Genomic DNA, 121,896 nt, shown 5'->3' with positions numbered 1-121,896 from the left:
CAATCCACTGCTCTATGAAGAACAACTCCCCCCTTCCCCTCCAAGCCACGGTCATCCCTCGCGGTGCTGGGGAGCACGGCCAACAACCGGCCCGGCACATGCAGCATTCGCCGATCTCATCCACTCCACTCCACCCCGGTGGACAACTTTTTTTAATTTTACCAGGTAAGGCCCACTGAGCTATAGAGCTATTTTTCAGCAGCGACCTGGCCACAAATGATAGCTCAACGAAATGGTTTATCACGTGGAAATCTATTGCAGCCAAATACTCTAAACGCGCGTTTCTAAACGTGGAGGGAAAACTCCGGAGGAGCCCGGAGAAAAATCCACGCGACCACGGGGAGAGCCACACACAACTTCAAATATACAGCAGGCGTCAGGGTCGAGATCGAGCCAACGACCTCTTGTATACCAGGCGAGGTAGTTAACATCTCGCCACCGTGGCGCCCAATATTACGATAATCGCTGCAGCCCTCTCGCCCCCTCCACCATTAAACTGAACCCGGCCCTGGGCATGAGCGGGAGAGGGGGTCCTTTTCGTTTCATTTGGCCGGCGATTGTCGGCGGGCGATCGTAGCCAGCACAGCTGAAGTGTAAATGACAATGGCGCTTAATTAACGAGACGCCTGGGTGTGTGTGTGTGTGTGCGGGGTTGGTGATGGAATAATCGCGTGGGTGTAATGTTCCCAGAATTTCGCACACCCGTTTCTCCTTTTCTGGCTGAGCGCATCTTGATAACATCCTTAATGGAGGGGGTGGGGGCGGGCCTTCCTTTTTTGAGGCTGAGAAGATCCGGGCGATAACCTTTTTTCGGCGACTCGTTTTGAAAGCCGAGTTGGCTTTTGATGGAGCCCTCACTCCAAAGGCCGTCGCCCCAAACGCGGGCTATGAATATTGCCAAGAGAATAGCGGCTGTGCCTTTTTCACACAAACGGCATATGACATCGGACTATTAATATTATTAATCATTTGTTCATGACAATCAAAATAATGATAGGAATCTGTAATTTACACATACACACACGCGCACACCAAGGGACTGCTTCCGCAGACACACAAAAAAAACTCACTACTTTCATCTATAATACTGCCTTATAACAGACATATATATGCGGCACGATATATTGTGGGCTGACATTTCAGCCAATAATCCTTCTTCAAAACAAATCATTTGGTGATGCTGCTGTTGTGTTGGCAGAGGCGCGCAAGCACAATTAACAACAGAAACTCAATACGTTCATCAATAACGCGACCTTATTTATGCGTGATGAATTAGGCCCATTTCCTGAAACGTCTGTTTATATCTTTTTGGTTTTCCTTTGAAGGCCCCAGTGGTGTTGATGAACGTGTTCGAGGTTTATCGTTCAGAACGGAGGAGAAGATGAGTCATTGCCGTAAAATACAGCCAATTAATTAAAAAAAACACAACTACTTTACTGTGCAAGTAAAAAATGTATGTGTTTTAATATGTTTTTATTTTATTTAGGGCCCCTTTATAATATATGCTTCATCCGGCACTGTTCGTAACCCTCGCCGTCCAGCTACGAGCAGGCCAATCGCTTTCACGAACCCCTCCACCCAGGCAGGGGTCGACAACCTGCAGCTACGGAGTTGCATGCGGTGGCTTTTCATGGACCACTTCGTGACCGTCGTTCATTACGGATCCGCCACCGTCTCGTATTCACCACAGTGCACGGCGGCTCTTGGAATATTGAGGCTTTTTTTGTTTACCGAATAAATAAATAAAATGTCCCTTCTTGTTATTTGGGTTGGCGACCTCTGCCCTACTACCCCAACGCCAACCCCCTCATGAACCTCTCCAGTCCGTTCTCCTATCACCACGACTACACCACTTTTAATAACAACAACAACAACAACCACCCCACTGTTTATCTCAACCACTCGCGTCTCATGTACATGCAAAAACAATTCGCTGTACAGCGCCTCGGAATAAGGCGCTGTATTATACATCTGTAGAAGATGAGATCGCATGCCTGAGCATCTCTGCCTCCGATAGCTGTTGGATGCCCGCGGACATTTGATTTGCTTCGCTTTGTGGTCTGCCGAGGAACTGCGTGACCTCTGGCGCTCGCATGCCCCGGCGCGCAGCTTCGCGAGAAGTTGGCAGAGGAGAGGCGGCGGTGGTGGTGGTGGAACGCATCGAATCTGGGCGTCTCGTGACCTCAAAGGCTTCGAGCTTGGCACGCCGGACGGGAGGCCTTGACGTGGCCAACTTCCTTTGCGAACCTTTGCGGCGTGCCCCGGAGTGCCCCGTAAGTGCCCTGCGGCTCGCTTTCCGAGGACACCACACGGGGCATCATCGGTCGCATTCCTGTTGCACCTCTCGCAAATTGTGGGGGGGGGGGGGGCGTTTCGTTTGCCAATGAAAGTTGAGCGTCTGCTAGGATCACGCCGTGGTCACGGCCGGATCACCACACAGGCGGCTGCAGCCAGAGAGGACTGTTTTGATTTGGACGGCGACTCTCTTTGGGTTTGTATTGTTCGTACACATCTCGATGTAGAAGTCGTTTTGATTGAGAAAATAACGATAACTGCCGGTGGGGCACGACGGGGAAAGACACCAGGGTGTGTAAGTACACCCAGGGCGATTGCTGAGTGTGGATCAGGATCAAATTATTAAATGCAGCGGGTGAACGACAGCTGGGCGGGAATGCCTTTGGGATAAATTATTTTGTATGGACGTATGCTGAACTTATTTCGTGCCGTACGAAGTTAATCGGAGGTGTGGGGGGAGGAGAAACTGAACACAACGTAGAAATTCTAAAGAAATTTATTTTCAATCTGAATCGAAAAGAAGATAGCTCCAGTGGAGTCCTAATATCGGAAGGGAGAGCGTTCCAGACGGCCGCAGAAGCGCATCTGAAAGTGCGCGCTGCGGTGACCGCCGTCTTTGATTGATGGCCGGCCAAAAGCCGCTGCGAGAATGAGCGGAGTTCGCGTGATGGGGGTTTATGCACCTTGACGAGATCAGCGAGGAATTGTGGTTCATTTGTAGGCAAGCACTTTGTGCGTTAAAAAAGATGTATAATGAAAAGCAACTTTCCAATGACGTAAAGGTTTCCACTGGTGCATCCTTCCCACCACGGTGATATGCGGATCAGAAACTTGCAAGACTGACAGAGTAAATGGGACAAGAGCTGACCGGTGCTGCAAGAATGCATGCGGTGGTGCGTGCTTAGGATGACACGGAAATAAAGGGGAATGAATATGTGACTCAGGGATCCAGAGCAAATCGGAGAGGTCATATTGACTGTTAAGAAGGGGCACTGCCAGGATAATCGATAATGGGGATGATGGCCGATGGAAGAGGCCGGTGAGGGAATGGAAGCTACAAGGGGGAATGTGCCCCGGGAGATGAAGCGCTGAAATCAGCCGTGCGCAGAAGCTAGAAAGTTTCTGCGATTGCGATGATCTGGGGATGCATTCATCCAGCAGTGAGTAGATGATGGCGGCTGATTAATGGTGACACCGTGCTAACATAACGTATTTACGTGGAAATCCTTTCGCACCGTACGTAACCAACCATGCTAAGCGGAGGTGGGGGGGGGGGGGGAAGGACAGAAAACTAAACACAAATAGCAAATTCAATTAAATGTAGTGAAATGTTACAAATAAGTATTATTAAAATCTATGACTGGACGAATCAACTTGTCCTACGCCCGCACTATAGCCATGGCAGTGGTGATAACATTCACGTCAATAGAATCATTTGTGCTATAGAGGGCACTTTTAACAAGGCAATGATAAACAGTTTTACAGATGGGCCCACATTGATTCCTACAGTGCACATTCAATATGTGAAACACCAGTGATTAATGGCATTACAAAATAAAATCCTTTACTCTTTAAAAAAAAAAAAGGAGTTAGTCCATTGACATGGTCATCATCAGCCATTGTATATCCACTGCTGGATAAAGATCTACCCAACAATCCAGCTAGCTCCATGTGCAACGTACAGGAGGCTGATGTTTCAGGCAATAATCCTGCTTCAGGCCAGATCGAGAGCAGAGAAATGGATTGACTCGTACCGGAGTTGAAAATCACATTCTGCACTGCGGGGCCCGCAGACTATCTGATGGATGTCTGTTACTCGACGTTTTCTAACATTAAACCGCGTGTGTGTGTGTACATTCAAAGCTGTTCATTTGTCAAGTTCCTTAAAAAGTCTCAATTCAATTCCCAGACCCCCACCAATCACAGCTGCCATCTCTTCAGTCTCATATAAATGTCAACCAAGTACTCTCATTAGCACGGCCAGCTACGTACGGTGCGAAAGAAGTTCGACACACAGTAGACGCGAAAGCTGTTAAAGGCGCCGCCCTGCAATTGCTTGGTCACGCCACTGCCGTCGGACGAGCCTCCAGTGACCTCGAGAGCATTGCTCGCCCGACGACGACGACGATACAACTCTGAAGCTTTGAGTAACCCACACTTTGAGTAACCCTCACTTTGAGTAAGCCACACTTTGAGTAACCCACACTTTGAGTAACCCACACTTTGAGTAACCCACACTTTGAGTAACCCACACTTTGAGTAACCCACACTTTGAGTAAGCCACACTTTGAGTAACCCACACTTTGAGTAACCCACACTTTGAGTAACCCTCATTTTGAGTAACCCTCATTTTGAGTAACCCACACTTTGAGTAACCCACACTTTGAGTAAGCCACACTTTGAGTAACCCACACTTTGAGTAACCCACACTTTGAGTAACCCTCACTTTGAGTAACCCTCATTTTGAGTAACCCTCATTTTGAGTAACCCACACTTTGAGTAACCCTCACTTTGAGTAAACCACACTTTGAGTAACCCTCACTTTGAGTAACCCACACTTTGAGTAACCCTCACTTTGAGTAACCCACACTTTGAGTAACCCACACTTTGAGTAACCCACACTTTGAGTAACCCTCATTTTGAGTAACCCACACTTTGAGTAACCCACACTTTGAGTAACCCACACTTTGAGTAACCCTCACTTTGAGTAACCCACACTTTGAGTAACCCTCACTTTGAGTAACCCACACTTTGAGTAACCCACACTTTGAGTAACCCACACTTTGAGTAACCCACACTTTGAGTAACCCACACTTTGAGTAACCCACACTTTGAGTAACCCTCATTTTGAGTAACCCTCACTTTGAGTAACCCTCACTTTGAGTAACCCACACTTTGAGTAACCCTCACTTTGAGTAACCCTCACTTTGAGTAACCCTCACTTTGAGTAACCCACACTTTGAGTAACCCTCACTTTGAGTAACCCTCACTTTGAGTAACCCTCACTTTGAGTAACCCTCACTTTGAGTAACCCTCACTTTGAGTAACCCACACTTTGAGTAACCCACACTTTGAGTAACCCTCACTTTGAGTAACCCTCATTTTGAGTAACCCACACTTTGAGTAACCCTCACTTTGAGTAACCCACACTTTGAGTAACCCACACTTTGAGTAACCCTCACTTTGAGTAACCCACACTTTGAGTAACCCACACTTTGAGTAACCCACACTTTGAGTAACCCACACTTTGAGTAACCCACACTTTGAGTAACCCACACTTTGAGTAACCCTCATTTTGAGTAACCCTCACTTTGAGTAACCCTCACTTTGAGTAACCCACACTTTGAGTAACCCTCACTTTGAGTAACCCTCACTTTGAGTAACCCTCACTTTGAGTAACCCTCACTTTGAGTAACCCACACTTTGAGTAACCCTCACTTTGAGTAACCCTCACTTTGAGTAACCCTCACTTTGAGTAACCCTCACTTTGAGTAACCCTCACTTTGAGTAACCCTCACTTTGAGTAACCCACACTTTGAGTAACCCACACTTTGAGTAACCCTCACTTTGAGTAACCCTCATTTTGAGTAACCCACACTTTGAGTAACCCTCACTTTGAGTAACCCACACTTTGAGTAACCCACACTTTGAGTAACCCTCACTTTGAGTAACCCTCACTTTGAGTAACCCTCACTTTGAGTAACCCTCACTTTGAGTAACCCTCACTTTGAGTAACCCACACTTTGAGTAACCCTCACTTTGAGTAACCCTCACTTTGAGTAACCCTCACTTTGAGTAACCCTCACTTTGAGTAACCCTCACTTTGAGTAACCCTCATTTTGAGTAACCCTCACTTTGAGTAACCCTCACTTTGAGTAACCCACACTTTGAGTAACCCTCATTTTGAGTAACCCTCACTTTGAGTAACCCTCACTTTGAGTAACCCTCACTTTGAGTAACCCTCACTTTGAGTAACCCTCACTTTGAGTAACCCTCACTTCGAGTAACCCTCACTTTGAGTAACCCACACTTTGAGTAACCCTCACTTTGAGTAACCCTCACTTTGAGTAACCCACACTTTGAGTAACCCTCATTTTGAGTAACCCTCACTTTGAGTAACCCTCACTTTGAGTAACCCTCACTTTGAGTAACCCTCACTTTGAGTAACCCTCACTTTGAGTAACCCTCATTTTGAGTAACCCTCACTTTGAGTAACCCTCACTTTGAGTAACCCACACTTTGAGTAACCCTCATTTTGAGTAACCCTCACTTTGAGTAACCCTCACTTTGAGTAACCCACACTTTGAGTAACCCTCACTTTGAGTAACCCTCACTTTGAGTAACCCTCACTTTGAGTAACCCACACTTTGAGTAACCCTCACTTTGAGTAACCCTCACTTTGAGTAACCCTCACTTTGAGTAACCCTCACTTTGAGTAACCCACACTTTGAGTAACCCTCACTTTGAGTAACCCTCATTTTGAGTAACCCTCACTTTGAGTAACCCTCACTTTGAGTAACCCACACTTTGAGTAACCCTCATTTTGAGTAACCCTCACTTTGAGTAACCCTCACTTTGAGTAACCCTCACTTTGAGTAACCCACACTTTGAGTAACCCTCACTTTGAGTAACCCTCACTTTGAGTAACCCTCACTTTGAGTAACCCTCACTTTGAGTAACCCTCACTTTGAGTAACCCTCACTTTGAGTAACCCTCATTTTGAGTAACCCTCATTTTGAGTAACCCCTCACTTTGAGTAACCCTCATTTTGAGTAACCCACACTTTGAGTAACCCTCATTTTGAGTAACCCTCATTTTGAGTAACCCTCACTTTGAGTAACCCACACTTTGAGTAACCCACACTTTGAGTAACCCTCATTTTGAGTAACCCACACTTTGAGTAACCCTCATTTTGAGTAACCCTCATTTTGAGTAACCCACACTTTGAGTAACCCTCATTTTGAGTAACCCTCACTTTGAGTAACCCACACTTTGAGTAACCCTCATTTTGAGTAACCCTCATTTTGAGTAACCCTCACTTTGAGTAACCCTCATTTTGAGTAACCCTCACTTTGAGTAACCCACACTTTGAGTAACCCTCATTTTGAGTAACCCACACTTTGAGTAACCCTCACTTTGAGTAACCCTCATTTTGAGTAACCCTCATTTTGAGTAACCCTCACTTTGAGTAACCCACACTTTGAGTAACCCACACTTTGAGTAACCCTCATTTTGAGTAACCCTCACTTTGAGTAACCCTCACTTTGAGTAACCCTCATTTTGAGTAACCCTCACTTTGAGTAACCCTCACTTTGAGTAACCCACACTTTGAGTAACCCACACTTTGAGTAACCCTCATTTTGAGTAACCCTCACTTTGAGTAACCCTCATTTTGAGTAACCCTCATTTTGAGTAACCCTCACTTTGAGTAACCCTCATTTTGAGTAACCCACACTTTGAGTAACCCTCACTTTGAGTAACCCTCATTTTGAGTAACCCTCATTTTGAGTAACCCTCACTTTGAGTAACCCACACTTTGAGTAACCCACACTTTGAGTAACCCTCACTTTGAGTAACCCTCACTTTGAGTAACCCTCACTTTGAGTAACCCACACTTTGAGTAACCCTCACTTTGAGTAACCCTCACTTTGAGTAACCCTCACTTTGAGTAACCCACACTTTGAGTAACCCTCACTTTGAGTAACCCTCACTTTGAGTAACCCTCACTTTGAGTAACCCTCACTTTGAGTAACCCTCATTTTGAGTAACCCTCACTTTGAGTAACCCTCACTTTGAGTAACCCACACTTTGAGTAACCCACACTTTGAGTAACCCTCATTTTGAGTAACCCTCACTTTGAGTAACCCTCATTTTGAGTAACCCTCATTTTGAGTAACCCTCACTTTGAGTAACCCTCATTTTGAGTAACCCACACTTTGAGTAACCCTCACTTTGAGTAACCCTCATTTTGAGTAACCCTCATTTTGAGTAACCCTCACTTTGAGTAACCCACACTTTGAGTAACCCACACTTTGAGTAACCCTCACTTTGAGTAACCCTCACTTTGAGTAACCCTCACTTTGAGTAACCCACACTTTGAGTAACCCTCACTTTGAGTAACCCTCACTTTGAGTAACCCTCACTTTGAGTAACCCACACTTTGAGTAACCCTCACTTTGAGTAACCCTCACTTTGAGTAACCCTCACTTTGAGTAACCCTCACTTTGAGTAACCCTCACTTTGAGTAACCCTCACTTTGAGTAACCCTCATTTTGAGTAACCCTCACTTTGAGTAACCCTCACTTTGAGTAACCCTCACTTTGAGTAACCCTCACTTTGAGTAACCCACACTTTGAGTAACCCTCACTTTGAGTAACCCTCATTTTGAGTAACCCTCACTTTGAGTAACCCTCACTTTGAGTAACCCTCACTTTGAGTAACCCACACTTTGAGTAACCCTCACTTTGAGTAAGCCACACTTTGAGTAACCCACACTTTGAGTAACCCACACTTTGAGTAACCCTCACTTTGAGTAACCCACACTTTGAGTAACCCACACTTTGAGTAACCCTCACTTTGAGTAACCCACACTTTGAGTAACCCACACTTTGAGTAACCCTCACTTTGAGTAAGCCTCACTTTGAGTAACCCACACTTTGAGTAAGCCACACTTTGAGTAACCCTCACTTTGAGTAAGCCACACTTTGAGTAAGCCACACTTTGAGTAACCCTCACTTTGAGTAACCCTCACTTTGAGTAACCCTCACTTTGAGTAAGCCACACTTTGAGTAACCCTCACTTTGAGTAACCCACACCTTACCCCACTACACGCGACCTGCCGATATCTTGCAATCTCAGCTCGCTAACCATTAAGGGGCCGTTCATAAATGACGTCACGCACCTGGCAGGGGGGGGGGGGTCAGACATTTGTGACGATGTGTGACGAGAGGGGGGGGGGGGGGTGAGAAATGTGACGTCACATCAAAATGCGCAACTTTAAATAAATATAGACAACACGTTCTACTTAATTAAATATATTTTTAATACATATTTTCTCCTACAACATCAGAGTGCAGCGGCACATTAAATACGCACTACAATGACAATAGTTTAAAGCGATTTGAAGCATATTTTATTTTGGGGGGGAGGGGCAGAGCTTTGTGACGTAATATTTGAGGGGGGGGGGGGATCTGACTTTGTGACACCGTGTGACGAGGGGGTGGGGGTCAAAAATCGTCCAAAATCGCGTGACGTCATTTATGGACGGCCCCTAAAGCGCAAGCCTCATGCCCGCCGACTCGACAGGCCACTCTCTTACGAGGATAACGGTGCCAATGGCAAATGTGGTGATTGTGTTTCTCATGCCAAGACGAAGCAGGCAGCTCACCACTCCGCAGCGAGCGAAGACAACCACGTTGGGAATACCTTGCCAAGCAAAGCAGCAAAGGCGCTGAGAAGCAACGCTGCTGAGAAGGACCTTGTCTCCCCCTGCTGACGAGCCAGTGGTATTTATTGATATAAAGGACTCAATGTTGCCGAGCCGAGACCAAGCCAGTCCTTGATATAAAAGCCCCAATCGGAGACCGGTCTAACAGTCTATTGTCGAGAGACCCATCAGAGACGGGTCTGACAGTCTATTGTCGAGAGACCCATCAGAGACCGGTCTGACAGTCTATTGTCTAGAGACCCCATCAGAGACTGGTCTGACAGTCTATTGTCTAGAGACTCATCAGAGACTGGTCTGTCAGTCTATTGTCTAGAGACCCCATAAGGGACCAGTCTGACAGTCTATTGTCTAGAGAGACAATCAGAGACCGGTCTGTCAGTCTATTGTCTAGAGACCCCATCAGAGACCGGTCTGACAGTCTATTGTCTAGAGACCTCATCAGAGACCAGTCTGACAGTCTATTGTCTAGAGACCCCATCAGAAACCAGTCTGACAGTCTATTGTCTAGAGACCCCATCAGAGACTGGTCTGTCAGTCTATTGTCTAGAGACCCCATCAGGGACCGGTCTGACAGTCTATTGTCTAGAGACTCATCAGAGACCGGTCTGACAGTCTATTGTCTAGAAACCCCATCAGAAACTGGTCTGACAGTCTATTGTCTAGAGACTCATCAGAGACTGGTCTGTCAGTCTATTGTCTAGAGACCCAATCAGGGACCAGTCTGACAGTCTATTGTCTAGAGAGACAATCAGAGACTGGTCTGCCAGTCTATTGTCTAGAGACCCCATCAGAGACCGGTCTGACAGTCTATTGTCTAGAGACCTCATCAGAGACCAGTCTGACAGTCTATTGTCTAGAGACCCCATCAGAGGCCGGTTTGACAGTCTATTGTCTAGAGACCTCATCAAAGACCAGTCTGACAGTCTATTGTCTAGAGACCTCATCAGAGACCAGTCTGACAGTCTATTGTCTAGAGACCCCATCAGAGACCGGTCTGACAGTCTATTGTCTAGAGACCTCATCAGAGACCGGTCTGACAGTCTATTGTCTAGAGACCTCATCAGAGACCAGTCTGACAGTCTATTGTCTAGAGACCCCATCAGAGACCGGTCTGACAGTCTATTGTCTAGAGACCTCATCAGAGACCAGTCTGACAGTCTATTGTCTAGAGACCTCATCAGAGACCGGTCTGACAGTCTATTGTCTAGAGACCTCATCAGAGACCGGTCTGACAGTCTATTGTCTAGAGACCTCATCAGAGACCGGTTTGACAGTCTATTGTCTAGAGACCTCATCAGAGACCGGTCTGACAGTCTATTGTCTAGAGACCTCATCAGAGACCAGTCTGACAGTCTATTGTCTAGAGACCTCATCAGAGACCGGTCTGACAGTCTATTGTCTAGAGACCTCATCAGAGACCAGTCTGACAGTCTATTGTCTAGAGACCCAATCAGAGATCAGTCTGTCAGTCTATTGTCTAAAGACCCCATCAGAGACCGGTTTGACAGTCTATTGTCTAGAGACCCCATCAGAGACCAGTCTGACAGTCTATTGTCTGGACCCCATCAGAGACCGGTCTTTCAGTCTATTGTCTCGAGACCCAAGCAGGGACCGGTCTGACAGTCTATTGTCTAGAGACCTCATCAGAGACCAGTCTGTCAGTCTATTGTCTGGACCCCATCAGAGACCGGTCTTTCAGTCTATTGTCTGGAGACATACTCTTTGGTTCTTTCGGGAAAGTCATGTAGGTATAAAATAAAATAAATCACGACGTTTCGGGCGCAACACAAGCGTCCGTCATCAGGTGGGAAAGCATAGTCCGCTGCTGAGGCAGACTGTTTTAAAAGGTTTGAAATGGGTGTAGCTCAAGGGTTATAAAGAAGTGGCCGGGGCTAGTGATGTTAATGCGAGAAATTAGCATGCAACTATAAGATAGAAGAGCGGCCTCCTAAAGGAGGGTAACAGAAGTGGCTATGTTAATGTGAGGGATTAGCATGATGTTAATGTGAGGGATTAGCATGATGTTAATGTGAGGGATTAGCATGATGTTAAAGTGAGAAATTAGAGGGCACGGAAGTGGCTATGTTAATGTGAGGGATTAGCATGATGTTAAAGTGAGAAATTAGAGGGCACGGAAGTGGCTATGTTAATGTGAGGGATTAGCATGATGTTAAAGTGAGAAATTAGAGGGCACGGAAGTGGCTATGTTAATGTGAGGGATTAGCATGATGTTAAAGTGAGAAATTAGAGGGCACGGAAGTGGCTATGTTAATGTGAGGGATTAGCATGATGTTAAAGTGAGAAATTAGAGGGCACGGAAGTGGCTATGTTAATGTGAGGGATTAGCATGATGTTAAAGTGAGAAATTAGAGGGCACGGAAGTGGCTATGTTAATGTGAGGGATTAGCATGATGTTAAAGTGAGAAATTAGAGGGCACGGAAGTGGCTATGTTAATGTGAGGGATTAGCATGATGTTAAAGTGAGAAATAAGCATGTAACTGTAGAAAAGAAGAAGAGGTGGGCCTCCTTGACGAGGGAATGCAACCCAACGGGTGTAATACGAAGGGCCTGTGAGTATGAGAGTGCAATACAAAAGATGTGAGCTTGAAAGTGCAATCCGAAGCCAAGAGAGTGCAATGCAACGGACATGTGAGCATGAGAGATCTAAGAGAGAAGCATAGAGAGACAGAGAGTCGAAATAACAGCTGACATATGCAGGTTGGATGGAAACATCACAGTCAGTTAAGACTTTATCTGCTTAATAACGTCCTTCCAATGATTGCTCAGTTTATACCCATCCTCTCGGTTGAAGTTGTGTCTGTGTTTATATATCTGGATGGCTTCATGAACAAATCTCTGAAGGTAGCCGGTAGGTTTGCAGAGTACCTCCGTCTTGGAAAAATCTATTTCGTGTGAGCCCACAGCGTTAAAACAATGATTGGCAAAGGCAGAAGTATTGGTCCTACCGTGTTTCAGCCTTGTGTTCGCGAACGCGGCCCGAGACATGTTGTTTCGTTTCCCCAATGAAACTGCTGCCGCAACCACAACTCAGTTTGTAGACACCAGGGAATTGCATGTCAGGAATCACATATTTTACAGATGGGATTAAATCACGGATTTTGTGTTCTGTATTGAAACGAACCTGGATCTTGTGTTTGTTTAAGATTTTGGAAATCTTTTTGGTAACGCCTGCTATGTACGGTAAAATGATGGTTTTGGTCGGATCCTCAGAAGGTTGTCTCCGCATGGCTGGGGAGACAGCTTTGCGGATTGTACGGTCCGAGTGTCCGTTCATCCTGAGGGCTTGGTGTACGTGCTCCGAACTCACTGGCTAGGTGCTGCTGGTCGGAGATGCAACAGGCCCTATGGTGTAGTGTTTTGATGAGGGAATTCTTCTGGGCTGGATGGTGGTGGGAGTCAGGCTTTAGATAGGCATCCATGTGGGTGGCTTTCCTGTTGACCGAATGTCCCAATGAGCCATCAGGTCTCTTCTCGATCAAAACATCCAGAAATGGAAGCTTGCCATCCTTTTCCACTTCCATGGTGAATTTGATAGACGGGTGTATGGAATTTATGTGGTTGGGAAATTGGTTCAGTGCTGGCAGGCCATGTGGCCAGATGACAAACGTGTCATCTACGTATCTCTTCCACAAGCAAGGACGTAGGGTGGATGTTTGGATGGCATCTGTCTCAATTTTTTCCATTAGTCGTGAGACGCTATTGAAAATATTCTATAAAAGTTTTGTCTTGATTGCATAATTTTTGATTGCTCCGTTAGCCTAAAATGTAACATTAAATTAGTTGTTATTACCACCGGATTAAATTTACATGTCAGAAGCCTTAAGCAGCGATATTAGTCAATGCATTGTTGCACCCCTATTACACAGACACGCAGTTGATAACCATAAGCACACCACACCAGGTAGTCACTTTCGGCGTGGCTGACAAAAGGTGAATTATTGCATCACAGCTTGGCATTGTCAAACCCTGGTTACGAGGATCGTGCTGCATGTTGACGCCGCTACAATGAGACGAGCGTACACAGAAATTCCCCACTAAGCCTTAGATACCCCTGGGGGACAGGTGTTGTTGGGAAGTTCCGACGAGGACAGAAATAGTTTGTGAATGGTTGGTGGGGTCAGTACCACATTCTGAGCCACCTTTGCCCCCCCCCCCACCAGCGCTGATGCACCCACACCGCTGCACCACGATCTCGTTGAGGGGTGACTCAAGCCAGAAAGATGCCCAACAGGGCAGGTTTAGACCAGCACGTGCCGGCGGACGTTATCCGTGACCAGCAATTCAGATCGCAATGCAACGTGATAACCACTGCGCCACGTAATACATATCGCGACGAGTTCTACAACAGTCGCCATTCCCTACCGAGTGAGGGTGGCGATGTCACAACCGCTCTCGTGCCAGGCTCGGTGCACTTCTGAGGCCGCGTGAAGTTGAAGGCTCGCTGATGGCAGGTCAACGGCACAGACGTACGGGCTTGGACCGACCGAGACGACGAAGTTGAACAGAAACAAAAATCAACACACACAAGGCGCCCGGACACACACCCACTCAGCTGTGATGTTGCAAGTTCCTTGTTATTTTTTTCCCCTCGTCAAAATTCCACCACAAATGCCATCACCCACATTGAATTCTTAACCCCATTGCTGATATGTATTATGGTAGCGGGGAGGGGAGTAGTTTTCAGTGTTTAACAAAACTTCCTATGAACCCGGTGAACAGAGTTTGATTTCGGGGGCCACGGTTAATATCAGTGGCGAGTGACATCTGAACCGGTCCTGCAGCACCATTGGTAAAGTATGGCGAAATAACGCCCTCCGTTACCGACACGACGCGGGGAGGCATTCATCCGGCAGTAGATTCACATAGCGCTGCTACGAGCGGAGAGGGCGGATTGTTGCTGGCTGCTTGGTGTTTTCGGCCTTGACAACAATGGGTTGAAAATAAGTTACTTTTAAATACACAATGTTGAATACACAAGGCATTTACATATGTATTTATTTATTTATGCGAAAGCATCGGCCGATTCAGTAACACAACACTGGGGTTTTGCCCACGAACAGCCGGTTGACAGCGCTCACTTTGCGTCAAATGCAATCCCATTTAGTTCGCAGTAACACAGTTTGATACACATAGGCACAACGTGCGTAATATACACGCACAGTAACATCTCAAATCACGTTTTATAGCAGGGTACATTGCCGACCGGGTGTTCTGAAACACGTGCGCTGTGTGGATAATGCACTTGTGTTACGAGCAACGACACAATTTAAGGAGGCACTTTAATGGCGGCTCTAATAAAGCAACGCACTCCACCGTGATGCTACATCTATAGCGTTAAAGGCAATTAGTAGTCGCAACCAATAATACTACTATGTCCACGCTCATTGCCATTGATTGGCTGCACTCAAATCATTGGTGGCCAAGCCAATGGTGGAAATTCCACATTCCTAAGGCAAAAAGCCATGATGTTAACCAGTAACACTCGCGTGACTATCACGAGGCATGCGACAGTATGCTTCCCTTGTGATATGACGAATTGTCGTCGCTTGTGGACAACGATTAGAGATCAGAACCGCTCATTTGCATTGTTGCGTCGTCACAACATGTACATCCGTCACAACATGAACATTTACAATTCCAACTATTAAAAGGCATTGTGGGTCAGACATCCCCAATGCAGGACCCTCTTGAAAAGGTATTTTTAAAAATTAATGCTGTTAAAACCTAAGGAACATTTCGGCAATGTTATGGCATAGCAAAGCATAAATAACATGCACACACAAATAACATGACTTCAAACAATAGAGTTAAACCAAGGCCAGCCACACCTAAGCCCACACATTGCTTTAAATGTCAGCTGTGTAGGATGAGGGGAGGGGTTGTGGGCGATCGAGCGGAGGGCAAAGGGGGATGGAGGGGAGGGCGAGGGGGGATGGAGGGGGAGGCGATGGGGGGAACAGCGAGGGGGGGGCGAGTGGGGGGGTCCGACTTTGAGAAACGACCGATGGCCTACACGACAATACGTTACACTGCATGACAAGTTACGTTATTTTAGTTTCTAATCCATATACAAATACGCAGGTTTTTTATTTTCTACAGAGGTTTTCAGTAAATGTAGAAGCCATCAAAGCAGAACAGGGCTCTCCCATATTGAGTACAAGAGTATACAGCCGAGTCGAAGTAAATCAAAGTCATCTATTCAACAACAATGATACAACACAAAGAAAACATAAACAATACTCTTAATACGACTCCAGTACAAACGTGTGAAAATACATTCACCATATTGAGTTGATCTGTTTAAAGTGGTCCTGCCGAGAAACGCTTCACACGAACACATTAGCATTGCGAATTACGATGTTGTTGCATTTGTGCGAACTTCTTAAAACGGGAACTTTCCCGACGTGCCCTTTGGAAAGTTGCCTTTACGCAACGCTGCCACATTCCGGATGGCTTGGGCAACTCGGTGGTAATGTCCTGAAATCACAAACTGAAAAATCCACACCGTCGATGCTCCGCTTTACAAAATCAAGCAACGCAATGAGTTTGTGCAGAGCAGTGGTTCTGACTTAACCTTTACGGCAGCCTTGCACCGCTTTGGGCCTCAATCGTAAAAAAAACATGTATAATGTTAATAAACACAAAGGTTTGGTGAAACAACGTAGTTGTAAAACACGTTCCTTCGGAGTGGGCAGGTAGGAACTTGGTTGGACAGCGCATTCGTGCACGACAGACAAATATGCACGACAGACAAATAATCCCTGGTGGGCAGTGTGGAACCTGTTGTTCCTACCTGCATTACGTGCCCGTGCTTAATCTGTTTACCATTATTTACCTTCTAAAAAAATAACCCGTAAAAAAAAGTTTTTCACTATAAATCCTTTATATGCGTGGCATCAGGGCGGCTAGAGTCCTCTCGTCCTCTGGCTTGAGATGGCTGCCACCTATGGGTCAGATTGTGTGCCAGCATTAACCAATTGGTAAATAAATATTTAAAAAAAATTCCCTAAACAGTGTAAAATTTTGGAAAAAAAATGTTCACGAAAATTCATTGTCACGCACAACGAGTCTGTGTGCAAAATGTCAGCTCGATTGGATCACGGAAAGTGGGTTAAAAAACGATCGAAAGATTTGCACGGTCCTAAGCAAGCAAGCGAACTGAATATAAAGGATTTTAAAAAATGTGGCTATGTATCGCACCCCAGGTTAAGAACCACTGGTGTAGAGCATTGCTGATAGTATAGGATGCGCAATTTTCTGTAGAGGTGGCACTCGATAAATAGATTTCAGAAGTAGCTAAATAATTTCCTTCCAAAGGCCCCCCCCCCCTTTCTAACACTCCGTAATGTGCGAGCTCAGAATGGACAAGTCACCAATAGCACAATTCGAATGTGTGGGGGGGGGGGGGAATGCATAAAAAAAGTATATTCATCTAAATGTTTTTCACTTCTGGAAAAAACTGTTGAGAAATTCTGCCAATGAGCTCCAGGGCAAACCGTTGTTAGTTTAATGAACAATGCTGCAATGATCCCCGTTGCCTGGTTTGCATAATTAGCTCTCCTGGCAAGCGAATTGAAATCACTAATTTGCGTAATTAGCTACAGCTTCCTATAGTAAAGTAGTTTCCAATTAAGTGTATAATTATTCCCCGAGCAGCCAAGTCTAAATCTGGCCAGGTGGCTCTGTCGCTGGAGTGGCTCAACTCAATAAAAAAATGTTGCAGCTTTCCATCCCAGTCGAGGGTTGGGCATAAGGATTTACACTCGAAGGGTGCTCGCTTAAAGGCCTTCGCATTTCAGAGCATTCCCTGTTGCAGTCGAGCCAAGGGGACCCCCCCCCCCATTGGCAGCTGCCTCTGTGTAGCACAAGGTGAATGTGCCACTTGCCTAAAAAAAAGGTTAAAATTGTTGTCCGAATTAAGTAATTTGCGAGTATCCTTATCAACAACATCAAAGTGTCTTTATCATTCACTGCGAAGTTTAATACACCCGCAGTATTAACCAGGACGGCCACTGGACTCGAACCGCGAACTTCTAAAAGAAGCTGCGGACGAGCTTCAGCTCGGCCACGTCATCGAGGTTATTAAATGTGTGCCGCTTTGTGGGATGTCAACATTAGTTGTCCCTGCGAAGCGATTTATGCACGTCATGAGAATGTGGAATTCCCATCACTCGCGCAGAGTTCTCAGCAGCAGCGTGCCTACACCCAAATGCTCGTTTGACCTCGGAGATAATGATTTTTTTAGTTGGGTTCAGTACCGACTTTGCAGCACAGGTTAACTAATACCACCATATTATTACTTCACATTATATACTGGTGTTCATCCCAACTGTGGAAGTAGAGACATCATAGGGCTTGCAACTAAATTCCTTTCAAGTGACTCGAGTCCACACAATAGGGTGCAGCACTTTTCCCACCCACTCTTCTAAACGAGATTAATGTTCATACCACAAAACTGACATTCTTAATTCCCAGAGCCTGGACATTTTGCCAAATTTCACGTACAAATGAATGTTACATGGTTTTTTCATTTGCGTGCAGTCATTATTGACCAGGCTGAGACCATCAACTCGTTACACTTGAGAGCACCTGGTTCAATCGCACGCGGTCAAACCCTGGAATCGAAGCCAAGATCTCAGCACTTGCCGGCTGAGCACACTGGCCTCCGGACCATTGAGTCACAGCACGTCTTTGAAATTCATAGCAATATAAGTTATAAAACTGGCACGGTATATCGTGGGATTCCCAAGTGGTCTTGTATGGTCTGAAAGATAAAACGCGGCGTTGCTTAATGGATGGAAGCACATGCATTTTACATCACAATCCTTTGTAGGCCTTGTGCCTTCCGTGTATAATATAAATTTGATTTGTGGATGACCATACATTTAAGCAGCGCACACACACACACATACAAACATTGTGCGCTTCCATAACTTAATAAAGATGTTTACGATAAAACGTCTGGAGTATTTCAAAGAACCAACCACACACTGCTACGGTCTTAGCACAAATCATTTCCTCAAAAAAAATACTTCCCTGCCTTTTCCAAGCATTGAGACAAACCACTTCATCAAAACAACTTTTTTTTTTACAATAATATACAGAATTCGACATTTAACATAAGAAGAGCGCCATCACAATTTGAGATTAAATTCTGTCGCTTCAAAGCTCTGGTTGAAAACCATTTTCACAGGACAAAATAAAACTGTACGTCAAGACGCTGCACCAGTCACGCATTTGTGCGTAAGAAATAAACCGTAAATATTACGGACAAAGGCACACATTTTTACGATTTTTCCCTAATTATATTAAAATTTCATTATTTGCCAAGTCCACCGAATTTGGCAGAAGCCTGCCGACTTAAAAAACATTTCCAATGGGACGTTCACAGCGCAAGTCGGGTGAAAACCTTTGTTGCTTAATTTTTTTTTTACGAAGCAATATTATCAAGTCGTGCGATTGTGTAGAGGGCAAACGTGTTGGCCCAAGTATGCAAAGTGTGCCGTCAATATCGTGTCACCAACACAAATTTCTATTTGGAATGTGCAGCGAAAGCGCATGACCGTGTCAACAGCAAACATGTAAACTAAACAATGTTTTATTTTACAAGGTAAGGTTCACCGAGCTATACAGCTCTTTTTCAGAAGCGACCTGGCCACAAATGATAGCCCAACGAAGTGGCTTATCACCGTGTGGAAATTTATATCAGCCAAATACTCCAAACGACCGTTGATTATTAATGTGGAGGGAAAAATCGTAGGACCTGGAGAAAAATCCACGTGACCACGGGGGGAGAGACATGCAAACTCCAAATATACAGCATGCGTCAGGGTAGGTATCGATCCCACAACCTCCTGTATACCAGGCGAGGTAGTTAACATCTCGCCACCGTGGCGCTTTGTGACTTGGCAATGCTGTTTCTGCATTGGCAGTAGTGCAAGAGCACAATTAACATTAAAAAACTCAACACGTTTGTCAATAGCACTGCCTTAAGGGAACGTTTCGGGCGATGGACCTTTGTCACTGCACAGTTGTACGTGCCATGAACAAGGGCTATCTCTCGAAACGTCGCCTATTATATATATATCTTTTTTCCTTCAAACCCCAGCCTTTTCGATGAATGGGTTAAAAAAAAAAATCAGAATAGAGTTCCTGGTAGATCGAACTACTTTTGAGAATACTTCAAAAGGTTGAATTATTGATCTACATAGCGGGCACATCCCTGGCAAAGTGTCTACTCCATATCAATAAAAAAAACAATAATTTATTTCAAGTCTCAATACTGAAAAAAAAGCCAGAATGAAGTGACAAGGCAAAGTCAACGTGATGGTTTGTTTTGGTGCAGTCATTGGTGACTGAGCTGAGCCCATCATAGGTTACAGTTCGTCAGCACTTACTACGACTAACATCAACAAGGTGTTTTGTACGTGTGTATGTTGAAGTTCTTTCGCACCGTACGTAGCCAACCGTGCTAATCGGAGCCTAGGGGCGGGCCAGACGTGGTTCCGCTATCCATTTACACCAGTGCCGTGCTCTCATTGTCAGGAACTGAATCGAGGTTGTGGGTGTTTGTAGCCAAACGTGCAAGCCACTGCAGTGCGCTCACACACATACACGTATTGGCAAAGTGTCCACTTGATGTAACCGTTGTAATGTGCATAATCACCACCAAATCATCACTTGGCACCTGGCAAAATAATTTTCTTAATTCTCAGTCGGCATCCTGCAGCGATTGACGGCGATTGAAGCCACCGACGCACGACAATCTTCTACTTTCTGGCCAACGCGCTCCTCTTCTCTGCCGCAAGCACCACCGCTATCACCACCACCACCACCACCACAAGCACCACGACTATAACTACCACTATCATCACTGCTGGCAACACTCACACTGATGCCACTGCTCAAGCCACGAGGGCTAGCAAGTGCAACACCATCGCCGCCACCACCACCGTTGCCGCCGTCGCCACCACCATTACCACCACCGCCACCGCCGGTCTCCATCATCGGAGCGCAGACATGCGAATCGTCCGCGCCGGTCTCCTGCCGCAGGGGCACGGTGGCCACCTCGCACAGCACCTCGAACGAGTCCACGGACTCGCCGGACTCCACCGTGCACCCCAGCTGGAAGTTCCCGAAGATGAGCAGGCTTCTGGGCGGCAGAGCGACGCGCTCAAGGTGGCCCAGGCGCTGCTCGTTGACCCGCAGCTCCATGGTCTTGCTCAGGTTCTTCACCTCGAAGGACAGCTCCACGTCGAGCTCCGAGCCCGCCTGCTGCTGCTGCTGCTGCTCCTGCTGCTGCCACGTGGGCTGCTGCCGCCGCCGCCGCACCGCCTCGAATTGGAGCTGCATGCGCGACGCCCGCTGGTAGTGCAGACGCAGCAGGCACGTGTCGAGGCGTCCCACCGTGAGCACCGTGTGGGAAGGGTAGTCCCTGCGCTCCTGCTGGGGCAGGTGGCGGAAGATGTTGCCGACCGCGTTGTCCGGGTGGTACACGGAGAGGTGCAGGCACGGAGACACCTGGTCGGTGGGGGCTGTGGTGTTGACAGCCATGACCTGCGTGGCGGGAATAGAGCGGTGTTAGCGATCGTCGTTATGTGATGCCGCGTGTAGGCTTATCGCGACCAACGGTTGGCATTAAAGAATTGATTTTTGGGTGTCGTACACCCTGCTCCACCCGACGCGGCCGTTTAAAAAACTAAGCTGTAGCGTGATCAAAAGTGCCACTTTATTGCCGCTTCAGCACACCGGTATGTTGGAGGGCAATCCACAACGGTTAACAATTGGGTACAGTACTCAATTGTTAAATGTTGTGAAGGGGAGAAATTGTTTTTGCTGCAGGTGTGTTACGTATTGTTTATTCTTGCACTAGTTTGGGTTCTTAAGCGATTAGTGTACCGACGCACACACTTCACACAAAATTTACGAATAAATAGACTAAGCTACAACATCGCAGGATCACGAGTGAGGGGAATGGCAAGGAGAGGCCTTCATCCAGCAGTGGACTGATCATGACCAAAAATGACAAATACGAAACCTTATACAGTATGCTGATAATTATATTATTCTATTCTTGCATGTGGCAATATGTTTAGGAGTTAAATGCCAATGTTGAAGTCTGCTCGCCACAAGCGGGTTTCAGGAGAGAATCTGTGTGGTTTTGCTGTTCCTCCATTGAAGGAGCGCAGACTGCAGTGGTGTACTATATGGTCCATTATTTGTGCTGCATTGCATCTCAATGTATCTCTACGAGTTCACCATATGGCCCACAGTTTGGGTTCCATGGCCACAGTCGCACTGTAGCTTGTCTTTAACGTATATCTACGTATCTCCACGAGTGCCTATGTATCTCTTTGTGTCTCTATCGGTTTACTATGTGGCCCATAGTTTCGGTTGCATGGCCACACAGGCGCACTGAGGCTTGTCTTTAATTTTTCATTCATGACGGGGGTCCGTTGATGTTCTGATGCGGTTGATGGTTACACAGGTGTCTTCAAGGAATGTCAAAGCCAGGAGGTGTGCCGTGGGTCTCAAATGAGGTGTTTATTCTGGCAGTCCACGCTGTGCCACCTGATGACGGACGCTTGTGTTGCGCCCGAAACGTCGTGGTTAAATTAATTTTATTTTTATACCTATGTAATGAGAGCCATGTATGGATCACGTGGTGATCGGCTTGCCGGTCCCGCTTTGTAGCCAATGAGGGGAGAACCAGGGAGCATGGCCTCGGCGTGATCACGGCATGTTAGCAGGGGTGATTGGCCTGGCCAATTGGGGCCTCAGCTAATGGGAAGCCGGATCAGAGGCGTGGTCCCGGGATTGACGGGGAATCATCTGGAACGGTCAACGCTGACTACGGAGGATTGGCTTAGGAGTACCACGTGACCCAGGGATTAAGAGGAGAGACGGAGGAGTCGGGAGCAGACCTGGGAACGAAGAGAGCAGGAGTCAAGCGCGTACGGGGCTCTGGGTGCCACGTGCGTGGGGGGGACTTAGCTGGTTGTCTGCCCGCTTCCCGTTGCCTATCAGCAACGGGGAGTGTGTGTGTAACTGTGGAAGTGGAAAAATAAAGGACTGATTCCAGAAGCCGTCTGGAGAAGGTTTATTACACCTATGTGACTTTACCGAAATAACCAAGGAGTATGGATCCCTGCAGTCACGAAAACTTCAAATCTAGATTGTGCCACTCTGGTGGCCAGCGTCCTTCCGGATCTAGGTGGGATTCTAGGATGGTGAATGCGCAATTCCAGAAGGTGGATAAGGACTTGAATCAGTGGCGAGGTACATTGTTAATGTCATGCTTGATGTTGGCAAGAAAACGTGTGAACTCCCTTGCAGTTTTGCACGTCTCTGCGGATATTTGGCATTATCAGCATCTGAATTAACGACGTAAATGTGTCGTTAATACGAATGCTGACAATAACAACACTATATGGCAGGGGTCACCAACTTTTCTGGACACAGGAGTATTTTTTTTTAGATCCCGTAAATGTGTCGTTAATACGAATGCTGACAATAACAACACTACATGGCAGCGGTCACCAACTTTTCTGGACACAGGAGTATTTTTTTTTTAGATCCCGTAAATGTGTCGTTAAACCCGCCACCACCCTACACAGCCAATTAGTAAGGTTTGTCACGTAAATTGAACATGCCAATTCGTTACTTGTACAGCACACCGGTGTGTTGGAGAGTAAACCCACAACATTTACAAATAAATGGACTATAACATCGCACGCGTGTGCTAAACTAGTAACGAATTGGCACGTTTTGTTTACGTGACAAACCTTACTAATTGGCTGTGTCGGGTGGTGGCGGGTGTAACGTGTTACATTTTCTGGACCCGTGGACCAAAAGTCAACCCTCCATTTGAATTTTCACCAAGCACCAAAGGACACACTGTACTTTCCAAATGAAAACTACTCTAAATCATAGTATCTGCAAGAGGACCATATATATCCTACAGCCTCACGAATCACAGGTTGGGTACCGCTCGCTGCTGTAGGGCAATAGCAAACATGTCAAATAAATAATACAATAGATGACACTGGGTTTTATGGTGGTGGGTGGGTGGAAAAAACTACAAAAGTGTTTTGTGTTTTTTGCCAGACATGATGATACATCGCCCGTTTGACTCATTCGCACCCGAGGTCGGGTGACGCAATGTGGCTTTAAAACAACAACACGCCCGACCGGGGGCGTTTACGAGGACTTTCTTTAACGCAGGACAGGTAAGCGAAACTACTGTGCTCATAGAAATAAGACGATTACAATAAAGTTTATAGTTGTTTGTTATTGGGCAAGGTATGGTAAAAGTTCCCAGACGGTTAGAACTTATGCAAATATCAAGATGAGTGGACAAAGGTGTTGGGCGTGGTTTAAGGGAAGCTTAAGCACCTATACTTGGTAAAACAAGATTGCTGTAATTATTAAACAAAAAACAAAGAGTGTGTCACACTTGATCGCAAATCCTGCCTTCTTACTGGCTGGTATGCCTAAGAGAATGGTGCCGTGTCGCCTGCAGCCATGGGCAGACATGGAGGCCTTAGGACTCATCAGTGAGCCATGTGCAGATACGCACTGTGTATATCACGAGGCTAATGGTTATGGACACAACACTCAAGCCACAGGGATCCCTGAAAGTTGCAGGAACAGAACGCCAATGCAGTATTGTAAGTTACAGTCCTGCAAAAAAATAGTAACAATTTTCAGCCCTATGAGACCTCCTTTACCAGTGGCAAAATATAGTGATAGGTTTTTACCCTTTCAACTGGTACAAAAACTGACACCTTTATACAAGGCATCATGTTTGCAATAACCACAACACAAGCAGTCAAAATGCAAACAAAAAGAAACAACTCTGACACACACCCGAGACAGCTTTTCTTAGAGCCTCGGGTGTGGACCTATCAACCTCAAGGACAGTGCATATCATTATCAGAGTTGTTTCTTTTTTTTTGCATTTTCAGCCCTTTTGTCAATCGGAAAGAAGTTCAACATACACACAATACAATCCATTGCCGGATTAAGACCTCCCAATGCCATGTGTCATGGGGATTGTTAGACCATGCTTCACCACGCTTATCAATGTGGGTTGGTAAACTGCCTGCGGGGGGGGGGTGAACCAGGCCAAGATCAGATACCGACGTTAGTCGTGGCTGGAAAATCAAACTCAGATCACCGGGTTCATAGCGCAACGCGCTAACCACTGTGCCACCGCTCCAGCTCAATGCATAACTATAAACTACGCTATAGTTCCTCAAAACCGCCGGCTGGAACACGAGGTCGCCGCCCTTAAAACCGCAATCATGAAGGTCACAAGGTTGAGTGTTAACTCTGACAATCAGCTTTTGCCGTGAGCAAACGTCTCGAAAGCATGACACAATTGGAAGTAGAACGAATTCACCGCCGAGCAGGAGGAAAGGGATGACTGGGGAAGGTGGAAAAGTGCGGTCAAGTCAATGTTTCAATGAGTGACTTTGTAGCTTACTAGGGAGGTGTAGGTCCCCTCTCTTCCATTCCGCCATGCCCACCTCACACGGCCTTTTTCCGACGCTCACCCCGGGATGAAATACGGCTGCGAGAAACCTCCCCGCAATGAACGACAGCAACCACCGACAACTAAATTCGTTCGAGTGTCAGATGAGAATTCCCAATCCTTCACGGCAAGGTGCATCAGGGCAACACTGAAAAAAGACAAAACGAGGGGGGAAACGGGCGAGCAGAAGGAGGGGGGGGCAAGGGCTTGTCCAATACAGCCTCCACAAAGGTGGGAATTTAGAAGTGAAGATGAGTGGCGGCAGGGGGGGGGAGAGAGTTGATTCCTGGCTATGAGGGGTGGAGTGACTGAACGAGCGGCCACCAAAAGTCGCCCGGAGCGGACAAGAGGCGCAGCGGAGGTTGCCAGTCGGCCAGTGAGGAGGACGAGCGGGTTTGTACGGTTGGAGTAAATCACTCGGGTAAGGGAGAGGGGGAGGGCAAGCCTGCGGTGGTGAGAGATGTTAACGACCTCGCCTGGTATGCAGGAGGGTCGTGGGTTTGATCCCGACCCTGACGCCTGTATATTTGAAGTGTGCGTGTTCTCTCTCTCTCTCTCTGTGCTCGCATGGATTTTTCCCCCGAAACCTCCGGGTTTTCTCTCCACACTTAGAAACGTGTGTTCAGAGTTAATTGGCTGGTAGAAATGTCCACATAAGCCACGTCACTGAGCAATCATTTGCGGCCAGGTCGCTTCTGAAAAAGAGCTATACAGCTCAGTGGGCCTCACCTGGTATATATATAAACAAAAAGTTGAGTTTGTAAACTAGGACAAGGATCTTGTAGTCAACCACTTTAGGTATTGATGGGAGCCAGTGAAGCTGGATGTGACTGGGGCTGGCAGGTTGGGTTGGTAACGAGGGATCGGCCAGCTGAGTTGAAGTTTGTGGAGGGTGGAAGCAGGGAGGCGATCAGTGGTCATCCTACAGTGAGACTGGCCTCTGCCATGGGTAGGTGGAATTGATCCCACACCCAGGCTTGTTTGGGTATGGAGACATTTTATTGAAATGCTCATGAATGGTGCCTTGGCTCCACCACCTGAATGTGAAATTGTGGTTGTTACTCAGCATCTACATCAGCCATACGAAAGAAGAAGAATGGCTTCCGAATAAAGTTGTAAGTGTGTATGTACTGGCTCTCTGTGTCTGAACATAACAAGGGGGTATGATAACTCTCAAAGATGATCCAATATTTACCAAAGTGTATTATAAAGTTGTGTTGCTATTAGGGACATGCCCTGTTTAAAACTGGACAAATTCATCAAAGTGTTGCCCAAACCCTGGAGACAACAACACGCACAAGAGTTCACCTTGTAAATAGACAAAGATGTTTTTCCCTGATAGATACCACTTCAAAAGACAAAAGAACGTTGGACAGCATTACAGAATCCTTTGAATATTCAGGATGTTTACTATGTACCTTGATTTTTATGTCAAAGCTACTTTAGAAATGTTCATGTAAACAAAACCTGTGAACATTAATACAATGGTAAGATCTTACTTGCTTCAAAATGTGTGTCCACAGGCTAGTCTAAGCACTTGGGAATTTTTTTGGACACTTTATCCCTATACTAAATCTTTGTTTTTTTCGGTAAAGTCACGTAGGTGAAAATAAAATAAAAACAACTAAATTGGCTCTGAGCTGATTATACGAATAAAAATGTGGTAAAACGACAACAACCACAAAAATGTGCATGCAGATTCTAAGTAAAAGACTACAGGCTGGCCGACACAAACAGGGCAGCAGGCTATTGCAGCCCTAGCCTTAGTGTTTGCCACTGGCTTAGATCATTTATGTAATTTGCTGCACACAGGTCTTACATTTTTCGTCTTCAAAGTCGAACAAAGGACCCTGTTCAGGGCACTTTACCGTATCTGTTTTGTCAAGTCACTTTGGACAGAATCAAGTCAACCATATCTGTGGATATTACTGAATCATTCTTTCAATATTTATCAAAGCTTCCTTCTCTTTTACGATTTGCCTCAATACAGCCATGTTAATTCTAGATTTGAAGTTTTCTTGACTGCAAGGATCCATACTCTTTGGTTTTTTCGGTAAAGTCACGTAGGTGACTACCGAAAGAACCAAAAACTAAAAGGGAAGAATAAACATAAAATACGCATATCAATTATTCTTAATAATAATTGTAGAAAGTCCTGTCAATCCACTGTAAGCCTTCCAACACTATTCGCTTCATGGAGTTGGTGAAGTGGTTGGGTGGTGTGGGTTAGGGGACTGAAAATCAATAGAATTGCGTCCTTAAAAATAAAGCCAGATTTCATGCATTTCCTTCCTAATTTCACATTTAATGCTTCATAGCACGTACAGGGCCTGAGAGAGTCACGGAGCGGATATGAATTTGAGGCTGCACTTTTGACACGATGGTGGGCCTTGATTATAAATGTTGAACAAATGTTTTACGAGCGTTTATTTGTTGTTAATTGGCATATTAATAGTTTTCTATGAGTAGTTAGCGAGTAACAACCCGTTTAAAAATCTAAAGAACCTGATCATTTTTTGAAGCATATTTGAACAGCAAACAATGCGGTAAGCATTGTACACTAGATCAATCAATAAGCCCTATCAGGCGTGCATTGTAAAAAGCAAAGTTTACTTGACAGCTTAACATACAATCTACTGAGACAAGCACTCTTATAAAACTCAACAATTAATGTATTATCAGTTAGCAGTCCCCTTATGACAGCACCCGTGACTGTTCATTAGAAGTGTAACAATGCATCAATGAACGCATCGATTAATATGGGCTCATGATACATGCATCGTATCTTGATATAGAACAATTAACATTAATTTAGCCTATTCTTGGTTCTTTCGGTAAAGTCACGTAGAAGGGAAACAGTAAAATAATATAAAACAATAAAAATTCTCACGACGTTTCGACTGCAATCACACCTGATGGTGATGGCTTGTGTTGCAGTCGAAACGTCGTGAGAATTTTTATTGTTTTATATTCATATTATTTTATTATTTCCCTTCTACGTGACTTTACCGAAGAACCAAGAATATGAATCCCTGCAGTCACGAAAGCTTTAAATCAAAATTAATTTAGCCTCTTAAATGCAACCCCATCTCCAGGCACTTCACAGGAATCATAAACCATAAAAACACGCATTTTAGCCATAATCACGTGAAAAAATTAGTCTTAAGTCTTGAACAATGAGCGATAAATTTGATGTTACCAGGAGCATAGCGGGCGATTTCATTATTGTATTTGCGATTCAAGAAAATTCCATGCAAGCTGTGGTTGAGCATTGGCTCAGAGCGGTTACCGCACGACACTGAACCTGGCCCTCCCGAGTTATATTCCTGGCCACGGATGGCGAGTGACATCTAAACCGGACCCGGGTGCTTCGCTTTGCTTCACCTAAGCACACTGAAAGACTTTTATTGCATTAAAACCCATTTTTGTTGTCGTTACAAAAACAGCTCTGGTGCGTTTCTTTCCATTTGTAACAAAACAAATCGTAATCTTCGAGCAAATTCAACAAACCTACCTGCAATACAATAACCGTGCCTTTTCAAACAAAAACACAGCGGGGGCATTTTTTGTTCTGTTTGAAGACAATTCCACAAAGTGTCCGAGCATACGCACATGTCCAAGAGACACGGATTTCGTTTTGCGCGTGTATGCCGCTTAACAACTCGTAAAACTTCATTCCACGTATCACCACTCGCTGCTGTGCACCTATCCTGTCAACGAATGCCACGTTCAGACAACACAAATGCATTACATCGAAGCATGATGATGTGATAAAAATCCCCACTCAAAAGTCACGTTCTTTCAGTCGGTTGATCGGCAGATCCCTACCATGTGGGTGGTATAAGTATCCTTCACCACTTGGAACGTTCGGATGAATTCCACAGAGGGGCTTCTCTTGGGCCAACTATAAATATAACTACGAACTGATGTATCTCTTTAAAACCATGCTGGAAAAGCAACTGGCTATACTAGTGAGGCTTTCTTGATTTACATCTACATGCAGTATTAATGAGGAAGAGTAGACACAGATACCCTCGAATAAAGTCCCAAAAGTGGAGGCCCTTGCCGCCAGCAGTGGCATGAGCAAGTTAATTTTGGGGCTGCACGTTTACAACGTATGATTATTTACTCACAACCAAAGCTCTGGGTATGTGGATCATAACCCACAACTAAAACTCGCGTAACGAGTGACCATTACAGTGCTGTAGACACGTGGACAGGCAAGGCACGTGGTTCATGTTGTGGTTTCTACGTCCTACTTGCGCTGTACGCACACCCAACACTACAGAATATACCAAATGTATCAGATGCACCATGAGCAAGCATTTTTAAGTGTTTGCTTGAGCATGTTTCAGTATTGTCCAAAGCCTACATTTCCTCTAACAGTATACCACTTCTGTATTTGAAACCAGTCAGGAGGAAGTGAGTGTGTGAAGATACTGCAGTAACAGTCTAGTGTAATGTCATTACATGCATAGGCATATCACACGTTGATTCCATACATGTGTACTGTGAGCTAGAAGAATTGACATTAAATCGAAGGCACGGCTACATCTTTTACACGCCGAGTTAATCAGTGCCTACAAAAGAGTATTATGAGACTGAGACCAAGAAAAACATTTTTTGAGACTGAACCACATGAGGGAGTATGGCTGAGTCACACGTGTGTGGGTGGGTTCAAGCAAGGGTTTTCAGACGAGCAGAGGTCATCTTTTGTGTGTTGAACAAGGTTAAGATAGTAACAACTGTCTGTTATCTGTCCAATGCTACGTTTGCAAAAGCAGGAAATATAAAAATTCAGCACGAGTTTCACATAACCATAAGTGAAGCGTTCAAACTGTACTCCATACTGTTATATTACCTTGCCTGACTCTCTGCTCTTAACACGATTGAGCTATCCATCAAAAATAAGTTTGTGCAGTCCTTTCTATAACCAAGTAAACGCACCAGCGATGAGTAAACTTTGGCATGTGATTGGACTCGGACAAAAGCAGATGTGAGAAAAGGGTTGCACACAGAAGCAGACCTGATGATGCAGGCAGTGATGAGAAGAAAACTGGCACTATTTGAACAAAAATGTACGATGGGAAAACAGGGATATTGAAAGTGTGTCATTCGGAAACATTTAAGGTTTAGTGATGTGGGTTGTGTGTGTCGCTATTGTAAACTTTTAATCACATTTGTTGGAAAAACTGTTAATTTGTTGTTTATACAGCATTGCTTTCGTAAGTTTTAGAGGGGCTTGGTTTGGCCCGATTTTTTGATTTAGTATAGATTTCTACTTAAAATGTTGATCTGTATTGCATTATGATTGTTATTGGGATCAAACATCGAAATGGAATTTTTTGCACTTTTTGTACGCTTTTTCTGTAGGATTGTATTGTTGACGTATGTGATGTTTAGATTTGTGTACAATGAATTTTAGGTGTATCTTGTAATTGTATTGTTTGTTGCGGTTGCACCCAAATCAAGAGCCGAATGGCTCACAGGGCAAATCCTAATAAATGAAACTGAAAACTGAAGAATGGCTTGACTTAAGACATTGGAGATTGGTGCCAGAAAGATGTGGCACTAACATGAGCATATCGGCACAAGACGGAGGAAATCGGAAATAAATGACGAAATGTGCAGTGGCCATCCTACGGCCAATCTGCCTGTAGATCGTGATGATGATGATTGGTGATCAACAATTACACATCAAAAAAATATGACACGAACATCAACAAAAATTACACATCAACACCAATAGCACCACAGCGTGTATAAATATTAGGCCAGCCTACAACTATTTTCCAAACAGAACTGAAAGCCACAATAAAACCACAACCAACGCAACCACGACCACGTGGCCACGACTGCATTACAAACACAACCACGTTAGAACCACACCCCCTCGACATTATAACAGCATGCTACAGTACTGACAACCCGTGACAAAGGCTCAATATTCATAAACATTATCCTTAAACACTGCCATCATCTTTGTTTTGTGTGTGGACATCTCACCGTGTCCAGCCCCAGAGACTCTACAAAACTAACAGCTCCAATGCCCATGGTGTAGGAAATCAACCTGCATCATCATCACTGCACAATCCCAATACGTATGCATCACGGCAACTGCATCATTGTAGTCTGAACAAGTTAACTTTATAACTCAGTGGTTCTTAACCTGGGGTGGAAGCATCCCCCGGGGGTGTGAGATGCCCTTTCTGTGGGAACGAGATATGGCCAGATTTTAGTTTAGAAGGTAAATCATCTCAAATACAAATTAAGCACGGCAAGAAAGTACAACTTTTAAATTTTGATTTAAAGCTTTCGTGACTGCAGGGATTCATATTCTTGGTTCTTTCGGTAAAGTCACGTAGAAGGGAAATAATAAAAAAATAATTTGGTGTTGATGTCATCAAAATAATGTGTATTATTTTATTATTTTCCTTCTACGTGACTTTACAGAAAGAACCAAGAATATAAGTATAACTTTGTTTCATCAAACCTACGTGTTTATTAACATATATTTGTTTTACGATTGAGAAGCAAAGCGGCGTAAGGCTGCATGAAAGGTGAAGATCCACTGGATTTGAAGCTTTCGTGACTGCAAGGATTCATACTCTTAGGTTTTTTCGGTAAAGTCACGTAGGTAAAAAATAATAATAAAATAACAATCTATAAATTTTCATTTATTATTATTTTACTTTATTACTAGTTTATTTTACCTACGTGACTTTACCGAAAAAAACCTAAGAGTATGAAGATCCACTGCTCTAGCTAGACACTTCACTGTCGGCACTCATCAGACTTCCAGCAAAGTGGTACCTATTTTATCTGACCCGCAGGACGATGATGATGATGGGCCGAGTCGAAACTAACAGGACCTCATATTGCGAGAGTTGAACGCACAATACAACAAACATATCCACGGTGTATATTCATCGTTATCGTCAGCAACCATGGTCACTCCACTGCTGGATGATACTCGGCAGCACCGTGGCTTTAAACGAACATAACCGGTGACGTTTCGGTCAATGACCCTTCTTCATAGCTTGTAGATTATACCGTATACAGTACTAGGCTTACGTTACCGTTATATATCTACTAACGCATCTTATAACAAACACTACCGCAATATATATTTTACATATAAGCAGCAATGTGGTATAATATTACACCATAACGCAACTTACATACATTACAATGTACAGGGTGGTCCAGATGTTTTGTGACCCGTCCCCCCCAAAATTAAATAAAACTTAAAAACATTTAAACGTAATAATTAGGTTGATTTAAAACATACATGAACATGCAACTTAACAAAAAAATATACATATAGGGGTCAATTAAGTGGGGAGTGGAGGGGTGGCGACGTGGGGTCACAAGACATCTGGACCACCCTTTCGTCAATCCACTGCTGGATGAAGTGAGGGCCCCCCCTTCTTGCCGTGCCAGTCAAGGCTGGGGGTGCAAGCCAACAGAGGGAGTAGGGGGGGCAGACAGATGGAGCTATGGGGGGGGGGGTCTTAACCATACTTCACCAATCCTGCGCATGGATGAAGGCAGGGGGAGGCTTCGGGCCTGCGTCGTAGGCGCACATCAACGAACGCGTCTCCCCCCCCACAATGTTTACCCGCTACTCACCTTCAACACGAGATAGCAGCACCGCAAAGTCGTCGTAACAACAACAACAGCAGCAGCAACAACAACAGCAGCAACAACAACAACAGCAGCAACAACAACAGCAGCAGCAACAACAACAGCGGTAGCAGTGTAGAGAATACCGTCGTGTGGGTTGTACGCGAACGTTGCCTGCGACTTACACGGTCTGCAAGCGAACACCTCCCCCTCTCCTCCTCGAATGAATCGTCGCTTGTTGTTGCTGTTGTTGTTGCTGCTGGCAGAAGAAGCCGCCTACACTATAATAAACACGTGTCTTTTAAATTAAACGACGGCGACACAATAATAATAATTATAAAAATCCTCCCACGTCGGGGTGGAGCCTACAACTACTTTGGGTCGAGAGCTGTTCGCGAGTGGCTGTTGTCGATGCACGGCCGCCTTTGTCTCTCTCTGTCTCTCTCCCACGTGTTGATGTCGTTATTTGTTCTTGTTAAATCAACTTACGACGACGATAGCCGTGGTTGGGAATCGAACTCGGGGTCCGGTTCGTTGGTAGCCGGAGAGCGCGCTGATAACTGCGCCACCGCTCCTCTAATCGATAACCAACGATTTGTCAACGCTGTGGGCTTGGCGGGAAGAGACTCAACGTTAAAGTTTCAACAAAAACAACCCAGCAAGCTACAACTTACGGGACCGGATTGTTATCCACTGCTACACGTTCTGACGTGATGTGGTAGTGGGAGGTGTTCATTGTTCAGAGGGATTTCCCCCGGCGTAATCGATGGAATTTCCATCGATTCTAGATTTGAAGCTTTCGTGACTGCAAGGATCCATACTCTTCGGTTTTTTGGTAAAGTCACGTAGGTAAAAATAAGTAAATAATAGAAATAATAATCGAAATAAAATAATAAAGCACGACGTTTGTGTTGCCTCAGAAACGTCGTGATTTATTATTTTATTTCTATTATTATGTATATTATTTTATTATTTACACATTTTTTCCTACGTGACTTTACCGAAAAAACTTTAAGAGTATTTCCATCTGAATTCGACAACAAATCGAAACTGCCCCGATCAACACGTGGCGTTGATGTGGGGAGCGGTGGGTGTTGTGGTTAGCGCCACGAACCCGGCCACCCGAGTTCGATTTTAGCTCACGGCCAACAGCACCGGCCACGATTTAGCTGACACCGGTCCCGGGATCTCCTCCCCTAGGTCGACTCAGCCTCAAATAAGTTGTGTAAACGTCGTCCACCGGGGGAGACAAAGGCGGTCGGGCGTGGTGTTGACCACACCTCGTGTGCCCTGCCGGACTTCATAGGCACTTGCCCCATGAGTCAGTGGCAGGCTACACGGGGGAACTTTGTCTGTGTAATGTTTTTTAAACCCGGAAAGCCACTCCACCCATCACCACCCACGTGGGGGCCCAGAATCTTCACTTTGGCAGCTTTATTCTTTATAAACTCTTCAAAAAGTGCTACACGTACACAAACTTCGCAAGGGTTTCGTAGCTTTTGCATTGCCCTCTGTTGCTTCGTCGTGGCAGCTTAGGTGGTAGTAAGGGAGATATGCAGAGTTTAGTTTTGTTGAATAGCAATTAGCGAACATAAGCAAGTCGACTTTGGCTGCAGTGTTTGTTGGGTAAGTTGCTGATTCCTTTCCGGCGTTTTAAAGAGGTAGTGTACGTGTCTCTTTGTTTATATACATACAGTATACACACACATTGGTTCATTACACACGTGTGTGCTATGCTGTGCTATGATTTCTACCGTTCTCACCGTTTATAAGACGTAACACAGCCCTCCTTGTCTGGAACTTGTGACGGATGTCAATAAGGTTTGGGTCTCAACGCTTACTCATCGGCCGCATTATAATACCCACCTCCCACCACCAACACCAACACACACACTAACACACAATCATTACTTAAAATCTAGATTACTACGACATGTTTACCCAATCTGCTATGGGAATATTAGCCAGGTAGCGAACTCGGAGATTGAGTTACGCTATACAGTCGATGTTAAATTCACTCGTGGCAAGTCTTACAAATAAAAAACTACTGGTTCGGGTCAGAATTTGTTATCTGAAATGAATTGCTACGATTAATGATGATCTTCTTATCTTTGTAAACGTGACAGTCTTTGTCGGGTGGTGGAGGGTTGACAGCAATGTTGGCATACAACTAATACTGTACGTGGCCTAGCCCCAACACATACGATGCGTTGTACTGTATCGTCTCGGAAGACCTTTTTTTAGTTAAATGTCAATAGCATATTCTTGTCTGTAGGTGGCGGACGCCGACTATAGATTTAAAAAGTACCACGGATGTCTCCAAAGCACACAGTGGCACAGATGTCCTGAGACACTGGAAAAAATCCACGTTGCTATGCAGTGGGATCCAGGATAGTGGCATTGATTACAAAAAAATATATATTTTTTAAACCCCTTTGAATGAAATTGCAACAAGTGGTGTGGCTTTATTTGGTGGTGGTAATTGTTTTACCCAACTCATGCTGATTACAGCATGTGGCCAATAATTCTGTGACCGTTTTTGCCAGTATCACAGTATACAAAAATAAGAATAGGTTTTACCCTTTATGGCAATATTTTTTCATACTTTGATACTGGCAAGAAATGTCCCATATTGTAGCTGCTGAACCGAGCTATATATGCCCTGATAGTGCATTGTCCTTGTACTTCATGAGGCCTCCTAAGCCAGTAGCAAAATATAATAAGAGGGTTTTTACCCTTTTTTCTGGGAACAAAACTGATACCTTTTTTCAAGGAATCATAGAAAAAAGGTGTCAGTTTTTTGCCAGAAAAAACGGTAAAAAACCTATTATATTTTGCTACTGGCATAGGAGGCCTCATGATGTTGATGCTTACCCCAAGCCCTCATTACTCTGATAGTGCGTTGTCTTTGAGTTGTGCGCCTTTTGGCGTCATCTGGTCCACCACCATGTGAGACTGGGCTCTAAGAAAAGCTGTTTCTGGTGTGGACCAATCAATTTCAAGGACAATGCATACATTACCAGAGTTGTTTTTTGTTTGCATTCTGACCGCAGGAATTGTGGTTAATGCAAACATGACTGCTTGTAAAAAGGTGTCAGTTTTGTTGCCAGAAAAAAAGGGTAAAAAACCTATTATGTCCTTGTCCTGTTCGCCTTTTGGCGTTCTCTGGTCTGACACTGGTGGTGACACCGGGCCCTAAAAAAGGCTGTCTGGTGTAGACCAATCAGTTTCAAAGACGATGCTTATATTCTCAAATCATGTTTATTTGCATGTTCACCACAAGTACGTGTGGTTAATGCGAACTCGATTCCTTGCAAAAGGTTTCTATTTGGTGTTTTAACTTCTTGACACCTGCTTTATTGCAAGAAAGGGTAAAACCTATTTTTATTTTTTCAGTAATAATTCTGTGGTCCTCTATTTACTCCAGAAAGGCTCTTTGAGTCTCTGTTTCTCGATGCCCATTGGGGGCCCGAAGCAGACATTATCTTGGGAGGCCACTTTTCAACGTATAAAATCCTCCTAATGAGATTACGGAAAATATATGGGCAAGAGATAGTGAAATAAGAGATATGGAGCCAAACTAAGAGATATCGTGAGATGACAGAAACGAGATGATACAAGATATTGATGAGATATATTTAGTATTGTCTTATTGGATTATTGTGTTTATTAGGATTAGTATTTGAGCTGATGCGCCCCAATTGTTTTAATGAATCTGGGCCCCCATTGGGTTACTTTGGTCCCTAAGCTTTGGCTTGGCTTGCTTATGCCTAGTGTGACCACTGCATCGATGTACAAAGAAAGTCTACCGTGTTGTATTTATTATGGATGCCTATTTGGCACAGTGCTTGACTCGCAATCAAAAGGTTGCAAGTGCAATCCTTGGTTGGATGTCAGAACAACCCCCCATTATACCTTATCACTTAGATATACACACTATAACATTTGAAAGAGGTCAACAGGGGGCATTCTTTGGCAAGATTAGGAGCCTGCCATGAGTATGTGGAAGTTACACCACTGGCTCACTGCTTTCCAATCGAGATTTGTGCTTCCCCAAGCTCATTTTGGGACCTCAGGGCTCACAAAAAAACTTCCAGAAGCTGCATTGCCTATATTATCTGGTGGAGTGATGGCACAGTGGTTAGCACATTGTGCTGTGAGTCTCGCAACCTGAGTTTGATTCCCGCTCATGACTTACATCAGTGGCAAGTGATATCCGAACTCATCCTGAGCTTCCCCTTCACCAACCAACACTGACCAGGGTAGTGAAGTATAGGCAAACAACCCCTCACTACCAACTTCGAATTAGGAGTTTTTTCATCTAGCAGTGGATTGAGAAATGGCTGCAAATTACAATAATTATTAAGCTGATTTGAGTAGTAAGGCACTTTTAATTTTTGTGAACATCAGCCTAAAGATGAATAACTTTAAGGCTTTTACTAACCCTAAATCATAAACAACTTCCGACGAATCATAAACTATAGCACTGGTCAACACACTTTTTCTGGCATAAGGTATTCCAACGGTTTTAATGTAATTTTGGGGTGCTGATTCCAAATCTGGCATCAGTTTTTGTCTATCACATCAGGTTTTTGATATATTAAATATTGCATTTTCAATTAAAACTGCAGAAGAAAAATATTAAATAAATGTGGATATCTACATAAAATGATATTATAAACACACTATCCTAAAAATACAGCACCATATTTGAACACTAAAGCAGTCACTGACTCGCAACAACTTGCAATCATAAGTGATAGAGTTAATTTCGGGTAAAATCAATGAAAATGGGGTATGTCGATAGCATAAAAATGATGTGATAGAGAAAATCTGAGATCAGATTAGGTATCAGCACCCTGAAATTAGTCTAAAAAAGCTGTAAAAGTCCAGGCCAAAAAATATGCTTTTTTTGTTGACCAGTGTAATGCAATAACAATGCGGCCTTGTGCAACATTTGCCGTTGATATTTCTCGGGCACATTCAATATACGTCCCACTGCAATACTTAGAATCACTGTGCGGTGTTGACATTGCGCAGTGTCACGATATCACGGTCGCTGCGCATGGCCACCAAGGCCCCCAAACGCCATGCGGCCAGCAACGCACAGCCTGCGGCCATTATGGCGACTAATGATGATAAATGATGACGATTCCTACGGAAACAATACGCCCATAGAATTCATGCAGTGACCCCCAACAACATTTGACAGAGGCCATCATGAAAAACGATAAAAACAATGGTGCCCATGAAAGGGATTTAGAAGACAAAAAGGGCTGCTCTACTGTAACCGACAATGGCACAAATGCAGCGGCAAATAATTTGTAAAAAAAAACCCTCAGGGATTGGATGCTCTGCTGGTTTTTTTTTTTTGCCACATCAACCAAGGCATTTGCACTTCTGCCTTTAAGTTCAAACAAAAATTGCCATATTTTCTGGATTATAGGACGCTCCGAAAAGTAAGATGCATCCCACAACCTTTTTATTTTTCCCACACAAAGCCAATAACAAAAGTTGACAAACACGGTCACACATTCACACACCGAGAGGATTGTAAGACGTACTTCAACCGCTTTACTTTCAAATACAGGAAGAGAAAACAAAATTCTGACATAATCCAGAGAATATGGTATATATAATGCTAAGAATATGGCATTATAAAAATACAAATCAAGGATAATGTTTGGTTGTGGACTTAACATTCAGAAGACAGCCGGCCGAGGTTATTAGAGACATGGAAGTCAGCCATTGGCTTTTTCTTTTAATTCCTTTTTTCCCTTTACCACCCTTTCCCCCATCATTGCCACCTCCACCCATTGACCGAATGTGCAATGTTTGTCAAAATCTGCCGTACGCAGGCAACCAACAAAAGCCAGCCCATTCTCTCGGTCAACTGTTCATATTGAGAACACCGACAAATTCTGCGCTGGCATTGTTGTGCCAGACCCAGGTCTCATTCAACGCTCATTTTCTTTTTTAGGCGGTGGTGGGGGATAGGGGGAGGGAATTCTATATTAAAAAAACCTCTAGCGACACCGCTTCTCTTATGGCCCCTTGCTTCTACTCCTCGTCGCCACAATCATTTTCAACCCCCCACCACCACCCCACTCCGCCACCAATTCCATCGCTTTATTTGCTCCACGGCTGCAATTTTCTCCAGCGCCGGGCGTCTCAATGGACGAGAGTATACGAACGTGGCCTTGTCTCGCATGCAGGAGATTATAGCGGTCGGGCGGCCGGGCCGAGCGGGTGTTAAGCTGTCTTGTGGCCGTGCCCGGCTAGCTACAGCCGCCCCTCTATTCTGCGTGCGCGTTTGTGTCGGGGGTGTGGGGGGGTTGAGGGTGTGTGGTGGTGGTGGGGGTGCCTTTCGTTTTTTTTTCTTCTTCTTTCCGCCAGGATTGGGTTCTGGGAGACGCTGGTTTTAGCGTCGCCACAATGGGGCTGCCCCAGATCAGGATTTGTGGGAATTAGTGCTACTTTGAAGACATTTTCAGTCGTGCGAGGAGTTGGTGGGGGAGTGGTGGGGATGCGTGGGTTGCCGTGGCGAGAGGAGGGAGAGGTGGCGGTTTTGTTCGCCCGACTTGTGGGAGGGAGGGAAGGAGCTTGTGAGGGATGTGGAATACCAGATGGCGAGGTTATTTGACTCGTACGTAACGGCGTAGGAATATATGCGCGAATGCTAGAGAGGAGGTAAGCATCTCATAGATTCGAACGTAGAGTAATAAAGTGCGAGTCCGTGTGCAGCTTTTACGTGTGGAATATCCAGCACGTTTCGCCACTTGGGGACAATGCCATGCGCATTGCAGTTAAAGGTCAAAATGTCTCCTTGCTCAAACAAGCAGTGGGGTGGAGCTCATCTCCATTGGCGGTCCTAAGCCACTGGTGTGAATTCCACATTCCCATGGTGAGGGTCAGACTCTCCATAGGATGACGACTGTTAGACTTCTTTACAATGGGATACATTACTTTATGAACTGTGTATTTTTTGCGTACCTCTATATTTGAAATACACAATGGCTAAATATAAATACGATATATTTGAAGCTTTCGTGACTGCAAGGATTCATACTCTTAGGTTTTTTCGGTAAAGTGACTTTACCGAAACAACCTAAGAGTATAAATACGATACATGCATTTTCTGTATAGCTTATGGACTGCTGGACCAAGTGCTGTTAAGAAGTGCCTATTGACACCAGAAATAGCACAAGATGGGATGGTATGGCCAGCAACAACCATGCCCGGCCGCCTTTGTCTTCCAATCTCCCAATTTTGATGTTCATTATGTGCCTGTTAAAGATTGAGTCAAATCTAGGGGAGGCCCGCTTGCCACGGGTACTATTATCCATGGCCTGGAATCGAACTCCGGTTGCCGGGTTCATAGCACCGTGTGCCAAAGACGGCACCATCTGCATTGGCACACAACACACACGTGCCCCCTATAGGAAATGTGTCTTCCTCTTTTTAAATGTTTGACTTCTATTTGGCTGGCTTTCCCTTTCCATATGTCACCCCTGGGACACTGTTAATATTCAACATGTGTGAGTTTGATCATTTCACTTGGCGTAAAACAGAGAGTGAAGGATTAACATGGTGGTTAATGTGTAATAGAAGCAACGCTCACTAATTGTGAATGGCCAATCTACACAGCAGCCCACAATGAACATCGTGCCCTCATAATGGACCAGCATGTTGGTAAGATACTGTGCTTAGTAAGGTAGTAATGAATTCAACAATAATCTCTGTACAAGAAACTAATATTACATTGTAAGTAATTCACAGCCATTGTTCAGTACAACTGCTGGATTGAGGAGGCCTTCAAACTTTGTATCAACCATGGGGGTTGTTTGACCATACTTCATCACTCTGGGTGGTTTAGGTTGGTAAAGGAAGGGGTGGTGGTGTGGATGTGGGGGAGGTCAGAAGTTGTATATGTAAATACAATCGAATTATGTTCTACTATCCACAATCAAACAAATATTATTTTCAGTGCATTAGCCAATGGGCGTTTCAATCCAGACTCTGCTGATGAGGCCCTAATGGGTGAAACCACAAACTATATAGTTTGTTTAAACATACCCTGCAGGTTTAAAGCTTTCGTGACTGCAGGAATTCATATTATTGGTTCTTTCGGTAAAGTCACGTAGAAAGGAAATAAAATAATAATAAAATAATAAACCAATACAATTCGAAACGTCGTGAGAATTTAATTGTTTTATTTTGATTATTTTATTATTTCCCTTCTACGTGACTTTACTGAAAGAACCAAGAATATATACCCTGCAGGCTAAATATTCTAATTGATCGACTTTTTAATTGACGAATCAAGGTATGACTCTACATTTTACACTGTTACGTACTCATCCATAATCAGGACACGCCAAACGCACGTTGCAATCTCACACACGCAGGGTGCAAGATAACTCCAGGCGACTGGAGTGGGGTTCATCCTGTGTAAGCAGGGGAAGAATCCAAGTTTTAATTTGAGACGGAGAATATTTTATAAGGCAGGCCTTGTGGCACAAAGATCGTACAATGCAAAAATATCTGGGTGCAGAAGTACAGTATGACCAAAATGACCAATTCTCATAATTAAAATCTAAATAAATACAACTGTACATGCCAAATAAATTATACCTATTTCAGAATCAGAGTCTGTATTCATCCAAGAGAAATCCGATGAGCTATGAAGCTCTTTTTCACAGGTGTACAGTCGGGACGGGTCAGAAAGTTACAACAACGATAGCAGTACAAAGTATATGAGAGGTAATCAAATAACCAAAAGTAAATACGTAAAATAGATAAAGTATTTAAGTTCAAATTTCATAAGTTTTTGCAACATATCATTGGCCATTGTCTATCCACTGCTATCTGAAGGCATCCCCGCATCGTCAGCATCCCTCGCGCAGTCCAGTGCTGCTACCAATCCTACCAACCCGTCTCGCTGCCGCACACGATCTGATCTCATCGCTGCATCCCCGCCGCGGTCGTCCTCTTGGGAGCGTTCTTTTCAGGAGAGAACTTCGATTCCGTCACCGGTCTCATCCATCGGCCACCGTTCTGTCCAGAAATGTTTGCTGCCAAAATTATCGTATTGTATGCAATGTAGGGCACGTTGCTTTTATTAGCACCAGATGCGCTTCTGCGACCGTCTGGAACGCTCTTCCTTCCAATATTAGGAAGCCATTAGAGCTCTGCACTTTAAAATCTAGCTTCTTTAGAACAGCGTTTTGTGTTTAGTTTGCTGTCTTTCCCCCGCACGTCCGATTAACACGGTTGTATGTAGTGTGCATGTTGGCTACGTATGGTGAGAAAGAAGTTCAACATACATACAGTACCAGATAGCCGGAGACTGGCATTTTTTGTTTAAAAAAATTACAATACATACACGTAGAGGTAAAATTACAACCCTTGCAATTATTTGCACCTTGTTTCAACTGCTGCGCCGGGAGATCGAATCGAACCGGCGACTTCTGAATTGCAAGTCCGCCGCGCTGACCGTAACACCATCCACTCCGTTGGCGATCAGCTCGCACCAGGCACATCCAGCTCATCGGCGTTCTTTCAGCTGAAATAAAAAGTCTATTATGTCTGTCGTAAAGATCATAGACCACTGTGAAATAGTCCAAGGCAGTTGTAAAAAGTGAACCTCCACTTTCAATACAACTCACTTGACGTGCGCGCGCGCGCGCGTGTGTGCACGCACTCTAACAGCGTGCGCGTTTGTGCGCGTGTGCGCACGCGGGTTCATACAACGGGAGCGCGCATGCCAGTCGCCCGCCAGTCTCGTACTAATAATAGTGATTGCATGACGCCCCGTGCGACCCGGAGATTTGGGCCCACGTGTGAGTTGTCCCGTACAAACCATTTATCGGTACAATGGGGCGAGCGGGCCCTGTTCAAAATAGGCGATTAAGGGGTTCCATAGAGAGAGAGAGAGAAAAAAAGGGGAGGGGGGTCTAGGGCAGTTAATGCGGCGGCCCCCGTGCCTTGCACACACGCACGCATGAACCCCGTGCCTATTTGCAATTCGCCCGCTATCCAGACCTCTTTAGCGAGAAAGGATGCACGGGTGCAAAGAAAGGGCTCAGAGAGCTGGAATAAAAACAGGGGTGTTAGAAAAATCTCTTCCCCCCCCACGCCGACGCTGCCCGTTCCCCCCCTGCGCCCCTGCCCCCACCACTGAATCCCTTTGGAATATTTTATTTGTGACTTCACTTCATGTACCAGCGAGGCTTTCGCGATGGGTGTGTGGATGTGTTCTTGGCCCCCTTTTCTAGATATGTGCGTGTGTCTGTCTGACAATCATAGCAGTGTGCAGGTTTTTCTCTGTCGTGCTTTCGAGCTCTCTGATGGGTTTTTTTTTCAGGTTGGAGCTTCTTCAAGGAATAGATTTTCACTTCCCTGAAGAGGCTCTCAGCACGTGCAGCGAAACGTCTGACTTGGTCCCGAACAACACGTGGTGCAACCCGAAAACACATCGGAGGGCTCTCCCAGCGGGTTACAAATAACAGATGGGTTTGTCACTGTGACGCAGCCATCGAGCGTGTAGGCCGTGCAATTGCGCCAGGGCCCACTGGCCATCGGAGTGTGGCATCGAGATCCATGCCAACCACGCCACACACCACCACCTGGTCCCATTGCCTCCTTGCCAGCGAGCCTTCACCAATGCACGTCACCTCAAGGTGTATCCTGAGAGAGGTCGCGAAAATTGTCTGGTACTTTTTGTACATTTTCTACCAAGTATTTTACACAACTTGTCTCTCTGTCCGCGAACACATGATCAGGCCCCATGTGCGATTATATTATTTTGGGTGTACACAAAGGCGGACACTAGGGGGCAAACTAAAACCAGTTGTAACTGAGGGTGTGAAATTAGTTTCCTCACAATTCAGCAAGTGGCAAGACTTGAGAGGCAGATGAAAGCAAGATATTGTTAGACTTCTACCGTGGCTGTAGCGTAAAACTTCAACGATCGCCTGCTGTCATTATTACAATCTGGTCTTATTTTTGTAGTCTTCATTGCAAACAGCGCATCTCCCACTCACGAACTACCCGAGTTCAATTCTCTTCCAGCGTTCACTCAAGCTGGGTGTTGTCAGCGTGGGGCTGTGAGGTGTGGGTAGGAGGAGGTGGCAGTGCTGAGTGTTATGCCCTCGTATATAAATGCTGGGGATGTATCCGAGTGGTCTGGTTTCCTACCATGTAAGAATTCTCATTAATTGTCAGTGGCAAATCATTCAAATTTGAAAAAAGTATCTTGGGACTCAGGAAAGCCTTCCTGAATTAAAAATTGCTGTTGGTATTATCCATAATAACGTTTTTTGGGTTAGATTGTGTAAATATAAATGTGTCGTTAACCCACCACCACCCGACACGGCCAATTGTTAAGGTTGTCACGTAAACAAAACATGCCAATTACTTCTTCAGCACACCGGCTGTTGGAGAGTAAACCCACAACATTTACAATTAGGGTACAACGCTTCGCTGGTGATTACAACCAGCTTCATCAGGCGAATATAAATGCATCCTTACATTTATATTTACGCGATATAACCCAAAAACCTTTATTATGAATAATATTGGTCACGAAAGCCTACGTGTTAAATTGGTATCATTTCCATACTCTTTGGTTCTTTCGGGAAAGTCACGTAGATAGAAAATTAATAGATCACGACGTTTCGATCGAAAATCAAGGTTGGTATAATTTCCCTTTTCCAAACAATGTAACTGCCCCATGTATATATTGTAAATACAGATGGATTTTACCGTATTAAATTTAAGCTCACAATAACCCTGAAAAAAACAGTGGCATGTACTCGATGACAATTCTATTGTTTACAACATATGGAAATTTAAGTATCATACTTTAGCATGAATAATTTTGGTAGAGGAAAACATATATATTGTCACGACTACATGAATACCTAAAGCAAATTCATTTCTTTGAAATCGTTTTGAAAATGGCACTGGTTAAGTTAGTGAGACATGAATGTAAGTACGTACGTAGAACTTCTTTCGCACCGTACGTAGCCAACCGTGCTAATCGGAGTTGTGAGGTTAAGGACAACAAGCGAAACACAAAAAATGCAAGTTTACAGCCATTCAATCAAGTTTAAGCAGCCAGCAGTACCGTGTTCATTATCTGTATGTACTGCGGAAGAGTAGACCAAATATCCTGAAAAGGGGGCTCTCTTGAGCTCTGTCGAGTGGAGGATCTTCCGCCAGCAGCAGTGAAAGAAATTGTTTACCACCTCTGGTCTGGGCACTGTCAGGCGCAATAAGAGCGTGAGGTTTTGTTACAACTGCAGCCCTGTCAAAAGCAGTGAGTGTCTTCACGTGAAAATGATCAGTGGGTAGCACTGAGCCATTGGTGAATATTCCACATGTTTGCGGATTATGTTGACCATTGTGTACAGATATTAAAATAGTCATTTTACAACGCATTATCAATCCACTGCTGGATGAAGGCATTCTGTACGCAGTGTTGGTAAGGGGGTTGTTTAACCATACTTTACCGCCCTGGTCAATGAGGGTTGGTGAAGTGTTGGGGGGGTAAAAACGGTTCTGACATCACTCGGCACTGATGTCGCTTGTGGGTGGGAATCTAACTCCGATAAGTTTAACACATATAGGGTTTCGCGACCAATATCGTCCATAATATAGTTTTGTTGTTGAAGTTAGATCGCGTAAATATAACTAACTCCGACTTATGGCTTCATAGCGCAGTGTGCTAACCACTGCTCTACCACCGCTCAGGTCCGTTTGTAAAGATCACACGAGAAAGTCTGTGAATCTCCGGTACATGGCAAAGACGCACATGACACATCTTCACTCCATGAGGATCTTATTCCGAGAAGAAGGATGAGGTTCAGAAGCTAGAATTCACGCATTATTATTATTATTATACATTGGGTAGATTTCGCTTGAGCAACAATTTTCGTTTATGTTATCCTTATTTTCGGAAGCGAATCTCAAATCTGCCGTGTGCCTCTCCCGAAACACAACTTTCAGCGGTTGAATGAATGACGAACATTTAACAAAGAATTCGCGCACAGCTTAAAGTTCTGGGCGGTCATGAGCTGAGGCCACTCCGTGAAATTGCTCATCAAACCCAACCACACACGCTTACACACACACACGCTTACACACACACACGAACACACACACACACTTGTGCACGCGCACGCTCTTTCTGCCTCTGTCTGTCCTCCCCCTTCTCCTACCCTCCCCTACCCCCCATACCCACCCCACACACAACACCCACCACCACCACCACACACACAACACCACCACCACCACACACAAACGAGCACATCTGCCACTCACATTCACGTGTGTGAATGTGAACGCGCGCGCGTGCGTGCACACAGACACACGCGCGCTGTCTCGCCAACTCACCCGCCCGCTCATCCATCCGCTCGCTTTCTCGCACTCACTCACACACACACGCGCCCACCCTCTCTCTCTCTCATATACATATACAAACAAACATGTGGCGAGGAAGCGTACAAATTCACGTTTGCAACAAAACGGCGCTGTATCATCTCCAGTCCTGGGAGCGTGTCATCCAATTACATTCAAAGCGCGTTGTTCGCTCGCGTTAACGCAATTTTAAATTTTTCCTGCGTTAGTTTTGTTTGCTGTTTTGACACGGAAACTTATTTTAAACTGCGGTGAAAAGTTACCTGCGTTTTAGACGTAGATGTTGTTGTCCGGGTTTACATCCTCGTAATCGTAGAGATGTCTGCTCACATTAATGAGAGTTTGGCTCCACGTGGGAAGACATCGGAGTACCTAACCCAATGAACCCCACACGGACATCGGGGTAACACTCAACAGCTCTGAACAGATAGATTCAACAATCCATTGTACTCCTGCCTTTTAGCCACCACAGCCCGAGCCTACACTAACTGGCAGTCTCCAATCCAAGTACTCGCACATAAAAAACGTGACTTTACCGAAATAACCAAATACTATGAATTCCTGCAGTCACGAAAGTTTTAAGTCAATGTATTGTAGTAGTAGGTTTTTACCCTTTTAAACTGGTACAAAACTGAAAAACCTACTACTATATTTTGCCACTGGTAAAAGAGATCTCAAAGTCAATGTATTGTTTTACTTTTGAAGCCGACGTGTCGTTGACGAACGTTTTCGGTGTTTGTAGAGATTTTGGGGCATAATGTTTGCTTCCTCTGTTGTATTGCTGCCTGTCACTTTATACCGCATCAGAATCAGAATATTCTCTTTGTTTCTTTCGGTAAAGTCACTGAGGTAGAAAGAAAAATAAATAATAAATCACGGCGTTTCGATCTCAACACAAGCAATCGTCATCAGGTAGCAAGATACAGCAGTTCTACCTGATGACGATTGCTAGCGTTGCGATCGAAACGTCGTGATCTATTATTATTTGTTCTACCTATGTTGACTTTCATAATCAACGATTTTTGGGTTTAGATCGCGTTATTTATAAATGTGTCATAACCCTCCACCACCCGACACGGCCAATCAGTAAAAAAGCGTCACGTTGACAAAAGACAAATAGTTCACTGCTTTAGCCCACCGGTGTGTTGAAGCGTGAAACCACAACATTTACAATTTGAGCACGACGTTTCGCTGGTAATTGCATCCAGCATCATCGGGCAATTCGCCAGAATGGTGAGGCTCTGCTGTGTCTCCCGTTCTTATATAGAGCAGCAGCAGGGTGACGTCATCATTAACTCATTAACTCATCATGTGCAAAGATTTGAGGGGGGGGGGGGGTTATTGTAATTATATACTTGATCAGTCATAAGGCTATTGTTACGATGCGAGTTGTAGATTAGTAATCATTTGGAATGTGTTCTATTGTGATTATGCTACATTAATCATCAGTTAGTGCTTGTTTCCCTTATAAGGAATTGTATGTTGACTTTACCGAAAGAACCAAAGAGTAGGGATTTCTGCAGTCACTGCCAATGAATAGGGTATCACCGAATAGCAGGAGGTACCTGTACTACTGACCTTGCAAGATTCGGACGAGATCACGGCGTCTCGCTGCCAGGTCTGTTACCACCACCATCCATCCTTGGTGATTTGCCTGGTGGCACAAATGTTGGGAGTGAATGTGAATGTTGAAGCCAACGTGTCACCCGGGGAAAACGCGTCCGTAGTTATATCGATCGTTGCGATCGATAAATGTCGCTGCCTTCGATGACGATCCGCATTTGTGGCCGTTATCGTTTCATAGTCACCAGTGGAGTTACGTTGGTGAGGAATTGATAAAAATCAAATAAAAATTAGTCTGGGTGAAGTGTTGGGAGACGGGGGATAGGGGTTGGATTGGAGTGTCAGCAGGAAGGGCAGTGTTCGTGATAGGTTGACTGGTCTCTACTGGACATCTGTGAAAAGAGAGCTTTACAGCTCACAGGATTTCTCCAGAATAAAATAAGCATTGTGATTCTGTCTGGTTGGCGAGTGTGAGCCATTTACAGATGCACCCACCGATGTCCATTGACCCACTTAACTTTCCGCTCAGCGGGTGATTGAATATTGGGTAAGCGACGGCTCCTGCCACTATGCCCTACGGGGGCAGTGAGTAGGAGCGTGCTCAAAAGATTCGATGGGTTTTTATTGAGCTTGGCGGGCGGGCGGGCGGGAGACGGTGTTGTAGAGATGTTGGGGAATAATGTTTGCTTCTTCTGTTGTATAGCTGCCTCTCACTTTACCGCATCAGAATCAGAATATACTCTTTCGTTCTTTCGGTAAAGTCACGTACGTGACGATTGCTTGCATTGGCGATCGAAACGTCCTGATCTATTTTTTTTTCTACCTACGGGACTTTACCGAAAGAACCAAAGAGTATGGATTGCTGCAGTCACGAAAGCTTGAAATGAAGACAGAATCCGAATATTTGTTTTATCCTGCAGGAAGGATTCGATGAGCTATACAAGCTCTTTTTCACTGATGACCAGTAGGGCCGGGTAAGAACGTTACAATGGGGGACGCTACCACACAGCTACACGCGGTGCACACAGAACACACACACTGCACACACACTACACACACGGTACACACAGTACACACACAGTACACACACTACACACACACTACACACAGTACACACAGTACACACACTACACACACACTACACACAGTACACACAGTACACACACTACACACAGTACACACACTACACACACAGTACACACTACACACGGTACACAGAGTACACACACACTACACACAGTACACACACTACACACACAGTACACACTACACACGGTACACAGAGTACACACACGGTACACACAGTACACAAACAGTGTTCCACGTCCGACCGCATCGCCGCATCTGAGTGAATTCAAACCGCATCGAGCGAAATCGCACAAACGGAACCCGCACAAAGCGAGGGAAACCTGTACACTAAACACAACGCAGTGGTGTTATTTAAGTCGGGTATCTATGAATCGATCGCGCCCTACAGTATATAGACAGTCTGTGAAAATAAATAGTGTTTTAATAACGCTAGAGATTGTATCAGGTAACACATCTTATTTTATATATAACGCGGATTTGAATTGGATATAACGCGGATTTGAATTGGATATAACGTGGATTTGAATTGGATATAACGCGGATTTGAATTGGATATAACGCGGATTTGAATTGGATATAACGCGGATTTGAATTGGATATAACGCGGATTTGAATTGGATATAACGCGGATTTGAATTGGATATGACGCGATTGAGTGAACGTCGCAGCGCGAGAAGGGATCCGCGGCTGTGTGCGGCTGCCTCGGCGCGGGATGCTGCTGGATGTTTCTAAGACGCACGCGGCTCGCAATTTTTTGTTCAGCCTGCGAACGCATCTCGCGTGTTATTGGTGGGGGGTGGGGGGCTGTGCTTCTCCCCCCCCCCCCTATATTTATATATTCATTATTATTATAACGCGATTTTTTTAAATTGGTCCACAACGCAGCTGTCCTTCCAGAACGCACCCACCAACAAGAATTGGCCCCGTAGAAGTTTGCTTTCGCCGAGGCGGGCGACGTCGATCGGCCTCAATCTGCAGACGCTTATTATTATGCGCAGAGAGAAAAGCCTCCTTAGCTTAATGCCTTGTGGCTGTGGAGACGGCAAGCAAGCACACGGTGGTAGACACGAGCGGAAAAAAAGCCCTATTAATCCAACGCGACCGACCGCATGCAGATTTCGCGCACGCGATGGTTATCTTCAACTCCGTTCGCTTCTTTTTTTTTGTTTAAGGAAATAAATTACGGGTAAATAAATTGGAAGGCAGGAAAGAACTTCATGATGTTTTCCCAATTATTCAAGTGTCCTTTGTGCAATGTTTGCACACGCGAGCTCTGCATAAAACTTTATTTTTGTGTGTTTCCACTGCGTTGGTGATAAATGTGTTGTGGACGGCGCGTGTACAGCCAATGGCTGTGTGAATGCGCCCTTCGTGCTCCGTTCGTGATACTTCGTACAACAGCACAAATACAAAGATCCCCCGCGGAGCCCAAACGAACAGCTGGGACAAGTGATGCGAGCGAGCACTTTTGAAGGCTGGCACGAAGCACTGTGGTATATCATAGTCAAACATGGTCAATCCACTGCTGGATGGTGACCAATACAAGCCGTCGCAAAATTTCACGATCACACGATGCCACATTCGCATCGAGCACCTATCAGCACGCGAGCTCATTTCGTGGCTCCATCTCCGAGGTGATCGCTCCCTCCTTTGGGCTGCCACTCCGTCAGTCGTCTCGACCATCGCCCGTGTGTCTGTGCGTCTGTAGACGCAGTCAGAGCCCGTCCCTACGCTATGGCGAATCGGGGCGATGGCCCCGGGCCCCACGCTTTGGGGGGCAGGGAGGTGTGATTTGCCCCGGGTCCCACACCAATCTATAGACGGCCCTATACGCAGTACAGATCGCATACAACGAAATCGCACAGTGCTCGGTCTGTCTCATCTTGGGGACCACGTGGGGGTCAAGGCTCGTTTGAGACTTAGGTGGGGAGGAGGAGGGGGGACCTGCTTGGGTTGCGAGATGGCCATGAGATGGCAATGCAGCAGTGGATTATTGTATCAATCTGTGCGGTGATTTGGGTGTGTCCACACCCTCGTATTAAACCTAGGGCAATGTGATTGTAGGGCAGTGTGATTCACCAACGACAACAACAACTGCCGTTACCACGGCGCTTGTGCCAGGCTAGGTGCACCTTAAGTCTGCGTGAACTGTTCGTTGGCAGGTCATGGGGACAGAGCCAGGTACCATTGGTTGACTGACAGATGACTGGGAGATGCATCACATGTGCTCCCTACTGACACACAAAGACCCTTCCTTTAGCACAGACCATGGGGAGAATGTATGTTTGCGAGCACCTATTAAGGCCAGCATGAGGCACAATAGTGGATTGGCCAGCACCACTCCTGGCCGCCTTAGTCTCCCCAGTGCTGATGTGTAGACTGTGGTCCTGTTTTTTATTTATGGCTGAGCTGATCCAGGTGACAGCCAGACCAAGTTCAATGAGATGCTGTACATAACCACTTGTTACGCAATGCTGCATTATAGCCTTGGCCAGAAATCGAACTCAAGTGAGCGCCGTTTGTAGTTCAGAGGATATCCGTACAAATACACGTAAACAAAGACAAAGATCCCCTTAATAGCCTGCGTGGGATGTTGGGGAAAGTGCTGTTAGCGAGCACCTATGACAACCGGCACACAATTTGCGCGTGCGGTCAAAATGTTTGGAAAATCCTGAGGCTACTTTGAAGATACATTTTTGCGTATAAGCACTTGTTTGATATTTTATCTTAGGAAGTGCCGAATAAACTAAAACAATGCTTTTATTCTACTACCAGATAAGGCACACTGAGCTATATAGCTATTTTCCATAAGCTACCTGGCCTCAAATGATAGCTCAACGAAGTGGCTTCTCATCGTGTGGAAATTTACAGTAGCAGCCAAATACCCTAAACGCGTGATGTTCATTCTAAATGTGGAGGGAAAAACCGGAGGACCCGGGGAAAAATCCATGCGACCATGGGGAGAGGGACACGCAAACTCCAGATATACAGGCGTCAGAGTCGGACTCCAACCCACGACCTCCTGTATACCAAGCGAGGTAGTTTACATCTCCTAGCCACCGTGGCGCCCAAATAAAGCACCCCACCCCCCCACCACTAGCAAGTGCGAGGCTCATAGAAACTTTTTCTCCACACCACCCTCGATCTAAGTCGGTGGTGCGAATTAAAACCATTAAGCTTGGGTTGGCAATTGTGGGGAGGGGAAGGATTTGAAGGTGGGGGGGGGGGGAAGCGGTAATTGGACTGACTGACCCTACCCCTAGATCTCGCTCGTCTCCTGCCCCGCCGCAACCACAAACCCCAACCTCACTCACTCCGCCTATTCTCTTCCCCCAAATCTCCCCGCACCCCCGTCAACCCCACCCCAGGCCCCCGCTTCTTGCCCAGCGCAGATGTCAGTTTAATTCGCCAAAGGCTGCACGCTGCAGCCCCATCTGTTACATTACTTTATACGGAGCCGGCGCTGGAGTTCGTGCGTGTGTTGCACGCTTGTTTGGGCTGGCTATAGGGGTTTGCCGACCCTATACAATAAATGCCTCTTGTGTGCGCGTGTGTGCGCGTGTGTGTGGGTGTGGGGCACGGTAGTGCAGCGGTCAGCGCTACGCTGCGGTACGACCCGGGTTCGATTCCTGCTCGCGATCACCAGCAGTGAAGATTATTATCTGAACCGGTCCTGGGCCTCCCCTAGGTCGACCCGGCCTCAAATGAGAGCCTAGTGCGGTGTGTAAACATCGCCACTGGGGAGACAAAGGCGGCCTGGCGTGGTGCTATCTACCCACCCCCTCGTGTACGGTTCCAGACTTCGTAGGTGCTCGCTAACAGCACTTGCCCTAGCAGTCTGTTAAGTCTACACGGGGGATCTTTGCCTTTGTGGGGCACGGTGGCAGAGTGATCGTCTACTTCGTCCTGCCACCCCGCACTCGTAGATTGTGCCCCCCCCCCCCCCCCTGATTGTCAGGCACATGATATGCCCGTCTAGCAGTGGATAGTCCATAGCTCATGACATGGCCCGGACGAGATGAATAGATGTTCCGTGAGGTTTGTGTTTCGCCGCAGTGTCGGGGCGGTGTTGCCGATCACTGTCGGTCGATTCCAGTGGCAATTTGAGATCTTGGGTTGCCACCATATCGTGGGGAAGAAGGCAACGTCTCACAATTCCAGAAAAGGGCAGAATGTCACGTGAATGCATTGTCTTGAGTGGTTTGTTATTTTTACGCAACGAACAAAATCCACGACTTTTAATGTCCCTCGTGGACTCGCAGATCTCCCAGGAGAGCCACTGCAACATGAAGGTATTGCTGGGAAAGCCGGGACAGATGGAAACTTTATTCATATCTGAACTTGTTCTGGGATTCTTCTAAGTAGACTCGGCCATAAATCGGAACCTAGTGTGGTGTGTGTAAAACATCGGTGTCGAGGAGACAAAGTCGCAGCTGGGCACGTGTGTGGTGATAGCCACACAGTCCCATCCTGTGCCATGCTTCTCTTAATAGGTGCTCGCTAACAACACGGGGCTCCTATGGTCTATGTGTATCTGTGTATTTCCATGTATAGGGATCAGTAGCGTAGTAGTTGGTGCACTGCGCTCCGAACACACCAACCCGAGTTCGATTCCCGGCAATAGCCGACATCAGTGGAGAGTGATATCTGATCCGGACCTGGGCCTCCCTTAGGTCTACTCGGCCTTAAATTAGTATTTGGTGCATTGTGTACATATCAGCTCTGGGGAGACAAGAATGGCCAAGCAAGGTTCTAACCACATCACAACCTCGTGTGTCGTACCAGCTGTTAATAGGTGTTCACGAACATCATGTTTCTTCAAACAGTCTCGCCCAGGAGTCGGAAACCAAAACAACAACAACAACAACAAGAGACATTTTTTGTTGTCAGAATCTTGTCAACAAAACTCAACATTTCAAGAGCCGCAATGCACTGTGGGCGAATACGAGATGGTTGGTCCATTCAGTGATGAAGAAGGTCACGAGGCAGGTCCCTTCAAGAGCCACAGCCGCGTGTGGCGTTGGAGTCGCGAGTTGTCGACCCCTGGATACCTATAGACTCGACCAAGAGGGTTTCTCCTCTTCATCTCGACCTAGGGTGCAAGGCACTCCGTGGCCAGGTTGTTTCGGAAGTTAAAATCATCGAAGCACAAATGGAGCACGGGCACGCCAGTACAACTTACTTGATGGAGGGGGTCTTTGTATTTGCATGTGCGGTGTTTTTGCGCATCATGATATTTGTGCCTTTAAAAAAAAAATCATTACATTAGGAATTACGAAAGCGTCGAGGCCCCTCTGTAAACATTGACATCAAAGAGTTGCGTGACGCGATTTTCAAGAGGAGGCTATTGCGTCCCAGGCACCATAGCCCCCACATTGTAATTGTCAAAATAATTGCGACTCCAAATTTAAAACAAAGATGCGTAACACATTTGAACTTTTTTTCGGGTACGGTACTGTAATTACATTGATATTCTTATATCTTCTGAGCGAAAAAAAGATCGCCGATCTTCACGGGGTTCTTGCCTAGTTAAAAAAGGAAATTAAATTAAGTGTGTGCACGTGTGCTTTGTTGTGCGTTAAAAAGGGAGAGAGCGAGACAAGCCTGGTAGTGTCACAGTCCGTGTGTCTGTGTGTGCGTGTGTGCGCGCGTGTGTGTGTGTGCGTGCGAGTGTGTGTGCGCGTGTGTGTATGCGCGTGTGTGTGTGCGCGTGTGTGTGTATGTGTGTGCGCGTGTATGTGTATGTGTGTGTGCGTGCGAGTGTATGTGTGCGCGTGTGTGTGCGCGCGTGTGTGTGTGTAAGTGGGGTGAGCCGTAGTGTAGCGGTCAGCGCACTGCGCTACAAACCCGGCGATCCGAGTTCGATTCCCGCTCACGGCCAACACCGGTGACGATCAGAAACGGTCCTGCGCCTTCCCTAGGTCGACTCAGCCTAAAATGAGTATATGGTGCGGTGTGTAAACATCGCTACTAGGGAGACAAAGGCGGCCGGGCGTGGTGCTGGTCACCCACCCCCTCGTGTGCCGTGCCGGTCTTCATAGGTGTCCGCTAACAGCACTTGCCCCAGTAGTCTGTTAAGGCTTCACGGGGGGGGGACCTTTGTCTTTGTGTGTGCGCGCGTGTGTGTGTGTGTGCGTGCGCGCGTGCCCCCGCGCGTGTGTCTGTGCGCGTGCGCGTGCAATTGTGTGCGCGCGAGACGGGGTGGGGTGGGGGTGTGTGCGTGCGCTTGCATGCGCACACACGCACAGGCGAGACACCAATGGGTCGCTGAAAGGAGCAGAAACACCCCCCACCACCCACCCACCTCCTCCAACCCACCCCATGAAATAAAGACAAGAAAACATGCACCCAGGCGCTAACGACATGTGTATGGGTTCTATATGATGCCGCATACTGTGCCATTGGCGAGACCTTAATTTATGAATCCCGGCAATTCAGGCAAAACCTCGCGCCGGTCCAAGTGCCCCTTTCTGGCATTTGTGACGGCAGGCCCCTCGCGCGCTGCTCACAGAATGAAAGGGGCGGGGTGAAAGGAAAAAAATTAGGAATATAACAATTTACAACATAAACAAAGGAATAGCGTTGTTATATATTGGGTTTTTAAGCGACGGAGCGATACGTGACTTTTACATCTCCCGAGTATTTTTTGACCGTGGGTCTTTTGAAGATATAAAAAAAAATCTCAAACAGGTGGCCTTTGCCGTTCGACGCCTTTCTCAAAGAAAATTTGAGGTTTTATTTGGGTCCTTTGTGTTCGCCCGTTGTTTGGGTGGGCGGATGGAGCGCCGCTCTGGACCACAATGTGTTATGTCCGTGCGTGTGGAGGTGTACATCTCGCGCACCGCTTTATCCATCGGCAGATGTCGACCAAGCCTGCGCCGATGCATTCTTCGGTTATCATATTTTCGAGAGAACACACTGGTTTGGGTATTTGAACAACCTTTTGAGTTGTTTCTTTGCATGTGAATGGAAACTGCAGGACAAGGAGAAAAGCCATAGCGTTTGAGAGGATAACTCTAAACAACTCTGCATAGGTAGGGCAGCCTACTTTCTGTACTCCCCCACCTTATAACCGTTTGTGGTTTCCGCTTGAATTTGTTTTGGCTGCATCTATGTGTGATCCACCAATCCCAGCATCCAAAGCACAGTATCGCAGGCATTCAGTCCCACACGCTGCCGAATGTTTGTACATATTGCAGTGCAATGTGAATATAATCGTCTTCCATTCTCTGTCCGCTGCTGGATGAAATGCTCCCCGTGCTGTCGCCGTCCTTTAACGGCCCGCTTCTACTTCGCAAGCATCAGGCACACGGAGTGCGTAAAGACTACACCCTCTATTCGAACGGATGCGTTGCATTTTGGATTTTTTTTCTTTAATCGTCAAGTTGGTTCTTTCGGTAAAGTCACGTAGATGGAAAAATAATAATAATAAAATAAAAATAACTAACTAAATTTAGTGAAATGAAAATAACTAACTAAATTTAGTTAGTTATTTTCATTTTATTATTTTAATAATAATACAATTAAAATAACCAAAAAAATTAATTAACTATTATTATTATTAAAATAATTTAGTTAGTTATTTTCATTTTATTATTATTAAAATAATAAAAAAAATGTATCTTTTTTTTTCATGTACGTAACTTTACCGAAAGAACCAAAGAGAATGGATCCTTGCAGTCACGAAAACTTCAAATCTAAAATTAATCGTCGCGTTGTGATCACATCTCACAACACCGTACAAATGGAACTGCTTTCTGCGTTGAATTTGTTCACCCGCACCTCCGATTAGCATGGTTGGCTCCGTAAGGCGCGAAAGAAGTCCAACATACACACATTTCCCCAACGGTTTGTTAACGGCTATATTGGGGGGATAATTGTCTTTGTTGTAAGCCACTCCGCCATCCATGCATGTCGCCACCAGCACCAAGTGGTATCAGGGCTGTATCGTAATTGCTGGAGCGGTCTCATAGCCAACATTGGTTTGCTCCTGGCGATGCTTACACACCACACCAGTTACTCATTTGTGTTTGAGTCGACCTAGGGGAGGCCCAGGACCGGTTCAGATAATAGTTACCAATGTTGGCCATGAGCTAACCACTCCAGTCGCGCTCCCAACGTGCGCGTGTGTGTGTGTGCGTACGCGTGCGTGGGGAGCGGTAGTGTATGAATGTACGTGTAGCGGTTAGCGCGCTGCGTACATGCATACAAACAGGGGGGGGGGGGCGTGCCCATGTTGAGATCTTTTTTAAAAACAAGAGCAGGGTAATCAAGCGTAGACCACAGATGAGGGAATTGCGATGCCACTGTAATGGAGGTGACGCAATGGTTAACACCCTGGATCGGTGTTCTTCAGTGCAAGGCCCGTGGGCCACTAGCGGCCCCTGGTGGCCTTTAGTGCGGCCCCAGACACAACGCACAGATAGTGAAAATACCCCCCCTCCCCCCCCCCCCCATTATCGTGCTGTCAAACCCAATGCTTACAAATGTGTGGCGGCCCTCACACCGACGATGTCTTGTCGGCGAAAGTGGGCCCCCTCTGAGAATTGTTGAAGAACACCGCCCTGGGTGGTTGTAATCCAGAGGCCGCCGGTTAAATCTGGGCCAAGCTTCTTAAACTCCACCAACCCCTGTCCAGCTGGTGGCGCAAATGGGTGCACCACAGTCGATGGGCAGGTTCACGTGTGGGGGGGTGAAGTATGGGTGCTCCCACTGTTTTCAAGACGTTTGACCAGCCTGGAAGAGTAGGCCAAAATTCCCCGGAGATGGACGATCTAAGGCCCCCTCTAGTGGAAGGCCCTCCTACGAGCAGTAGCATTGGGCAAGCAATCGCAGATGATTAGAAAAAAACGTACCATGTTGGGTTGTGAGGAATGGAGTTTGCGACAACGCTACATTATGTGTAATGGAAAACTACTGAAACTTTATGCCAGTATAACAAAGTAAAAAAACATATGAATAATAAAGTGGTCCATAACAGCGATTTTTTTGGGTTAGATTGCATAAATATAAATGTGTAATTAAACCCGCCACCACCCTACCTACAAAGCCAATTCGTAAGGTTTGCCACGTAAACAAAACATTAATTAATTACAAATTTAGCATACACCGGTGTGTTGGAGAGTAAACCCACAACATTTACAATTTCTAATGCGACGTTTCTCGCCCGCGATTACAACCAGCCTCATCAGGCGACAGCCAGAATTGTGGTCCGGGGCCAGAATGTGCGAACCGTTGCTTGTCAGGTGTGTCCAGTGAGAGCTGAATTTTAGGGGGAGAATGGATTACGTCACTCTGTGTGTGAATCTACGTCGTTGTGGGCACCTGCTGTGAGGACTTTGCAAATCGTGTAGTGGATCGATTGCCTCTGCCCAACCACAGCCAGGGAACCGCATCACATCCCTGCTACGTGGACGTGTCACTGGGGATGCGTGCGAGGTGCCTTATTGTTGCGTTTGGCCGGGAGCGCTGTCATATGGACTCTGTTGGTAATGACAGCGGTCGTTCTCAGAGAGCGGTCCCCGGTAGCACCACCCAGGGGTCCGCGACAGCTCCCCCAGGTGGTGTGCGGTGGACGTTATTTCATATTTTACTTATCATATTGAAAAATAATAATTGTAAAAAATATGAATTTCGGTACACTACCCTGATTAAACTACCCTCACCCTAGGATCTAAATGCCACCACTTAACAAAAATAATTGAAGCTGCGTTAATTTTTTTTATGTTTCGGTAATATTAAATAATTTTTGTATTGCTGGTATTTAGAGAGGGAATCGAAGGCGTTCTGTCACCAGGGATGTGGGGGGGGTGGGTGGTCCGCGGAAATGTTTGATTGAATAAACTTGACCCCCACCCCCGTCGTTTCAGCTGCCACGCCGGGAGATAGAGTTGAAGCGGAGGCCTCTGCATCGCAAGTTCAGTGGCACCACCTTGGCAGTGGCCACCCCTTGATTGATATAATCAGTCTTGGAATGTGATTGGAATATCAGAATCAGAATATTTGTTTATACTGGAGGAATTCAATGAACTGTACAGCTCTTTTTGTCACAGATGTCCAGGAGAATATAATCATAAAATTGGAATGTAATTGGGGGAGAGAGAAAAACTACGATTATGTATGTATGTTGAACTTCTTTTCGCACCGTACGTAGGCAACCGCACTCATCGGAGGTGATTAAGTTAATGGGCACCAAACGCAACCATTTTCCATCACGAAGCGACGCCGAAACGCGAAACTTTGCGAGCGTGGCCTGCGACCGACGGCGTAACCTTGGACTCAGAAGCTGGGGTACCGCTGAGCTGTCAGGAAAAGAAAACAACCGATTCATGACCCCTCTATTTATTGAAAGAATAACTCTTCCAAACCCCCAACACCCCCATCGCCTTCCCCTGAACCCTCTCCACCCCCCCCCTCCCCTCGCCACCACTCCCTCGCGGCTCGCTCACCCCCTTGTTTTGTTTTTTCATTTTTCCCCCCTCCCCCCACCCCCCGCAACTCAAGGAGTCACATCTGGGCTCGGAGGCGAGAAGTTTGGCCATCAATCATCCTGTCCCCGGACGCGTATCGGAGAGCCTCCCTCTCTCTCTCTCTCTCGCTCTCTCTATGAGCACCCAGGAGGTGATGGTGGCTGCCCTAAGGGCATGTCTGCAGGAGTTGGGGGCATTGCGAGACGGAGATGCCACTGCCCCCGCGGGGGCAGCGCTACCTCACGGTGAGACACGTGCAAAAGCGCCTTTGAAATGCGCAGCGGCCCTTCCCGATCGCTGTGATTCGTCGCCGCGACTTTCATCATTTTTGTTGTTGTTGTTAGATCGCAGCGCGTAATTTAACCGCTGAGGATCCATTGGGATCTACGGATGAAATCCCCCTTACATATGTAAATTGTTATTATTATCATCGCAGAGAATATAAGTAACTCGGTAAATACGCAGATGTAACGCCTCCCTCATATTTTCACTCTGCGTATAATTTTTTTTTTCACATCCCATGGGAGAGTGAATATTTCCAGCAGCGTTGGATGAAGTCAAGTAAACCCAGCGCCGCCTTTGACATTCAATGTCTCAACCAGCAGAGTCGGGCTCGCGATAACCTATGCCGGTGAACCAATAGATGAATGTGTTCCTTCGTTAGTGTTGTCTGCCGTTTGGATGGTTGGTGACCAGGAAGCTTTTATTTGCCTCTCCCCCTGGGATATCGCTGTAATTTTCCGAAGCACCTGCTGTCCAGTCCATTCTTTGGTATTCGCTAAGCGAAAGAGAGAGAGAAAGATACATCCTTTATTTAAAACCGGGTGAGAGCCCACAGAGACACAGATGTCTCGCTTTCCCAAGGAGCACATGGGTGAAGGATAATTACAGCACACAGCTGAAAACAAAGTGGAATGAAATTCAAAACAAATGTGAAATAATAAAACACAAATTAATGTCCGGTAAATAACAGATGTTTAAAGAACAGCTTTAGAATGTGGACAGATCGTATGAAATGAAGGCAAATGGTCACAACAACAAAAACAGGCAATTAATTTTTAAATCAAGGCGATGTGAAAGGCAATTTGTGGTAGATACGGTTTTAATTTAAACACGGAATCAATTTGAGATTTGGTTGCACTTTAAAGTGATGTTTGCGTTCAAAACAGGGAAAACAAGGAGCACTCTGATAGACAATTTACGAGCGTGTGAACGGACGCGGCCACGGCCGACCGAATAGCGCAAGCGCGTCAAGGCGTCTTCTCTGTCAAAGCCCTCCGAGAGCGAGAGCGACCCCTGAACGATTGGTTCCAATTCCACTTTCCTATGGCAGGGGCCAGTCTTACAAAACGGAAAGCCCGCTGGTGACTTCCCACAAAAAAAAAGTGGCAGGCGTTTTGTTGACCCGGGCAGAAATGATGGACCGAGTTGAAAGCACCCCCGATCAAAATCTGAACTCGTAACCCTCTTCAGTACGAGTCGCGCGTCGCGTGAGTTCTTCACCATCTGGATGGGAATGAATAAATGATGAACCTCGCTTCGGAGGAGTGGGCACTGCGGCAGCAGGCTCGGCTTGCAGTCAGAAAAGGTGCTGAGTTCAAATCCCAATCGAGAGGTAAACCACTCACGTGATCTCTCCCGTGTTTTATAAAAATGAGTGCATTTCACTTTGTTGGATGTTAATAGTGGTTGTCCTGTAGGTGACATGCCCCCACACCCCCACCCCTCCCCCTTGCCACGGAATGTGGAATTTCCACCAGTGGCTTAGGACGGCCACGGTAGATGATCAACCCCCAATAATCAATTAAAACTAGGAGACGAATTGGTGTCTGGGTCAATTAACCCCCACGACCCGCACGGCGTGTGGAGGCCCTCATCCCGAATCATTATAATCACACGTGACAAAGCGTCGTGCATGTGTGTACCGCTGCCCATCGACGTGATAGCACAATTATCTAAACGACTGTTACGCAGTCTCTGCCGCATTTGATCACCTTTGTTCAATCAATTATCTTGATCCGGAGCATCGGCACGTGGCTGCGTACGTCCGAGGACAGTGCACGTTGAACGTCGGTACAGCACGCGTCCGCGCACGTGTGCGCACGTACGTACGTACACACGTGCGGGCACGTGGCCGCGCGCGCGCGCGAACTCACCGGAGGAAATTGTGACATGTCAGCAGAATGCGCTGGAAGGGATTTTGCCCGGTGATGAATGGGCGCCTGCTGTGTAGGGCTTGATTAAGCAAGATTGCCGGTAATGATAGCCCGGCCGTGGCGCGCGTACGCCAGTGCATGCACTCGGAGCGGTGTTGATGCGATCTTCTATAAACAGCGCGGACAGGAAGGGCAACAACCGACGGAAATGCCTCGGACCGTCCAACCGTGCGGCTCCCGCGTGTTTACAGTTGCTGTGCGCGTATGTGTGCACGCGCGCGTATGTGTGAGAGACACACGCGTGTCAATCAAATGACCCATAACACCCGGGCCGGTTCCCGTGACCTTTCTCCTGCCCGTGTCGAGCTCCTCCACACTGCACGCCGCCTCCAAGTGCACCTAGGCTGGCACAGGCGCTGTTGTGACGTCAACGGCACTTTCTTTTTTTCTTGAACACAGTTGCTGAGCACAGGTACAAAGGTCCGACTTGTCAGGTGGCTAGCAACAATCAGCAACACAAGTGGCCACCAAAAAAACTTGCCGGCGAACAACGGTTGTTGTTATTGTTTGTATTTGTGTGTGTTTGAACGCCGGTGTGTATCTGCATTTGTGTATGTGTGTATGTGTTCGTGAAAGATCTCGACACTGTCCCATCGGTGAGCTCCTCTGGCAGGCGAGGCTGTGTTGGCTGCGTCATGTAGCCCGCATGCCCAGCCATCACATGTCCAATGATCTTCTGTTTGGCCGGATAGAGAGGGCTAAATGGGCATGGCACCTGCTAGAGAGACTGATCTAGTACAGGTTGACGTGGAGCTGAGTGGACTTGCCAACGACTGGTACCAGCAATATCAAGATCGACCACTGTGGAGGAGGCTCGTGAAGGACGCTACTGGGCAGTTGGAAGCACTTGCCCTCCATCAACAACGGAGGGCAGAGGAGCGAAGCTCACAACAACGAGCGGAGTGCCAGGCGGTTAAAACATAGCAAGTTGGCACAGTAGGGAGTACAGATGGTGCATCTGCTGGTCATTTCCGTCAGACAACCCATGGCACCTGGGTCTGTTCCGTGACCTGCCAGCGAGCGTTCGACACTTCACGTGGCCTTAAAGTGTACATAGCCTGGCACAAGCGCCGTGGTGATGTTACCGGCACTTAGTGGCTAACGGCAGTTGTTGTGTTACTGTGTATGTGAGGAGTGATGGCATAATGGTCAGCACACTGCACTATACACACAGTTAACATTAGTGGCAAATGACATGTGAACAAGTCTTGCGCATCAACTAGATTGACTCGGCCTGAAATGAGCACCTTGGTGTGCTGTATAAACATTAGCACTGCGGAGACAAAGTGGCCGGGCGTAGCACTGGCCAAACCGCTCGTTTGCGATCTACGCTGCGCTAATAGGTTCTTGCGAACAAGCACTTCCCCCAATAGTCTAACCATATTACCTGTGTCTTTAGTGTGCCTACGCACGTGTGTGTGGGCAACGGCGCTGTGGTTAGCGCACCGCACGACGATTCGGTCGATCCAAAGTTCCAATTCCCGGGTTATAATTCTCAGCACTTCTTGCCCCTTGGCTGTCTCCGCCTGGCCTGGGCCTCCCGGAGGTTGACTCGGCCTAAAGTGAATACCTGGCGCAGCGTTGTGATCAAAACCATTGGAAGGGCGTGGCGCTGACCACACCGGCACGGGTTGGTGAAGGTGGGGGAGAGGGAGGGAGGGGGAGTTCAGAACAACAAATGGATTTTGCCGCACTGACAATCACCTGGCCACGACGCCTACACACACACGCACACACACGACACCTACCCACACACACACACACGACGCCTACACACACACAAACCTGTCTTCTGTGTGCGGTGGCGGTCGCCCATCCCAAGCACGATCCATTTGCTCGGATCATAAGTGTGCCGGTCATATCTGGATTCGAATTTTATCGCCCATCCGTTTCGCCGAGATGACGCTACCAATTGTCGACGCAGCTAAAGGTGACGTGAAAACGTGGGGTGACCGTTTCCCACGCAATAATATGTGGACCAACATCGTAAAACCACTGTTGTCTGTGTATGTATGTTGAACTTCTTTCGCACCGTACGTAGCCAACCGTGCTAATTGGAGGTGTGGGGTGGAGGATAACAAACTCACTCCTACAGCAGAGAAGCATGAGCAAAACGCCACAAACTCTCTCCTGAAGCCCTCTCATGACGAGCAGATCTTAACATTGGCATTCACCTCCTGAACATAATGCCATACGCAAGCATATATCCAAAGAGTGCTCGTATCAGATGTGTACTTGTAACAGATGTGTATCTGTATCAGGGGTGTACTTGTATAATAAGTTAAGTGTTTCTAGCTGATGTGTCCTTATAACCGAAGTGTGTTTATATCAGAAGTATAAATGAGTGTTGTATAATCTCCGCGTATATATGTCTATACGTATTTGAGTATTTGGGGGGCATTCATGTCGTAAGTATGTGCAAGTATCTACGAGTGCATGTATAATTTAATTATAAATGCACGTGTATGTGTGTCCGTGTGTGTATGTGTGTATGTGTGTCCGTGTGTATGTATGTTTGATGGGAGCGGACATGTGGTGGTTATTGCACTGCGCTACGAATCCGGCGACCAGAGTTCGATTCCCGCTCACGGCCAACACCGCTGACAATTATCCGAACCGGTCCTGGGCCTCCCCTTGGTCGACTCAGCCTCAAATGAGTATCTGGTGCGATGTGTGTAAACGTCGCCGCGTGGGAGACAAAAGCGGCCGGGCGTGCTGCTGGCCACCCACCACCCCCTCGTTCACGTGCCTTGCCAGCCGTCGTATGTGCAACTCGCTAACAGCACCTGTCCCAACAGTCTATGCGGGGGAATCTTCATCTTTGTGTCTGTGTGTCTGTGTGTGTGTGTCTGTGTGTGTCTGTGTGTGTCTGTGTGTGTGTGTCGCGTGCCTTGCCAGCCGTCGTATGTGCAACTCGCTAACAGCACCCGTCCCAACAGTCTATGCGGGGGAATCTTCATCTTTGTGTCTGTGTGTGTGTCTGTGTGTGTGTCTGTGTGTGTCTGTGTGTGTCTGTGTGTGTGTGTCGCGTGCCTTGCCAGCCGTCGTATGTGCAACTCGCTAACAGCACCCGTCCCAACAGTCTATGCGGGGGAATCTTCATCTTTGTGTCTGTGTGTGTGTGTCTGTCTGTGTGTGTCTGTGTGTCTGTGTGTGTCTGTGTGTGTCTGTGTGTATCTGTGTGTGCGTCTGTGTGTGTCTGTGTGTGTCTGTGTGTGTCTGCGTGTGTGTGTGTCTGTGTGTGTCTGCGTGTGTGTGTGTGTGTCTCTGTGTGTCTGTGTGTGTCTGCGTGTGTGTGTGTGTCTGTGGGGGGGGGGGGGGGGGGGGACGTAGGCAGCGACGAGCCCTTGTCCGAGGAGCTGGTGGCCCTGCTTCAAGACGCTCGGGACATGAAGTGGCCCTTCGTGCCCGAGCGCTGGCAGTACGTGAACCCGGCTCGGCACGAGGACACGCGAGACCTCAAGGACATCCTGGCCGGGCAGCTGCCGCAACTGCTGGTGAGTCCACTACTCAGGTCTATGTCGCAGTCCGGCCTGCACGCCCATTGCATTGGTCCGACGCGGTAAACGTCGGGATGGCAGGGTGACGAGATGGAAGAGGAGGCCAAAGTACCCTGGAGAGGTGCCTCTCTGGAGCCCGCTCTGGTGGAGGCCCCTTTCTGCCAGCAGTGGCGTGAGCAAGCAATTGCAGTGCCTCCCCTTTACCTCCTCACATTGTGTTACCGCTGTCCCCTGAGCGGGGAGACGCGTTGACGTTGACCGGGGCGCCACGGTGGCGAGATGTTAACTACCTCGCCTGGTGTACAGCAGGTCGTGGGTTCGATCCCAACCCTGACGCCTGCTGTATATTTGGAGTGTGCGTGTTCTCCCCGTGGTCGTGTGGATTTGTCTCCGGGTCCTCTGGTTTTTCCCTCCACATTTATAAACATGCATTTAGAGTATTTGGCTGCTATACATTTCCACGTGATAAGCCACTTCGTTGAGCTATGATTTGTGTGGCCAGGTCGCTTCTGAAAAATAACTTTATAGCTCAGTGCGCCTTATTTGGTAAAATAAAAATTATTGTTTCGTTTATAGTAGAATTTAACTACCGTGGCCGGTTTGAATCGTTGGCTTGGGCACCTCTCTGGAGTTTGCAAATGCGCTTCTGCGGCCGTCTGGAACGCTCTTCCTTTCGATATTAGGAAGCCACTGGAGCAATGCACTTTTAAATGATCTCGATTGAAAACTCGTTTCTTTATAGCGTGCATTTTATATTTATTTTGTCGTCCTTCCCCCGTGCCTCCGATTAGCACGGGTGGCTGCGTACGGTGCGAAAGAAGTTCAACATACATACACACGTGTTCCTTGCCCCTGTTCTGCATGAGTTCAAACCGAGTGCTCCGCTGTCCTCCCACACGCATAATAAACACTCATCACTAATCGGCTGAGAAACATCTTCATATATAGAGAACTGCAGAGAAGCTTGGTGCCACCGGCTCACCGCCTGGCAGCCTTCCAGTTTGTCGGTGGGATCCTCCCCGGCGATTGAGAGATGCCTTCTGCGCGAAGGACGTAAAGTAAAATGAATCGTTTGATTTTTTTTCAGATTAAGATATCCGGTTTTTCTCCCATGGCTAAAACACACACACACACACGATGCCTTTGATGTTGACCGATCATCCGAATGTAGCAGGGCCCTCCTGCAAGAGACTCTTGGCACCCCACGTGTGGCTTTGCCGGGTGAATATGTCATCAGAAGGATTCGTCATTGTAATCAAAACCGCGGGCTCCCACGCAGCACGTCCCGCCGCTGCACCTTTCCTATTACCGTCGTCATCAACAGGGGAGACACCCACCCACCACGAACCGGCCCACGTAGAGTGCTGCAGACAATCATGGTGTCCACACATCGCCGCGTGTGTGCGGATGTACGCGTGTGTGCGGATGTACGCGTATGCGCGCGTGTGTGTGTGCGTGTGCGCGGCAGCGGTTAGCGCGTCGCGCTACGAACCCGGAGATCGGAGTTCCATTCCAATGCCACGGCCAACACCCAGTGACGAATATCTGAACCGGTCCTGGGCCTCCCCTAGGTCGACTCAGCCTCCAATGAGTACCTGGTGCGATGTCTAAACATCACCACTGGGGAGACAAAGGTGGTCGGGTGCGGTTCTGGCCACTCCACCTCTTGTGTGCCGTGCCGTCCTTTATAGGTCCTCGCGGACTGCACTTTCCCCAACAGTCTGTTAAGGCTACACGGGGGATCTTTGTCTTTGTGCACTTTCATAATTTTGGCACAGTAGCGTGCACAGCTGGTGCATCTGCCAGTCATCTCAGTCAGTCGACCCCATGGCACCTGGGTCTGACCCGTGACCTCTTGCTGCCAGCGGAGAGATCCTTGGACACCTCGCATGGCCTCAAAGTGCACCTTGCCTGGCACGGGCGCCGTGGTGACCTCACCGCCACTTAGTGGCGAGTGGCGGCTGTCGTCGTTGTCGCTGCTGTGTTCTTAATTGACGAAGGCAGTGAATGGGAAGCGCCTTTCTGCAGAACCACGCCGAGTTTATTTTCCTGTCTCTCGTTTCCTCCGACCGTTCCATCCCCCCCCCCTTCTCCCTGCATTATAAATGTCTTCCCCACTCGCGTATTAATTCTACCTGTGCCCCACGCACCCTCATTAAAGCGTCCCAGGTGCGCCGCTCTTTAAGAGAATAAAAACACCCAGAGAGGCGCACACGGGGGGATAAGAGTGGGCAGAGCCCAACTTAACAAGCGACGCAATTAAGGCGTGGGACGCAACGATTTGCCACACACACACACAGAGGTTACCCCACGCGCACTCACGCAAGGTGTGCAAGATTGCCGCTTGTCGGAGTGAAAAGGTTTTATTCCCGCCCTTCTCCCCACCACCCACCTTTCGTAATTACAACGCCTGCAAGGACGATGGGCGTTGCTGATGGTGGTGGTGGTGGGGGACCCCCCCCCCCACCTCAGCCTGGGCCCACACGGGAGAGAGACGAGAGGGCGGTTCACTGCCTCTTATGCTTCATCATTGTTGCTCTTGTTCCGCCCGTGGGGGGGGGTGGGGGGTTTTGGGCCCCCGCGTTTGGCTCGGGTGTCGTGGAGTTTTTTTTTTTAACCACAGACGCTCGTTGGAGTCTGCGCCTCTCGGGAGAGAGCGCGCACGGCGGTGGGGTGGAGGAGGGAGGAGGAGGAGGATGATGGGAGAGGAAATGATGATAGTGATTATGGGGGAGGTCAGCTTGGAAATTAGCACAGGGCGGCCGTGCTGGTTTTACCCCCGGACGATTTTTCTCGATGCGCTGCTTCGAATTCTCTATGTGGGGTGGGAGGGAGGGGGGGCCTTGATGTGGCTGAGTGAGTTGTTAGCATGTCTAGGGCACGCTGAAGATCCAATATACTGCTCAGTTTAGCAGTTTGGGACCTTTCCTTTCAGCACGTCAATTGAACCCTAAGAATCTTAAGCATGCCCTTAGTTTTGCGGTTGGAACCATATTATTATTAATTCGACGATTCTTTAATTAATATAATTTACAATGCTCGCGATGTTTGCATTCTATCATGCGTGTAAAATGTATATATATTTATAGATTATGAGTTGTTCATAGAACACTGCAAACCAGCATTTCTATTTTTTTAGTCAGAGAGATGTGCCCTGTCATAGTAATGTGGAATTGTCACCGCTGGCTGAAGGGCTGCAAATTGATATGGCCGCCGCTCCAAAGTCATTTGAGCAGAGGGATGCTTTTACTCTTGGTTTTATTAAATCTCCAGTCAGTTGCGTCAAATTGTCAGGTTAAGTCGGTATGTCTCTACGAAAGTGAACACAGTATTGAGTAAAAGATAATTTTGATCAGTGCAATAAATCATTGTTAAAAGTTACACTTCTGAAAAAAAGGTATCAACGTTCAAAGCGTACCCCTGCTCACGCTGAGTTTACGGCAGTGCCTGAGCCGGTGATGGAAATTCCACATTCCTCTGGCAGTGTACATTTGCTACGTATGTGCACCTTTGACTTAACTCGAAGTGGTACCTATTTGATTCATTTACGAACCTCCCCCACCCCCCGCCCTTCCCCATAGAGGTGTTGGGCTTAAGTCGACCTGCAAACCGGAATTTAAACTCACAAACCTCCCAATTGTGAGTCAAGCGCCCTAACACAAAGCCGGCCGGGCTGTATAAAGGATATGAGTGGCTTACTGCCTCATTCACATGGTGGCTCAGTAGTCAGGGCACTGAGCTGGCACGGCTAATGTCCTCTATTGAAATCTGCGTTTCAGCCACCTGTGATTCAACCAGGTTCTCGAGTGTTGAGGATTTCAGGCTGGTCACCAATGACTGCGCACACACACACACACAAAAACCACATTTGAATTCTTACTCTGGCTAAATAGCATCGATGAATATAATTTTTTATTGGTTTGCTTCCCGTGCAATCGGAATGCAGGAAAGTACACCTCCCCTCCTCCTACTCCACCAAGCCCGTAGTTTGTGGATACAAAAATAAGTTAAGTGAAAAAGATGACAATTAGTTCTATGATAGCTGCTTCTACGGGGCATCCTCTAACACGCGGTGGTTCACACAGTTGAGATTTCCGAACGGAAGCTTCATCTCGGGGCGCGATGCCGACAGCACGTCCGCGAACACGAGCAGCAGTCGACACGTGGGCACGGTCGTCATCACATTTTGAGAAAAGCAAACGGAAGGAGGAAACAGCACGAGGCCAGACTCGAATAAAACTTTAAAAAATCCGCAGCAACTCTTCTCCTCATCCTCCTCTACGACGAGTAGAAAAGATGAAGACGAATAAGTCGAAGTTGTTGACGAGACCTGCGTCTGGGCAACTGCGAGCTCTGGATTCGCCCATCCGTGCCGCTGCGTACGAAACGCGATGTAATTGCAGATGGAGATGCAGATTGCGCTGTCATGCGCGGGAGAGTGGCGGCGCACCGGGCGGTGAACAGGCGCACTCTTGTGCGCGCGCGCGCGCGTGAGTCGGGGTCTTAAACGCGCTCGCTCGAGGGGGTACCTTTAAGGTCGTTAGATCAGTGGGATTATATAAAAAGGGTGACGGCAGAGGGCAGGGGAGGTGGAGGCAAGGTTGGTCAGAGCACACCTGTTGCATACATACGCGCGCGCGTGTGTCTGTGTGTGTGTGCGCGTGTGTGAGTGTGTGTGTGTTTGTGTACGTGTGTCTGTGTGTGTGCGGGGAGCGGTGGTGAAGTGGTTAGCGCTGCGCTGCGCTACGAACCCGGCGACCCGAGTTCCATTCCCCGCTCACGACCAACACCGGTGACGATTATCTGAACCGGTCCTGGGCCTCCCCTAGGTAGACTCAGTCTCAAATGAGTACGTGGTGCGTTGTGTGAACAACATCAGCACTGGGGAGACAAAGGCGGCCGGGCGTAGTGCTGCCCACCCACTTCCTCGCGTGCCGTGCCGGCCTTCATCGGTGCTCGCTAACAGCACTTGCCCCAACGCTCTATAAAGGCTATTGGAGGATCTTTGTATTGTTGTTGTGCTCTCACACACACGTGTTGGGAGCGTGGCTGGAGTGGTTAGCTCGCGACCAATATCGGTGACGATTATCTGAATCTGTCCTGGGACTCCTCTAGGTTGACTTAGCCACAAATTAACAAACTTTATTAATTGGCTGTGTCGGGTGGTGGCGAGTTGACGACACATTTATTTGTACGTGCTCTCACCCAAAGAAAAACCTTTATCATGGACAAAGATCCCCTGTATAGCCTTTTAACTCACTGTTTGGGCAGATGCTGTTAGCGAGCAACCAACGGGATGGGTGACCACACCACTCCCAACCGCCTTTGTCTCCCCGGTGCTGATGTTTACACACTGCACCAGGTACTCATTTGAGGCTGAGTCGACCTAGGGGAGGCCCAGGACCGATTCAGATCATCGTTACTTCTGTTGACCGTGAGCGGGAATCGAACTGGGGTCGCTGGGTTCGTAGCGCAGCGCGTTCACCACTACACACACACACGGACACACACACACACACGGACACACACGCGCACACACGCACGCGCGCGCGTGCTCTCACACGCTTGAGCGAGCAGCCCATTCGCCCCAGATCGGGTGTCTAGCCCCAGCAGATGTGATCGGAGTCTCCATGCTATGGACACTCGAGGGATGACAAAATGGAGCATTTATGTGCATCACCAAGCAGCATCGGCAGGAAACAAAACTATAATGATCATCATCAGCATAATCATGATCATTATCGGCATCGTATTAAGTCGTCGTATTTATCAGGAGCATTGCCATCAACGTAGACATACAGTCATAACAATTATTACTCACAAGGAGATCAATACCACCATTAATATCGTCATCATCATGAACAGCAGACTGCTCGTCACCATCATCACTTACCAGCAAAGACGTCAGCGCCATCCTTGTCATCGTCATCATCATCGTCATCATTATCATCATTACCGGCGGAAACATCGTCATCGTTAACAGTAGCATTTTTATAATTGTGATAATCAGTAGCATTGTCATCACCAACACCATCATGATTATCAATATATCGCCATCATCGTCAGCAGAATTATAATCATCATAATCCATCACGGAAGCAGCACCTTAATATAATAACAATTAATATTTTATCACTGTATCATCGTTATACCTGGTCGTATAATGGCTATCACACTGCACTATGATCGTGGAGAGCCGATACAGCAAATCTGGCTGTGACGGTCCCACCTGATGACGGAGACTTGTGTTGCCTCCGAAACGTCGTGATTTATTATTATTATTTTTTTTTTAATTTTAATTTAATTTTTTACCTACGTGACTTTACCAAAAAAACTAAGAGTAAGAGTATGTGGAGAGCCGAGTTTGATTCCTGGCTGTGGATCACATCCGTGACGAGCAACGTCTGACTTGGGCCAGCCTGGCCCCCGCCCCAACGCCGACCAGCGTGGTGAAGTATGGTCAAACAACTCTTCACGACCCACATTGCATGGGGAGGTGGCCCGTCAACCACAAAGTCGATTGACAAACGTCTGCAATGTATGATAATTATCAATATCCATGCTCCCAGTGCGTGGCAGCTCACTTTGCCGCTGTGCCTGGCCCAACAAAGCATCTCTCAGAACCTCCAAAGATTTCACAAAGCATCACTCAGAACCTCGAAAGAGTTCACAAAGCATCACTCAGAACCTCAGAGTTCACAAAGCACTAGCATAGGAATGGCTTGGGGACCCATCAAGCCTTTTTTTATTGTGTGTGCCCCAGTGTGTGCACACACAGACAAAGATCCCCTGTGTAGCCTTAACAGACTGTAGGAGCAAGTGCTGTTAGCGAGCACCTATGAAGGCCGGAACGGTACACGAGGGGGTGGGTGGCCAGCACCACGCCCGACCGCCTTTGTTTCCCCGGTGGCAATGTTTACTCACCGCGCCAGATACTCATTTGAGGCTGAGTCGACCTAGGGGAGGCCCAGGACCGGTTCAGATAATCGTCATCGGTGATGGCCGTGAGCGGGAATCGAACTCGGGTCGCCGGCTTTGTAGCGCGGCGCACTGACCCCTACACTACCGCTCCACATTTACGCACACACACACGCACGCACACACGCACACACGCACGCACGCACACACGCACGCACACACGCATACACACAGCATCTGCCCTGGTCCCAGAGGAAGAGATAGTGCATCTCTGCTAATGGCTGGACGCTCACGGAGAGAATAGAGGGGTGAACCTCGGGTAAAGGGCATGCGTGCCTGCGTGCGTGCGCTTGTGCGCCCGCGTGCGTCCGTGTGTGTGTGTGTGTCTCGCGGTCGAGGATTCAGATAACATCAGACGCTGCAAAGCCACGCCGCCACGCCACGCCGCATAGCCCACCATCCATCCGCCCGCCCGCCCGCCCGCCGGTCTTCCCCGTGCAAGCGAAACTCTTGGCAGATGCGCGGCCGTCAAAGTGTGACCCGGCTGATTTTTATCATCGCCCCGTGAAGGCTTGATTTAGCGATGGCTGTGCTTAGCCCCCCCCCCCGCACCATAGCTGGAGGGGCCTTTGGTCGAAACTCGAGGCCATCTACCATCTAACGGCGTGCATGTCGCCGTGGTTAATGCGGGGGGGGGGGGGGGGGCTGCCGCCTCCAGAGATACCGCTACTGCGGGTGTTAGGAGGTGCCCGGACTCCGCCAATATTTCTCTACATGTTGGCTGGGTTGTTGTTGTTGTGGTAGTTAATGTTGTCAGCCTGTAACTTGGCAATGCTTGACAAAGAACCTTTGCCCTATTTTCTTCCATTCGTTCCTTTAGCTTAGCTCTTCCTGCCCTGCAGCCGTGACCTCCAAAACTCCGTGACGTCTCGCTGCTGCTGTCTATACTTTGTGGAGTTAAATTTTGGCTGGCTCTCCGTGATTGCTGCGTGTGCGGTAATTGCAAATGCTGTACATGATCAATCAAAACCTGCGTAAAAAAACTTTTTTTTAAATCCTTTATATTAAGTTCACTTGCTTGCTTGCTTGCGCGCTTACGACCGTGCAAATCTTTCGGTCGTTTTTTAACCCACTTCCCGTGATCCAATCGAGCTGACATTTTCCACACAGACTCGTTGTGCGTGACAATTAATTTTCGTGAAATTTTTTTTCAAAGATTTTACACTTTTTAGGAAAAAATGTTTATACTTAATTTCCAATTGCTTAATGGTGGCAGGCAATCATCTGACCCATAGGTGGCAGCCATCTCAAGCCAGAGGACGAGAGGACTCTAGCCGCCACGCATATAAAGGATTTATAGTGAAAAACTTTGTTTTTACGGGTTAATTTTTTACATATGTAGTGGTGATACGCGCTGGGTGTATACGTCGTGTGCCAGCGCGTATGTACGGGTGTGTGTGTGGTGACGCGCGCTGACGGGGAGGAGCAGGCGTCAGTGCGCGGGTGGGGGTAGTGCTGCTGATTGGCTGTGTGCCGGTGACGCGCCCAGAGGGAGTGATCGGGTAGCAGCGCGGTGTGATTGGTCGGGGAGTGGAAACACGCGCTGAGCGGAACCGGATCGTAGAGATAGCGCGTGGGGATTGGGTAACTGAGGAGCGGTGCCGACGTTGAGGTCCGCATCCGCTCCGTCTCCCGGGAAGAAGAGGTATATAAGGTGATGCACAGAGGAACACGGGGGAGAAGTGGAACCATCTAAGAATGAAGACGAAGGTGCAGAGATAGAGCCCGGAGAGGAGAGTAATGGAGAGTAGAGGAGAGTAAGGTATAAGTGTGTAGCCAGAGAGAGAGAACGGTCTACACGAGCTGAGTAATGTATAGTGTGTAGCCAGAGAGAGAGAACGGTCTACACGAGCTGAGTAATGTATAGTGTGTAGCCAGAGAGAGAGAACGGTCTACACGAGCTGAGTGATGTATAGTGTGTAGCCAGAGAGAGAGAGAAAGGTCTACACGAGCCGAGTATGCATACGGTGTAGCCAGAGAGAGAGGAAGGTCTACACGAGCCGAGTATGCATACGGTGTAGCCAGAGAGAGAGATGCAAAGTCTACACGAGGCGAGTGGAGAGTGTAGCAGAGGCGCAGAGTCTACACGAGGCGAGAGAAGAGTGTAGCCGAGGCGCGGAGTCTACACGAGGCGAGTGGAGAGTGTAGCAGAGGCGCAGAGTCTACACGAGGCGAGAGAAGAGTGTAGCCGAGGCGCGGAGTCTACACGAGGCGAGTGGAGAGTGTAGCAGAGGCGCAGAGTCTACACGAGGCGAGAGAAGAGTGTAGCCGAGGCGCGGAGTCTACACGAGGCACAGAGAGCCAGCAGCACAGAATCTAAGAGAGTCAAGAGAAGCGTAGGGTGAAGAAGAAGAGGTCACGAGTTGTACCGTTGTATGGTGACCGCATTGTGAAGAAGAGAGGCCACGCGTTGTATTGTTACAAGTCAAGATTTAATAAAAGAAGTGTGTTCCCGTCAAGGAGTTTCCTGCCGTCATTTTCCAATACTTCATCTGGCGTCAGAAGTGAAACGGGCTTCCAAGCATGGAGACAAGGAAGACCCGTAGGACCCACGGGATTGACCGCGAGGAAAACCTGGACGACTCGGGGCCGCTGGTGGCGGGGGGTGAGGAGGAGGACTTGCCCACGCTACAGGATCCGTCGACGGCGCCGGCCGAGCGACCGGGGACCGACGCCGGGCTTCGTGAGGCGCACTCCCGACTGGCGGAGCTGCTGCTCGCCGCCGCGTCCATCTTGGCGGAGATCAGCTCGTCGGGAGGAGCGGGGACGGTGGGGGACATTTTACAAGGTCGCCCCGCAGATTCCCGCCAAAACGAATGGGGGATTCCCGCCATTGCGCCTGGGCCTACTTTTGGCGGGAACGGCGAGCGCCACGTGGTGGTGGGTTCCCAAGCGCGCGCATCGACGTCATCAGCGCGCGAGGGGGTCCGCCATTTTACGTCTGCTGCTGGAGCCGCCATCTTACACACCGACGGAGAGGCGGAGAGGAACCACGAGGCGGATGACTTCATTTTTCAGCAGCGCCTGCCCACGTTGTCAGCCTTCAAGGCGGAAGGCGGAGACTGGGGCCAATTTCAGCGAAGGTTTTTGGCGCATCAAGAGATGTCAGCGTGGTCCGATGCTACGGCGCTGCGGGCATTGCCCGCCATGCTGGACGACGATGCGCTCGCGGCCTTCAGGGCTGCACGGAAGTCGGACCGCTCCACTCTGAAGGATGCGCTGGGTTTGTTGGCCAGGGTCTACGGACCTCCCTCTACGTGCCGCCATCAGTTCTACGCAAGACGGAAAGCGGCCACGGAGACCGCGCTGGCCTATCGCACGGCGTTGCTGGCTCTTGCTGATGCTGCGTTCCCTCGGATGGACGAGGAGGGCCAAGACGCGATGGTTTTGGAGCAGCTGCTCAAGTTGGCGCAGGACCTGGGGGTCCCTATCAACACAGCTGACGAGATTGATATTTCTTCTTTGAGAGTCGCCACGAGTATTCAAGCGCACGAGGCCCTACAACGGAAGCAAGGCGTTGGTTGCAACGCTGCTGTCGTCGCAGCCCCGGGTTTGGTGGTCGCCGAACCCCAAGTCGTCAGCCCACGAGAGGAGGCGTTCGCCACGGGACGACCAGGGGACTGGAGGCCGGGGGCCCGGTCGCCTCTGCGATCGGGCCGAAAGTCGGAGCAACCAAGATCTACTCCGACCCTCGTCACGTGCTATAACTGCGGCCTCCGGGGCCACGTGGCGTCCGGGTGCCGCGCTCCGCGGCAGCGCGCCATGGGAGCTCGGCTGGACGACGACCGAGAGCCCAAGTCATCTCTACAATCCCCGGCAAGTCGCGGCACCTCACACGCTCGGCCTGTTTATTCGGCACACATGGGACGCCGCGTTGCGGCGGAGGAGGGCCGGTTAAGGTTCGGGGATTCGGTTCGGCGAGGGGGGTTCGGCCGGGACCAGGGAGACATTGAATGGGCGGAATTGGGGCATAGAATTGTGGCTGCTTCGGCGGGTTCGTCCGTTGTTACGGGATCTATTGATGGGGTTGAGATTAGGGTGTTAGTGGACACGGGGGCATCGGCAACTATTATATCGGACCTCATTTATAATATTCTTCCAGTCCAATGTCGTCCGCTGCTTCCAGTGGATGTGCCATTTTACGCCGCTAATGGGGGATCGTTGGGCATTATCGGTCAGGTTAGGGCGTCCATTTGCATTGGAGATATCAAATTGTCGGGACCCGTTTTCGTTTCGTCTTCTTTGGCAGTTCCGTGTCTTTTGGGCACTGATTTTTTGGCTAAAATGCCTATTAAAATTCTTATCGATCAACGATGCATTGAACTGCCATCGGGTCGCCGGATTTCATTTTTGACGGGCCCTACTGACATTCGGACGGCGTGCGCTACGATACAAGCGGTGGCGACGCAGACAGTGCAAGTGCCCCCGGGTTCACAGATGTTGATTCCCCTCCGGTTGCGGAAACCATGGGTGAGGGAGGCTTCGGGACAAAGTATGCTTTTGGGTCCTTCTAACAAGGCTGTCGGGGGTCTTGATGTATCGGTGGCTCACACTTTGGTGCGGGCTGACAGGGATCCGTTTGTGATGGTTTTGAACGCGGGGTCGCGACCAGCTGTCATTCCGCAGGGCACCGTGCTGGCTCACGCGGCGCAGGTCCCTGTGGATGATGGGTTGGTTGCGCAGGTGGGCTCGAGCCCCGCGCGGAACGTTGAGCCAAGGGAAGACCTTGAGTGGGTCCATTCGCTATGTGCCGCCTCGGACGATTTGTCGGCGGCGCAGTTGGGTGCGCTGCGCGAGTTGCTCATTGAATTCTCTGATGTATTCAGTAAACATAAGTATGACATTGGGTGCACGGATTTGTTGCACCATCACATTGAAACGGGCGATGCGGCGCCGGTCAGGCTAAATCCCTTCCGACTGAGTCCCGTGGAGAAGGAACATGTTCAGTCGGCTGTTAACGATATGCTAGAAGCCGATATTATTTCGCCCTCCTCTAGCCCGTGGGGAGCGCCTATTGTGCTGGTTAAGAAGCAGGACGGGTCCCTGCGATTCTGCGTTGATTTCCGTCGCCTGAATAAGATCTCTGTGGCTGACGCGTATCCGCTCCCCAGGATGGATGAGTCCCTCGATGCATTGTCTGGTGCGCGATATTTTTCGACTCTTGATTTGTTATCGGGGTTTTGGCAGTTGCCGCTCGACGAAGAGTCGAAACCTAAGACAGCATTTCGGACTCCAGGGGGGCTGTTCCAGTTTAACCGGTTACCCATGGGACTTCACTCCTCTCCAGCGACGTTTCAGCGACTTATGGAGCTGGTTTTGTCGGGCTTGCAGTGGGATACATGCTTGATCTATATGGACGATGTCATTGTTTTCAGTAAAACTTTGAAGAACACCTCCGGCGATTGAGAGGGGTGTTCTTGCGAATGCGATCGGCTAAGTTGAAATTTAAACCGGCCAAATGTCACCTCCTTCGTAGGTCGGTTAGATACTTGGGTCACATTGTCGATTCTTCGGGGATCTCCACCGATCCCGCGAAGACGGATTGTGTCGGTTCGTGGCCGACACCTACGTCCGTTTCCGACGTGCGTAGTTTCATCGGGTTTGCTTCTTATTATCGGCGGTTCGTTGAGCACTTCGCCACTATTGCAAAACCCTTGCACGCTCTAACGGCGAAGGGAGTGAAGTTCAAATGGGGACCGGAGGAGGAGGCCGCGTTTCGCTCCCTCCGGGACGCCTTGGTGGGTGCCCCACCCTTGTGTTATCCCGATTTTGCCAGTCCCTTTTTGCTGGACACGGATGCTAGCAACACGGGCATTGGGGGGGTGCTATCCCAAGTCGTTGGGGGTGTCGAAAGAGTTGTCGCCTACGGTAGTAGGGTGTTGTCTCCGGCGGAGCAGCGCTACTGTGTCACCCGTCGCGAGCTGCTTGCCATTGTTTTTTTTGTGCAGCAGTTTAGGCCATATCTCTATGGTCGTCACTTTACGGTCCGAACGGACCACGCGGCGCTACAGTATTCATTGAGGGTCGCCCAGCCCTCGGGCCAGTTGTCGCGTTGGTTGGAAGTCCTCCAGGACTATCAGTTTACGACTACGTACCGTAAGGGGTTGCGACACACAAATGCCGATTGCTTGTCGCGGTTGTTGCCTTGTGATGAATGCGCGTGTTTGTCGGGATCGGCGCGCTGTAAACCGACGCTTGCGGGGGAGATGGGGGCACTGGCTGCGACAGCGGGCGCACCGATCGTGGATGATTCCACTGCCTCTCAGGGTCGGGACTCGCTGCTCTCGCTGTCGCTCAGCGAATGGGGCCGCCTCCAGATGGCGGACAGCTCGCTGCTAGCATTGCGCCGCAAGGTTGGGGGTCCCGAGGGGGACCAGGAGCGTACCGGCTCCTATGTACTTGAGCAGGGCGTGTTATTGAGATGGGACAGTTTGTCCCGGCGGAACGCACTCGTGGTGCCTTCCGCTGTGAGGGGGAGGGTTGTCTTGGCGGCACACGAACGCCTCTTGCACTTGGGAGTTAACAAGACGCTTGCCCTGCTTCAGCGTGACTATTACTGGCCGGGAATGGGAAGTGATGTGGTACATATTCTGAAGGGGTGCGTTGAGTGCGCCAGGCGTAAACCACCGCCCGTGGCAGCTAATCCACCGCTGCAATCTATTCAGGTCTCGCGTACCAACGAGCTCGTTGCACTCGATATTTTGGGGCCCTTCCCAGTCACGCCGAGAGGGAATAAATATTTGTTAGTGGGGGTCGAATACTTTACCCGATGGCCTATGGCGTGGCCTCTCGCTAACCAGTCGGCAGCGGCTGTGACGGATGCCTTCGTCCAGGGCTATGTCCTGGACAAGGGGGCTCCCGAACGCCTGCTGACCGACCAAGGTAAAAAATTTTCGAGTAAATTGTTGCAAGAGGTGTGCGATCTGTTGGGTACCAAGAAGGTGCGTACCTCCCCGTACCACCCGCAGACAGACGGGATGGTGGAGAGACTCCACAAAACTTTGACTTCCATGCTGTGCCAGCAGGTGTGCGAGGCACATGTAGATTGGGACCTGCAGGTCCCGGGAGTCCTTGCCGCGTATAGAATGGCCCCCCATGCAGCTACGGGGTTTTCCCCATTCTATTTGATGTACGGTCGGGAAGCTGACCCGCCAATGGAAACGCAACTTGGCCTGTCCGCTCCACGAACTAATTCTAATTTGGCAGAACATATTAAGTTTAATATTCACAAGCTGACAGAGGCGAGGGAGGCCGCACGGCTTAATTCGCGGGCTCGCCAAATTGCTAATGAACGGTTGCGGGCACGGAAGGTGTCCATGCACGAATGGAAACCAGGTGACAGGGCCTGGCTGCATTGCCCTCAGGCACCCTTGGCTACGTCGCCTAAATTGTTGAGACCGTGGAGGGGACCCGTGGAGGTCGTGCGCGTTGCACGGCCCCAGTGCGTTCAGATAAAGTGGGGAAAGCGCCGTTGGTACGTTCACCCCTCCCGACTGAAACCGTTCTCGCCTCCATATGGCCTCCCCTTGTGTCGTGATGGCCGGGCGTGTGACGTGACCGGCGACCCAGAGGGGGAAATGTCTCTGCCTGATCCGCACGTATTTTCGCCTGATCTGCTCCCAGGTGTCTCGGAACTGACAGCTGCCGATCACCGGCGGCCGGATCTCCGCGGCGGGGCCGGCCCTTTCAGGCCCGTTCCGCGCCGTCTGGAGCAGCCGGAACCGCCGGACGGTCGTCAGTGTCCCGCCCCATACGACGGACCAGCCAGACGGACTCGCGCCAGGTCGTGCTACTTTGCATGACCTGCCTCGTGAGGAGTCGGGGCAGTTGGAGCGCCTCGTCACTGCGTGTAGTCGCAGGGACGTGGGGCGCGTTCGTTTTTTGGAATTTGCTCGTATCGTCTTATTGTTGACTTTTCGTGTTCATTGTCAATCTGTACATAGTTATTCTTGTTGTTGTTGTTGTTATGTTACGGGGCACACTCGGGGGGTTACGGGTTTTTTTTGTTGGTTGTCGTTTTATCGTCGCGGTTGGTTGTTGTTAGCAGCCGGGCCGGCTGCGAGCTATGTGGGAGGGGGTGATGTAGTGGTGATACGCGCTGGGTGTATACGTCGTGTGCCAGCGCGTATGTACGGGTGTGTGTGTGGTGACGCGCGCTGACGGGGAGGAGCAGGCGTCAGTGCGCGGGTGGGGGTAGTGCTGCTGATTGGCTGTGTGCCGGTGACGCGCCCAGAGGGAGTGATCGGGTAGCAGCGCGGTGTGATTGGTCGGGGAGTGGAAACACGCGCTGAGCGGAACCGGATCATAGAGATAGCGCGTGGGGATTGGGTAACTGAGGAGCGGTGCCGACGTTGAGGTCCGCATCCGCTCCGTCTCCCGGGAAGAAGAGGTATATAAGGTGATGCACAGAGGAACACGGGGGAGAAGTGGAACCATCTAAGAATGAAGACGAAGGTGCAGAGATAGAGCCTGGAGAGGAGAGTAATGGAGAGTAGAGGAGAGTAAGGTATAAGTGTGTAGCCAGAGAGAGAGAACGGTCTACACGAGCTGAGTAATGTATAGTGTGTAGCCAGAGAGAGAGAACGGTCTACACGAGCTGAGTAATGTATAGTGTGTAGCCAGAGAGAGAGAACGGTCTACACGAGCTGAGTGATGTATAGTGTGTAGCCAGAGAGAGAGAGAAAGGTCTACACGAGCCGAGTATGCATACGGTGTAGCCAGAGAGAGAGGAAGGTCTACACGAGCCGAGTATGCATACGGTGTAGCCAGAGAGAGAGATGCAAAGTCTACACGAGGCGAGTGGAGAGTGTAGCAGAGGCGCAGAGTCTACACGAGGCGAGAGAAGAGTGTAGCCGAGGCGCGGAGTCTACACGAGGCGAGTGGAGAGTGTAGCAGAGGCGCAGAGTCTACACGAGGCGAGAGAAGAGTGTAGCCGAGGCGCGGAGTCTACACGAGGCGAGTGGAGAGTGTAGCAGAGGCGCAGAGTCTACACGAGGCGAGAGAAGAGTGTAGCCGAGGCGCGGAGTCTACACGAGGCACAGAGAGCCAGCAGCACAGAATCTAAGAGAGTCAAGAGAAGCGTAGGGTGAAGAAGAAGAGGTCACGAGTTGTACCGTTGTATGGTGACCGCATTGTAAAGAAGAGAGGCCACGCGTTGTATTGTTACAAGTCAAGATTTAATAAAAGAAGTGTGTTCCCGTCAAGGAGTTTCCTGCCGTCATTTTCCAATACTTCACATATATAGTGGGTCTCCCGAAACTAGCTGGGTAACTGGCTAAATGGGATTTTCCGTGCAACAAACAAACATTGAATGAAATTGAAACGGTGGAAGAAAAAAGTTCGGAAGATGAGGTGGGGGTTATAATATACAGAACACTGACCACGGTTAATTTAAAATGTCTTTATCTTCTAAAATTGGGCACCTATTAATATCATTCTTTCGCCAAAATATTCTTTAAATCTTAGAGACATTTTCAAAAATCTAAATACATGTTATGTTGACATTTTTTTACTTACAAAAGCATGTTTTAGTGCTCCGAGTACAGGATTTTGAGAAGAGTATGAAATTGTTATTTTCCCTTGCAGAGTATCGGGGTTTTTCCTGATATTTAAACACACATTTAAAGCCCTTTGTTAAACCATACTTCACCGCACTGGTCAATATGAGTTTGTGATAGTGGGTTTATTGGTGACAAGACTCAGTGAGGGTCCAAGACACAGTGAGGCTCCTGCATTGGGATATTTGGCCATTTTCGTGTCATAAAAATATTTCCATGTGAAAGTTGTACCTGGAGAAAACCAAGGGATAACAAGTCAAAAAAACATACACCTGTTTTGTTACACTGCGTTAACAGTGGTGCATGATCACAAAGAACAATAACTCAACACGTTCCATCAGTAACACCACCCTAAACATATATACGAGGTGCCATTTTAGCTAATGGTGTTTTACAGAAAGGCCGTTACTCGTAGAATCACCCAGTGGAGATTGTTTTCCTTTGTCGTGCCGTGCTATTGACAAATGTTTTGAGGGAAAGAAAAGCCACACGGATAGGTTGTCAACCTACTTGCTGTACTGTCACCCACTGGCCACCCCTTAGCTCTACACACCACACACAGTGATGTCCACTCCACCGACAATGAAACTTCACTCACAAAGGTCAGAATATCAACTCGTTTTTTTTGGGGTGGGGGGCGGTGGAGGAGAGTGAGGGGGGGGGTCGAAGGCTGTCGAATGAAAAAAAATCAAGCACCCTTCTTGATTTTTTGTTCTTGACTTGGCCATGCAAACCACCCCGGCCACACAGACGACACACAAACACATACGCACGCGTGCACGCACACACACACACGCCCGCCCGCAAGCACTCTTAACGGCAGCCTCTCTTTCCAGAGGCTGCTCGCAGACTCCCCACAGCGCTGTGCAAACACATGTAAATATGCAGGGCTTCCTTGCATACAAAAGCAGTTTGCTATTTTCACTGCGACGGTGCATTCAAGACAAGCGCTATTCAAGTGCTCAATTATTGTAAGGGATATAATAGCCAGGCTTGTTTCTCCCCGTTCATTTTAAGGGTGGCTTTTTTTTCCCTGCCTGTGGTTCCCTTTTTGGCCCATCTCTAGTTTTTTTTATGATATTTATTTTTCGGGGATGGGTAACTTGGTGGGTTTGGTGGTGGGTGAGCGGTTTGGTGCATTGGTGGGTGGGTTGGTGGGTGGGTGGGTTGGTGCATCCCGCGTGAGTTTTTTTTCTGTCGGCAAAGAAGGTCAGACCTTTTTTTGACGCTTTGTTGTACTTGAATAATAAGCAGCGTTTTGGGGGTAACAGAGGGATTTGAGGTTTTAGGCAAGGAAAAAAACACACGCTAGAGCCGCAGAGAAAAGCACAAGAGAAAAAGAAAAAAAAACCACGCTCACACAGTGGAGAGACTGCTCAATCGATCTTGAGAGGGTGACCAGGGGAAGAAGGTTGGCTAGATTCAGCCAACAAGTGGTCCTGCGAAGAAGAGGGTTTAGGGCGACAGGCAGCCAGCCATGGTGAGAGCGCGTCCAGGCGAGCGAGGCACGCGGGGATAGGAGAGAGGCTGGGAGAGAGAGAGACATGGGAGAGGTAGGGAGAGGGGGAAGACGCTCTCCCCGGACGCTGACATGGGATCTCTTTTGCCACGCGAGTTTCAACAGACCCGTCGAGGTGGCGAGAGGCGAGAGAAAGAGCGCAGGAGATCTGGAGCCGAGAAGCCGGTGGGGGTAGGGGGGCAGCGGGGTCTCGCACAAATTCGTAATCTGGCAGAGAGAGCGGGCGGGCGTGCGGGAGAGCGAGAGAGCCAAATAAAAGAGCCACGGCCCCTTTTATTCTCTCTCCCCTTTCTAAAAGCACGGCTTTCTTGTCCGCGTTTTCAACCGGTGGTGCATTAAAAAATTGTCAAAATGCAATTAAGGGCCTGGCTCGCTTGCACTCGACTGGGAAGTTTATGCAAGCACTTTATTTTGTTTGGGAGGGGGAGGGGTGGGGGGTCTTTTTGTTGTTGTTGTTGTTGTTTGTTGTTGCTGCTCGTGTCCACCGTCCCCCACCGACCGTGGCACCGCGGTGCTAACTTTTCTTGGCAGCTTTTAAAAAAAACACACACGCGCACACGTGCGTGCGACAACCACAACAACAACAACAAGAAGACAAAATAAGGGCCAACTTTCTAAACAAAAAATAAACAAATCTGCAAAGTAAAGAGGGGGCCCTTTTTTTTAAAGGGGGTGGCGAGGTGGTGGGGGGGTGTCTAGAGAGTGTTTTGTGATGCACACGCTTAAGCCGCTCTCCAAGGCTCGCGGCGGCGTCCCCAGATATCCCTCGGCACTTCACAGCGTCCCTCTCTTGTTGTGCGGTTCCGGTGATTAGATTAATTGCGCAGATTAATGACGCTCCTCGAGCAGCGAATGCGAAACAGCGCACTCGCTGTGGCAGTCGGCGCGTTTGTGCGGCGTGCGATTTATACGTGGTACTCATCGTTGCGCATTTAATTATTGGTATTATTTTTTATCCATAATTGAGGTGAATATAAATGTGTCGTTAAACCCGCCACCACCCGACACAGACAATTACTAAGGGTTGTCACGATCTAGCCCAAAAAACTCTAATGGATAATAGTGGTCGCGAAAGCCTACGTAGTTTAAACTTTTTTTTACGTCACAAAAACGAATAAATTTATTATCCAAGTCAACAGTGGCCATTACATGAAATACTTGTCCAATTGATGACTACTGTTGACTTTGTATGGATATACTAGACCGTGCCATAGGAACGTGGAATTTAGACCATTAGTTTGGGACCTCCGCCAGAGTTGAGCAGGAACCAATGCTCATTTGAGCATGCCAACGACACTTTCTTAAAATCACCTGCTTTCGTTTGGCTTGTGTAGAGAATCATTAGTGATTCAGCCATTCGGGTGCTTTGTCTCAAGAGTTGGTGAATTCCAGGTACACTCACCCACCCAATCACGTGCATATTTGGGGCAGTGCAAAGTTTCTACTTTGCTATGGTTCCTTCGGAGTTCGTAGCTTCGACCACACGCCGGAGACTTGTTGAGTTTAACGGAGAGGCGTAGTGAGTTGAATAAATGTCGTGAAAATGAATGTAGCGCTGTACTTAAAACGATAAAACTAAAAACTAAACTATTTTTCTTTTACCAGGTAAGCCCCAACTGAGCTATGTAGCTCTTCTTCAGAAGCGACCTGGCGCACAAATGATAGCTCAACAAAGTGGCTTATCGCGTGGAAATGTATCGCAGCCACGTACTCTTAGACCGTGTATTTGTGTCGCTGTGGTCAGGGACTGCTCTTGCTGTTGTTTGCTGCGTTGCCCAAGCTTCGGAGTTGGTGCACTTATGCAATCTAAACTGTTTACTTACGTCTATTTCTTTGTAGTGATTTGCTCACAGTTCCTATACTTTGCACTCTAATCGTTTTTTTGTGCCGCTTCTTGTTGGAACTTTCTGACCCCGTGCCCCTACAGGACATGCATGTGTGGAAAAAGAGCTTCATAGCTCATCGGATTTCTCCAGGATGAACACAAATTCTGATTCTGATATACGTATTATTTATTTTAGCACATACAGTAGTATTTATTTTGATTTTGACGATGAGAATTTTGGTCATGCTCTACTTCTGCACTGAGATATTTTGTTGTATCTTTGCAATCTTTGTGCGCCAAGGCCTGCCTGCCTTATATATGTGTTAAAAGGAATCCGTCCATCTCAAATTCTGACTTGGACTCTCCCCTGCTTACCCACGACCCGAATCCCACGTCCGGCTAGCCTGGAGTTCTCTTGCGCCCAGCTTGCGTGAGATAGCAAATCTCAAGATTTCCGACCTTACGTCTCCCGCTTGGGCCCCGCGCGCTTGCTCCGAACGCAGAGCGAGAGCTGCACTTGATGCTGCCCACCATGAGGGGGGCCTTGCCCCTTTGGAGGGCGAGAGGCAAATTGCTCCATTGTGTGACCTCACATCTGTCTCGTTTTTGCCATTCCCTCCTCCCGCCTCCTCCTCCTCCTCCGCCTCTCTCCCCGCCACCCTCTCAGCGCACGATCCCTGAATGTGAAATTCGCTGGCCCTGGGGGTGGGGGGGGAGTTTGGGGGGGGGCTTGCCCATTGTCTCTCGGCTCATAACGCTGTTATTAACGTTCAATTCCAATACAAAAAGGACAATGCCCCATAGGTCACCCCCCCTCCACCCCACCCCCCCGTCTTAGCCGCGCAGAATGCAGTGGGGGGGGCAAGTGCTGTTAGCGATCGCCTATTAAGGTTGGCGTGACGTACGCCTTGGGGGGGTGGGAGGCGGCGGGGGGGGGGGCGTGGGTTTGGGGGGGGGTGCTCGGGAGTGGTGCGGTCAGTGTCGCGCGCACTGCCAGGCCTCCTTTGTCTCCCCAGCGCCGATGCTGATCACGCCACGGCGTTAGATGCTCGCTTTTTTGTGTTTCGCCTGAGTTGACCTAAGGGAGGTCCAGAGCCGCGCGTGGCTGGAAATTGAGCCTAAGTGTGTAAAGATTGTGCCTCGGTGCACTCTCACGTGTGCCGGCACTTTGCGATGTCAATTCTTTGCGTGTGTGCGCTTGTGTGTTTGGCACAGTGGGGAGCGGTAGTGTAGTGGTCAGCGCTACGCTGCGCTACGAACCCGGCCACCCGAGTTCGATTCCCGCTGACGGCAAACAACGGTGGGGATTATCTAAACCGGTCCTGGGCCTCCCCTAGGTGGACTCAGCCTCAAATGAGTACCTGGTGTGGTGTGTAAAACATTTCCACTGGGGAGACAAAGGCGGTCGGGTGTGGTGTTGGCCACCCACCCCTTCGTGAGCTGTGCCGGTCTTCATAGGTGCTCGCTAACAGCACTTGCCCCAACAGTCTGTTAAGGCTATAGGGGGATCTTTGTCTTTATTGGCACCTGGATCTGTTAAGTGACCCTCCTGCCAGCGGGCCTTCAACACTCCACGTGGCCTCAAAGTGCACCTCGTGTGGCACGAGCGCCGTGGTGACGTCACAGCCACTTTGTGGTGAATGGCGGTTGTTGTTTTTGGATGTATGTCGAAATTCATGGGTCCTCCTTTGCCAGCACCAAAATATGATAATAGGTTTTCCCCTTTTTTCTGGCAACAAAACAGATGTTAAGATGTTAAAACACCAAACTGAAACCTTTTGCAAGGAATCATGTCTGCATTAACCACAATACTTGTGGGCAGAATGCAAACAAAAAACATACTCTGATAATATATGCATTGTCCTTGAAACTGATTGGTCCACACCAGAGACAGCTTTCTTTTGAGCCTCGTCTCAAACGGTGTTAGACCAGAGGATGCCAAAAAGCCCAAAGGTATTCTATGTGTGTGTTTATGTAGGAAATTCGATTCCCGCTCACGGCCAACACCAGTGACGATCATCTAAACCGGTCCTGGGCCTCCCCTAGGTCGACTCAGCCTCATATGAGTACCTGGTGCGATGCGTAAACATCGGCCGGGCTCGTGCGTGCGTGCCGGCCTCCCACCGCCTCCCAACGTGTGCCGTGCTGTTGGGGGCGGAGGTTGTTTAAGTTTTGTTGTCCTTCCCCCCGCGCCTCCGATGGGCACGGTTGGCTACGTACCGAGCGAAAGAAGTTCAACTCACGCGCGTACATGTTTCTCCGCCCCTGTTCTGCATGGGTTTTTGACCGGGTGCTCCGCTTTTCCTCCCACGTGCATAATAAACGCTCATCACTGACCCGTCCGTAAGCTACGCGGGGCACGTTTGCCTCTCCGTCTTCGCAGGGAGCGTTGCGGCGCGCCGTGGCCGAGGGCGATGCGCTGGGCGCCGCGTGCGCCTGCCTGCTGCTCGACCGCTCCGCGTACTGGGCGGACGCGTCGGGGCCCCTCCTGCGGGTGGTGCGAGCCCTGCACCGACGGTCACCCGGCACGCCGCTCGCCCCGCAGATTGTCATCCGCCAGGCGCGCGTCTACGTCAACGACGGTGCGGCCCACCTCCCCCTCCCGCGGCACCGTCACCAGCGCCGCCGTCGTCATCAGTTTAATAATCACCCAGCGATGCCTTTGTCATCGGCACGGCCGGCGTCGTCTTCGTTGCCACCGTTGTCGTCATCGTAGTTACCGTCGTTATCATTGTCGACGTCTCATCGTCATCAGCAGCAGCAGCACGATCATCATTAAGCTCATTATTTCGTGATGCGGCTGCTATCGTTGCCTGAAGACAACAAAAACACGCGAATAAAATCGGCGACGTTTCAGGCGATGGCCCTTCTGCATAGCACGCAAGCAGAGAGGCCAGACGGGATGGCATTAATATTCTACAGTGCTGACTGCCTTCGTCACTTTCAATATCAACATCATCGTCATCAGCACCATTGCCAGCAGTATTAAAATCATCATCAGCTGTTGCAGCAGCAGCAGCGGCCTCATGTTCATTGTCAGAAAGAGAAGCAGCATTGGATGACGACGACGATGATGATGATGATAATGATGCCCACTATGGCAATATACAACATAAATATTTTTGTTTTACATTTAAGGTTTATAATTTCAAATTAACAAAAGAAACATGTGAACTCTGTGTGCTCATGCTGCATATTGGACACGGCGACGCGACGGGGGGGGTCACTCTCGCGAGTTTGTTATTTTTCTTCCAGGTCAGCTTCGAAAAGCCGAATACATTTTAAACAGCCTCATTGACAACAACGGGCAAACAGGTGCGTGCGCGTGTGTGCGTACGCGTGCGTGTGTGTGTTTCGCTACGCCTTTCAATTAACTCTGTTTGCTGAAATGCTCAAGTGATGTTGAACGCTGCCACGGTGTGTTGAGTCGTCGTGCACCGGTCTTTGTGATCCAGAGGTCGCCAGTTGAATCGATGGTGCAAGTTTCTGAAATCAAACCCCCACCCCCTCCCTCCCTCCACTCCCTCCCACCATCTCTGACCACTCAGCGGTATGAATGTGTACACCACAGTTAGTTGATCGGCAACCGGTACGCGGTAGAGTAAAGTGAGTTGATTCCCACCTCTTCCGAGGTGCCTGGCCAGCAGTGGATCGGCAAGGGGCTGTGAATGATGATTCTTTGTATTGTTATCGTGGACGACCAGAATAAACTCCTCGTTCGGGATCCAAACATCGCACGCCCTCCTGGCTTTGGCGTTCCTCCTGCTCGAAGGCACCGGTGGAATCATCAACTGCATCAGAACATCAACAGGCCGATGCACATACAGACACAAGCCACAGTACGACCGTGGCCATGCAACCCAAACTGTGGCCCATACAGTTGCAAAACTCTCTCCTGAAGCCCTCTATTGGCGAGCAGTCCCCGTCATTGCTATCTAGCTTCTGAGCATATCATCATCTTACGCAAGAATATAATTATTCTTGTTAATTTGTTGATACGCTGTGTTGTGACCACACAGCTGCCTTCGTGCTCTATTGCTGTTGCCGATCACCTGGTTTCCCTGAAACTAAGTGTCTCGAGACACAGAGTCTCTCCGTCTTGATGCGGTGGTATTGTCCACGGCTTGTTTCTTCACCCCATTTTAACCCAGCACCGCGTCTGTGTGGCCAGGGACCTGGGTTTACCACAGCGACCAGGACAGGATTTTGGTGCAGTCGGTGTGCATTCAGATCCGGGGACAGATCTTCCAGAAGCTCGGTAAGCCATAGGGCGCGGAGTTAGCCGCGACGCGTTCACCCACCGCTGAACGCAACGGCCATCGTGCCTCCGATTAGCCGGATTCAGAGGCGTTGTGACGCCAGCGTGTCACAGCTTGGTTGCTGCTCGACACAGCGAATAGCCATGGGAGGGAATCTATAATGGCGCTGCGGTGGCAAGATGTTAACTACCTCGCCTGGTATACAGGAGGTCGTGGGTTCGATCCCGATCCCGATCCCGACACCAGCTGTATATTTGGAGTTTGCATGTCTCTTTCTTTCCCTCCACATTTGTCAACATGCGTTTGGAGTATTTGTCTGCGACAAATTCCTACGTGATAAGCCACTTCGTTGAGCTATCATTTGTGATAGCCAGGTCGCTTTAAAAAAAAGCGATATAGCTTAGTGGGCCTTACTCTTTGTTTTTTTCGGTAAAGTCATGTAGGTAAAAATTTTTAGAAAAATAAATTAAATCACGTCGTTGTATCACTTGATACAGCAATTTTGCTGTGACGGTGCCACCTGAAGACGGAAGCATGTGTTGCCTCCGAAACGTCGTGATGTAATTTATTTTTATTTTATTTTTTACCTTCGTGACTTTACCGAAAAAACAAAGAGTATGGACCCTTGTTGTCACGAAAACTTCAAATCTAGAATTAAGCTTAGTGGGCCTTACCTGGTTGAGAGTATGCATTTGGTTGATGGTAGAAAAACCTTTCCTAAGTCGAGCTTGCTCACATGGCTGTTTAACCTCTAAGAGGGTATTTATTTATTTATTCTTATTTAAAGTTTTAACTCAACAATTGCAGGAAAAGCGCTGAAACGGTGTACGCAGTGTCCCTAGTTGTGATCGCGCAATTAAATGTTGTTATTGTTGTTTTTCTTTAAGGAATGTGGTTGGAGGCAGCAGATCTGTTCCTCCTGTCCATTGTGGGATTTCAGAACTTAGACATCGCTGACAAAAAGGTGAGTCGGCATTGCTCGACATCCACGTACTAAAGCATCGCTACAAGTATTCCCCCGTTGCTCACGAACTTGCCATCCGCGAATCTCATCTGGATCTCTAACACGACTGCATCGTGAGAGAGAGAAAGAAAGTGATGCGAGATTGAGTGGTGAGATAAAGTGATGAGATAATAGCTTATTTACTTATTTATTTCAAGTAATTCATCTCGTATGCCAAAATCGTTATCCATGAAATTTGCTATTCGCGAGCATCTCCGGAATGCATCCCTCGTGAACACCGAGGTACGACTGTATGTCCATCGATTACTCTGAACAATGAATGACTTTACAATTCGCACATTAAATGAATTATCAAGGTAAAGGTGCAGCCCTGCAAGTCCCTGATTGCGCCAATGCTGGCGGGAATGTCCTCCGCTAGAGGGCCCCTCTCGAGGGTGTTTTGGCCTACTCTTCCACACTGGCTAGACATCTTGGAGGATGTGGGGGTACCCACCCTTCACCTCACCAATCGACTGACTGTGGTGTGCACGCTGATGCCACTGGGTGGACAGACGGCAGAATGGGGGATGTGAGAAACGCATGCACTGCCACGCCGGGAGATCGAACCGGCGACCTCTGCATTGCGAGTCCACTCAAAGAAAACACACACGCGTGTGCAAGGGGGAAACGCTCTATCCCAGTACAGATGTAAACAGGTGGCGATTTGTCCACTTCGAGCCAGAGTATGGCACCACGACGCCCACGTGAAGGGAGTTTCACGACATTTGTGCGATCCGCCTACCCTGGTTGCCTCCGTAGTGCTGGACTACAGGCCACGTGCATAGCTGCCACCGCACCGGCTTGATGCAAAGGTGAGTGATCTCAGCCGCAGAGTGACGTTTAATCCGAAATGTTTCCGTGCGTTTGTATTCCAGGGGATATCCTCATCGCTGGGGCTGTTGGCCGAAGTTTTGGTTTCCATGAGCGACTCCGACTACGAGAAGTTGAAGGCAAACACCAGAAATGTTCCGGTGAGTATCACAAAGACAAAGATCCCCTGCGTAGCCTTTAACAGACTGTTGAGACGAGGGCTGTTAGCGAGCACCTGTGAAGCCCGGCATGCACACGAGGGTATGTTTGGCCAGAACCACGCCCAACCACCTTTGTCTCTCGAGTGACGTTGTTTGCACACCGCACCAGGTACTCATTTGAGGCTGAGTCGACCTAGGGGAGGCCCACGACCGGCTCAGATAATTGTCACTGGTGTTGTCCGTGAGTGGGAATCAAACTCGTGTCGCTGGGTTTTTAGTGTAGGGTGCTAACTGCTTCACTTCTACTCCCCCAGTGTGTATCACATCGGCAAAGATCACTCATTTTAACTTTAACGACAAAGACAAAGACCCCTCGTATAGTCTTAACACACGTTTGGGGAAAGTACTGTTAGCTAGCAACTATGTGGGCTGGCACGGCACACGAGGGGGTGGGTGGCCAGCACCACACCCGGCCGCCTTTGTCTCCCTCGTGGCGATGTTTACACACCGCACCAGGTACTCATTTGAGCTGTGTCACACACACACGCGCGGGCGTAGCAAACTCCAGTGATTTACGTTCAAGAACAAACCAATAGACGGCCGTTCAGTCAGCCTTGTTGGCGAGAGCCTCTCAACAGGCCCATTGACGGACGATGGCTCAATGTTCCAGCCATGCGCAGCAGCATCAGTGGCAAGTGAGGCCCTCCACACTTGTGCGAGGCCTCGTGTAGGTTGATGCAACGTTGAATTAGTACCTGGCATGATGCTGCACCGGGGGAGACAAAGGCGGCCAGGGAAGGTGCTCACCGCACCAAACCCCCCTCGTGTGCCGTGCCAACCTTAATAGGTGCTCGCCAACAGCACTTGTCACAACAGTCCGTTGAGGCTGTACGGGTGATCTTTGTCTTTTGTGTATGCGTGCGTGTGCACGTGATATGGGGAGCCGTGGCACAGCGGTTAGCACACTGCACTACAAACCTCGTGACCCGAGTTCAGTGGCCACTCACCACCAGCACCAGTGGCGAGTATTTGAACCGGTCCTGGGTCTCTCCTAGGTCGACTCAGCCTCAAATGAGTACATTGGTGCATTGTGTAAACATCACCACTGGGGAGAGACAAAGGCGGCCGGGCGTGGTGTTGGCCATCCACCGCCTCGTGTGCATTGGTGCTACTCGCTAACAGCACTTGCCCCGACTGTCGGAAAGGCCACACGGGGGATCTTTGTTGTAATTTTTGTTTGTGTGTGACGTGTGTTTTTGTTTGTGTGTGTGACGTGTGTTTTTGTTTGTGTGTGTGCGTGTGTTTTTGTTTATGTGTGTGTTTTTGTTTGTGTGTATGACGTGTGTTTTGGTTTGTGTGTGTGACGTGTGTTTTTGTTTGTGTGTGTGTGTTTTTTTTTGTGTGTGTGACGTGTGTTTTTGTTTGTGTGTGTGCGTGTGTTTTTGTTTATGTGTGTGTTTTTGTTTGTGTGTATGACGTGTGTTTTGGTTTGTGTGTGTGACGTGTGTTTTTGTTTCTGTGTGTGTGTTTTTTTTGTGTGTGTGACGTGTGTTTTTGTTTGTGTGTGTGTTTTTGTTTGTGTGTGTGACGTGTGTTTTTGTATGTGTGTGTTTTGTTTGTGTGTATGACGTGTGTTTTTGTTTGTGCGTGTGACGTGTGTTTTTGTTTGTGTGTGTGTGTTTTTTTTGTGTGTGTGACGTGTGTTTTTGTTTGTGTGTGTGTTTTTGTTTGTTTGTGTGACGTGTGTTTTTGTTTGTGTGTGTGACGTGTGTTTTGTTTGTGTGTGTGTTTTTGTTTGTGTGACGTGTGTTTTTGTTTGTGTGTGACGTTTGTTTTTGTTTGTGTGTGTGACGTGTGTTTTTGTTTGTGTGTGTGTGTGTTTTTTTGTGTGTGTGACGTGTGTTTTTGTTTGTGTGTGTGCGTGTGTTTTTGATTGTGTGTGACGTTTGTTTTTGTTTGTGTGTGTGACGTGTGTTTTTGTTTGTGTGTGCGTGTGTTTTCAGGCTTCCGTGTGGAAGCAACCGCATCGGTTACTGGCGGCGGCCGAAGCGGCGAAGCTGTCGGCCGTGTTTGTGGAATACGTGGCCGGCCTGGTACTGCTCAACATGGTAAGCGCGTCTCTCCTTCACTCATTCGTTCATTCACTCATGCGTCCAGAGATCCGCCTGTTTATTGAAATCCCTAATCGAGCCAGGCAGCCTCTGCATTCACTTGATCTGCTCTTCATTCACTCATTCAATCAGACTCTCAGCTCGCAATGCAGTCTTTTAATGAGTCATTTTTTTAATGATTAACTTGTTCACTTCACTGCTGGTGGAAGGGCTTCCACCGCAGGGGGCTTCAGAGGGTAGCTTGGCCTACTCTTCCACTCTGGCCAGACGTCTTGGAATAGGTATACGTACCCTCACTTTACCCCACCACACGTGACCTGCCCGATCAGTCACGGTGAGGCGAGATGTCGATTCCGTCGCATGTCATACAGGAGGTCGTGCGTCCGATCCAGACCCTGACGCCTGTATTCTTGGAGTTTGCATGTTCTCCCCGTGGTCGAATTGGATTTATCTCCAGGTCCTCCAGGTTTTCCCTCCACATGTCGAATCAGCGTGTGTGTGGAGTATTTGGCTGGTGGTGAATTCCCACGCGATAAGCCACGTCGTTGAGATATCATTCGTGATGGCCAGGTCGTTTCTGAAATAGAGCTATGTAGCTCAGTGGGCCTTACCTGGTAAAATAAAAAAGAGTTTTTTTGCACCGTTTTGTTTACTACGATTACCCATTTCTACTGCTTGGTGGACAGAGTGGATGGTGGTGGAGGTGATGGGTCGAGATTTGAGAAACTCACATGGTCATTTCAACTGCCGCACCGATCTTACGCACCCGGACCGTCACGGCCCGCGATGGCTTCCCGGGCCGCACGTAAACGAGCGGCGAAACGCATCCACTCCGCCGCTAAACAAACACGTGACAGTCTGACAGCGGACGGCAAATAGATTGCGTCGAGGCGCATCTCAAAAGGATCGATGTCGAACGTTGCCGTGCACCGTGTCCGATCCTCGTTTCTATGGGGTTCGTTTTCTTTTTTCCTCCCCTTGTGCTCAATCTGGCCGGACCGATCATTCCCCCCGGCCGGATCGAGTGGGGAGGGGGGGAGTGAGCGCCGGATGTTGGCCTCTCGTTCCGGAGCGACAATGAGCGACAATAAGCAACGGACGGGCGGCAGAAGAAAGAAAAGGCGAATGTCTCGGCCGCCATCGCTCAGCGTTGTCAACGGCGGCAGAGCGGCTCATTATGAGTGGTGCGCGCGTTAGCGGACGGGGCGGGGTGGACAATGCGAGTCAGGTTCGTGACCCCCGCCGGTTCATCATCGCGCTCCGAGCCGTTGGTCACGTCAGGGACGGAGCGAGCGGGGAGGGGAAATCGATTCGAGAGGGGACGTTGCGTGAGCGAGGGAGGGAGGGAGGGGGAGGAAGGTGGAGAAAGGGGGGAGGGCATAACCCGATTCCCATTCGTGCCGCTTTGCGTCACGGAATGGATCGTTTCTGATTTTGCTTTCGTTTCGTTGGTTTTTGTTCAGTGTTTTTTTTTTTAAACCTTTTTTTTTGAGACGGCGCTAAGAAAAATAACACTTCGATGCGAATGACCGATTATTGTTTACCGGAAAAAAACCCTGGACTCTTCATAAACACTCTTCATCAAGACGGTGTAAAAGCATTCGCTAAATAAATCAATCAATACAGCGCATGCCCAGGCACGTTTGAGCAATTCCACAAACGAATGTTTGATACATTCTTAGGCCACATAACATCGCATATTTACAATCGCACACGAGCAAACATTTATATATACACAAATTTAAAGATCCCCCGTATAGCCTTCATATACTCTTGAGGCAAGTGCTGTGATTGACCACCTATTAAGGCCGGCATGGCACAGAAGGGGGTAGGTGGTCAGCACAACGCCCAGCCACCTTTGTCTCCCTTGTGGCAATGTTTACACACCACAGGCTGAGTCGACCTAGGGGACGCCCAGGACCGGTTCAGATAATTGTCTTTGGCGTGGGCCGTGAGTGAGAATCAAACTCATGTTGCTGGGTTCATAGTGCAGTGTGCTAACCACTACACTACCACTCCCCACAAATATATATACATTTACAAAGATCCCCCCTATAGCCTTAACAGACTGTTGGGGCACGTGCATTTAGCAAGCACGCGGGAGTGGGTCGCCAACAACCACACCCGGACACCTTTGTTTCCCCAGTTCAGACGTTTACGCACAGTACAAGGTGCTCATTTAAGGCTGAGTCGACCGACCATACAGAACGCACACACAGAAGCACTTGAGTTCCATTACAGACTACAACTTAAGAGCATTAGACTTAAGCCTCTCTCTTCACGACAACATTTCCCCATGGCTCTCTCTCGATCAAAATTAAGGCAAAAATAACGGATGGACCTTCAACGATTTCCCACACATGTAACAAATTGCTTTTTTTAAATCACACGCTCATTTTTTCCCCGCAAACGGCATATATATTTTTTTATATTATGCCATATTAACAGGAGCTTTGCCGCACGAGTGTCATGTGACTGGTAGTTTAACCCTTAAAGCGGATTACGTTGCTGCCTGTTGGCCGTGGGGAAGTCCGTTCTAAATCCTTGGGGCCGCGTCGTCAAGGGCAGCAGTGGGAGGGTTAATGCTGCCAGGCTGGCAGCTCCGTTGAGCGCTGTTGGCTACGCACGGTGCGAAAGAAGTTGGGGCTCAATAATTTCGCTGTTCAACGTTGCGGTCCTCAAGGACAGCATCGCTCCTTGCTATGCCGTACGAGTAGCCACGTGCGTTCGCGTGCTGTGTTTTCCCGTTGCGCGCGCGCGTGCGTGAATATATCTTCCAATCGGAAGCTTTATTTATCCTGGAGAAATCCGATTAGCTACAGGTGTCTAGTAGAGGGCACGGGGTCAGAATGGTTACGACAAACAACACAAAAGACGATCGGAGTGGAAAGTTTCGGAAAGTAAATTACTAAAAATAAATACGTAAAATAGATAAAGCATATAAGTTCAAATTGCATAAGTACTCCAACTCCCAAGCTTCGGCAAGGCAGCAAAACAACAGCAACAACAGTCCCAGACCACACAGTCCCTCAATAAAATTGCACATTAAAATGTAACTATTGATACATGGGTAACGATGAAAGTTACAAATCACATTGGTAAATGCGTTTTTCTCCGGCAGATATTTTGTGAAGGAATATTTACGTACGTACGTGTGTGGAACTTCTTTTGCACCGTACGTAGCCAACCGTGCTAGTCGGAGGTGCGGGGGAAGGACACCAACGTTGTCAACAACGTTGTCGACAACGTTGTTAAAGGAGAAAACAAGGTTGTTCTATAAAGGTCGGTGCTGCAATGGCAAAGCCTTCATCACCCACACAGGTCACTCGGCCTCGAAACGAGCACCTGGTTGCGGTGTGCAAATAACTGCCACCAGGGAGACAAAGGCGGCCGGGCGTATTGCTCGCGACCCCACGGACGGACGCTGCCCCACGCTGCCCCCGCGACCGCCGCCGTGGTCCGACGCGCGGCCCAAGCCGAGCTCAACTCAAACCCCCGAACCCTCAAGCCTCCCCCCCTCCCCTCCCCACCGCCGCCCCCCGCCGCCCCCTCTTCCCCCCCCCCCCCCCATCGAAAGCCGAAGCTCCGTAAATTTTTTATCTTTTTGTCGCGTCGCTTCAAAAGGGAGGCGGCGGTTGACGCGGGCAGTATGCTCCACATTGTGCGCGGAACTTGGCATGAAAAATGAATTGAGGTTTTATTACATGTTGAAACTCCGTGTCCAATGCACGTGCAATAAAACCTCCATTCAGCGTGCCGAGCGCTCTATCCAAGCAAAAAGTTGGTAGAGGGAACAGGCAGCAAAATAAAGGACTCGGGGACAAGGACATCTGCAGGGGTGCTATCCCCATTTTTTTTGTACGGGGGTGGGTGGGTGGGTGTGGGGAAGAGGCAGTCAGCAAAGAGAAGAACGAGAGAGAGAGAGGGACCTAAGCAACAAGAAAAGACGAAACAATAAAGCCGAGCTCGCCGCGGGACAACTCATTATATGCACGACACAGGTACATAAATTTTGCACGTAAAATGCAACTTTGCGCTGAATAGATTTTTCATGATAAGCTGATGAAGGAACTGATTGGGCATGCGCTGTGCCGTTGTGCGATCGCCCCGCTCCCTGCTAGGCTGGAACGCGGTGAATGCTGTTGATTTACCGCGCCCACGGGTTATGCGAAGACTCCCAGTGCGTGTGGTGTCTGTGTGTCTGTGCGTCGTCTTTGGGGAGCGGCGGCGCGGCGGTTAGCGCCACGCTGCTCTACGAACCCGGCGGCCCGAGTCCGATTCCCGCTCACGGGCCACCGACACCAGTGACGATTATCGAACCGGTCCAGGGCCTCCCCTAGGTCGACTCAGCCTCAAATGAGTAAATAGACAAAGGCGGTCAGGCGTGGAGCTGGCCACCCACCCCCTCGTGTGCCGTGCCGGCCTTCACAGGTGCTACTCGCTAACAGCACTTGCCCCACCAGCCTGCGTGTTGTGTGGGGAGCGGCAGCGTCGCGGTCAGCGCGCTGTGCTTCAAGAACAAACGCCTCCCGAGTTCGATTCCCGCTCACGGCTGCTGACGTCAGTGGCGAGTTTCTGAACTGGTCGTAGGCTTCCCCCGAGGTCCACTCAGCCTTAAATCAGCACTTGAACATCACCGCTGCGGAGACGATGGTGGCCAGGTGGGGTGCCGGCCACGCCACCTCCTCGTGCGCCATGCCGGCCTTTGGCCTGGCAAGTGGTGGTGCAGCCTGTGTAGACTTTGGTATAGCGGCACGGCGAGTGGTGGTGCAGTGACTCCCGTGAACACACAGTGCCTCTGTCCCAGTTACTCGCATTCAGCTCCTTGGCCATGATGCACAACACGAGCGGGCAGTTGGAATCTGAACCTTTGTCAGGAATTCCACTAGGTCAACTCAGCCTAAAATAAGTACCTGGTACAGTGTGGTCAACATCAACATTGGGAAGACAAAGGTGGTCCGACCTGCATTGTTCTGGCCCAGCAACCTCCTCGTGCACTGTGCTGGCTTTCCTCACGCTTTGCTTTCGGTACCTTCTACAAGAGCACAAAAGTTACCCGGTTTTTGCAAATTTGATTATTTTTTTGTTTGAATGAGCGATGTTTACTTGACTCCAATTTGTTCGTAAATCAAAGAGAATACAAAAAAAAAATAATCACGTAAATAAAGTGTGATTAGGATGCAGAAAATATGCACGTGATGGGTTCTATCCAATTGCAGACGGTTATACGTAGTCATGAGCACACTATCAAATCAATGCATTGATCAAAGAGCTCAGTACCAATACTGGCCTTTACAGAAACAATATGTTTGATTTCTTAGCAGAAACCCGTTGTGTGTCTAATTTGGGGTATGTGTTTTATTGTGTGTGTATGGTGTGCGTGTTGTGTGTGTGTGTTGCGTGCGTGTTGTGTGTGTGTGTTGTATGTGTTTTATTGTGTGTGTATGGTGTGCATGTTGTGTGTGTGTGTTGCGTGCGTGTTGTGTGTGTGTTGTATGTGTTTTATTGTGTGTGTATGGTGTGCATGTTGTGTGCGTGTTGTGTGCGTGTTGTGTGTGTGTGTTGTATGTGTTTTATTGTGTGTGTATGGTGTGCATGTTGTGTGCGTGTTGTGTGCGTGTTGTGTGTGTGTGTTGTATGTGTTTTATTGTGCGTGTATGGTGTGCGTCTTGTGTGCGTGTTGTGTGCATGTTGTCTGTGTGTTGTATGTGTTTTATTGTGTGTGTATGGTGTGCGTGTTGTGTGCGTGTTGCGTGTGTGTTGTGTGTGTGTGTTGTATGTGTTTTATTGTGTGTGTATGGTGTGCGTGTTGCGTGCGTGTTGTGTCTGTGTGTTGTATGTGTTTTATTGTGTGTGTATGGTGTGCGTGTTGTGTGCGTGTTGCGTGTGTGTTGTGTGTGTGTGTTGTATGTGTTTTATTGTGTGTGTATGGTGTGCGTGTTGCGTGCGTGTTGCGTGCGTGTTGTGTGTAAACGAGTCCCTTGTCTTCATAATCTATGCAGCCGTCCACTGGTTGCTAGTTGGTCTTAACTAGACAAAAAAAAGGCAAAGCTTTTACCAAAGTACAAAACCTTAACTCCCTCTGCTACAAGGCAAGTCAATCCTTACACCTGATTGGTAATGGTCAAGAGAAAAGCAAACGGCAACACTTCATCTGAAAGAGGAGGATGCTTACTGCTTATGTTTACTGATGCTTGATGATCACTTCGCTTTCAGTTTTGATTTATACAAAATAAACCTAAAACTGCTTCTCTTCAGCTGGCTTCAATGCCTGCAGTGACACAGCACTGCTTCCCAGCTAAAATCAGAATTCCCGACTTGCATAGATCAACAAATGTGTGCATACGTACGTATGTATGCACGTTAGACTTCTTTCGCACCGTACAGAGCCAACCGTGGGGAGCGGTAGTGCAGCAGTTAGCGTCGCTGTGCTATGAGTTCAATTCCCGCTCACGGTCACCAACGCCAGTGACGAATGAATGAACCAGTCCAGTCCCGCGCCCCAGCATCCTACACAAAGTCGTGGCTCTTCCGCGTTTCGCTAATCTCTGCGGCTGCCCGTCTGTCTGCCTGTGAACCTGCAGAACCGCTGCGGCACCTGCCTGCTCTCCTACAGCCAGCTCCCGCGCGTGCCCGACGACGCTCGGCGAGCCCGCGCCGCCGACGCCGCCGCCGCCTTTGAAGTGTGCCTCCTGACGCGACGCGGCAGGGGGGCGGTCACGGGCCGAACGCCGCTGCACGCCTTTATTTACGCCGCGTTTAACCTCTCCGTGGCGCGCCGCCTCGCCCGCCCGCCCGGCCTCCCCGCGGGGGGCCGGGTCAGCGTGGGGTTAAGCGCCCACGCGTGCGCGCGGCTCCTGCGCTTGCTGGGCACGGCCGAGGCCGCCGCGCGCCCGGGGAGACGGGGCCCGGCCGCCGCGGACACGTCCGCCGCCGCCTCCAGCACGGGAGAGGCGGAGGGAGAGATCGACCGGGCGGTTCTGGAGCTGCTGGAAGAGGCGGACGCCGGGAGCGAGAACCGCACAGAGGATCCCGATTCCTTCGTGCCCGATCGCTACAAGAACGCGGAGGCTTACGAGGCCCTCGGGAGGACGGAGGAGTTCGCCGCGGCCTTGCGAGCGAAGGCCTCCTCCCTGTTCCGGGCGCCGGAGCAGGGCGAGGAATTCCGCAGGCCGAGCGACGCGGGAGACGGCGGCGCGGCGGCTCTGTGCATCACGACGGCGACGACGGAGGCGTGCGGGACGGGCGACGCGGACGAGCGGGGCTGCGCGAAAAAGCCCATCGCGTCGCTCGTGGGGTACGCGGCGCGCGACGCCCGGTCCGGCAGCGACGGCGGGAGCAGCGGACGGTCGTCGCGCGGTGAGGGCATCTCCGGCGTTTCCGGCGCCAGCAAGTCACGGAGCCAGAGCTCCGCCGGATCCTGGGGAGTGGTGCAAAAGTCCGGGAAGCAGTGGAGCCTCGAGTCCCTTCCCGAGCACCGGCCGGCGGCACCCTCACTCGCTGCCAGCGACAGCAGCGGCTCGTTTGTGTTTGTCGAGACGGGCGGCGGAGACGCCGGCGGTGATGCCGGTGCCGGGAAGCCATCGTCGGCGTCGGGGGCGTCGGCGGCGGCGGTGAAGGAAGCGACGGAGATGGTGGAGGGCCTTCGCGTGTCTCCGGAAGGCTGGGCGTCCTCCTCTGAGGTCGTCGACGCTGCGCTTGCCACGGCTGGCTCGGAGGAACCGGAACAAGCGTCGGTCGCCCCCGGCGGAGGTGCGGCGGGAGAAGCCGCGGGGCGTGACCGCCGCGAGATGGCCGCGGCGGACCCGGACGGCACCGTGGACCCCGACCTGGCCACGGAAGACGCCTTCGCTGTCGACGTGTCGGCTCGCGACGGAGCGGGGCGACAGGCTCCACCGAAGTCCGCAGCGGCCGCGGCCGCCACCGCCACCGTCGACGCCGAAGCCCCCACGGCGGACGACGGAGATCCGGTCGCCGTGCCGCGACTCCAGCGAGGCTCCGCGCCCGGTGAGCTGGGGGGCCGGGGGTCGAGCACGACGGACGTCGACCCGCCGACGGGGGACGTGCCGAGCATCGCGGACGGCAATCGCCGTCTCCCGCCCCCTCCGCCGTCTCCCGCCTCGTCGGAGAGGAGCGGCTCGTTCGACCTGCTGGATCTGGACGCAGAGACGAACGAAGGCGACGGTTCGAACCTCCCGCCGCCGCCGTTGTCTCGCGGCCGCCCGGCGGCCCCCGCCGGCGGGGCGTCCGCGCCGGACGACGAGCCGCTCCCGGGCGCTGCCACGGACGTCGACGTGGACCTCCCGACGGCAGAAGACGAAGCGGTCGCGCCGAGGGGAGCGGAAGCCCGGCGCCGCGCGTCGCCGGCCGCGTCTTCCGACAGGAGCTCGTCGTTCGAGGTGGTGAAGAGCGACGCGAGCACTGACCCGCCGACGGAGGGGCCCGGGGGCCGCGGCGACGGCTCTGCCGAGCCATCGGGCGGCTCCTTCGAAGGGTTGCCCCCGGGGGACGCTCCGAGCGCGGTCGGCTCCACCGCGAGGAGGGCCGCGTTCAGAGCGTCGAGGGCGTTCGGCGACAAGCCGGGGCGCTCCGGGAGCTCCGGGAGCTACGGGAGCTCCGGGAGCTCGAGCTCGTTCGAGACGGTCGACTACTCCTTTGTCGACGACGGTCAAGGCCGGTCGATGCTGCCCGAGGAGGCGGCCGGGGCGGAGGGCGAGCTGTCGCCCATGGACATGACCACGGCCGAGCTGAAGAAGATGTTGGAAGGGAAAGGCCCGATGCCTCTGGTCGAGGAGAACACGGTTCATTGTGAGATTTGTATTGCTATTTATTTTGACAAAAAACATTTTTTCGTCTACGTTTATATCGGGACAAGTGTAGTTTAGTGGATGGGACAATTTTCTTTTTATCAATTGGCTCCTCCAAAGTTTTGGAGCCCAGTAAGATGAAAGTTTGTCTTGTAAAGTTTATATGTGTAGAGGGATGCCGGATCCAAACATGAAATCAGACTTTATAATATATATAGGGGCTCCAAAATGTTTAGTTTTTTTGTTGACATATCTGGAGGCTTCGAAGGGTGCTGAATCCAAATACAGGCATACCCCGTTTAGTGCGGGGGATGTGTGCCTGCAAACGAGAGCGCTAGGTGAATTATAGCATAGGCCTTATGGAGATGTGTTCCCGACATCGTAATTTATCACCTACGACCAACACATTAGGGATTCATTGGGTTTTTGGAACAATAGTACAGATGATAAACATGATTTATAAATACTGTTAATGGTACGAAATTTTGAAAAAAATTCAAACAGTGTTCTCACCAATGCGAACTTGGCAGCGCTGGGAGACAAGATGGGGGTTACAGCTTGTGCCTGATGGGGGTTACAGCTTGTGCCTGGTGGTGCAGTCCAATCTGTGACTAGGCACCCCCCGGTTTTAGGGGAAAGCGCTCAATGGCGGAGAGTGAACGCCGCGCCAACTTGAGTATGATAACGCTCGCTCATTGGCTGAGGGCGGACAGCGTAAAAGGGCGCTAATACTGTAAGTATTTGGATGAGAGCGAACAACGCGTTAACTCAAGTACGGCTTATTTTAAATAAAAATGTGCCCGAAAACAAACCGCTCCAGAACGAATCAGCGCTGTACTGGATTGCGCTAAACGGGCTAAGCGTGTATTAAAATATTCCAGTTTTTGAAGGGGTGTTTTCTTGGAAAGTTGCGAGGCCAACTCTGATATCAAGTACGTTTGTAGAAATGCGCCACTCGTACATACGGTGTGTATATATATGTGTATACACACGCATCCTGCACGTTCACTGTGGTGTTTGCTCTGCCATCGCTGCGTGGGGTGCAGTGGCGATGGTGCTGACGTACAACCGGTCGGCGGACCGCTGGGCTGGCCACCGCACCCTGCTCCACATCGGGGCCCGGCTGCAGCTGCCTGCCAACGTGCGAGGGCAGCAGCGTGATGCATTCTGGGTGCAGTACCTCCACCAGGAGCAGGCCTTGGCCCGGTGAGGGTCTCCACTTTCTCGCCCGTGTCCTTTCCCCACGCTAAACCAACCCCCCCCTTTAATTTTCTCTCTGCCAAGCCCCAAGCAGCTGCTCCTCAAGTGATGATGATGATATTAGTAAAATAATATAATTATTAAAGAAAAAAGTGGGGCCTCGACACGATTAGCACCTTCGATTGGCACGGTTGGCTACGTACGGTGTGACAGACATGTACGTACGTCTTTTGACACGCCACTGCGGGTGGAAAGGCCTCCACCAGAGGTCACTGGTTTCATTTGATTCACGAAAGGGTGGTGCGGGTTTTTGTTAAATCTCTCGCGCTCCGTGGGGTAAAATGTGGGTACTCCCACCTCTTCCAAGAACGTGTGACCACCGTGGGAGAGGAGGCCAAGGTACCCTGAAGAGGTGCCTCTCTGGAGCCCGCTCTGGTGGAGGCCCCTTTCTGCCAGCAGTGGCGTGAGCAAGCAATTGCAGTGCTGCCCCTTTACCCCGTCACATTGTGTTACCGCTGTCCCCTGAGCGGGGAGACGTGTTGACGTTAACCGGGACGCCACGGTGGCGAGATGTTAACTACTTCACCTGGTGTACAGCAGGTCGTGGGTCCAATCCCGACTGACGCCTGCTGTATATTTGGAGTTGGCGCGTCTTTCTCCCCGTGGTCGTGTGGATTTTTCTCCGGGTCCTCCGGTTTTTCCTTCCACATTTAGAATCAACATTGGTTTAGAGTATTTGGCTGCTATAAATCCCCCACGTGATAAGCCCACTTAGTTAAGCTGTCATTTGTTGGCCAGGACGCTCCCTGAAAAAGAGCTATACAGCTCAGTGGGCCTTACCTAGTAAAATACAAAATAGTTTACATGAATAGTTTAGACCGAGATGGCGCGTCGCGGCGTTGTGACGATGGGGTGCGACACTCCCGCTACCCTGCCCCCCCCCCCGTCCTCCACCCCCCCCCCCCCGCGCCACCGTGCGACAGCTACGTGGGGAAGTGCTACAAGCGCGAGCGGGAGGCGCGCTACTACGTGGACAACGTGGTGCGGCAGGCAACGGCGCAGCACTACGTCACCGAGTTCAATCAGCGGCTCTTCAAGAAGAAACACCCCACCCAGATCTACTACATGCCCGCCACCCTGCTGCTGGTTTGCGTGGGCACGCACGCACACACGCACGCACGCATGCACGCGCACGCACGCTGATCGCAGCTAGGCACCGCGCCGATCCGCCGAGCCGTTGATACGAAAATATTTTAATTGCTATAAAACTAAACAATGTTTTGTTTTACCAGGTAAGGCCCACTGAGCTATACAGCGGTTTTTCAGAAGCGACCTGGCCGTCACAAATGATAGCTTAACGAAGTGGGCTTATCACGTGGAGATTTATAGCAGCCAAATACTCTAAACGCATGTTGATTTTAAATGTGGAAGGAAAAACCCGAGGACCCGGAGAAAAATCCACGCGGCCACGCGGAGAGAGACACACGCAAACTCCAAATGTACAGGTGTCAGGCTGGGGATGGAACCCACGACCCCTGTATACGAGGCGAGGCAATTAACATCTCGCCACCGCAGCACCCCTTGTTACTTTTTAGACACGCCCGACCCTCTTTCGGCAAAGTCACGTAGATGGAAAATAATAAAATAAAAACAAACAAAAAAATGAATAAACTAAAACTCATAATTAGTTTTAGGGTTCTTCTGCTGCCACCTTCTGCTGCTGCTGATATCAAAATGATTGTGCGAAAACCCAGTCCGATTTTCCCAATCAGCGCAACAAAGTGTTGCCAAAACCTAACGGCTTTGCTCCCTCCGCGTCCCTCCCCTGCCTCTCGCCAAACCCGCGGCAGATGTTGGATGACAGTGGACGTGTGCGAGCCTGCATGAACGCGGAGCCCTACATGGAGGGTTCTTTCGCCAAAATAACAAACAACTCGGAGGTGTACAAGAGGAACGTCCCTGCGGCGCCGTACGCCATCGCCTTCAGCCACTTCACCTACGACCTGTCCAAGGGATCGGAGATTATCGTTGACCTGCAGGGTAAGCGGAGCGAACGCTCATCAAATCCCGCCTCGATTTTTTTTTTTTACCATCGTCATCTAAATTTTGCCCGGGTGACATTGGTGGCTATGCACGCCGCCTGTAATCCATCGCTGCGGAGGTGAGGGTTGGCGGATCGCACAGATGTTGTGAGACTCCCTAACCGTGGGTGTCGAACCGCCGCATTCCCTGACTGGGCAGGAGAAGGCGGCGCAGACGAAACATGGAATCGACCTGTTGCGTCTGTATGGGGTAGAGTGTTTCCCCCTCGCACACGTGGCTTCTCTGCGGATGTTCCAGTTTCCTCCCGCGTCTAAACACGTGTTCATTTGTGCACGGCTCCAGTGGCTGCCCAATATCGGAAGGAAGAGCATTTTAGAAATGGAATTGGAATTGAACGCATTCCGGAGTTGACGTGCACTGAGGAGATGGAACGCTGAAATCAGTTTCATGTGCAGGTGCTAAGCGGATAACTGCATTGGAGGACGTGAGAGGTGGGCGGCAGTTTGGGGAGACCTTCATCCAGCGGCGGATTGATCATGACTGCCGATGCTGATGGCCATGCTATTTTAGAGATGTTATATGGGCGCAAATATGACTCTCTTCAGTTTGTGGTCTAATTTGAGGCTGTGTGGGTTATGACATGCGGCGTGGTGATGTCCTGCACTGCATGCTCGCTGCTTACAGTACTTGCCCCAAAAGTCTGTTGAGGCTATACAGGTGATCTTTGTCATTGTGTGGTGATGTCACATTAACTCTGAGGCATGATAGAAATACCAATACAATGGTCGCAATGGAGCCTTCTGCCATCTAGGAATCAGCTGAGTTCCGTGTGTTATTGTTACCGCTCGTGTTTCCATCCAGTACGCACCTTTCCCTCTGATGGCTTTCCCATCATTTAAATATAAACTGATAGGATCGGTTCAATAGCAGATGGGCCCAGACATAAAATGCTACTTAATATTGTGTGTGTGTGTGTGTTGCAGGCTGGACCACGATGGATGGCACGGGTCTCATGTATCTGACCGATCCTCTCGTCCACTCTTGGTTCAAAGATCTGAATGATTCGGTGGACTATGGCCAGAGAGGGTTCCACAAATTCTGGGACAAGCAGCACGCAGAGTGCAACCACATCTGTCACGACCTGGACTTAAAGAGACCACCGCCAGGGCAATACACCATGAATTCATGAACGAAATTCACCGGAAATATTGCAACGATGTGTCGAGAATTTTCGCGAATTTTCGTGGAGATTTGATTCAAGCATCGATCTGGGTTTTGTTTATTTTTTGTCTTTGCTCTGGCGGTGAATGCAGAGACCCTAGTGGCTGCAGGGTTTACTTTAGACCAGTTTACGTAAACCAGCTATGTAAAATATAACATCGCGTATCCGCCGTGAACCAATTCACCTCCCGCGCCCAGTGCTGTATCTGTGCACTTTGGTGTAACCGTCATTTCTTCTAGATCTTCATATATCCGGCCGTGTCACACGCTGTTAATGTAACATCCTCAACCACATGTATATCCACTTGGCTATAATGCACGGTGAAGCATCTTCCCACGTTAGGAGCGGTTTTGCAATTTGTCCAGTCACCTGGTTACACGTGGCGTGTAACTGTCATTTCGTAAAGATGTTGACATGTCCGACATTTCACATGCTTGTCTGCATGTATATATGTTTAACTTCATTCGCACCGTACGGAGCCAAACGTGCTAATTGGAGGTCTGGGAGAAAGACAACAAATACACGAAAAAGCAGTTTCTGAAGAAATTAGTTTTCGATCTAGATTTAAAAGTGCATAGCTCCAGCGGCTTCCGACTATCAAGGGCGTTCCAGACGGCCGCAGAAGCGCACCTGAAAGCGCGCGATGCCAGTGGCCATCTTTGTTCGATGGCGAGCCAAGGATGACCTGGAGTTCGCGTGATGATGGTTTATTATCCTTGACGAGATCAGCGAGGTGTTGTGGTTCTTTTGTTTGTGCAACCTCAAAACCCATACCTCAGTTCCCAGCGGGTCGGATATGTGACGTATTGGACTGCACAGACGGGGTAACGAGTTCCATGAGGTGAGCGTGTGCAAGTCCCTTGGACTAAGGCGCAATATTATTTATAATGCCTTCATTTTACATAGCGTCATTCATGCCAACAGCATCCCAGAACGCTATACATTAATTATTTTTAAGGCCCAAATCCCATATACGCGGTAGAATTTGCACGGCGCGAAAGAAGCCCAGCACAAAAAGACAAAGATCCCCCATATAGCCTTTAACAGACTGTTGGGGCAAGTGCTATTAACGAGCACCTATGAAGACCGGACCGGTAGACGAGGAGGTGGGTGTGGCCAGCACCACGCCGGACCACCTTTGTCTCCCTAGTAGCGATGTTTACACACCGCACCAGGTACTCATTTGAGGCTGAGTCGACCTCGTCACTGGTGTTGGCCGTGAGCGGGAATCAAACCCGGGTCGCCAGGTTCGTAGTGCAGCGCGCTAACCGCTACACCACTGCTCCCCACACACGCACACGTACATAACCAAGCAAATGAAAACCCTACTACTAAGCAAAATCAATAAACAAGAAATGCCACCAAAACAAAAAGCTCAAACGACTAAAATGTTATCAAAACAAAGTCCAATATAAGACAACACGAGAAGTCCTTGCAATGCCTCTTGTTTGTCTCTCCCGAGTGTGTCAACATTTCTAAATCGACCTCTTCTTTCGCCGCAAAGATGATGGACACGCGTTTCCGTAACCTGTGACGTGCAGGTCGTTTTTAATTTCAACTCCATCGTGTTAATGTGGGCAACTTCATTGGAGAACCCGGCGTATCCATATTGTGCAGGGTGGAGTTGTGAGGGGGCGGGGGGGACACGACGAAGCCGCGTTCGAGTTGTGCTGCAGTCGATGTGGACAAATGCACGCGCCATTGACACTAAACGTTGTTGGGAATCGTTACGGGGTGGGGGGCGTTGTTACGAGAAGCATTTCTGCGGTGGGCTGGTCATCAAGACTTAAAGGTTTGGGCTTGAGAAACAAGTCATCGCGGGGGGGGAGGGTGGAGGGGCATGGGATTGGTGCCTTTCACTGTGGGCATCGGTTTCGTTTACAAGTCGGTGTTTCGTCTCGGGCAAATCCTTGGCGTCAAACGGTTACACGCAATGCACGATGCACTTGCTTGCTGCGGGGCATTATTTGCAAGTCCGGTTCGTATTTCTTAACGGGGGTGTGGGGGATTTATCTACATCAGCGATTGCTGTTGGGTCACGGCGGCTCTTTGCAATGCGGCGTGTTATATCGGTTTATGTTCACGGAGTTTTTTTGCGCTCTGTTTGACCGGCGTGGTGAAGTATGGTCGAACAAGCCACGTGACCAACATTGCGTGTGTGTGGGGGGGGGGGCTTCATCCCAGCCGTGGATTTCTAAGAGTCTGCATGTGATTTATTGTTTTGTTATGATGATGATGATTTCAATAAAAGTTTCCACTTTGAATTCCAAGGTGTGTCATAGTGGTCTCATTTGCTGTGAGGTTACCAATTGGTTATGAAGTCGCCTTCATAACGAATCCATAACCCCACCTAAAATACAGGCTCAGGTGTTAACTCAGACCCAGCGTGGGTGGAGTATGGTCAAATATAGTGATGAACAAGACAAAGGTCCCCCATGTAGTCTGAACACGCTTTTGGGCAAGAAGGCCGCCACGCGACACGATGGGGCGGGTGGGTGGCATCACGCCTCTTCGTCTCCCCAGCGGCGATGTTTACTACACACCGCACCAGCTACTCATTTGAGGCTGAGTCGACCTAGGGGGAGGCCCATGACCGGTCCAGATAATCGTCACCGGTGGTGGCCGTGAGCTACGCGACCGCTCCCTTCACAGACGTAGCGACACGATTCCTACAACCATAACCCATCTCCAAACGATCATAGCAACGTCGCATTGCGGTGCAATTCTTTTTTAAATCCTTTATTAAATCCTTTATATTAAGTTCGCGTGCTTGCTTGCTTGCGTGCTTGCTTGCTTAGGACCGTGCAAATCTTTCGGTCGTTTTTTAACCCACTTCCCGTGATCCAATCGAGCTGACATTTTCCACACAGACTCGTTGTGCGAGACAATTAATGTTCGTGAAAAAAAATTCCCAAAATTTTACACTTTTTAGGCAAAACATTTTTATTTTACATATATTCAAATAGAACTCATTCATCGCTTTGGCTGAACGTCACAGTGTAAGAGTCCAGAGCGTAACCTCTCCACAGGCCGTGGCGGAGTAGCGCAGTTGGTAGCGCCCTCGCTTCCCATGCCAAAGGTCGCGGGATCGATCCCCGCGTCCTCCACAGGCGAATATATTTTTAAATCCTTTATATTAAGTTCGCTGCCACGCATATAAAAGATGTATAGTGAAAAACTTTGTTTTTACGGGTTATACTTATTCCCCCTCTGGACAAAACGCCCAAGGGAGGTGGAGTGTTTCAGCTCGGAGAGTCTTCTTTTTCTGTCGTACGGCCGATGATGGAGACGGCGGAACAACCACGACAAGTTCACATTGAGGTGGCCAAGACAGCGTCGGGAGTGTATCGTCGCTGTGATGTGTCTCCTCTCCGAATGTTTGTGAATCGGGGCATTGCGTCGTCGTCGTTACATCGTTGTTGTCAGGGTCTCTTCGGGATGACCCACAGTCGCACCACCACCACCACCACTATTACCACTAGAAAGTTGTTGTTTTCTGTTCGTTTCCATTTGTGCAATCAGTTTATCCGCATCTGCTGCTGCTGTTGCCATGGCGTAGCTGTTTTGCGTGATGCGATTTGTAGGGTGGACCGTTGCAGCCCCGGTGGAAGAGCAAATCGCAGGGAGGGCGATCTCATGCGCTGGCACCGGGAGTGACTTTAGGAAGGGGTGGAAAAAAACAAGGAAGGATCTGCGTGAGCCTCCTATCCACTCCACCCCACCCACCCCCGCTTGTCCGAGCCCCCCCCCCCACCCCCCGAGTGATCAATGCCCTCCGCACGGCCTGAATGTTAATTGCTCGTTGTGTCCGCGGCGGCCTCGCTGGGTGGGTCGCGCGCACGCTATGGAGACGCCTCCACAGCTCCCAAAAATGCGAGGGGCGAGCATGGTGTCAATCAGGAGGCCGCGAGCACGCGGGGTTCGCACGCCGGTGCGAGCCCAGCCCAGCCGAGGAGGCGAGGAACGCGGAGCTGGCTAAGTGGGGATGGGGGGGGCACGTGCGTAAAAGGTGCACACACACACGCGCGCGATGTACTTACTTGTGGCAATAGCCACCCTCGGTGTTGGTCGTCTCGTCGTGCACACCGCACGTTCCAACAACGACACACTCACTCACTCATTAACCCGCTCACTCGGCCACTCACTCATCCACTCGCCACACTGCAGGTCACAGCGATACACTCGCTCAAATACTCACTCGCTCACCACACTGCAGGTCTCAAAAACCCACTCACTCACCCACTCACCACACCGCAGGTCAAAACGACACACTGACTCAAATGCTCACTCACCACATTGCAGGTCACAGCGACACACTCACTCAAATGCTCTCTCACCCACTCATCATACCGCAGGTCCCAACACCTCCCACTCACCTCTATTTTTTTCCCCGGGTTCTCATAATAAATAACCTTTGCTCGATTCAAATTAAATGACTGCTTCGATGATGATGATGTTTGTCGCTGGCCGCGCGACGCTCTTTGAGCCTTTGCTCAGCCACCTGCGTTAAAACGAACGCACGGTGGGGGAGCGGTGGTGGTGCGGTTAGCGCGCCGAATGACTACGCGTGGATTAAAGTGTGTGTGTGTGTGCCCTTTGTGGGTGTGTTGTATGTATGTTGAACTTCTATCGCACCGTACGTAGCAAACCGTGCTAATCGGAGGTGTCTGCATCTGTGTGTGTATTAAGGTGCGCGTGTGTGTGTCAGAAGCGTAGCGGTGAGCGCACTGCGCTACAAACCAGGCCGCCCGAGTTCGATTCCCGCTTGCGGCCAACGCCGGTGACACTTATCTGAACCGATCCTGGGCCTCCCCTAGGTCGACTCAGCCTCAAATGAGTACCTGGTGTGGTGCGTAAACATCACCACTGGGGAGACAAAGGCGGCCGGGTGTGGTGTTGGTCACCAATCTCCTCGCGTGCTGTTCTGGCCTTCATAGGTGCTCGCTAACAGCACAACCCAAAGCATTTGGAAATCTTGTTCATGGAAGTTTCTGGTTTGACCAGCGTGGTAAACCTTTAATTCATTAGTGGATTAATAAAGGGCTCTAAATTAGTATTGTGTGTATTATGTACGTATTGTTTGTCCTGTATATAATTACACAGGATATGTTTTTAGTATTGAAATGTATAAAAGTCCAATCAATTATTGTGCAAGGAATTTCAGCGCATAACACATGGCTCACCCATTCACTGTGGAAACATGCAAAACCACAAATTCCTCAACATTATCTCATAAGTTTCATTGCCTCTATCATATTAGCTTGGTCGGATAGAGGGTGCTAAACGGGCGCGGCACGGGCTGGAGGAGAGATGGACTGATGCGGTACGGGAGGATGTGGAGTTGAGTGGACTTGCGGTGTCAAGATCGGCCTCTGTGGAAGAGGAGGAGGCTCGTGAAGGACGCTACTGGGCAGTTGGAGGCAGTCGCCCTCCAACAACAGCGGAGGGCAGATGAGCGACGCTCACAACAACGAGCGGAGCGCCGGGCGGTTTAAAACACAGCGAGTAGTGGGCACAGGAGGAACATTTGCCAGTCATCTCAGCCATGGCACCTGGGTCTGTTCCGTCACCTCCTGTAAGCAGCAGCGACAATTTTGCGTGGACTCAAAGTGCACCCAGCCTGGCACAGGCGCCGCGATGACGTCAACTGCGGTTTTTGCCGTTGTAGTTTATTATTCCCTTTGTATGTGTGTGGGTGTGTGCCTACCGAACACAATCCTCACACAACGCACTCAGTATGAAATGCTTTATTAACAAAATAAATACACGCGTGGAAGGGCTTTCGTTTGCATGCTTTTTTAGAACAAAATATTAACATTTAAAGCATGCCAACAATTAACAAGCCACGTCTGTTTCTGTCTCGTTTATATATTACCGCGTGTACAAATACACGTGCTAAGAGTACGTTAAAAACCACAAAGATAAAGATCTCCCGGTAGCCTTCACGTAATGCTTGAGCAAGTGCTGTTAGCGAGCACCTATGAAAGCTGGCACGGCACACGAGGGATCGGGTGGCCAGACATTTACACATCGCACCAGGTACCCATTTGAGGCTGAGTCGACCTAGGGGAGGGCCCATGGCCGGTTCAAATATCCACCTACTGCGGGAATCGAACTCGGGTCGCCGGTTTCGCAGCGCGGTGCGCTAACCATTGCGCCACCGCTCCCCACACACACGCACGCGCACACGCGCAGACACACGCGCGCGTTCTCGTCGTAACAACATTATCTTCTCGTTTTTTTTGTTCGAATAAATAGCGAGAGAAGTGTCACCGCATGCGGCGGCTGCATAAGGGGAACAAAGACGAGTGGGGCTAAGCATGCATAATCGGGCAAAGGGGAGAAACCTTTTGCATATTTTCTAATGTAGCGGACAACAAGCGCGTGTGTGTAACCCATTCAGAGCGCCCCGTCTCCTGCAGAAAATGTGAATCTCGTTCTGATTTTGCACGCCCAGCCACCGCACAAAGGCTCCCCGCGCATCCTCTCGATGGGCGGCGCGCCTTAAAACGCTTTTAACATTGATTTTGTCCAGGAGCCCCCAAAGAGCAAACTTGAGCTACACACGCACGCGCGCAGCACAAGCGGAGGATTGTTCTTTGTGTGTCTATTGATGCTATTCAACGCGTACACACATACACACACACACATACACACACATACACACATACACATACACACACATACTCACACATACACACACACACATACACACACACACATACACACACATACACACATACACACACACATACACACACATACTCACACATACACACACACACATACACACACATACACACACACACATACACACACATACACACACATACACACACACACGCGCGTGCATACACGGCAAAGACAAAGATCCCCCGTATAGCCTCAACAGACTGTTGGGGTGCAAGTGCTGTTAGCGAGCACCCATGAAGGCCGGCACGGCACACGAGGGGGTAAGAAGGCCAGGACAACGCCCGGCCGCCTTTGTCTCCCCGGTGGCGATGTTTACAAAGCTCACCAGGGTACTCATTCGCGACTACCAGCGTAGCGCTAAACACTACACGACCCCTCCCACCCCCCCCGCCACACACAGACACACACGCGCGCATCTTCAATACACACGCAGATGCAGACACGCGTTCACACGTATGCTACACCTCCGATGAGCACGGTGCGAATCAAGTCCAACATACACACACTTTAATTCACACACACGCACAGGCACATTCGCACTTTCAAATACACACTCAGATGCATTCACACATATGCGACACACAAATACACACACATCCACACGTAGGCACACACATTGAACACACGCAGACGCAAAGACAAAGATCCCCTGTATAATCTAGATCTGAACTTTGCCTACTTCAGCAGTAATTTCTTGCTGTGGTTGTGCCCACCTACTGACGGACGCTTGTGTTGCGTTCGAAACGTCGTGATTTAATTTCATTTATATTGTTTTATTTTAAACCTACGTGACTTTACCGAAAGAACCAAAGAGTATATCCCCTGTATAGCCTACACAAGCTGTTCCTGAGCACCTTTGACGGCTGGAACGAGGGGGTCGGTATGGCTAGAGCCACAACACGCCCGGCTGCCTTTGTCTCTCCCAGTGGTGATGTTTACACAGCGCACCAGTTCCTCTACTCGTTTTAAGGCTGAGTCGATCTATGGGAGGCCCAAGGACTGATCCAGACATTCGTCAACTGATTTCAGCCACGGCTGGATAATCGAACTCTGGTCGGTCGCCGGGTTCGTATCGCAGTGCGCTAACCACCACGACGCTACCGCTCCCCAAGTTTTGACATACACTCAATGTACCGCGAGCACACTCGCACGCACACACGCCGTGTCTCTCTGAAAGACGACACCAGAGAGAGAGGAGACCGAGAGCGGCCGAGGGAAGGACCGAGTGGCCGAGAAGAGTGTTTCACATTGCAGTGGCCGCGTCGCTGCTCGGTAGGGTATGTCTGTACGTTGAACTTCTTTCTCACCGTACTCAGCCAAGCGTGATAATAATTGTAGGTACGGGGGAAGGACAAAAGGAGTGTAATTGGGTTAAGGATCTAAAACTACGGTGGTGGTGGTGGTGCTTCTGGTACGGTGGGACTCGCGAAATTAAGAAAGAGGGCTCAACACGTGCGCCACCACGCACACGCGCACATTCCCACGCGCGCGCACGCACACACACAGACGTCAACAAAACCCACCACCCTAGATTTCTAATAGTGGACTTAAGGGCTGACTCAAGTGGGATCATGTAGTGTTGAACCAAAAAGAGAGGCCAATAACAAAGCAACGGAATGCGGTCTCAATGAGCCTCCACCAGCCAGCTCGCCCAGACTCAAAGGGCCACAACTCCTCGACATTTGCATATCGAAAAAAAACGTCGCCGGTGGGAGCGATTCCATCTCAAACGTCCCCGGGAGTCGTGATATGCTGGACGAGGTGGGGGGGGGGGAGTGAGAGGCGGGAAAGGGTGGATGGACAATGTTCCGTATGCCATCGTCAGGTTGTGAATACAATAATTGTTGAAGAGTGTTTAAAAGAACATGACATTATTGAGAGTGTGCAGCTGAGTTGAAAATAAGTTTGAATGTAGCTGCATCGGGCTCTTTGGGTGGTTTTATTTTTTTTACCAACACAAAATAGCGTCCAGTGGTTTGCATCGCTGACAACAGCGTTGTTTGTTTGTTGTTTTCATAAAAAATAACAATTTTCAGAACCGTGCTTTTTTTTGTTGTTAAGTCACGTGACATCTCTCTCACTCTTTGCTCGGGGAACTAACAAGTGTTCAAGCAAATCCATTATCAAACTGATGCACTGTGAATAAGGGATCAATGGCCCAAAATGTCCCCTATTGTGTGTGTATGTATTTTTTACTTTTAAGGCCACAGTGTTGTTATCGACAAAGGTGTTGAATTGTCAATGTTGTTGTTGTTGGTTGCGCTTGTGTGCCAATGCAGCAGCAGCAGCTGCAAATAATAGTGATTTTTTTAAACATCACTTGCATCAAGTGATACACCCCTCGTTCTTAAAGACACAGACACACTCAGAGCGAGGATATTTCAGTGTTTTTATGTAGAAAAGAGACCCTCCCCCACATTTGACATATTTCCCGAAATATGCCGACAAGTTTCTTTGACAATGGAAACATATTTCGTTGCAAAGGTACGCATTTTCAAAAAAATAATAACCTGAGATGATTTTACATAAGTTAAGTCACGCATTTGATAAATTATTATTATTAAGGCGAGTTGTTCGCTGCATGCCAGCCGAAGACCACGTTCTAAAAATACAATAAAATAAAAATATATATTTATATATTGTGTTTTATAAAAATAACAATTACAATCAAAATATTAACATCACGGGGTAAGTCGTCTAATGCTGTGATGTGGAATGCCATGCCGTCTAAGGCTTCACAATTGAGGGCACATGCTCCCATCTTGTCGCCCCAAGAGTGGCCATCACAGCAATCCAAGTGCCATCCACTAAGCCGTCGATGCCACCGCCACTTTTGGCAGGGTCGGTCATCGATTCATCAAACCCACAGGTGCGCAGACGTTAAAAGCGCCGTTTGAACAATGCTCACCTAGTTTAACACGTCGCAGGCTTTCGCGACCAATATCATTCACAATACACGGTTTTTTTTGGGGGGTGGTTAGATCGCGTAATTTTATAAAAACACAAGCTAGTTGTAATTACTGGCGAAACGTCGTACTCAGATTGTAAATGTTGTGGCTTTGCTCTCCAACACACCGGTTAGTGCTGTACTGTTAACGAATTGGCCACGTTCCGTTTACGTGACAACCCTTACTCGTTGGCTGTGTCGGGTGGTGGCGGATTTAACGACACATTTATAGATTTACGCGATCTAACCCAGCAAAAAAACCTCTATCATGGATGCTCACAAACCACTCGGAGGATCACCTTTACCCAACAACGGCAACAAACGAATTGAAACTAAACGATGCGACGCAAACAATTCCGCGCGGTCAGATGAAATCGACAAACGAAGCGTTGTGCAGGAACTCCGTCCCGTTGGGGAAGGACGACCTCAGCAGCAGATTCTCGCACTTGACGTCAGCCGGCAGCGGACTGCACAGCGACTCGAAGTCAGAGTCTGGGGAGCTGCAGGGTCTCGAGGCGGGGGAGCCCGAGGAAGCGATGGATGACAACGACGACGAGGAGGAGGATGCGGGAGACAAGCTGTCCCCGCCGCCGCTGGCGGCCCAGGCGGCTCGCATGATCTGCTGCTGCGTCGGGCGGCACACTCCGGCGCCGCTGAGCATGCTCTGGTCGGCGATCTGCAGCGTCTCGGTGAGCACCCAGATGTAGTTGTAGGCGAAGCGCAGCGTCTCGATCTTGGTGAGCCGAGCGTCGTCCGGCAGGGTGGGCAGCACCCCGCGCAGGGCGTCGAGCGCGTCGTTCAGGTTGTGCATGCGGTTGCGCTCGCGGTCGTTTGCTTTCATCCGCCTGTTCTGCTTGACGCGCACCAGCGGCTCGCCGCCGGCGCGGCCGGAGCCTCTGGATCTCGCCTTCCGCCGTCGCTGCTGCTGCTGCTCGGGCATCTGAGGTTTCTCTTCTTCGCAGGATGATGATGACGGCGACGACGACGGTGATGCGGATGACGATAATGTCGGCGGCGATGAAGATGGGGAGGAGGAGCTGCAAGGAAAGCGAGGAGACAGTGCCGGAGTGTCTTCTTCCATCGGCGATGGGATGGCGATGCCGCTGCTGGTGCCGCTGCTGCTGCTGCTCTCCGGATGAGTGGGTCCGTCGCCAGGAAATGGAGACATCATTCTGTTGGAAAACGAACAATAAAACATTTATTTTCGGTAACCATCGAGGATTTGCTATGTTAGACCAAATGTTTCGTGGATGCAAGTGACTTTTTTTGGGGGGGACGAGGGATTTTTTTACAAAATGCATGCTGTATCATGCTTCTGAACCAAAAAGTCAATCATTCACACCTCGTATTAGCATTGTTGGATAAATATGCATGTGTGTATGTTGGACTTCTTTCGCACCGTACATCGCCAACCGTGCTAAGTATTGTTACTTTTAATTGGCAACGGTAAAGGGTGAGCCCTGCAACTTCCTTGCTCACGCCACTCCTAGCAGAACGGCCTCGAAGAGCAACACTTGTTTCAAGAGATGGAGCAAAACAACTTCTGATAAAATATCAGTTATACCCCAAGCCTAAGTTATAAAAAATGTTGTATGTGTGTAGACAAAAACGAAATGCATCGTGATAAAGTGATAGTATTGTGATGGTATATTCTGTATTCATAAGCTGATAATATATGTCGTGGTTTTGGTATTTATTGGTGGTGATAGCAGAATCGTAGAGTTATCATAAGCTGTAGTGCTATATTGTTCTAGTTAATCTAGTGGTATGGATTAATATAGTTATACATTTATATTAAGAGTGGTATCACTAAGTTACGAAGTGACAGCATAGTCCTCGTGATTGTCAAGTCAGGCATTCGCACACTGCAGCTACAGCATGGCCATGTTGGGATAGTCAATGATGATAGGTGAATGGTGAGTATGTATTTATATTACTGTTCAAATAGATGCTGTTGGTAAGCATGAGTCTGGGAGGCTGGTAGACCATGAGGCTGTAAGAGTATACGCATGTATGCACACCGATGTCATGTACTATTGACATTAGAGTCATGGTGACAGAAGGTTCATGTATTGCTCGTCTTGTGTCCTGCATTTACAACCGAGCCATCGTAAAGTATGTGACATCGTGGCATGACAACCGTAAAGATGGCATGCTCACGTACACTGATGCAAGGACACATCCAGACAGGTACAGAATGAATATACACGGGTTCATTCATGCATGTCACTAAGTTAGTAGTGTTTGCTGTGTGTTTTGTGACGCTGTCTGCCCACCTATCTAGACACGCATGCACATGCTACTCGCAGTGGCTTCGGCAGTGATATTACATTGACAGTGTGTGCTCGTGGACATTGCTGCAAATGCACACAGGGACACGTACAGAGGACAAACAGAGAGACACCGTCGTCTTGCATTTCAATCAGGTATGACATGCAGTCAGTTGCAAATAACACAAAGTCGGTAGTCAGTATCTTTTGCAGTGTGTTTGTATGTACAGTATTGCAGTCAGTAAGTTAACTTATGCTGTGTGTATGCCATGCATACACACAGCCAGTAAGTTAGCGAATGCAGTGTGCGTATGACATACAACCAGGAAGTTAGCTTGTGCACTGTGTGTGTGGGTGTATGTCGTGCAGCGAGGTACGCTAGCTGATGCAGTGTGTGAGTGTGCACGCGCTTTGCTCTGCTTGCATGCCCACCTCGCTGGTGCTAATGCTGCTGCTGCCTGCTGCTGCTGCCTGCTGCTGCTGCTGCCTGCTGCTGCTGCTTGGCCCGCGTGCTGGGCTCGTGCGCGTCGCGTGAGTCGAGGGCGTCACGTGCGCGGCGCGTGCTGGGGATGAAGCCGGTGGCACGAGACTGGGAGTGCGATGGTTTCGCGCGTCGCCGGCTCTTCCGTCTCTCTTGGCGCAGTGGTGCACGCGACTGCCGCACGCCCCACGCTATATAAGCGCCTCCCCGGGCACACAATGGGCAACAAAGGCGGGAGGGTAGTGGGGGGGGGGAGAGCCCCTCGAGGAGGGTACATAATAAATAAATAACTAGCACCACGACCCCACCCCAACCCCCCCCAAGCACGTTTAGAGAGGAGGAGGAGGGTGAATGGAGGAGGGAGCAGAATCGAAGAAGCAGAAAAAGAAGGGGGGGGGGGTGGAAAAAAACTCTGTAAAGAATATCATCTATCCCTGCCCCACCACTAGTAGCACCCACCCACCCCCTCCCATCTCCAACCATCTCGACCCTCACACACACGCGCGCACGCACGCGCGCGCGCACACAAATCCCTGCACCCATGAGCCCGGCATCCACGCGCCCGCCATCCCTCCCGCCCTCGGCCGCTCTTGTCCGCCTCGTGTCCAGCCTTTAATCTGTGAATGCCCGGTGTTTTGGCACCAAAGTTGCACCACCACCACTGCCACCACCACCAACCACCACCCCACCCCCGCCACCACACACACACACACACCCCTCCTTCCATCCACACTCACCGCCCCGCGGGCTGCCGATGAGTGCGCACGTGCGCAGACACGGTCTTAGGGCAGACGCGCGCGTGCACGCGACACACACGCGCGCGCGCGCACACACACACGCGGGCATCTATACATTGCTGTATAGGCACACACAGTCTGTAAAGTATAATAGAAAGTATTGTTTTTATTTATTTTACCAGGTAAGACCCATTGAGCTATACGGCTCTTTTTTCAGAAGCGACCTGGCCACAACGGAGTGGCTTATCGAACACGTTGAAATGCACAGCGGACGAATGACTCTGAACGCGTGGTGATGTTGATCCGAAATGTGGAGGGGAAACCCGGAGGACCCGGAGAAAAAATCCACGCGACCACGGAGAGCGAGAGACATTCAAACTCCAAATATACAGCAGGCGTCAGGGTCGTGATCTAACCCACGGTCTCTTGCATACCAGGCGACGTAGTTAACATTTCGCCACCGTGGCAGCAGTCGATCAGCAGTTAGGTCGATGGGGTAAAGTATATGGGTACGTTCTAGATTAGAAGTTTTCGTGACTGCAAGGATCCATACTCTTTGGTTCTTTCGGTAAAGTATAGTCACCTGATGATGATTGCTTGTGTTGCAATGGAAACGTCGTGATAATTTTTTTTTCACCTACGTGACTTTACCGAAAGACCCAAAGAGTATATGGGCACGGCCACGGATTGTTGATCAGCGTGGAAAAGTCGGCCAGAAATGACCCTTCGTAGAGGAGCTTTACTTTGGCTAATGTCCTTCCGCCTGCAGTGACGTTCACAAGAAATTGCAGGGCTGCACCTGTGGCTTTCACAACTGCAGCGGACATCTGTTGTTTACTTTACGTCTTTGCCGGAATAAACTACGATCCATCCTATCCATCCGTCTCACGATTTTCGTCGATCTCGACTGCAGCTTATCGTTTGTGGGCAGGTCGCTTCTGAAAAAAATAAGTTAATAGCTCATTGGGTTTTACCTGGCAAGATACAAAAAAATTGTAGTTTTTATATGAATCGTTTCGTTTAAAAGTGATTTTTCTACCTTTCATACACTCTGCACTCCGACCCTATTATAGCTACTCGGATTCCTCCAGTGTAAATAAATATTACGATGGACTCTGGTATGCGCCACGGTCGATAAGCGGTGGAATACAGTTGTGGGGACATTAACCCCCCACCCCACACACCTTTATCAAGTCGTCTGGTCGGAGTGGGAAAGACGCCCGGAGTCCCCTCCAGACGAGGAGACGATCTTCCTCCAGCGCAAACTCTTTCGCCGGCAGCGGCAATTGCATACACCCTTAACTTTAAACCACTTAATTTATTCTTATATACATAACCACACAAAAACCTGACCCCAAAAGTAAGGTTAATAAAACCCTATATGTTGTCTTTGTCGCGTTAAAATAAATACGTATGTGTCAAAATAATAATAAACTTGTATCCACTGAAGACTGCTTGTCTATACTTCACCACTGTGGTCAGTGAGGGTTGGTAGAGTGGGGTGGAGGAGAGAGGTTTTGAAGCTGTTCGGATAAAACGCGCCACTGATGTTGGCCGTGGCCTGGGATCGAACTCAGGTGGTCGAGATCGTAGCGCAGTCGCAAAGGTAACAGTAACATTTATCCTCTTTGGTTCTGTCGGTAAAGTCACGTGGGTAGAAAAAGAATAGATCACGACGTTTCGATCGCAACACAAGCAATCGTCATCAGGTGGGACAACCACAGCAACAAAAAACTACTGAAGTGGGAAAATCGAGATAGTACATTCATCATTTGTAACCGCAGCGCTGTTAGCGAGCACCTATTAATATCGGGACGGCTACCAAACAGTGGTTGTGGCCGCAAACACACCACGCCCGACCGCCTTTGTCTCCTGCATGGAACGAGACGCAGCATTGATAATTCGGTTTGTCACGATGCACAGAATAATCGATCAATATCGATGAATTAGCTCGTGATCCATTGATCGAATCGAGTTCTATTTAACCGATGTTTTATTTTCAATGTTGTATATGTCACGGGTTCGTGTGATACCCAGAGCCACTCGTGGCCGCTACGTTGATCGTAATTGAAATTAAGCGCGACATAAA

The 121,896-nt window shown here is 48.9% G+C and overlaps 3 protein-coding genes across 5 annotated transcripts; 1 reads left to right on the top strand and 2 right to left on the bottom strand.

Moving 5' to 3' along the window:
* Positions 1-14,742: 14,742 nt before the first annotated feature.
* TIFA (TRAF interacting protein with forkhead associated domain) lies at positions 14,743-33,742 on the bottom strand. Of its 3 annotated transcripts, none has more exons than XM_078613502.1 (2): positions 32,932-33,742; positions 14,743-21,320 (listed from the first exon to the last, which is right to left on the bottom strand). In XM_078613502.1, exon 2 carries the CDS (start codon positions 21,315-21,317, stop codon positions 20,469-20,471), a length of 849 nt encoding a protein of 282 aa, XP_078469628.1. In that variant the 5' UTR covers positions 21,318-21,320; positions 32,932-33,742; the 3' UTR covers positions 14,743-20,468. The 3 variants fall into 3 exon arrangements, with proteins under 3 accessions (XP_078469628.1, XP_078469629.1, XP_078469627.1); XM_078613503.1 differs by having other exon boundaries at positions 33,415-33,742; XM_078613501.1 differs by having other exon boundaries at positions 33,072-33,739.
* A 471-nt stretch (positions 33,743-34,213) lies between these two features.
* On the top strand, positions 34,214-108,949 carry ALPK1 (alpha kinase 1). The gene is made up of 14 exons (XM_078613499.1): positions 34,214-34,551; positions 59,503-59,713; positions 65,018-65,181; positions 87,447-87,645; positions 88,319-88,378; positions 89,235-89,321; positions 90,210-90,286; positions 91,201-91,296; positions 93,300-93,404; positions 99,992-102,215; positions 103,261-103,420; positions 104,398-104,560; positions 105,265-105,454; positions 106,441-108,949. Exons 2-14 carry the CDS (start codon positions 59,605-59,607, stop codon positions 106,644-106,646), a joined length of 3,840 nt encoding a protein of 1,279 aa, XP_078469625.1. The 5' UTR covers positions 34,214-34,551; positions 59,503-59,604; the 3' UTR covers positions 106,647-108,949.
* A 6,798-nt stretch (positions 108,950-115,747) lies between these two features.
* LOC144732006 (uncharacterized) lies at positions 115,748-119,238 on the bottom strand. The gene is made up of 2 exons (XM_078613186.1): positions 119,022-119,238; positions 115,748-117,491 (listed from the first exon to the last, which is right to left on the bottom strand). The coding sequence occupies exon 2, from the start codon at positions 117,488-117,490 to the stop codon at positions 116,684-116,686; it is 807 nt and encodes a 268-aa protein (XP_078469312.1). The 5' UTR covers position 117,491; positions 119,022-119,238; the 3' UTR covers positions 115,748-116,683.
* Positions 119,239-121,896: the final 2,658 nt, after the last annotated feature.

Source organism: Lampetra planeri, chromosome 41, assembly GCF_965212315.1.
Source record: "Lampetra planeri chromosome 41, kcLamPlan1.2.h2, whole genome shotgun sequence".
NCBI classification, from domain to species: Eukaryota; Metazoa; Chordata; class Hyperoartia; order Petromyzontiformes; family Petromyzontidae; genus Lampetra; species Lampetra planeri.
The sequence above is the reverse complement of the archived record's forward strand: the minus strand, read 5'-3'. Positions and strand labels throughout refer to the sequence as shown.

What these genes read in the sequence shown, in the direction of transcription:
- TIFA (XM_078613502.1), bottom strand. Translation starts at nt 21,317, where the DNA reads ATGGCTGTCAACACCACAGCCCCCACCGACCAGGTGTCTCCGTGCCTG.
- ALPK1 (XM_078613499.1), top strand. Translation starts at nt 59,605, where the DNA reads ATGAGCACCCAGGAGGTGATGGTGGCTGCCCTAAGGGCATGTCTGCAG. An exon ending in GGCAGCTGCCGCAACTGCTG is followed by an intron (nt 65,182 to 87,446) that starts GTGAGTCCACTA and finishes CCGTCTTCGCAG; the next exon opens with GGAGCGTTGCGGCGCGCCGT. An exon ending in CAAACACCAGAAATGTTCCG is followed by an intron (nt 91,297 to 93,299) that starts GTGAGTATCACA and finishes GTGTGTTTTCAG; the next exon opens with GCTTCCGTGTGGAAGCAACC.
- LOC144732006 (XM_078613186.1), bottom strand. Translation starts at nt 117,490, where the DNA reads ATGATGTCTCCATTTCCTGGCGACGGACCCACTCATCCGGAGAGCAGC.